This window comes from Panthera leo, chromosome F3, assembly GCF_018350215.1.
Source record: "Panthera leo isolate Ple1 chromosome F3, P.leo_Ple1_pat1.1, whole genome shotgun sequence".
Lineage (NCBI taxonomy): Eukaryota > Metazoa > Chordata > Mammalia > Carnivora > Felidae > Panthera > Panthera leo.
Genome location: NC_056696.1, coordinates 23,882,784 through 24,026,962, shown reverse-complemented (window position 1 = coordinate 24,026,962; position 144,179 = coordinate 23,882,784). Strand labels below are relative to the sequence as shown.

General features: G+C 39.5%; 1 protein-coding gene, 1 long non-coding RNA gene and 1 pseudogene across 6 annotated transcripts; 1 reads left to right on the top strand and 2 right to left on the bottom strand.

Annotated features, from left to right (window-relative positions):
• Nucleotides 1–13,076: 13,076 nt before the first annotated feature.
• LOC122211527 lies at nt 13,077–14,617 on the bottom strand (annotated as a pseudogene).
• Nucleotides 14,618–52,215: 37,598 nt separating this feature from the next.
• EDEM3 (ER degradation enhancing alpha-mannosidase like protein 3) lies at nt 52,216–120,655 on the bottom strand. Of its 5 annotated transcripts, none has more exons than XM_042924487.1 (20): nt 120,338–120,655; nt 115,342–115,387; nt 101,453–101,553; nt 100,882–100,921; nt 95,634–95,746; nt 94,512–94,665; nt 89,271–89,405; nt 86,897–87,002; nt 80,958–81,055; nt 79,338–79,463; nt 79,049–79,132; nt 77,308–77,391; nt 76,642–76,766; nt 71,450–71,615; nt 71,047–71,201; nt 69,971–70,127; nt 67,757–67,948; nt 66,256–66,421; nt 62,899–63,084; nt 52,216–56,213 (listed from the first exon to the last, which is right to left on the bottom strand). In XM_042924487.1, exons 1-20 carry the CDS (start codon nt 120,496–120,498, stop codon nt 55,810–55,812), a joined length of 2,799 nt encoding a protein of 932 aa, XP_042780421.1. In that variant the 5' UTR covers nt 120,499–120,655; the 3' UTR covers nt 52,216–55,809. The 5 variants fall into 5 exon arrangements, with proteins under 5 accessions (XP_042780421.1, XP_042780422.1, XP_042780423.1 ...); XM_042924488.1 differs by having other exon boundaries at nt 69,971–70,124; XM_042924489.1 differs by lacking the exon at nt 89,271–89,405.
• A 127-nt stretch (nt 120,656–120,782) lies between these two features.
• Nucleotides 120,783–143,688, top strand: LOC122211401. The gene is made up of 4 exons (XR_006198666.1): nt 120,783–121,359; nt 132,460–132,507; nt 136,475–136,586; nt 143,495–143,688. It is a non-coding gene; the product is annotated as an uncharacterized LOC122211401 (long non-coding RNA).
• The last annotated feature ends 491 nt before the right edge of the window (nt 143,689–144,179 follow it).

Sequence of the window (144,179 nt, the reverse complement as noted above, 5' to 3'; positions counted from 1 at the left end):
CTAGAAATAGATCTGAGAAATGGGGTGGTTGAGTGGGTTGGCATGAGATGCTTGACTATGTTAGCACACAAAGCTTGTCTGTTTTCCATCGTTGGCTTTAATCATAAAATTGTCAAGTGATTTGTGTTTGTACTTTATTTTTTTTATGCCTTCTGAAAGGGTCTAATGCAAAAATATTTTGCCTTTCCCCTCCTGCCCCCCCCCCACCCAAGTGTATCTGAACATTAAGCAGATTGTCTCAGATACAATGAAAAGAATCATCCAGAAACTAGTGCTTCAGCTGGCTGAGGACTCAGGGAGATGGAAGGAGGGAGGGAGGGAGGGAGGGGAGTGGCCTGGCGGATGGAGGTAGAAAAAGGAAGGATGAGAAATGGACTGAGAAGCTTTTAGCAGAGAGAGTCGATAGCATGGCCAAGTGCCGGATGCAATTCAAAATCCAGCTGCCTGGCGGCCAGTGGGTGGGGCCGACTGCCAACAAGATTTACAGCTGGATTACACACGCTTTATGTGTTCTAAGTTGTGGAGTTGTAAAAGTTCAGCAGTATATGCGCTGCTTTCTTTTGGTTGGCGGAGATTCAAGATTCTGGAGTCCTTGCTGTCATAACTGAATACGCATTTGTTACTGGCAGAGAACCTCAAAAGAAGCTTTTACCTCAGCAATGCCTGCTAGCCCCAGGCTGGAGCATAGAGCCGTGTTATGGTCTATTTAGGGACAAAGAACAGTACAAAGTCCAGAGACGAGGAAACTAGGTCAGCCCTCGGTGGCCACCCACAGGCCCGCTGGGAGACAGGTCTCTCCCCCTCTGCAGAGCCCCTGGTCTGAGACGGGCCGTCTCTGACTCGAATAAGAGATGAGATGAGCTGGTGGAGGAGTAAGTAGCCTCAGGTCGTCTGGGCTCTGCACTGGCGCTGCCGCAAGTCAGGGGCGCCCCCAGAGTCCGAAGTGACCCGCCTGTGACCTCAGAGCCCCCAGGAGCAGCCCAGGGACGGTGGCGCCCCCTTCCTGGCCCCATTTGATGCCATCCTGCTTTGAGTTGCACCTCTGTCCTCCTCCCAACCTCATCAAGACTTTCTTCCTCTGAGGGCCAGACTCTCCCATAAGCCCGCTAAAAGCAGAAATTATACCTCTCATGAATTTTACCTCAGAGCCTGTGATGCAGGCCAGCATATTGATTACAAATTCTGCTCAGGCATTAGGCAAGGATTTTAAGGGCGCTCCATCTCTACTGGCCTTAGAAAAGAAACTCCGTTAAATATGTTGGTTTCCTAGGAAGAAAAATGATCAAATTCTTAATCCAAGAAAATACTGACTCTGAATCTTGGACTCCGGGACTCTAGTATGTTCTTTATGAAAGGCAAAACGATTGGTGTCTAAGGCAGCCTCCCTCCTCCCAACTCCCAAATTAAAAAAAAAAAAAAAAAGGCGTATTAGATTGCACTGTATAATTTTACATAAAATCTGCCTTCCATGCTTCTGCCCCTGGAAGGCATTTTCAGAGCTTTATTTCTTTGTACCTCTCAGAAATAAAGCTTTTTGTTAAGTTGCTTGAAACGCCAGAAGGAAAAGAAGACCGGGTCGAGGAAAGGGAATATATATTTAGAGACATGATGAAAAGGTGGCAGGAAGCAGGAACATTGGCTTCTGGAAGTCACGTGTGGACTGCTAGACCCCCACGCGCTTGTGTGAAGCTGGATAAGGCTGTCGGCTTTCACGCCGCGGCAACTGTCCTTGCAATAAACCTTTGGAATTTTGTGAATGAGTTGTATGGGTTGCCTTTTGCCAATGAATGGACCTGTTTTTCCAAGGGGAAAATATGTCCTTCAGTCACCTTTATGTGTGTCTCTGGGAAAGGGTCAAAAGGCTACAGCAGAAAATGAAGATGGTGGGTGAATATATTTACGTTTGTGACAAACCTGAAGACTATCTATACCACGTCTTTCAGGAGACTCTTGTACCTTATCTGGGATCTAATCTTAATCTTGGGGAAAGAGGAAAAGAAACTAATATTTATTATTATACTCAACTCTGTGCCAGATACTGTGCTAGGCATTGTATAATTGTCTCGTATAATCCTCACCATAATCCTGTGAAGCGAATCTGTCCCCCTCGTGTCCTAAGTAGTGTATCGTAAGTACAGAATGCATCTATCCGATATAAATGCCCATGTTGAAAGAAGGAAAGATGTCATTCAAGTATTTTCCGAATTTTTTATTATTACTATGCCCTTTGCAACACTGTGAAAACAACCCTTTGAGGGTATCTACCTTCCAGACTCTCCTTTTGGCTCGTCACCAGCTGGCTTTGCCATGGGGAATGTTTTCTTTGGCCTTCCTGTATCTGATGAGCTGCCCACAAACAGGAGAGGCCACTGGCTAACAGGAGTGTAGGGTCCACAAGAAAAAGGCTTTGGGAATTTAAGCACAGGTCTCTCTTCTTGGAATCCTGACAGCATCTGGAAAAGGAACCTGGGACTTCTGCAGTTAAACACCAGATGCGGCCAGATGCAGCCAGAACAGGCCTTTGAATGCTTGATTTCCTTCCCTGGCTCCCCAGGCTTATTTCATCACAGGCTGCACCATTTTAAGGTGAAAAGCCTTAACCTTGCAGAGAAGTGTGGGAGAATCTGAGCTCCAAAGGTAGAGGAAAGGCCTCGACCATTGACTTACAATCCTTTCTTGTGGGCTAGGTCTTGATGTCTCTTTTTGATGTTTGAACCGGGGTCTGTATTTTCCAGGCTAGTATAAGCACTGAAACTAGATGTGAATCTCTCTCAAGACTTTAATGTTTTGGATAGTCATGTAGTGACTTGAATAGTCATTTAAATAACTTGTCCAAGGTCAGAAGAGCCCAAGAATTCCCCAGAGTTCCTTTCCTTGCTTCTAAAGGCACATCCTCGATAGAAGATGACTCACGTCTCCATGGCAACTGTTAAAGGTGCTGCCTAGAGGGGACCCACCCCTACCCTCACTTGGGTTGAAAGAATCAAAAGAATTTCCTTGTGTAGAGGGGGTGCTAAGTTCAGTTTTCCTGTGAAAACTATCCCCAAGATCTCACCTCCTTCAAACCCGGCAGCTGTCAAATTCCTTCAAGATAACGTGGGAAATGGCTCTTCTCTCTTGTAAGCCAGAGAAATGGCTTTAATTCAGCAAGATTCATTCCTAAACCAAAGGCCTCATTCTAATACTGTCTTCTGCCTCTACCCAGAATTCTCTGTTTTTCCCTTTCTAGGAGTTATTTTTAGTCCAAGGCTTTGAACTTGATTGAGTAAGACTTAAAGGCAGTAAAAAGAACTCCATAAACTCAGCCAGAACTGCCTTAGGGTCCCTAGGATTGAAAATAGCTCTGGCACCTTAGGGACCACTTGGCCTAGACCCAGAGGTGATTGAACAGCCCCTGTGTTTTGGGCATTTCCGTCCAGACCTTCAGGGACTGTTCTTTCTTGACAGTCAAGTGAACGAGGGAAGGGAAGCTTCACAATAGATTTCAAGCCAGCTTTTCCATTCAAAACAAGATGCAAATTTATTTTTAAAAATTCATATCTATTTCCCTGGAACAGAATCAGGCAGCTGCCTTATTAGGACTCTAAATTTGGATCTATTTTCTTAACACACACACACATACACACACACACGCTCACATGCACATGCACAAAGATGCATAGAGAAAGAAAATATAACTACTTTATCATTGAAATACTTCAAGGAAAAGCTGTATTTTGCTTTTTGTAATCTCTAAGATGACATCTAGGAAAGTATTGGTGTAACTCTAGTAATGACAAAACAGGAAACGCTGGTGATCCCTCTCGTGAAAGTTTGAGTTAGACTGAAACAGGAGGATAGAGGTCTGCTGGTCACCTCACCCTGTGCCCCCTCTGGACCAGGCTGCCCTGCCACTGACATGTTTGACTTACCTGGGCTTCTAGCCTGGATATCGTGGCTGGCCTCCTTTCCCTATCCGTGGTGCATAAAGGATTCATCCCTCAGGGTATGTGCCTCATCCAGCCATTTGCATCTACAGCGTTTCCTACACGCTCTCCTGTTCATCCAGTGTAACCTTGACTGGCATTTCGGCAGTTCCACTAGGATGCTCCAACAGCAGTGCTGGAGCCCCTTCCTGTAGGATTTGGGGCCCTTCCTCCAGGTTGTCCCAGATGTAGCATGTTTAGCATTGCCTTCTCCAGTGTTGAGGACTCATGCATTCAGTGTTTATAGAGCGCACAGTATACTCCAGGCACTGAGCTAATTGCCAGCAATACCCGGTTGAACCAAACATAGCTCCTGCCCTCAAGGAGCCTGCCATTAGTTGGGAAGACACTGTGGGATCAGTACTGGGTGCTGCGGGAGCATCTCAGAGTAACAGCCGACCGGCTTGGAGAATCAGGGGCTCCCCGAAAGAGGTGACATCAAAGCTCAAGTTTGTTAGAGGACTGAGGGAGAGCGTTGCAAAGGGCCTTCTATGCTGAGGGAACAGCGTGCGTCTCAGCCCAAAGGAGAGACAGCGTAGGCTGTCGGGGTAAAGTCGCTGAAGCTGGGAGCTGAGGAGTCGAGGAAAGAGGGTGAGGACAAGCAGTCAGCTGGCCGGTCCCAGAGGACCTCAGAGGCTTCACAGTGGACCTGGGGTGGGGGGGGTTAAAGAAGAGCTATAGGCCATGCTCTGCCCTCCAAGTCAGAGGTCACTGCTGAGGTCACCCAGAGAGGTAAGTGTGGGTAGCACCAGGGCCAGGCTCGGCCCTCTTGCTGTGAAAGCTCACAGTTGCTCGCTGAGATGATTCGTTCCCAGGTGTCCTCTGCCTCTGCCCCCACCCCACCCCAGCACCTTGTCCTCCCGCCAAAAGCTGTTTGCATTCAAGGGCTTTAACCTGGGCTAGATCTTGCTTAGAGGCATACAGGGCACACTGCCTGGCCATCCTGACCTGTCCGTGGAGCCACGAAGGTTAAGAATACCTCTTGGGAGGAGGCTGGCCTAGACCCTGTGATGAGGGTGTGCCCTAAGCTGAATACATGGGAAGCAGCAGAGGGCTGGCTGGCCTAGTGTGACCCCTTCATTCATTCTACCCAAAGGCTGCTGCGCTCGGGCAGCCTTTCACCGAGTTAGGTCACGCCCTGTGGCCAAGCCTTTGCTCTGTCCGGAGTAACTACCTGAATCCTGCCAAAGAAAGGGGATATTTAAAAAAAAAAAAAAAGCACAAATGGAATGTATGCACATGGAAAATACCTGCAGGCCTAGACAGCTGCCATGGACCTCACGGGGACCGAGGAGCCACCAGAGTTCAGAGCTCTGCGCCTTCCGGTCATGAGGCAGGGAGGCTTGGGGAGAAGCAGTCTCTCTGTGGAGACAATTCACAGTGCCTTCTCGGTTTTCCAGAGAACCCATTCGGAGTTCAGAGCATTGGGTTCTGCCCTCCCCCATCCCCACAAATGATTAGAAATTTTATAAAGAGAAGAGAAAGAATTCAATGAATCAAAATACTAGCTATGAGGCAGCACGGTTCCTAGAAACTTAAGAAAAGGCTCGAACAAGTGCTGGTTTCCCCAAGAGGCTGGAGGAATTAGGGGCCGAAGGTACGGTTTGGTCTTCTGCTCGGGGACCCCAAAGGGTTCTGAATATTCCTGGGGACTGACCTCTTGCAAAACCCCCACACCTGCCCCCTGGGTGCAGCCTTGGCATATTCTACAGCAACACCAGCCTTCTGAACCTTGGAAAGATTGGAGCTCAAACACCCACCCTTTTGCCAGATGCTCCTCTGGCTCCTTGCTGAGGAATTTCTAATTCGGTGTCTTGTGGTTCCCAAATGTCCCACAGGCCTGGCCTGTTTCGATTAGAATTTGGCCCGCGGTTATCATGACGTTGGAAATTGAAGAACCTTTGGCCTCACACTCGCCTACCTTAAAATCAAGGTCCTGGAGGGTCCCCTCAGTGGCAGTAGGGGGTGGTCATGGGATATGGCGAGGTTTGCCTTAGGGCATCCTCTCCCCATTGTCAGCTCTGGTCTAGTTCCCTCACTGTCCCTGGGAAAAGATCCAAATGCCTCCTTGCTGGTTGTCAGTGGCTGTGTATTTGTTCCGCGTATTGTGTTTTATTTGGGAGAAGGGCCTTACATTCACGGGAGATAATAGTGGCAGGATCAGGAGGCATCAGCTCTCAGTTGTGTCTGAGAGGTGACTTGGGGCATCGCCTTTCTGAGCACCTGCAAAGCTTCCTCGGGCGGACATGGGAGCCCACCTGGGCAGGCTCCCCAGCTCTCTGCATGCACATGAACTCTGTAAAGCAGTGGGTGCCCATTATTTCCACCGCACATGCCTATCAGCAAAAACTCTGTGAGAAGCACCTCCTCTGTATGTTTAGAAATTTATTTAAAGCGCATATTCATAATATTCCTGTACTAATATATTAGACACATTATAAAAAGTATACAACATAGAAATCTTAAAAGAATAAGATAAAAAAATATCATAAACAGAGGTTCTGGTATTTTCTCTCTGAACACCTGAGGGGGATCTCAAGTACCCCCCTGGGATGTGCATACCCACTTTGGACACTACTGTTTTAAGAGCAAAGCTGCACACCTTGATGGCGTCCATCCCAAACCACCGTGCTGGCGCTTGGCCTGCGGAATAAGAAGGTCTTAAGATAAAATCCCCAGGAGCTTCTGACCTGGGAGACAGGGCAAGCAAACTCTTCACACAACATAATTTAAAGAATTAAAAACCTGCCCGACCGGAAAGCTATCCCCAGACAGTCGTGGCTACAGGTGCTAAGAAAAGATCAGGTACACTGTCCAGAGTCGTGGGATTGCTCATCTTCCCTCTCTGGGTCTCCAGAAGAGGACGTTTGGTGACATCCCCGGCTCTCTCATGATTGGAATTCTTTGAACCCTCCAACTGCTTCAGCAGCCACATCGCTCGAATATTATTGTTGATTTGACCACCAAGATGTAATGATGATTCTGTTCCATTTTGAAAAGGGTCTGAGAAAGTGTACAGGTCTAATTATATATACATATTTATACATGTGTATTTTTGTTTATTGTTACATTTTGACATTGGACTTTCTATTAAATAATTTTTAACAGTTGACCCGGCTTTGTTCTTTTTTTTTTTGTGCCTTCTTTCCTGGGTCTCCAGGAGGGGGCCATTTAAATGTCACAGATCTTGTCCCTGTTGTCCCTCCCTGCGTCTCTCTTCTTCCCTATTCTCGGTACACAGGGCTTCTCCTATCCATTCTTTCAAGTTCTGATTTTGCAGATATGTACTGCATCCAGGACCCACTTGGAAAGCCCCCAACTTTGTCTTCATTGCCCCCGGTTTCCAGGGACAGCCCACTCAATCCCGTCAGCTTCTACAAATGCACAAATTCACGGGTTTGATGAAGGTGCAAGAATGAGCAATAATAAAAAATCATGCCATGAGCCTTTTAAATCTCTTGTATATCTCCACTCACTCTCCCCAGTACACACATACATGCGCACACACATGACTTCCTAGCTGCAAGACCTTGGACAAGTCACTTAACCTTCCTGAGCCTAGTGCACCTCATCAGTAAAAAATGACACTTTTCTCATAGGTTTGATCTGAGGAGATCCCATAGTAAACATTCAATGAACAACCACCTGCTTCATGAAGGCACTCAGCCAGCCCATGTGTGTTCATTGCACAGTGTATGCCAGGCACTGGGGTCTCCCAAATAGGGGGGCAGGGACATGAGGACTTACAGAATGGCCCTCTTCAAAGTCAAATGCAGGAGAAGCAGCACGAAAAATGAGGCAGGTACCTTACAGTCTCTCTCCTGCCCGCCTCCAACGCAGTGAGTACCTGTCACGTATGGGAGGCTCAAAAAAATCGATTCTCTCAACTACACTGGCCTTTCAGGCTCTACCAAAGAGAAATACACACACACACACACACACATACACATACACACAGCCTCCAAGCATGAAGTCAAAAGCACTTGCCCTTGGCTCTGTCCTCCCTGATGCATCAGCCTGTTCACGTCTGATGCTGGTCCATCAGCCAGCCCAGCCAGCCTTCTGCCCTCCACCCTTGCCCTTGGGAATATTTGCCTTGTGATTTCCTAATGGTGTGGAGGTGCAAGTTGGGGTGGAGGTGGTGCGTGGGAGGATGACAGCCTGCCAAGGAGAAGGAGTTGATAACTATTCCCAGGTTTTTTCCTGCAAGCAGTAGAGCTGGAAGTTCAGATTTACAGGCGAGTGTTATGGGCTGTCAAACAAGGCAAAAGCCCAAGATTCTGCTCAGGGTAAATTCTTTCAAACACAACGAGCCTGTTTCTTCCTGTGGAAGTTCATTTGAAATCACAAGGCCAAGGGGCACCTGGGTGGCTCAATCGGTTAAGTGTCTGACTTCAGCTCAGGTCATGATCTCATGGTTCATGAGTTAGAGCCCTGCCTTGGGCTCTGTGCTGACAGCTCAGAGCCTGGAACCTGCTTCAAATTCTGTGTCTCCCTCTTTCTCTGACCCCACCCCACTTGTGCTTTGTCTCTCTCTCTCTTTCAAAAATAAATAATAAATATTAAAAAAAAATTTTTAATTAAAAAAAAAAAAAGGAAATCACAAGGCCTGCCAAGCTTAAAGAGCACCCTAACCCCAACCCTGCTCCACCCCTCCCCACACATGTGCTGGTCTCCTCTCTCCTGTGCCCCAGAGTGGGGCTTTGGGAGCTTCTCTTGAACCTCAAGTTGAAGAGGAGTCCAGCTGACAGGACTCTAGACTGCCCCTTGGTGTCCACTCTCCACGCCTTCGGTAGCAACGTCAGCTTCCAGGTCCCTGGTAATTGCTGGGCTGAACCCCGCGTGTGGCTGCCCAAGTTCTCTCAGATGGAGGCCAGAGGGGTGAGAAGTGGCCTGTGAGCCACGGCTTCCCGGAAGCCTTAAATTCCCGGAAGAAGGCCCGGCTTCCCGGAGCCTTAACTCTCAGTGGGCTGGAAGAAAATAAGGCGGCAGACCACAAGGCTAGGAGTGAGCAATCCTGAAGCTCGGGGCTGGTCCAGGGGATGGCTGTGGGGGACGGGTGCTTCTCCCAGGGTTCTCCCTGCCACCGTCACCCTGCCACTGACAATGCCCATCCACCACTTCTTGCCAGAATGCTCACACAGAGTCATCGGGAGGTAGACATGAAGCTTTTAACTCCCTCCACTCACCTTGCATTACAAATGCAGCTGCCTGCTCCCCAGCAGAACCAGCTTCCACAGGGCTGTCCGCTCTTTGCTGGGTCTTCGCCCCTACATTACCCTGTCGTGTTTATTCTCTTCTGCTTCCTGCTCTCTCCTCGTCTGGAAAACTCTTCATTTTTCCCTATCACCGTAAACTGAACTTCCTTTGAGGTCCAGCTAAAATGGACCACTTGCATGAGAGCCTGCCTCATGGCTCCAAGATACACCAGTCTTTCCGGACAAAAAGAACTCTCCCTTACAGGATGGGCCAGATGGTGGTGGGGTTTGGGGTGGAAGCCCTGAGACTTGAGCCATGGAGAGTTCTGGTGTCAGACTAGGTCACCAAGTGCCCAGCGACCAGGCCAAGTGCAAACACTCACTGACTGAGAGCCAAATCGCCAGTGCTGAGAAAGGCTGAGCCCATAGCAGAGCCCAGTGTGGGTGGCCAGTGGGTCTGAAAGCTGCAATGGTCATGGAGAAGGGCATTCAGGGAGAGAGTGGAACACCTGTGCACAAGTACACTTGTACCAGAGTAGACATTCCACATCATGTTTAGCATTATTTCTAACGAAAAGAATTAGACACAGTCCTAAATGCCCATCAAAAAGAGAAAGGATAAATAAATAGTAATGCAGTCAATCTTGTATCAACATGGATAAGCCTCAAAAACAGTGAGTGAAAAACATTCAGAGGATACCATATGATGACACGCATATAAACTTGGAAAGCTTGCAAAACCATGTCGTATATTACGTGTGGATACTGACATGTATAGTACCATGCATGGGAGAGACAAAGACCAATTGCAACAGAGTATGAAGAGAGGGAAGGAAATGGTGCTGAGGAGGGTTAACAACGTTTTAAAAATTGGCTGAAGATGGGGCACCTGGGTGGCTCAGTTGGTTGAGGGTCCAACTCATGATCTCAGTTCAGGTCTTCATCTTGGGGTCGTGAGTTTAAGCCCTGCCTTGGCATGGAGTCTACTTAACAAAAAAATGGCTGAAGCAAACTTGGGGAGATAGGGTATCCGTGTTATTTGGACGGTATTCTCTAAAGACTCTTCTGTGTACTTGGAATATTTCATCATGTTTAAAGGGACACATGAGTGATCCAGGAGCTCTGGTAGCACGGCAAATGTGTTCTTCATCTCACATTTCTATGGTCTTCGCTCCAGCCTTCCCATATAGATGGCGGATCCGGACTGTGCCTTCCCTTGAAGCCCCTCAGCTCCTGGCAATGGCTCAACCCTCACTTTTTGATTCCACTTCTCTCACGTTTGCCGTGGGTGAGACTCTATCCGGCTTTGGGCGTGTTCCAATTTGGCACAAAATACCCTGTCCACATGGGTCTCCCTCCGGGACTGTGTGGCCCACCTGGGACCTCTCACATAGCCCCTCAGAATAGCCCACGACCACTTGCCACCAAGTCTCAGAAGGTGTGGCCTGCAGTCTAGAAAACGTTGAGGAAGAGGTTTGATAGGCATGGAATGAACCCAGAGGATGGGTGAGAGAATCCTGTGTGTCGGAGGCAGGAATTTCATAAGATGTAGGGAGATATTCAGTGCAGTTCCAAACATCACAGGACAAATGCCTGCCAGTAGCCTTCCAGAACTTGGTTCCCCGAGAGTTTTATGGCTCAAGTAAATGTCACAAACAGTGAACACATGCAAGATGTGATAGGGGTTGAGAATCCAGCCCTCCCTCAAAAAATAATAAATAAAAGAGAAAGTGCTACTTGGGCAAAGCTGTCTGACTCGGTCATTCTAAGGCTAGTTTTTATTGATACTCTACTCTGGGGACATCTCAACAATGGCTGCACGCTGGAATCACCCCAGGGGAGCTTTTCAGCCCATCACCACCCGACCTCAGGTCGGTTAAATCAGGGTTTCTGGGAGTGGGGCTGAGCATTTTTAAATATCTCCCCAGGCAACTGTGAGGTACAGGGAGGATTCCAGAACCATGTGTCTACACAGCATGCCACTGAATTGGGCACCAGCAAACAAAACTGAACAAAATAAACCCTGCCCTTTAGGAGTTAAACAACAGTAGCGGGCCGGTTTGTACACACACACTCCAAGGCTGTGAGCACTCGGGGTGGGGGGAAAAAAGCTCTGCGATCATTCTGGATGGGGAAAATGAGCAAGGCAAGTGGGAGAATGGGTGGGGACTCCCCAATGACACAGAAAGGGCGTCCCTCTTGTTGATATGGGACAAGAGAATGAGTCAACGCCTGGACGATGAAGCACTCAAGCGAGGGAAAGGCCTCCAGGTTCCATCTGGTTTCCAGGCACGATTTTGCTCAATTGTTCCAAAGAAAGAGAATTTCATGAAGACACCCCGATGGGAAAGCTGCCGCCTCCACTGGCCGCCCGGTCCTCCAGGGCAGGAAGTTTACCCTTCGTGGCTAATCTCAAGCAGCAGCCTCAGCCAGCCCCTGCTTTACCCGGACCCTGAGCTGCTGCCCCTCAGCCTTCGGGACGCCCCTCATTGTGGGAGGTGTATTCAGGCTGGAACACAGCATCCGGGAAATGAACCCCTTCCCCCCCAAATGGACAAACTTCAGGGAAAACTGATCCCTGCCTGGAGGAAAGCCTTTGTGTGCAGCAGTCCCTGGTCTCAGGGGACTGAAGGCAAGAGTGCTGCCCTCTCCGTGGAGCCCCTGAGCTGAATAAACAGAAAAGCAGCATTTATATGCCCTGTGCCTTTAGTGGGGCAGGAGGTGGGGCTTGTTATCATTATTATAGCTGGGGGCTGCAGAGGTTGAATTCCTGGAGAATTTGGAAACTGCCAGCTGGGATGTTACCCAAGACATATGCCTGTCCCCACATGGAACAGCCGGGCTCACGGCTGGAATTTCAAACACTTGCCCCAATTGTTCACACGGTTCTGGTCATTGGTATGCTGGACACTTGGTAATTGACCCGACGCTAGGTTCTCATGCTCTGCTGTCCCTACCAGGGACTGGCAGCCGTGAATACCACCAACACAGAGACGAGCCAGTGAAAAGTGGTTGTAGAGGCAGATCCGCCATCACCCTGCCCCCCAGGGGCCCAGCCGTGTGGTGAGGACACTGAGAGGGATGCTGGCCGGTTCCCCACAGTCTTGTGTTGTCAGCTGATGGCCCCCCTGAATGTTTCTCATCGGCTGCAAACCAAGGCTGGAGCCCCCAGGAGACAATCACGCTGGAATACAAATGGAGTTTTACACTTAAAGATCGGGTTGGATGGCACATGACCAGAGGGGCATATGAAGGAGAAATCCCTTTCTGAAACTCTGTCATTGTACACACGCAAGTTCAAGTCCCTAACAAGGCCCTGTCTGTTTTCAGTCCCACCCAACTACCAGGGCTTTGCCCAAAAAAGGAGAAAGGGAAGCTTTAAATCAAGTCACCCTAAATCCTCTTTTATCCTTGGGATAATCTGTCCGGTATTTGTGCCTCTGCTGATGCAGTGGTATTCTGGTGCCCCAGGCCCCCTCTGGCTCCTGCCAGGGGTCACAGAGGTGGCCTCAAACACCTCCCCTCTCCCCGCCTCTCCTCTCTCCACCACAGACACACAATTGGAAGGAAAAAGCTTGAGGATCTTCTGATATATAAGCAAATAGATGGGGTCCTCGCAATAAGTAGGAGGACCCCAGCATAAAATGAAGCCTCTTCCTACATTAAAACCTGGCTGTGGTCAGCACTGAGTTCCCACCCTCAAGTCCCAGGTGAGATGGGCTTCCTGGTAGAAACCGAGTCTCTCAAACACCGGCAGAGTCGGCATCATTCCAGGGAAGTGGGGCATTAAAGCTGTCATTTGGATCCCAGTGTTCCACCTTCGAATTGTCACTGCCACTCATTGACCAGTGACAAAATGTTCCTCACCAACTCCTCCCAATAACCCCTATAAAGTAACTGCTGATTCTTCACTTTACAGCGAGGAAAACTGTGCCTCAGAGAGATTGAGTGACTTGCTCAAGGTCACACAGCAAGGAAGTGCTAGTGCCAGGATCAGGGCATCTGACCCAGAGGCCTGGCTTGTAACCACTCGGCCGTCGTGCTGTTCACGCGTGTCACCAGGGTGGCAGACTACCACCTCACAGGTACCCCGGATCACGAGTCCCTCTTTCCCGGGGGGGTGGGGCTTGGGGTTTTCATCGCCTTCCCTGAGGATTATGAGAGGCTTCCCGTTGCTCAGGTCCAGGCTGCTGGGAACAACTGAAAACCTCAGTGGAAATGGGAGGCAGGTGTGGACAAGGGTGGGGATGTAGCAGGAAGTAAAGAACTAGGCATGGAGGGGCGCCTGGGTGGCTCAGTTGGTTAAGCATCCGACTTCAGCTCAGGTCATGATCTCCAGGTTTGTGAGTTCGAGCCCCACGTCAGGCTCTGCACTGACAGCTCAGAGCCTGGAGCCTGCTTTGGATTCTGTGTCTTCCTCTCTCTCTCTGCCCCTCCCCTGCTCTCTCTCTGTCTCTCTCCAAAATAAATAAACATTAAAAAAAAAAAAAAAGTTATCATGGAGCAGCTCTTGAGTGGTCTGACAGGCAGTGGGATCTGTCCAAAGCATCTTGTGAACAAGGGAGGTGGCCATGGGGTCGATGTGCGTGGGAATAGTGTATTCATTCTTGTGAGGTCTCTGTTAGGCAAGAGTCTCAAAGGGTGGTTTGCCCGCTGACAAGGTATACACGACTCATCCAATAGACCACGTGTCCATTTCCAAAGTGTGCCCTCTGGCTCAGCACCACAGGGTTTTCCTTCTATCCCTGTCATACTCGGCTTTGGTTGCCAGTGAGAATCCCCTATTTTCGCCCCCAGATCCTCACTGAGTAGGAGTTAGCCCAGCTTGAGGTCCCAGTGATTAACCCAGTTTCGGTACAGGTGGTGGCAGCCAGGGACCATCTGCCACAGGTAGTAGCGGGCTGCGGGCTCGCTCGGTGCTTTCCTCCCCCGAGATCTCCAGCAGCAGAGCTCCAACACAAGTTGTTGTAGTCAAAAAAGCCATGGAGCCCATGACGTGTTGGTGGACGAAGCTGTGGTGAATGCCAATATCCGTGGGCGTCTTCTCCTTCTGGACCGGCTTCAGCAGCAGCGACTTCGGCAAGATCTTGCCTGCAAATACCTTCTTGGTGTCTGAGACCTAGATTTCAAAGCACTTGATAAAGCCACCCTTTCCCACAAAGCAACCGACACACTGCGAGGGTCCACTAAGACCTCCTGGATCTCCTTCACCAGCTGGGCTGCGGCCAAGGCCCCAGGAGCCGAAACTGCTGGGATCCCGGCTTTGCCGGGTTGACTGGGGCTGGCTTCCCTGCAGCTGCCACCGCACTGCTGTTCCCGGAGTTGTTCAGCGGACCTAGTAGGCTCTGAGCTGAGGCTTGGCACTGATCCGCAGTTCCCTGATTCAAACCCAGCCGCAGGGGTTCGGGGGCAGGGGGGGCGGTGGTTACAAAAGCCTCTTTTATTTTTTTCCATAATTAAGGAGGGAATGGCTCAGGTTCTCCAGGTGCCGTAGGCTGTCCCACTCTGTGCCCCACACCCCACTCCCCCTGGGATCCAGGTCCTGGAATGGGTTTCTTTCCTGGGGCAGAGGGGAAGTGGAGGCAGGTAGAGAAGGTAGCCTTATCAGATTAACTCTGGTAAAATGCTCAGGCTCCCAGCCTGTGCAAGCAAGGTGCCCCAGCCTCCTGTGTACCCAGTGATTTCCAGGCTGGTGGGGGGTTGTTTTTACTCCAAACTCTTGGCCAGCCCTGCATCTCACCCGAGGGCTGTGGTTCGGGGAATGTTTTGACTTGAAATACTCAAGCCTGTGGTGGTAGTTGGAGTTGTGAGACCCTTCTGTGCTAAAAGGAAAAATGAATGGTCTATTTAGAAGCTGCTAACAATTCACAGTATAAAGAACAGGCAACAATTCTGCCGCCGAACTGCAGCTTTCTGAGGGTGCGCCCCAGGGGAGGCGTGCGGCAATCGTGGCCTCAGCTCTGGATATTCCATTTGGAAGACCTCCCACTCGTGGTGGCAATGCTTCCAGAAGATTGTGCCTCCGCCCTGGCTTTCTCAGCGCCTCTCCTCAACCCCTTCCCAGAATACTCTCTTCCTGGGGCCTGTGGTGTTCTTGGGCTCTGAGTAAGACTACTTTTCCAAAACCACACGAACTTTGCTCTGGACAAACAAGGGAAGGGTGGCTGTTTGGAAATGCCTAAAACAGCTGGTCTTGGGCCTGAGTTGTGAGGTTGTGCCTCACCATCGCAGACACACAGTTCCCCTGAAGGAGGAGGCTGGCTTTCCTCTCAGGACAAAATGGTGGTCCCTGGAGCCTTGGGTACATTCCAGGGTGGTGTTTCTATCACCACAGCGATGCCTCATCTCACTGCATCCTAGGATCGGAAGAGACGGTGAGACTCATAGGCTCCTCAACCCTCAGCCTAGTTGAAAATTGACCAGTTTACTGAAATGCCAAAGCTTGTTTCAAAAATCAGTGGCAGTTAGCAATGGTATTCATCTAATTTATCAAAATGAATACCTATATAGGTTCAAGTAATCTCAATCAAAATCCTGATAGGCTTTTGTATGGGAATTCACAAACTGATTATAAAATTTATATAGACATGCAAAGGATCTAGGAAAAACAATTTCAAAAAAAACACAAAGTTGTTTTTCAACTTTGAGGGCTTAACGTAATGCTACAAAAATAGACAATGTGGTCCTGGACACACACAGAGTATAGACACACAAGTAGAGATAGATTAGTGCAACAGAGTAAGAGTCCAGCTATGGGTCCACACATCTATGGTTAATAAGTTGTGCTGGTATAATCGGACCTCCATATTCATGAAATGAACTTTGACCTTTACTGCAGACCACACACAAAAATGAACTTGAAATGGATCCTAGTACTAAATGCAAGAAAATTGTAAAGCTTCTGAAAGAAAAACAAAGGGTAAAGCTTTTACAGCTTTGGATTAAGTAAAGATATTTAGCCAGAACACAAAAATCATGCATCATCAAAGCAAAAATTGATAAATTAGGCTTCATCAAAAATTTTAAACCCTGCTCTTCAAATGATAGTGGTAAGAAAAATGAAAATATAAAGCACAGACTGCAATAAAATATGTGTAAAGCATATATCTGATAAGGCTGTATATAATATATGTACACATTTGATAAATATGTTCAACATCAATAGTCACTAGGGAAATACAAATTAAAACCACAATGAAATACCACTACATAGCTACCAGAATGGCTAAAACTAAAATAAATAAATAAATAGATAAATAAATAAATAAAGTTAAATAAATCGACCACACCAAGTGTTGACAAGAGTGTGGAACAATGGGGGCTTCCATACATAGCCAATGGGGGTGCAAAAAATGGTATGGCACACACTTGGCAGAATTTTATAAAGATAAGCATCCATTTACCATTTCACTCAGCAATCCCATTCTTAGGTATTTATCCAAGAGAAAGGAAAGCATATGTCCACAAAGACTTATACTCTTAATGCTCATAGGAGCTCTATTCAAATCACTGAAAAGTAGAAACTATTCAAATCCCCATCAACTGGCAAACAGTTTAACATACGGTGGTATATCCATATAATGGAATGCTAGTTGGATAACTACTGATAAAGCAACGTGGGTGACTCTCGAAAGTATTACGATAATTGAAAGATGCAGCAACCTGGGGGGAGTGTCATGCCTGTTTGACGCCCAGAGCCAGCTCTTCTGCCAGCCTCTGGGGCCCCTGGCCCCAACTCCACCACCACCTAGACTGCCATTCTCAGGGAATTAGGAATGGCTCCCTCTCATCCTTGAACAATCTGCACTCTTTCTCAGTAGATGTTGAATTGATTTGGGTAATTACAGTAACAAGATTTCAGGATGCAGGAGAGACCTACTTCAAATACTCAGCGGGGGTGCCTAGGTGGCTCAGTCAGTTAAGCATCCAACTCCTGTTCAAGTCACGATCTCACAGTTAGTGAGTTTGAGCCCCAAGTCGGGCTCTGTGCTGACAGTGCGGAGCCTGCTTGGGATTCTCTGTCTCCCTCTCCCTGCCCCTCCCCTGCTCATGCTCTCTCTCTCTCTCTCTCTGTGTCTCTCTGTCTCTCCCTCTCTCTCAAAAATAAATAAACATTTTAAATAAATAAGTAAATAAATAAATAACTATTCAGCTATTTTCCAGGACAAATTTGTATTACTGATTTTTATAAATGATGAGTGTGATCATAATAACTGATCTTTCCCCCACCCATCATGCCCTGAGTTTGTGTGAGTGCAGGGCCCAATGACAAGTGCCAAGGGTGCCAAGGGGTGCCTCCCAGCCCTTGCTCTTAGATCTTATAGGACCTATTTCAATGAATGCTTTCTTAGCCTACACACTCATTCATCCTACAAATATTTATTGAGCACCTACCATAAACCCAAAAGTTGAATTTTAAAGTGTTTTCTCTTCGGCAGACTTAGAGTCAGATCCTAGGTCATGCTGACCTTTGACTGATTAGAACAAATAATTAAGAAAGCATTGTTCGCTTAACTTGGATAATGGCAACATCTGGTTTTTTAGCTTGACTGACTCATGAGGTAGGTTTGGGTATTTTATCTTTGTTGTTCTCAGTCATTCCAAAAATACTGAATCTATTGTTCGGCAAAGGAGTCTCATCTTCTTCCCAAAGCACATTTTTCAGTCTCATTCAGAATGTCAATTATTTGAATCATCATTTTGGGAAGAATGAGGTGTTTGGAAGTGAAGTACTTTATATCAATTCCAATTTATAATTCTTGGGCCAAATCTTTGATTAGTTCTAATTGATCCCGAGGGCTTCGGGAGGGGAAATCATTGCTCCCTCAGGTTATTTGCAGCCTGCTTGACTTTGGTGGGGAATATTTCAGGGTGGGGTCTCTGAGCTGGGAACTGCTGCTGTTTTATATTCGTTGAGCACCGTGAGGAGATGCAGAGAAATCATGATCGCTGATGCCCAAGCCCTTCACAGTGGTGTGGGGCTCTGCTCCTCTTCTGGGCACGTCCATTTCTCCTCTGCCATCTTCAACAATCCTGCGCCAGAGCAGAACAGGTGCAAAACTGAGGGCACAAAGAAGGAAATGTACTCACGGTCAACTGCTAATTGGTAAAGTTTGAATTTAAACCCCAAGACTTCTGACCTCTCATCTCTAAGTTCTCCTTCAACACGATTATCCTCTGCCTCTTCTTTACCTCCAGCCACATTCATAGCCTCCTTGTCCAGGGACTAAAACCAAGCCCAATTCTTCCTCACCCCTAGCTCCCGAGGCCTGCTTGGTGGCACCATGACCTTGACTACCAGCCACCCTGGGCCTTTCAATTTTGCTTCCCACAGCATCTTGAGTTGGTGCTCCGACTTCCGGGCAACTTCTCTATTTGCAGAGAAAGCTTTTTCCTTAACTCAAGCCTGATCATCTGAATATCTGACTCCCTGAGGGATCCTCTAACACAGCCAAGCCTTTGTTTGATTGTGGAGGCTGCCTCCTCTCATATGTATCTGCTCTCTGTCTGGGGCCCCCATCCGCAGCCTCCCTCGCCTGCACACAATGGAAGACCTGTGTCTTTTACCACCGTGAGGATGTTACAGCGGATGCTAGGGCCGGCTGCCAACATTTGGTGGTGCGGAAGCCTTCCCAGCCTGGCTGGTGTGACTGACAAGGTTGGCAGTTGGGTTGATCCTTGGCCACAGGGGCGAGATCCAGCTAGATCACTGGCTCAGGGAAGAGGTGACCTGACTTTTCCCTGAACCCCCCATCCCGTCCAGCAGAATCCTGTTCCTCAGAGATTATGTGTCTCTTCAACTGCCTCGAGAGGCCAAGGCCTGACATAGCAACCAAAAACTTTCTAACTTGGGAAGAATCCTCAGTCGTCTTCTTCATCATTTTTCCAAAGAGTCTAATACAAACCAAAGCCATCCATCCACCCATCCATCCATCCACCCATTTTTAATTTATTCTTTCATTCATAAAAATACTTATTGGACTCTTACTGTATTCCTGGCCAATTAATGAAGCTGAGCTGCCTTTTCAGAGTATTCATGTTAGCCGGGCCTCAAAGCCCATCGTAAATGCTTCCTTAAACCAGATGCCTCTCCTAGCATTTCTATTTTAACTCCATTCGGTAGCACACAGAGCCCTCGAGGGCTCACTGCTCACTGCTGTCTCCGCCATTCAGGCCTTCCCAGGCTGACCGGTACAGCGGCCTCCTCTGTTGGTGCTGTTTCAGACGGGAAGGTCAACACCAGAATCAAGAGTTTCTCATTCTCCACTCCTCACTCAGACTGCGCCCCACCCCCACCCCCCACCAAATCCATCAGCCTTTCCAAGCCCATCCCTTCCCACAGGACATCTCTGCTCCCGCTCACCGCGTGCTTCGCAAGCAACCCAGTCTTTCTGTGTCCTGCTACTCAGGCCTTCTAAGCAAGATAGCAAGATTAATCTTCCTACCAAAACACTGTGATGTTGCCTCACACAGACTCTAATATGCATTCATTGTCCACTGCTCTGAGGATGTTTTTCAGTCATTCATCAAGTATTTGTTGAGCACCTACCATATTCCAGTGAGTCTGAAAGATCCTGAGGCTATAACAGTGAGCAAAATATAACTGCAGCCTAGATGGAAAGACAAAAACAGACAAGAAGTCAGTGCGATTGGCATTTCATCGGGAGTGTTTCGCAGGAGCACCGAGGCTGGCCCCGAGGGATTTGTCAGGAAAGGTTTCCTGAGGCGGGGCAGGTAACCTCAACAAAAACTCCCTTGCCAGCATTCAAGGTCTATTCTTGTCCTCCAATCTAAGAGTGTTTACTTTGACTTTGCCACTCCTGCACCAACTTAAATACCCTGTGTCACCCACCTTCCTCCTTCCTCCTCTATTGTGAATTGTGTGTGGAACTTAAATCCCCGACTAAATGATAAATGCCAGCAGGGCAGGACTGGCAGTCTTTGAGCCAAGTCCAGCCATGTGGTCCATACTGCATTGGTCCACATGATGTATTTTTAAAAAGTTTAAATGAGGTACACTGGCGGTCACTGGCCGTGTTACAGCAGGACAATGGCTGTACATTTGCCCACCAAATGGGCACAGTGGAACTGAGATGGGCCACTTCCGAGCCCGGACCTTAATAATGCTTCACACACTCTCTTCCACGCCTTCTCCCCTCTTCTCCTTGCTGACACCCAGAGGGGGCTGTGGCCTTGCCTTGACCATGACCTGCAGAAGAAATCAACATCCTGGTTCCTTAAGACAATTGTATTGGCTCCCTTTGTTAGAGCAGACTAGCCTTACCCTACCTAATGCAACTGCCAACATGTCAGCTTGCCAGCTTCCAATAGAAAAAAAAAAAAAAAAACCTCTAGCAACACCGTGCCTACACTCCTGCAGGCAGCAGTCAGCAGGAGCTAAGTCCCGGTTTGTGACTTAGGTGCCCCAAGGTGCCCCACAGGACCCTTGCGCTCTTGCTTCTCCGACCCTTCACTCTTTCCCATGAGCTGCCTAATGCTTGCAGACGGTTGTGTTCTCAGAAACATCTGAGCCTCAGAGTAGCATGTGACTCAGGGAGTCTGATACCTGACAAACCACCTGCTTGGTTCTTCTCTCAAGATGTTTTCTGTTGTAAAACCTAAACCAGTAACCTCAAGCTTGGTTTAGAACCTAGATCAAAACCAATGCCTCTTGCCAAAAACAAATATTCTATAATTCCCCTTTTATATTCCTGATATTAAACTAATATTAGCCACCTTACACATAATTGTAAAACTCCGTATAATGCCCTAATGGCAATACAAAGGAGAAATAAAATGAAAATCGCTTATGTTAATTGCGTGTGTTTCAATACATAAAGGTTTGTTGTGATTAAGAGCCGCACAAAGTATCAGATGCTCCCCGGGCAGGAACAGAAGCTCCCGTGAATCTGACAGTTGCGAATGCAGACTGGTACAGGTATGTGAGTCTGGTAACTCAGGTACCACAAGTGGCATTGCCATCAGGGATGTGATTTTTCTAAAAGGTGAACAGCTCTTGGTAAAGTACTCCCCCCCCACCTCCAAATCCAGTCCGTCCTTGATTTCCACAACAGTTGCTTTCCTGGAAAACTTTGTGTATTTGAAAATGTGCAACAAATGCTTTATGAGTAAAATAGAGTTCAGGTTTATGCTCAGATCATCCCAAACACATTCTCCACTCAAACACACACAACGGGCACCCAGGAGTCATGCAAGACAGAGGATCGTTCTTGGTGGGGGACACCACCCAGAGCCATTCAGCCTTTCTAGCATCTCTGCCCTTTCCCCCACTGAACACTGAGAGCATCCCAACCCAACCATTAAGACAACCAAACGCACCCACACATTTCCTAAGGCACCTTCCAGCAGATGCTTCTTCCCCCATGAGAACCATTGCCTCAATCCAAGAAGACACACAGAGAGGTGAAGGCGATATTAAAGCCTTTCCTAAAGATGACTCAAGTTTTTCCTCTAGCTTGCTGAAAATAGGACATCACCTCATCTCGATGTTCTGCAACTATCTAGACTTGTTAGACATTCGTTCAGGGAGGGAGTTGGCAGTGGTCAGAAAAGACTGTGGGGCCCTCCCGGTTGGGGGCACTCAATTTTCCCTCTGGTTCTGGGGGGAGAGGCCTTACCTCCCAGATTCTGTTTTTAAAAAGGACGTATAAATAAAGCCAGAGGCTGAACTGAAAGCCAATTCTCCCATCCCTCTCTTCTCCTGCCTGATAATAGCCTCTTGGAACGAGTCGTATGGAGACGTTGACTGACTGCTCCTGAGGGTGTGTTCACCTAAAATGGTGCTCGTGTCATTTTTCCATGTTGCTGTGATGCCAGGCAGCCAAGATGGACACTGTTTCTCAAAAGAACACGCCTGTAAATCAGGTTTCACCTGGGCTGGGGTGGGGCCCAAAACCCCAGTCAGCACCCCCACAAATTTAGGAAAACTGAAGGGCTTGAATGCTTGGTTCCTGTGGATCCTTCCAAAAAGACCAGCCTCTCAGCTTCCTCCCCATGAAGAAACCTCCATTTTCCCTACAGGCTTCTGTGTTGTGTGAACTCCCACATGGCTCCCCAAACGGCCTTGTAGACAAGTGCTGCTATGCTTACAGATGTATGTAATGAAGGGACAATGACAGAGCGAGAGTGAATTAGAAATTCTTCCTGTCAAGACCCCAGGGCCAGGCTGCTCCTCCTTGGCCCTCATATCTTATCCCCCGCTTCCCTGTGCCAGCATCTCACCTCCCTCATTTCATGCTCTCCCACCACCTAGTTTCCTCCTCAGTCTTAGGCCATTTTTAACTGTCTGACCGGGAAGGATCTGACCTGACAGGACAATTAAATATTAATACCGTGATTGAAGAGTCTGTGTTCAAATCAATTAAAAATACGACTTGTGGAGCTGAGACATTTTCAATCTATTTTTTCTTCCTGTCAGGAAATCTCTTGCTGTGTAGCCCAGACCCCCAGTGCCCTGGGGCAGGATTGATCCCAGAAGGTGCCCATATCTTCTGCCAGTCACTACCCTCCTTGGACAGGGGCTGGTGAAAGGGCTGATGTGACCTTTCTCCTACCATGAGGGGCAGGGACCCCATGCACAGACCCCCTCCTCCATCAGAGTCCTCCCCGGGATGAGCTGCCTCCCTCTTTGGGCTCCCATCATGTGCTAGTTCATATCCGATGTTTGTAATTACTTGTTGTGTTTGTGCTGCATTCTAGAATGTGAGGGAACACATTGAGGGCAGGAACCATCCTCCTCGTCTTTCCACACAGATCCCCACCCAGTTTCTGGAAACTGGTACACAAGTAATAAATGTACAAGGAATCAATAAGGCAATGAAATCTGCCACTTTGTTCTACTTCCTTGTTTCCAGTGAAAATCTGTTGAATGACAATATTAATACCTTAATTCTTCTACCCCCTCTCAACTCTGCTTGAGGTGGCATCTGGGTGACAACATAAGCATACCCCAAGAAAGCCCAGGACAAATGAGAATTTATCTCTATAAAGAAGCAGCGTGAGCAGCTACTCCCAGACCCCTGAGATGAGATGATTACCCACCATCAGCCAGTACAGAATTTAGCTATGAGCTTTCTGGAAGCCCAGGCTGAAAGGGAGACATCGTAAGTTATTTTTGTGCCAAAAAGAACACAAACTGGTCAGCAGAGACAAACTTTTCCTGAAACTCTGCAACTCAAGGGGGATTTGTTATGTGAATCCTTACACAGAAATCCTCAAATGTCATTTTGCTCTTCCTCATAGAAGCCACACTCATCCCTGCCACAGGACTTGTGCCTCTGCCTGGAATGTTGGCAACGGAGCTTCTCAACACATGTCTCTCTGCTCAAGTGTCCCCTCAGAGCAGTCATCCCTGCCTCTTCTCCCCCGGGGCTCCCCTGGGCCCAGCACCACACTCTCTTTTTTATTTCTCTGCATTGCACTTACCCTCTGGAACCATCTTACGTATTTGCTTGTTTACTTGCTCTCTGTCTCTCTCACAAGACTGTAAGATTCATGAGGGCAGGGATTTTGTCTGTTTTCTTCATTGCTGTACCCCAAACCCCTGAAGTAGCACTTAGTACCTAGCCAGCACTGAATATGTATTGGCTGAATTGTCATTCGAAGACATATCTCAGCCAGGGTTTTGGGCAAGCACAAAAGCATGGTTTTAAAAGGAGATTCTTATGGATGACGCATGAGAAAACATGTTCCAGGCTCTTTGCTTTCTTATAACAATTTAATACAGGGATAAAACATGGAGGGTCTATATATGGATAACATTAACAACTTCTTGGGTCTATCATCTGCCTCAAACATCAGTGGGCCTAAATGGGCTTTAACAAATCTTCCTTCACTCAAGGTTGGTTCTTTTCACATACCACACACACACACACACACACACACACATATATATATATACTTTTTTTATAGAAAAGCTCCCACCCTGTTGCCCAGGCTGGAGTGCAGTGACTATTCACAGGCACGATCTCACTACTGATTAGCAAAGGAGTTTTGACTTGCTCTGTTGCCAGTGTGGGCTGGTCCGCCCCTCCTTAGGCAACATGGTGGTCATTTGCTCCTAGAAGGTCACCATACTGATGCCAGTCTCAGTGTGGACACCCAATTGACACAGCACACTACAGCCCAGAGCTCCTGGGCTCAAGTGATCCTCCTGCCTCAACCTCCCAAGTAGTTGGGACTACAGGTGCCTACCACTCCCATTCCTAACTGGCCTCTCCAGCAAGTATTCTAGTACAGTCCTTCAAGTTTGTCTAAAGTGGCCTTCTGGGCTACCAGACAATAATGCAGATTCCTATTCACCGGCAAATATTTAAGAGCTGGACTCACAGGGCGCCAGGGTGGCTCAGTTGTTAAACATCTGACTTCGGCTTGGGTCATGATCTCATGGTTCGTGGGGTTGTGAGTTCGAGTCCCACATCAGGTGAGCTTGGGCCCCACTTTGGGTGAGCACGAGCCCACATCTGGTGAGCACACGCCCCGCTTTGGGTGAGCCCCGTTTCTTTCTCTCTTTCTCTTTCTCTCTCTCTTACTGCCCTCTCTCTCTGACCCTCAATCACTTGCCCCTTCTCGCTCATAAATAAATAAATAAATAAAATTTTTTTAAGAGTGGGCTTAGAGTCTCATCTGCAGAAAAGTCAACCATCTTTAACAGAAACATGGGCTGTAGGAGTAGCTACAGGCAGATCCAGTATATCCTGAGGAAGAGAACTGTGAATTATTGTCAAAGGCCCACATAGGACCTGGGGCAAGGTCCTCAAATTCTATATCATCTTCCTCCTCAGTTATCCACTGTTATATAATACATTACCTCCCCAAAACTTAGCTTAAAATGACAAACATTGTTAGCTCACAGTTTCTGTGCGTTGGGAATTTGGGAGCAGCTTAGATGGGTGGTTCTCGTTCAAGGTCTCTGATGGGCTTGCAGTGAAGACATTGGCTGTGAAGCCTCCGTTTTACCACAGGGTCTCTCCATGGGGCCACTTGAGGGTCTGTGCGACATGCTAGCTGGCTTCTTCTAGAATAAGCGGTCCAAGAGAAGAACAAAAAGGCAGCCCTAATGCGTTCAATGACCTAATCTTGCTGTCACACACTTTTACTTCCACCATATTCTGTTTGTTGGATGTAAGTCACTAAGTTCAGGCCACACTCAAGTTAAGAGGAATTAAACTCCACCTCTTAAAGGTAGGAGAATCAAACCACTGTACCATCTGATGTGGACAAAATAGCCTCAGCAGGAGAAATGTGTATGACGACCATTACCAACCAGAGGGGTTCTTGATTGTGTGAGAAGGGGCACAATGTACTGAAGAAATCATGGACAATAATTAGACCTTCCAGGACTTAAATCTCAAACCCACCACTTACCAGCTGAATGTATTTGAATTTGAGGAAGACATTTTCCTTCTCAGAGCTTTAGTTTTCTTTTGTTTAAAATGGAGATAACGTTACCCAACGTGCTGACATGCTAAGAAAAATAGAGAAAATGCGTGTCAGTCTCTTTCTGGGCACACAGTCAATATTCATGAAATGACAGGTGTTATTAAATTATGCTGAGACACTTCTGTGATTCTTTGATTTTTGAAGAATTATGAATTGGTATACTGTATGGTATAAAAAATGGATAAACTGCTTAAAAAATAATTACTTAGGATACACCACCTATTTGGTACTAAATGCTTATCCAATACAGTGATTTTTGTTTGATACTCAGCTCATCCTTCTGGGATATTTATGTATACATGTGTATGTATGTGTGCTCTGCCTAATTCTTCAAAGACTCAAATGGCTTACAAAAATATCAATTACAAAATGAAGGCATTAAAAACAAAATTTTTAAAATGCAAACAGAAACTCAGTAATATGAAAAGTACAAATCAAAAGAAAGGGGAAAAGGCTTAATTAAGGGGGGTTAAATAAGATTAAGCTGAGGCAAAAATTTGTCTCCAAGCCAAAATGAAGAAAGAACCATCATCAAGGTCACAAGAAGATACAAAACATTTTTCCTAGAACTTGATTCCGAAAGGAGTGTCTCATGAAGAAGTCATCATAGAGCACAAAGGGATATAGGACCATCCCTATGGGAGGTGTCCAGCGACTTTTATAAACCCACAACATCCCACAAACATGCAAAGGACATGACCTCAAGACATCACTCGATAATGACAACTCTACAGGGGTCATAACTGCTTGGTACATCTGGAGAAATTAATGGAAGGTGGCCTACATGTCTTCTGGCAATACTTAGCTAGTGTTCAGTGTATTATTAAATGATAATAATCATAATGTGAGTTTTTTGAACACCTGCTAGGGACCAGGCAATAAAATGAGTGCTTTACTTATATGATCTCACTTAATCTTTATAAGACCATGTGAAACAGGTACTGTTTAGCCTCCTTTTGTTGATGGGGAAACTGACAGACACTGGCAGACACAGATAGTGAACAGGAGAGTCAGGATCTAAACCTGAGCAATCCAGAGCCTGACCTCCAAGACACCTCACCATGGAGCCTGGAATACTAGGGACCAAGTTGAGAGCAGGTATCAGTAAGGAAGCCGGGGAGGTCCAGGTGAGCCCTCCAATGGCGACTGTGGCCAGGAGGACTGTGGACAGTAGCTCATGCAGTTTGGTTTGAGGGGCCATAGGATAAAAACCAGCATTAACAAAGAAGAGACCCAAGAGTCAGAATAAACTCCATCACTCTTTATAATTCTGTTGAAAACCATAGTGTTGCTCTAGTTCTGTTCGGTCTGGGACTCACCAAAAACACCACGCAGGAGTGTCACCAGCTAGGGGCTAAGGTTGTGGGTCTTAGGTAGATGCTGCCCAAGAGGAAATCCATCACCAAATAAGATTAGCCAAAGCATCAAGATCCATTAGTTTAACAAAGACCCTGGGACATTCTGTGGGTAAGAAGTCCATTCAACATCTTTTAATCTGCCATTTCCCAAACTTTGTTGGGACCTGTGTTAACACCCTGCAGGACTAAGCAAAGCCTGGCCCGCCAGGTCTCCAAGATCTCTTCCAGCTCAAGGATTCCAGAGTTTTAGATCTTCTTTAAAAAGCGGAATAGAAGGACAAAGACTTTGAAGTCAGAATACCTAAACTTGATTTCAAGCTCTGCCTCTTGTTACCTGGAAAACCTGGGGAAAGTCAGTCTCTCAGAGCTTCAGTCTTCTTCTCTGTAAAATGCAGGATAATGATGGTATCTGTATCATTACACTGCCATGAGAATCACATTAGGTCATGAATGCATGCTAAAGCAATTTATAAACTGCACACGGCATACTCATACTCATGTATGATCAGTTTGTTATCAGCTATTCACCTGCTGGGAACTGCTTTCCTGTGGCCCTGCCTGCTCTTAATACTCCAGAGTAATGACATATATTGTTTAAATAGGGCAAATCCCACAAATTCTCTCTTCCTTCCTTTTTTTCAGATTGATACTTGTTTAAATCTTTTTTTAACATTTATTTATTTTCGAGAGAGAGAGAGATAGCATGAATGGGGGAGGGGCAGAAAGAGAGGGGGACAGAGGATCTGAAGTGGGCTCCGTGCTGACAGCAGAGAGCCCGATGTGGGACTTGAACTCACAAACCTTGAGATCATGACCTGAGCGGAAGTCAGACACTTTACTGACTGAGCCACCCAAGTGCCCCTCAGATTGATACTTTCAATGTCATTTCAATTTAGTATGTGTGTCGGGAAGGGAAATAAAAAGAAACAAATGATGAGTTCTTCTACACAGCAACCTGCTGGTTGATGAACCCCTCTGGTTGGAGCTTTTCGTTCAGAGCCAAAGGCTGGTGGTCCAATGGGAAACAGAACACAAGACAAAGGGAGTCTCTTCAAAGAAATTCCTCAGAGAGAGCTGAATTCCACTACTGCAAATCCAGTACAGACAGTCTCAAGACACAACTCTTCAGCAGAAAAAAAAAATGGTCCTGGCCTATCCAGCTGTCTTCCTGAATAGAAAGAATGGTGCCTTTTCACACCTCATGATGGTACCTGGTGAGACAGAGTCCTCCTGGCCCAGACGACACTTCCTGTCTTCTGCACATAATAAATAATATGAATTTATGTCAGGAAAAAAATCACATCCCAAATTCTTCCACCCCGTGTGTTTATTATTCTCCTTGGTCCTTGCCCAAATCATGACTCTTGGTCAGTTCAAAATAATACTATTTGTGCACTGCTTTTAGTTCTTAAAGAATTGTACTTTTAATGACACAAAGAAGCTGAAGGTTTAATATTGAGTTTGCAGTGATGCAACTTTCTAATTGATTTTCTCTGTAAGAATATTTCAGATTCTGACTGAATCATTGACTTAACGTCAAAGGACGTTCTTGGACAGGCTGGTTCTGAGATTCCTCAGAGGAAGTGTTATAATGGGTATGAAATGCCATAGCCCTCCTCCCAGGGCACAAGGCGGCCCTGTAGGTACACAGTGATTGGTAGCATGAGTGGGAAATGATGGTTTTCTGCATTTTGTTCGATTTATGGTATAAGAGCAAAAGTCCGGGTTCTGCATGTCTAAAATGTCCTGGTTGATGAAATCTCAATTACAACTTTTTTTTTCCTTTCGGTTTAGTGGAAAATGAGCATTAGCACCAGGGAGAAAAATGTAACCTGTAAAAATAAAGGAAACCTCATTTAAAATGGATCCCAAAAGCCCTGAAGGGGAGCTCTCCCCCATGTGCCTACAGAACCACGCACAGAAGAAAGGTAAGAATTATTTCAACGAGGGAGGACATTTTTCACACAGGAATTTTATCTCTTGCTTTTTTCTAAGTTTATTTATTTATTTTAGGTAATCTGTACACCCAAGTGGGTCTCGAACTCAGGGCCCCAAGATCGATGCTCTTCCGACTGAGCCAGCCAGGTGCCCCTCTCCTGATTTTAAGAAAAAGAAGGGGGGTGCCTGTGTGGCTCAGTCGGTTGAGCATCTGACTTCGGCTCAGGTCATGATCTCACAGTTCGTGAGTTCGAGCCCCACGTCAGGCTCTGTGCTGACAGCTCAGAGCCTGGAGCCTGCTTTGGATTCTTTCTCTCCCTCTCTCTGCCCTTTCCCAGCTCATACTCTGTCTCTCTCTGTCACTCAAAGATGAATAAACGTTAAAAGAAAGAAAGAAAAGGAAGAAAAATGCCCCCGGCAACAACAAGCACTAACCACCATTTACAGCTAATGGGAAATCACCACAACCTAACTCTTGTTTCTTTTGTTCAGAACAACCCTTCCCAGTTTCCCCCTAAAACCTAATAAAAAGCTGACCTTCCCTTTATCTCTTTGGACTGGCCTGCGGGTCACCATAGCTTTCTCGTCCCAAATTGCAATTCCTCTGCTATTCCCAAATAAACTCATTTTTCATCCTGACTAAAATGGCTCTTTGCTCTGTTTAAACTTAACAAACCTCTCTTCATTTTGCTGAAACCCAGGAAGGCTTTATTATAGCAGCACCTGTCTGGGTAGACCTGGACAAACCCCTCCAAAAGTTTCCATCAGTAAACTGTTCTGCAATGAGCTCTCTGAAGAAACTGCAAAGGCTTTGTGTTTCATCATTTCTTCATTTCCCTCCATCGAAGTTCATAGCCTATTTTAAACTGTTTCACCTTAAAAATGACAGAGTAGCCTTTTAGGCATGAAATAGCATCCATTATTTTAATTTGTTTGTTAAAAAATAATTTGTCTCTTAAGTGGCATTAAATCTGAGAAAGAATGCTGCTGTGTTTACTGATTTATGTTTATTTTCCAATCTTTACAATTCTACAACGTGATGATTATTTCCCCATTTTTCAAGTGAAGCACTTCATTATTAGTGTACCAGTAATATCACCTTGGTGTTGAACTTTAGGGCTGTCTGATTCTGAAGCCTCCTGTACGCCAGGCTGACTTTCTCACGGCCAACAGTATGAGTGCTGAATTCCAAAACAAAAAGGAACCTCAGAGACCATCTAGTAAATAGCGCCATTTTATGGGAGGAACTGGAGCCCAGAGAAGTGAAGTAACTCCCACGCATGGAGTTAATTAGGGGATGAGAGCCATCACTTTTCAGCATCTCCTGCCTTGTCGTATGGGTCTCTTCTGGGTCTCACCATAAGACTCAGTGTGATTTTGTTGGGATCCCCTCACAAAGGAATACATGGTAAAAGCAGCATTTACCCTATTAAGATCTGTTTCTACACATAACACTTCTAAATGTGTGGGGTTTCCACACCAAGCAATTCTCCAATTCTACCAATTCTAATTGGTATCCTACAGTTAAACTCCCTTCTGACACTACCCAATTAGTGCAGACCCCACTGGTTAAGTTCCACGAGACTGCCACAACTTCAGACACCAATCACAAGTGGTGGGTCCCGGGTCACCCACACTCCGGTCCAAGTTGGCTACAAATCGGGGGTTCCCATGACCTCTTCCTCCTCAGGCTTGATAATTTGCTATTAGTGGCTCACAGAACTCAGGGAGACACCTTGCTTAGTATTATCAGTTTATTATAAAGGATACTATAAAGGATACAAATAAACAACCGGATGAAGGAGTACATAGGACAGGGTCTGGAAGGGCCCTGAGTACAGGAGCTTCTTCTGTTTCCGTGGGATTTGGGGGTATACCGCACTCCTGGCACATGGATGCATTCACTAATCCAGAAACTTTCTGAACCACATCGTTTAGGATTTTTATAGAGGTTTCATTACTTAGGCATGATTAATTAAATCATTGGTAATTGGTTAATTAACTCAATTCTAGCCTCTCTCCCCTCCCTAGGGTTGGGGGGGGGGAGGGTTGAAAGTTCCAAACCTGTAATCACTGCTTAGTTCCTCTGGCAACTAGCCCTGACCTGAAACCATGTAGGGGTGTACCTTAGGTCACCTCATTAGCATAAACTCAGGTAGGGTTGACAGAAGCTTATTATGAATAACAGAAGTTGTCCCTCTCACCCTGCCACTCTGGAAACACCAAGACTTTTAGACGCTCTTGTGCCAATAAACCTGGTCATAAACCAAATATACATTTCTTTTTTTTTTTTTTTTTTTTTTCAACGTTTATTTATTTTTGGGACAGAGAGAGACAGAGCATGAACGGGGGAGGGACAGAGAGAGAGGGAGACACAGAATCAGAAACAGGCTCCAGGCTCTGAGCCATCAGCCCAGAGCCTGACGCGGGGCTCGAACTCACGGACCGTGAGATCGTGACCTGGCTGAAGTCGGACGCTTAACCGACTGCGCCACCCAGGCGCCCCCCAAATATACATTTCTTCTATCACGATATCACACACCTCATCTACAGGAAGTTGTGAATATGTGCAAAGAAATGTATGAAAGATGATCTCTAAAACATTAATGGTAGTGATTATCTCCAGATGGTGGGATTTCAGATCCCTTCAATCCTCTTCCTCATACTTCTTTGAGCTTATATATATATATATATATATATATATATATAGCATATATACTTACATGTATATATTTCATGACCAGAATATGCAATAAAGGCAGACTCAATAACCCTTTGTATGGTCTTTCTAACATTCTCATGTTTATATAACAATACACAAACATGTGTACATGTATATAAGGGTGCCAATATTTGCTTTACAAAAACACTTTCCCCCATAGTTTCTGTAAAGTTTGCTTTTATCACTTAAAAACATATTGTGAAAATCTCTCCAAGTCAATTGGCAAAGCTCAAAGTCATTCTATTTAAAGATTGAATAATATTACAAGGTTGGGAATAGGCCATGATTTTACTCAATCCTTCCCCTTTCGATAGGTTCTCATTTGGTTTCACTTTGTTTTCCAATACAAACAAGGCTGCAGCGAATATCCTTGTACTAGTGGCTTTATTTCTACAGGATAGACTCCCAAGAGTTTAATTGCTGAGTCAAAAAGTAGATGAACTTAAAATGTTTAGAGATACTCTCAGAAGGTGCTCCAAGAATGATCATGACATTCTACATTTCCACTAGTAGAAAACTCTCTTCTAATGAATTCCAATGAATTCCCACCAGCAATATAGTCACGGTTTTAATGTTTGCCAGCCTGATGGGTAAGGAGTGCTATTGCTCTGTTATTCGAATTTGCATTCCCCCAACTCATAACAATAGTCAGTGCTTACATAATACTTTACTCTGCACTGGGCTTACTATCTGCCATGCACTGTATGGAACATTTTACATAGAGTAGCTCTTAATCCTTAGAACGACCCTGTGTGACAGGTATTCTGAGTATCCCCATTTATAAGATGATATAACAGAGTCACAGGAAAGTTCAATAACTTGGTCAAGGCCACACCACAAGCTAGACTGTCTCTAGAAAAGATTAACCACTCCAGTTGCTACACTAGACTCCAGTGTTTCATGCATTTATGGATATTTGGAATCGCTTTTCCAAACACTGCGGATTTGTATCTCTTCCCCACTTTCCTATTAAACTGGTTTTTTGACTCTTAATTTGAAGAGCTCTTTGATATCATAGGTATTAACTATAGATTCTGTATCTATAATCTTTCTTGCAAATACTTTCCTTTAAATGTATAATTTGTTTTTTGATTTTGTTTATGGTATTTTTTACCATGCAAAAGTTTTAAAAATTTGTGCCATCAAATGACAAAACAAAAACAATTTAGCAAAGAGTTTGATGTGCTTTATTCAAGGGAAAACAATCCATGGATTAAACAAGTACAGTTCCTCACAAGAAGTGGAACGCTCTTCCTGAGGAATTTTGGGCAGGAGCAAGTTTTAGACAGCATCAGAAAAGAAATTTGGAAACAGCATGCTTAGCTAGAAGCTAGGAGATGTCCTGCAAAGGCTAGCGGGTCCTATTTTCTAGGGTAAAGTAAGCCACATAAAGTTGGAGAATTGTGATTAGTGTGTTAGATTTCCTTGATGGGTGTCTCCCAGAAGTCCAGGCTGACTTAGATTTAAATCTGTGATGTGGGCTGGGCCACTGGGGGCCCCTCCATTTTGTGGATCCCAATATATGAATTTATCTTATCAGTGTCAATCGTTCATATATAGGGGTATATGGCTTCTGGTTTTTCTATCTTAATAAAAATACTCTCCCCAACAGGCAGGTTTTTAATATGCATGCTGAAATTTCTATTTAAACTGTCTTTTTATTACTTTAGAGCTTTGTACAATCAAAACTTCCTTTTTTAAAAAAAGTTTATTTTGAGAGAGAGCACGGGCACGCTCACGCACACGTACGTGCGCCCACACGCACACGTACGCACATATGCATGTGCCTGCACACACGCTCAAGGGAGAGAGGCAGGATTTTAAGCAGGCTCCACACTGTTCAGTGCAGAACCTGATGTGGGACTGGAACCCACAAAACCACGAGATCGTGACCTGAGCCAAGGTCAAGAGTCAAAGGCTTAACCAACTGAGCCACCCACGTGCCCCAAAACTTCCTTTTTTGAATATGGTGTGAGATAGGGATCCAACTTTACTTTTTTCTAGATGGATTGCACATGGTGCCAGCACCATTTATTACATTTATCAGTCCTTCCCTACTGGATTCAAATATTACCTTTTCATTTGGTATAGTACCTTGCTATGTTTATTGAGATCTATTTCTGGGCTCATTAGGCTGTTCCAGGAATTTTATAGATTTTTAAAAATTCCTATGCTACAATGTACTGTTTGTATTACAGTGGCCTTAGCAAATACTTATTTTCTGGTAAAGAAGTCCTCCCTACTATCCTTTCCTCATTATTTTATGGCTATTCTTGGACAGTTAATCTTCCACATGAATTTTAAGATTATGTACCCAATAAGTAAAAACTCTACCTAGATTCTAATTAGAATTCTGTTAATTATACATGTTACTATTGAGGAAAATAACACTTTTGTGATGTTAAATTTTCCCTTCTATACTATTCCTTTTGATTGTTTTTTTTTTTTATCTTTTCTGTGTGCCTTCATCCCTCAACCCCTTCCTACAGCCTTCTCTCTAACCCTGAACTTCCCATTCACTCATACTAACCAGTCCTTGTCATTCTGGATGACAAGTCCCCCTATCTCCTGCTGCCTCCTCCGTTCATCTAGTTATTTCTGTTCTGGGAGAATAAACAAGAACTCTTCTCGTTTGCCCTTTTAGGCTCCCCAATGCATACACTTCCCTGTTCCTCCTGCCAGTTAAAGCAGCAGTCAGACCAGGATTTCAGCTCATGTTTACCATTCGTATGAAATCAACTGCACGGGCCCTCAGAAGCATTTTCTGCAGACCTCCAACCACTCTGGGCATAGCACAGCCTGTCTCTGGATTGTCCCTACCAGTGGTGTGCTGGCTAAAGAGATAAGTAAATCAACAAAGAAACAGCCCTGATTTGTAGCATTTGCTGCTTTGCCATTTCTGTGGTGTAAAGTCTCCCATTAAGACTGATTTCAATCCACAGATGGCTTCACAGCCTTTATTTAACAAACCAGCTCAAAAGTCCTTGAGAATTTAGCAACTGGCTTGTAAGAGCCCATAAGAGCTAGACCCAGCACAACACAGGTAGGGCTGGCCTCCAATTCCCGGCCAACACCCATCTTGTTCTCCATGCACTGTCGCTGACTGACACAATTTGGTCATTACTGAGCACTTGATATGGCCCATGGTCTCCTAGGAACATCGCATACCTGATCTCATTTAGTCCTCACAAAACCAACTATTCCTATTTCCATTCCATACGTCATGATTAATACCGGAGGATTATCACCCTCCACTTGGCCTGAGCTAGACATAAAACCTAGCACACTATACCTTTGGGCAAAGCAGGGCATTCCCAGAGCAACGCACAAATATATTTTTAACACAGTGAAGTTCTTTTAAGTAGATTTTTTTTTCCCGCTACAAAAGTAACGAACCACCTCGCAAAGAAAATTTAAAAGCAACCATTTATTCTCCTATGTATTAAGAGGTATTTGATGCCATGGTAAAATGTTCATGATATATTACATTTTAAAAGTAGGAAAGTGCAAGATGATACCAATTCTGTAAAAAAATTAAGTGGGGCGCCTGGGTGACTCAGTCGGTTAAGCGCCCAACTCTTGATTTAGGCTCAGGTTATAATCTCACGGGTTCATGAGATGGAACCCCACATCAGACTCTGAGCTGATGGCACAGAGCCTGCTTAGGATTCTCTCTCTCTGCCCCTCCACCGCTCTCATGTATGTGCACTCTCAACCTCTCTTTCTCAAAATAAATAAAGAAACCTAAAAAAAAAAAAAAGCAAATAATAAAACACTGGAAAAAAAGAAAGAAGAAAAAATGTTTCAACAGTAGTCATCTCTGAACAATGGGAAGTAAAGATTTTTCTTCCTTTCAGTTTCTGTATTTTGCATAATTAATGCATCAACATGTATTCCAATTATACAGAGAAAATGTAATACATATGATTTGAATTTGGAAAATATAAAAATGAAAACAAAACCATGACCTCATCATTCAGACTCAACAATTGTTCCATTTGATTCAGCGTGTTTTTCTTGAAAGATGTTTAATTTAAAAGAACAGCAGCAACAAGCCTGGACCCTGCAGTTCTTCACCCAGAGAGGGATGGGCCTCTCCCCAGCCCCACCTCCACCCTCAAGGACCTCTCCCCCATGCCTTTTTGTATCAGCTCTAATTTTCACAAAAAACTCAAAGATGCATATTATTAATCCCACGTTCGAGATGATGAAACTAAGAAACTCATTCTCTATGAGGACAGGTACTGTCTGTCTCATATGTCACGTTCCCACTTAAAGCATCTTTGCACGGGAGGCCTGGTGGTTAAGAGCGTGGACTTCTGTCAGGCGGAATCAAGTCCCAGGCCAGGCACCGATACTCCCTGAGGATGTCTCCATGGGCAAGGGCTTCCAGTTCTTATAAAATAAAGATTAAAAGATGATTTCCCTTAAAGGGTTGTCGCAAGTGTTATCAGTAGAGTCATGGTACTGTTACTTCCAGTCAGCCGCAGAGCTGAGAGTTGAGATAGATCTGTCTGGCTCCAAAGTCCACACCTTCTCTACTGTGCGAAACTTCTTTTCTCCTTCAGGGCTCCCGTCTGTGAGGGGTTTCATTGTGCAGGTCAGGGAACTTGGCCTTCGGCTGAAGCACAGGCACCCGACAGTCACCAGGACCCCAGACATTTCCGCAGCCTCCTCCTCAGCCCCGTTGTGCCCCCCAGGAACCTGGAGGATGGGAACCCTTAGGCCTGGAGTGGATGAGCTCGCCTTTGACTCTGCTGGACCCCTTCCCTCTCCCCAAGTCGTGCCTCCTCCTTGGGGACAAAGCATCTTGAGCTTGGATTTCAGCTGCGTCCCCTCCCCTGGGGGTTATCTCTGCCGAGCCATCAGGACCTGATTCTCCCTGTTTGCCCTTTATCCGTTACACCTTTGTTGGCAGGTGGCTTTGCCCAAGCCCCAGAAAATGTCAGAGCACAAGCTGGGAACACGGCCTTCCCGCTGGTGAACAGGCAGCTCCGTGTTCTTTAGTATTTGGAGCAGCCCTGCCAATTAGCTTGTACTCTGCCCACATGCCCGGGGCTGAAAGGGAAGCAGGCCAGGCCTGAGCAAAATTAGACAATGGGCTCCCAGAACATGGAGGGGGCAGCAGCACCTGCTGTTGTCTCCCCTCGGGCCGATATTAGGGGTGGAGCTGGAGAGGGGGGCAAGCAGGAAGTTCCTCCTCCACATTCCAGATGGGGCTCTGAGGGCACAGCCCAGAGCAAGGGGTTAGGAAGGGCCGGGCTCTGGAACTGGAATCTCCCCAGGCTCAGAGAGTGTTGGCACTTAACACCTGGGGTCACAGTTCTTTTTGGCCAGGAAGGATGCCATTTAAGGATAAGGCTGAGTCTCCTCCATCTGTGACCGGCATAGTCTCCAGTGCAGTGCCGGCCGCTCAGAGCGTCTTGTGGGGGGCAGTATATGTGGCGGTTGAACACAAGAGTTTTGGAAAGAGGTGCATGTGTGTTCTTGTTCACCGCCCTTCCTCACCCACTCTGTAACCTCAGAACTTGACTTCTCGGCTATGGCTTCTCCCTCTAGAAAACAAAGGAAGTAAAAATGCATACCCCCTAGGGTTACTGTGAGGCTAAAAGGAAATGAGGCTAAAAAGAAATCCACATAGTATCTGTTTATAGGATTACTGGACTCTCTTCGGGGATGCAGAAAAATTTAAGCCTTCCAAAGCTAATACGTTATCTTTGAGGTTAACTAAAACACCAGAAGGTCAGAAGGCACAGACGGACAGGAGAATGTGACAAACATTTCTCGAAGACCCCCCCCCACCCCCACCCCGGTGCCACACACTGGACTGAGTGCCTTATCTGTGTTCTGATTTTACACTGCAGGTAACATCTGAAATCAGGCAGCTCAAAGTCAGACAGCTTGCTGGCACATTAAAGAAACAAAGGAAATGTTCAAGACCAGAATGCCTGCTGTGTCAAGATACCTAATTAGAAAGCAACGTCACAGTGAATTAGTAGAGCAAGTCCCCAGCTCTGCCAGAAGAGCTAAAATAGATGTGCCGACAGGGGAATCACAAAGCAAAGTTGATTATCATCCTGGTGACTCGGTTGATCCCACAAGCATGACTCAGAGGTTCGAACTGGACACGTGTCGTATCTAAGTGCCCCGCTATCAGGTAGTGTTTCCAGACACCCTTGTCATCTCACCGAGACAATCCTATTCCAATCAGAGATCTTCATGCCAATTGAACTTGTCTAATTATAACGAGGAAGCATCAAGGTAACTGAAACTACAAAAATAAAACACTTCGGTGATGACTAGGTAACAACAGGATGTTGGATTTATACAGAAACTTTCAACTTGACAAGACATTTCACAAAGGAAAATTATAAATTATCTTCAACCGCCATATTGAGACTCAGAAATCCATTGTAACGAAGACAGTCAGTGTTGGTATCATTCAGTCATTCATCCATTCATCTCTCACGTATTTTTCCATTCATTCAACTACATGAGTTGAGTGACAAATGGGAATGGGTAGAAGTTGGGGTAACGTAAAATGTCGAACAAGAGATGGTACCTTCATTTAAGGGATGATATCTGTTAGGAACCAATCCAGTGGCAAAGAGGGGTAGTTAAGCAAATAACTGAAACTCAGGTTTGGGTAGGATGGGATGTCTGTGCTAAGTGTGACATTTAGGGGCTCCTGGGTGGCTCACTCGGTTAAGCATCGGACTCTTGATCTTGGCTCAGGTCATGATCTCACAGTTCGTGGGATAGAGCCCCAGGTTGCACTCTGTGCTGACACTGCAGGGTCTGCTTGGGATTCTCTCTCTCTCCTTCTCTCTCTGCCCTTCCCCTGCTCACTTGGGCTCTCTCTCTCTCAAAATAAATAAACTTAAAAAAAAAAAAAAAAGAAGTGTGACATTTGTGTGCAGGTGATAATGGTGCTATCAAAGGATTTTAAGCCTGAGAGTGTTCCCTTAGGAGCAAGTGGTGTGCAGAAGGGAGTAGAGGCAAAGAAGCCAGTTAGGAGGTGAGTGCAATTATTCTTCGTGGAGTCTACTCTCAAGGGCCCTTGCTGCATTACCACCATTTTCCCCCTCAACCCATGGCATCCAGGTTTTTCCTCCAACTGTTGACTGAAATTATTCTTTCCTGTCGTGAATGAACTTCTACTAGCCAAAGCCTCTCGATTCCACGTACATGGTTAGACACTAACTCTAGCTGGAAACTTTTCTCTGAAACACAGCCTCTTGCTGTTTTATCTCCTGGTTCTCTGGAGACTGCTGCTCTGATCCAGACTGTTCATGCCCTGCCCATTGAGAAGTCCCAGTGTTCTTAAGGCACATCTTTAGCACCATTCTAATCTGAACTCTCCCTGGGAAATGCCTTGCTTATTTGCAACTTCTACAGCTTAAATCCTTCTTCCACAGAAAATCTATGGATAAGGAGAATCTGAGAATGGGGACTCTCTGGGGGAAATTTTATCACTGCAGTTGGTGTCAGCATTGTATTATGATGAATTCATCTCTGGAGCGCCCAGGTGGCTCAGTCGGTTGAGCGTCTGACTCTCAGCTCAGGTCACGATCTCACGGTTCCGGAGATGGACCAGGCTCTGTGCTGACACCATGGAGCCTGCTTGGGATTCTCTCTCTCGCTCTTGCTTTCACTCTCTATCTCTCCCCCCTCAAAAAAAAAAAAAAATAGTAAATTCTCTACTTATGGCTCTTAAGATGAAGATTTGGGGTCAGGTAAATAATGTCCCCTTCCTCTTTACCCTTGTTATAGCTGTGCTGGGGCTTGCATCCACAACTGAACTAGTGGATTGAATGGTGAAGAAAAGATGCGGAAAGAGGTCTAATCTTCCTAGTGACTTTTTAAAAACCTGATCTCTGGGTGTTTTAAAACTATGCCTGGTCCCTCAAGAAATGCACTGCTCTTCTCTAATCTCCATCAGTGAATTGTTGACTAAAACTAGAAGGGGTGCTTCAAGGAGGTTGGAACTTTACTCATCGTTGTCCCCCAGGACCGACAAAGTGCCTGGCACAGACTAGGGACTCATAAATAGTGAACGAGGAGTTATATCTGTTCCATGTTTGGGTGGATGCAAGCCATACCCACATGTTCCTGGCTTGTCAAGGCCGGGGAACTAGCAAGAACACAAACTTTGGCTAAGCTGCCGAGACCATGTATTAATAGAATCTGGAAGGGGTCAACTTTAGAATTTATTGGCTTCAAATCTTATATAAACTTACTGCTGCATCCAAAAGACTCACATCTTTGTGGAAGGCCCAGGGTTTGGCAGATACAACCATGAATGAGGTAAGATTTGGGGACATAATCAACCAGGCATGAACTGGCTGAGTGTGACCACGGGAGCTCAAATCCAGACTGACACCTCTCTTTTTTCAGCGTCTCTACCTCAGCACAAATATCTTCAGTTTTGCAGACCACTTCTCTCGGATTGGATTTTGGTCATGTCTTCTCATCTAGTTTAATTTATTTTAAAACCTCAAAAATTTGTAATAATCTAATAAAGGTTTTTTTCCCTGAAGGCGTGTTTGTGGTTTGCTCTGACTGGTAGGGTCCAGTGCAACTTATCAATTTAAACCCACTGGAAAGACTGCGAATATAGTTTATTCCCTTCAAACTATTGCCCTACCGGTTTACTAAACACATGGCCTCAATGCTGTGCTTATTCCCTTCCTGGTGAGGGCCAACCTGAAATTTGCAGAGCCACTCTGCCCAATTCCAGGCCCATGGAGCCTTCACAGCCTCTGTCAACTCGTGCGGGATTCTCTCACGAATGCAAATAAGACCGGGTCTTGTCCCTATGTTGAGCTTGCCTCAACCTTTCATTCTGTGGATTGAGACCCAGTTTTGGATTTTGTTGCTTATCCTCAAAATAGCTCAGTAACTGGTCCTTATAATGAACCAGCATCTTCTACTGCCTCAGAGTTACAGTCAGTTAAGCATGGTTTCTTGAAAATATACACAGTTTTCTTTTTTTGTCAAAGAGGATGCCAAATAGAGCAATGTTTTATGTCCTTTGCTTAGAATATGTGCTGACTTATGGCTTCTTTTTGATCCTTGCAAAAAAAAAAAAAAAATGCCTGCATTCCACCTACTCAGCCGTTCCTGCTGTTGTGAACAGAAAGGAGAGTGCCCTCCTATGCACTGGTGATTTCAGATGATGGTCAGGGACCAAGTGTAGAGCTTTTACTTCTCTACCTCCAGATCGAATGGCTTAGAATCAATTACTGCTAAGCCCAAATCATTTTTGGCACTTGCTCTTAAAAATGTAATTTCTCCATTGACAGCTCTAGATAGCAGCCGAGCTCATTCAACTCTTAGAGGTTCACTTCACCACCAATTTTTCCTAGAAGTTTCAAAGAACCAATGCTGTTTAAAATGGGATGTGTCACAGATATGTTGTTGGGCTTTTTTCTCTAGAGGAAGTAAATGTTTGCTATTATTCTGGATCTTTCTTCATTGTGCCCTCTGGTGAAAAACTAAAAGGTTCTTTGTGTGTGTGTGTGTGTGTGTGTGTGTGTGTGTGTGTTCATGTGTGTTTGTGCATGTTTATTTTTTAGAAAAGTCTTACAACTATTTTGTAAAGAGACCTTGGCCCTGCCCACATGATATGCTTGCCTCCATCTTTCTTTTTCTTCCTCTATCAAATATTTTCAACACCGATATTTTTCAGGCACTGTACCAGGCACGAAAATAACAATGGTGAGTAAAATTGGTACTGTTTCCTCCCCCTCATTAATCTTCCTCATATTGGAGTAAGAGTCTTGGGTTTCCCTCCTTAATGTTTATCAGAATGTTCCAGCCTTGTTTTGTGCTTGGTTGGTTTTGAAATCACATGGACCTGCCTTCTGCAACATGGAATCTACATCTAACCTCATTCCATGCAATTCTGCTGCTCCAAAGTGAATTTCAAATCTATATCTCTGTTTCCTTTAGACCTCAAGGTCTAAACACTAGCAATGATTTCTAAACCTTCTTTAAAATAGAGGAAACTTTTTCATAAGCAAATTAATTGTGGAACCAAATATGTTAAATAGACTATTTTGAAGCTACTCTATTTCTATCTAAAATAAGGTGGCATGTTAACTGCCTCCCTGACTCCCCTACTTTCCCTAGAGCACTGAGAGCACCTTGCTAAACTGAACTGGGAAAATCAGTCTCATGGCTGGCTGATTTACCTTGTGAAATTGCCCTGGAGCTCCACCTCCAGGAGTCACCCTCTGGGCTGAGTGATCATTCCAGGCTGCAAAGCAGTTTGGCCCTCAAGCTTATCCTGTTTGTGTGTGTGTGTGTGTGTGTGTGTGTGTGTGTGTGTGTGTATTTGAAAATAGGCTGCCTACCTTTCTCAGAATCGATGGGCACATCACACATCCTCATGTCCATCTGGCGCTCTGTATCACTTCCCAGGCTACTGCAAAGTGATAGAAACTAGGGCTCAGATTTGAAAGGAGAGGCAGGCAGTGTGCACTATTGGAATAGGCCTTCAAACTCGTACAGTGCTGAGTTTCTTTTTCTTTACAGTGCTTGTGCAGGGAAGCCGTCGCCCCACTTAGCATAACGGGTGGGTTCTCACTCTGCAGTCAAGAAAAGGAAAACATTTGATAAGCAGGTCAGTTCTCTGATATTTGCAAGGAGGGTTGCAAAGCGAATGTCTTGGGAACATATTACAGAGAATAAAAAATGATCCAGTGTTTGTATCTCAGGAGAGGGAGAGAGGGAGAGAAGGAGAGAGAGAGGTGGAGAGTAGGAGAGAGGTTTCTAATTCAGACCTGCAGAATAATTTCATCATCTGTTGGAAAGAGTCCCCATGACACAAAATTTTGCAGTTTCTCTACCTTCTCACAACCCCCGCACTGTTTCCACTTCATTGCTAGGGCAGGGTTTCTAGAACTAGAAGGTTTTGAAAAGCTGTTAGTGGAGGAATCGTTTTATATACCACCCCCTGTGCCCCAAATCTTTCCCAGAATTTGGGGGAAAGGAGAGCAAGGCAGTTTTGGTTTTGTTCTTGTTTTTAGAAACATTCTTCTTTTCCAAAATATAAAAGCAATACATCAACAGTACCAAATCCTTGTAAGAATACAGATCGGTAGGAGGACCTCTTAATACACTGCTGGTGCGAATTTATATTGACTGATGCAACCACTTTGGAAAAACACCCTGACATTATCTTTGAAAGGTAGACTTTCATATACCCTATGATAAGCTTTTCTACTCCTAGGTTTATATCCAAGAGAAATTGTTCCAAAGGGGCACTGGGAAGACACATACAAGAATGTCTGGAAATAGCCTACAGAATAAACAATAATATCTTCACAAAATGGAATATTGAATGGTCATCAAAATCAAAATAAATGAGCTCCAGTGGATGAATCTTAACAATACAATATTAAGTGAAAAAATTTCTAGAAGGTAACATATGCACGCTATCCTCTTAAAAGAATTAAAGCCACAATAATAATAATAAAAAAAAAAACACATGCTTTCTAGGGCTATGTACCAATTAGATACAACTTTTTAAAAAAGAAAACAATGGGATGATGAGATTTGAGAAGGTGGTTCTTTTGGGTAGAGAAAAATGGCAAATGGGATTAAGAGAGGATCCATATCTAGATGTTAACTTTTGTTTGAATCCTAGTTTATATATTGATCATTGGGTTTATGAGTACTAATTATAATAAACATATTAGTAAATAATGAGTGTGCACGGGCCAATGAGAAGAGTATTTGCTGAGTTGAAGATTAATCCAATTCAGAGTGTGTTCTGGCATCCAAAGGGAAAACTGAAAGCAAAAATTACATATTCATTGTGAACAATTTAGAACCCAGCAAAGTCTGCGAAGAAAGAGACATCTCTAATAGTATCACTCCAGAAATAATCATTATTAACATTTTGGTGTATTCCCTTCTAGCTTTTTTCTAATTCATATTTTTCAACAAAATAATAACCGTGATGCTTAACCAATAATCTTATTCTTATACAATATTATGTATATTTTCTCATGTGATAAAACAATCTCTGAAAATGTTTTTAACAACTAAATAGTATTGAATTATGTTTCTGCATCACAGTTTATTTGACAAATCCTTCAGGTGTGTTTATTTGAGTTGTTCCCAATTTTTCATTATTATGAGTAAGGCTCCAAAAAGTATTTTGCACATAATTTGGGTGCTGTCTCTGATGATTTCCTTAGGATAAAATTTTAAGAGTGGAATCTAAGTGTGAAAAATTTTGAGTTATTGTCACATGTTGATACATTGGAGGGCACTATTTTTATGAGAAATAAACTGAATAAGATAAGGCATATTTGTGTGCCAATATATACATGATTGTCATTTAATTAATATCAGTTGAATATGAAACTGCATATAATTACAAGCTTAGTTAGAATACTTTGGAAGAGGATAAAGAACTATCTTTCTCATCTGCAAGCCTATGAAAATTAAATGACTCAGAATTTTTCTTAACTTTTAGTAGAAATACAGGTGCATGCCCCTGGAGTGATTCTTTTTGTTGCATTAATGATAATAAATATAACTTAAATATCATGCTATTCTTTCAAAAGTGTTTCTCTATGCATTATCTCATTTGCTTTCCATGATTCTTCTAAGAATTTTGAAATAATTGACAAGTTATTCTAAAATTTATGGGGAAATGCAAAGGACCTAGAATAGCTCAGATAATCTCAACAATAACAAAGTTGGAGGACTCACACTACCTGATTTCAATACTTACTAGAAAGCTAGAGTAATAAAGAGAAAGTAAAATTTGCATAATTGTCATGGAAACCTACTAAATGATATAGCTGTATAAATATCGTTTAAGGCTCATTTCAATGCAACTGATCATTTCTTACCTTGGGACAAGAACAGCTATTGTCATTAAAAAGAACAACAACAACAACTGAGGCAAGTAAAGCATAATAAAAGCATTTTTCAAAGTAAAAGTCATATACTACTGATGTGAAGATGATTTTAAGTGTTACACAAATATGATTATTTTTTAATAATCACATATTTAAAGATTATCCCATGCTTAAAGTTACAAATAATTTTTTTTCCATTAAAGATGCTCATATAAAATTTCCTTCTGAAATAAACTTAAGTTTTAAAAAAGTGATAAATTTGTGGACTAATACAGGAGTGCTAATACCTCATTACAGATTTAGGCAGACTGACCTGCCCAATAACTGGCTTAGCAGGAACACCCAGGTTTCCCTTTTACTACGCAGTAGTACTGATTCTAGTACTGATTCCTTTTACTACGCAGTAGAAAGTAGACGAGGAAGAATGTTTTCCGCAAATTGGCTTCTAGTTCACCAATCTGGTAACAAATGTATGGAGAGGCAAGCCAGGGTGTTACCTGAGAGAGGGCCTACCCCACAGAAACATGAGGGGTGGGAAACAAATAAGTCCCTCACAACACACACACACACACACACACACACACACACACACACAACATAGATAGACCTGTCAGTGTCCCTGGCCCCAAATGTTGTCATTGTGTCTCTGGAGACTGAAGGTAGTGGCTGACCCCACTCTCTTGTGAACAGATTCCAGGTGATCCTGCCTCAAATTCAAAGTCCCAACTCACAGAATTTAAGCTATGACCTCGCCCCTTGGCTGCCAGACAGGCTACCAAAGCAAGATTGTATCTGATCGCTTTTATTTCTAGAGTGTCAATCCCATGGTGGGGCCCACTTAACAGAGTAAATGGAGGAAAGCCTGTTGGGTAGACAAAACCAATATTCAATGGGGGAGAAAACCAAGTCTCAGAGAAGTTAGGTAGCTTGCCAAGGTCATAGGGCAAGGAAGTAGGTTTGCATTAAAGATCTGACACTTCCAATGCAAGTAGTGGGAATGAGAGGCTTCAGGAAGGAATTTTGTTTTTTATATGTGACAGGGAAAATTTGTGTGTGTGTGTGTGGGGGGGGGGGGGGGGGGAACAACTAAAAAGATGCAACCCTCTAGAACCAAAGAAAAATGACGTCCCAGCTTGAATGTATAAATCTCTGTGTGGCCCAAGGCTACATGAGGGAGATATTTTCCCCTACTTTTTCCAGGCAGATGTGCTGTGCAATGTGCTTTTTTCACACTGTGAAAGATGTGATGTGAGAATTCCCAGGAAAGTGGCTTTGTGGTTTTTGTCCTTGTAATGTCGGTACTTTATCAGAATAATTGCCTTTTTCTTGACTTTTTTCTTTCTTTCTTTTTCTTTCTTCCTTCCTTTCTTCCTTCCTGTCTCCCTTCCTTCCTTCCTTCCCTTTCCTTCCTTTCCTTTCTTTCTTAAATCCTTTCCATCACTGTTCCAGTACAGCTCTTTGACAATTAGGGGCTCTTTCTCTGTGTCTGTGCAGAGACCAGCACCCATTCTGGGTGGTGGAGGTCCTCTTGTGTAACAGCTTCCAGGGCTGTTCCGGGATCATTTCTGCCAGTGTTATTCAGAGGCAGCTTCAGGGACTGCGTTGGAGAGCTAGTGAGCATTCCCCTTATGGCTGTCCTGCCCCTGGGAGTTCTTGGGGTAGTAACAAAAGCCAAAGTCCCCAGGACGTGCCCTGCTCAATTGTATGTACTTTGTTTCATTGTGAGATTTAATTTATTACTCTGGTCTCCTGTTGCACAAAACCTATAAAAATAATCCAGGCCACTCCTTTGTTTCTTCCCCAAATACGGCTTTTGAAAGCTTCTATTGTTCCAAAGGATCTTTTCTGCTGTCTTTTGAGAGAATGAGGGATTAGATCTGTTTCTTCCGTTGGGTATTCTCCCCACATCTCCACCTGGACCCATCAGAAGTCCAAGGACACATCACATGGCCAAAACTCCTACTAATAATAACACAAAATTGATTAATATAGTTGGAATTTATAGTTGAAGCTCAAGGACAGCAATCTCTGGGGAGAGGAAGGGAGGGCAGTTGCAGACAGGAGGAGACTTAAATGCATATTTACATAGCACTTTACGCAATAGTGAACAATAGGTTCTAATAATATTGCTTTACAGATGAGGAAACTGAGAGATCCGGGTCAAGGTCACACAGAGTAAGGGGTAAAGCTAGGATTCTAATCTCAGCAGTCTGGCTCAGTCTTCAGATTTCCCACATTGAGAAAATCTTACCTCCCCCAGATCCCCCTTGTTGCCACAACTAGAACCCTCCAAAGAATTCTCCCCACCACCCTGCTTTATTTAGCCAAAGTCTGTTTGAGTTAAAACCCCAACTGCTAGGCTTCAGTTTTCTCTTCCATAAAATGGGAACGATAATGATGCCTGTTTCATATAGCTTTATAAGTGCTATGTATATGGTAAACATCCACTATGTGACCATTATTACTATCAGCTATTAGAGAATTTTACAGAGGTTTAGAAATACTGGCTAATCATGAGACCTCTCCAGACGTTCATGAGACTGGAATTCTCCATTATTGCTTTACCAATACAAATACAAACAGGTTGTTTATCCTTGTGGTTCTGTATCTTACCCAGAATTTCAAATTTAGAAATTTCAGTTCAATGGTTTGTGTCTAAAGAGAACCATTTCTGCCATCACCACAAAGAAAGCTTGGGAACCCTTGGGTTTAAGACCCACAAGAGGGCCCACCAGGCAAAAAGATCTGTATCTTTGAGCTTTGCCCACACACATTAATTCAGATGAATAACAGGACAAAAGAAAGTACACAGCGTATTCTTTCATTAATTGGTTTATTCATCAGGAAAGGAAGAGAAGAATAAATGCTGGCAATGAGAATAGCCAGTTTTCTGGGAATTAAAAGACGTTTTTGCTTGAACGTGCTCAAAGTTTAAATAACGAGCAATAAATTATCTAAGTCAGTAGTGTTTCAACTGTGTTCAGTGGAGCCCTGGAGTTTTCCAAAGGCACCTCAGAGGCAGCTCTGAAGTTAGTAATTATCTCACTGGCTGAATGTTAACTCGCAAAGGAATGAAGGTACCGAGGCTGTGAAGCACGGAGAATGACTTTGAAAACAGTTGCACCAGAACCTGAAGACTTAATCAGTCCTGGGTATGTGTGACCTTGGTCGGGTCACTTCCCACCTCTGGTTTCTGTTTTCTGTCCAATGAGGAGAATCCATGATGTATAGAAACAGAGTTCTTTTGGCTCTAAATCGCTGAGCTCACTACATGAGTTGTGTTCCCTACAATGTCTACTTCCAACAGCAACAAAAATAGTTTGGGATTTCTTCATACAACTGTCTTCAAAGCTGGTACGTCACTTCTTTTTTTTTTTTTTTTTTTTTTTTTTACACTTCTCAGTGGTTGCAAATCATAGCTCTTTCGTCTGTCCATTTGTTCACAACCAGGTATTTCATTCAGTTTACTCCAGAAATGTTCAGTAAGTGCCTTCCAAGAGCCAGGTACTGGTATAGGTGAGGAAAAGATGAGTAGGAGAAACTTTTCTGTTTTCTCCAGGGGATCCCAGTCCCCTGATGAGCTGGTAAACCCACTCTTGTATGGCTTATAGATGTCTCCTAAGTCTGGCCATTCTGGCTGGAGATGATAATATATTTCAGCCAAAGATCTGAGAAACCGGTGGTTGCCTTGGAAAGAGGGAGACCTACCTCCCCTGTCTTTTGAAGGGTTTCCAATAAAGTAAATATCTTTTGTCTCAGAGGCCATAAGCTTGAATGTGAAAGCAGTCCTTTCTCCTGTTCCTACCCCTTTGGTAAATGCAAAGTACCTTCAATTCCCAGATCCCTTCTGTGGCTAGCTGGTTAGCAGTAGAACACTGTTTATAAGGATCTCTGATTCGACCTTGTTTAGCAGCCATAATAACCCTTGGTTCAAATGGATCAGTGTGCATAGTTAGGAAAGGCACCCTGCGTAGTAATCTGATTTAGATTAATCTAGACTCAGGGCACCTGGGTGGCTCAGTTGGTTCAGTGTCTGACTTCGGCTCAGGTCATGATCTCAGAGTTTGTGAGTTTGAGCCCTGTATCAGGCTCCATGCTGACAGCTTGGACTGCTTCAGATCCCGTGTCTCCCTCTCTCTCTGCCCCTCCCCTGCTTGTGCTCTCGCTCTCTCTCAAAAATAAATAAAGATAAAAAAATTTTTGATTAATCGAGACTCAAATCCCAGATCCATCTAACTGGCTTTGTGCCTGTTGGCAAGCCACTCAACTTTGCTGAATCTTATTTTTCTTGACCTATGAAATTATAGACATGTCATAAGGTTGTTATAAGGGTAAGGACTCACCAATATAGCGTGCTCAGTGTTTGTTTATGCCTCGTGAGGATTCAAAAAGTGGCAGCTCTTTTTATTATCTGGTCTATGAAGAAGGCATTAGTCATCATACTGCCTATGAATGGAGAGCCGACTGGACTAGTCCTCTTAGATTATTGCGGGAATTTAAAGGAATCACTGTAGGGCTGAGCAGAGGCTTACAGATAGATGTATCCTGGGTGGGAGTCAGGGAAACCCTAGAAGGAAGTTGGGGTCAAGCTGTCAGCAGTCTGGCCATACCAGCTGATGGAGTGGAAATCTGAATGGGGTTCAGGAGAGGAACTTTCATTGCCTCAGGTCAAAGAAGGTGTCAATGATTGACATTAGAATTGTAGGAAGGTGAATGGGTGAGACTTTTTCCCCCGTTGACCTGCCTCATTAAACCAGTAATCTCCATTTGGAAAGCCGCATAATCACCATTTGGGATACTAAGCCAGAAAATCTCAAGAGTTGAGGAGGCCTCTGGGGCACATAATAAAATCTAGAACAGGAGACTGGTGAATGGTGCCTTGAAAATGGAGGAGCCTAGACATTTGGAGGTTCAGGATCTGCCAGCTCAGCGGCTGCAAACTGGAGGACTTTGTTGTCACATCTATTTCAACCTGAACAATGTTTAAGGTGGAATTTCACCTACTTTTCTGGCTTTTCTCAAACATTAGATGATAGAGCCACACTGAACCTACATTCTTATGTAGCGAGTTTGCTCGCACCAGCTCTTTGGGCTAGATTATTTGCCAGCTTTCTTCCCTGAAATAATCTTTCCTTCTGGTTTTTGTAACACTGTTCTGTCCTCATTTTCCTCCTCCCTCTCCACCTGCCCTTTCTCATTCCGTTTTATACAAGCCCTTCCTCCTATGCCTTAAATGCCAGCAATCTCAGGGCTGTTTTAGATCCCCTTCGTTTTCCTATTCCATCCACATACTCTTCCTGAGAAACTTTTGAATCCCAGCTATATGCTGCTGTAGAGGAGAAAAGCTTTTCCCTTCATCCCTTTTAGGTTCTTTGGCTGGTCTAATAATTAAATTGACATAAGACAGATTAACAAGAGAAAATCAAGTTTAATTTTGTATGTATGGGAGCCCATAAAAATATGAGACTCAAAGAAATGACCAGAGCAGGCAGCTTTTTATACCTTTTAGGGAAGGAAGTAATAAAAATGTAAAGAATTGGCATGACAAAAGGGTTTGGATCCGGTGTAGCAAGTAACAAGGTTTATTCAGACAACCCTCTTAGCCCTAACTTCCCTATCTCTGGTGATGAGGATGCTTTCCATCCTCCTGGCTCAGGGAGGGTACCTTTCCCATGCGAGATTGATTTCCTCTTTTCAGGGGGACAAAGGAAGGTCAGAGTGTCCGCTTTTTGCATTGGCTGTTTCTTAAGTAACTTTAATTCACCATAATCAATTTGCCAAAGTGGCGTATTTTGGGGTGGCGTATTCTGCTCTCCTTCACGGCTTCTGTCCGTGAGAGCTGTCTAGCACGTCAGGGACTTGAACTGTGCAGAACCACAGGATGGTAGGGGTTCTGGTGTGATATTTTTCTTTCTCCCTTTCATCCTTTAACTGACCTAGACTGTTTTTATTTTTAAAGTCATAATGCTTGTTTTGGAAACTTAGTAAAACAGAGATAGTTATAGATAAGGAAACAGAAATTGCCCATAATCCATAGATAACCGTAGTTGATATTTTGTTTCTTTAAAAGAGAATTCTACACCGTGCTGATTTCCATCACTATCCTCTCACTGGAAGTTCTTTTGCTTCATAAACTCATTTTCATATTTATTTAACTATTTTATTTCCTATCTTCTTTACTATGCGTTGTTCACATTCCCAGGCCCCAGATAATGTCTAGCACACAGGAGGTGCTAAGTCTTTGTTGAATAAAGAGTCTCCACATATACAAGAGAGTTAATACTTTACATACAGTTCTAGATTTTTCTTCATTTAGCATTATACTTCATCTTGTCACTGACTTAAGCATTTCTCTGTCATCTGGAATGATGAGTGAAGTCTTTTATGAATTAAGAGGATCCCCAAGGGTCATCACTGGCCTCCCATTTACTACTTCACTGAAGAGGAACACTACAGACCAGCAGGCTTATTAGAGTCAATCAAGAGCAAGGCTTTGGAAATTAGAAACTTGACTAGCAGGTCGATGCTGACACGTACCATTCTCAACCCTTACATTACTTAGCTCCCCTTAGTAGAAAGAACTCTTAAGTTTGCTTTACCCAGGAAAGAAAGGCAACCTCCCTGTTGAAATCTTCCAAGAGATGCTGTTGGATCCTTTAAACTATTCCTGAAATAGTGGTGCAATGTCCTAGGGGAATGGAGGCATGCTGAGATGAGATTTAATGTCCAAAGAACCTGAGAATGGATGCTACCATTTCTACACTTCAATCCCCAATGAGGAGAAAGTGGTCAGGTGGGAAGGTAGTGGCTGAGCAAAAGGGGAGCAGAAACTGGAATGGGGTGGGAGAAGGAGTAAAGACAGAGAAAGGGAGAAGGTACACGGAAAGGACCATGGGCACAGGAAACAGACCAGGGCTCCCATCCCATTGCCCAGTCACCAAATGCGGAACTTTGAGTAAGATGCTTAGAACTTCAAGTCTCAACTTGGTCGTCTTTAAAGAAAGCAATTACCCATTGATACTAGTGACTATTATTAGGTCTTTCAAGATGTCTGTGCTCAGAAACTCCAGGAACAGTACAGATGAAGAGCACAGTATCACCATATCTGAAAGGGGCTGCTAAAAGGAAATGGCCTCACTGGAATTAACAGGAGAGGCTCGGGGTTACTTTAAATGACAATGTCAAAAGAACTGACTTTATTCAATATAAGTAAACTCAAAACATAAACATGTAACCAGTATTGACACTGTGAATTACTACCTCTAACTCTGCTCTGAGGGTCCTTGGCACTATTTGAGTTGTGGAGCTCTTCAATGTTTGTTTCTATACCTTAACCTGTTCCCAGATTCACTCCCCCAGGGGTAAAGTGAAAATTAAAGGGCAGACAGATGAAAAAAAATTTTTAAAAAGATACCAAAGTATAAAGATAGGCATGGAACACCTGGGTGGCTCGGTTGGTTAAGCGTCCGACTTCGGCTCAGGTCAGGATCTCACGGCTTGTGGGTTCGAGCCCTGCGTCAGACTCTGTGCTAACAGCTCAGAGAATGGAGCCTACTTCGGATTCTGTATCTCCCTTTCTCTCTGCCCCTCATCTGTTTGCTCGCTCACTCTCTCTCTCAAAAATAAAACATTAAAAAAATTTTTTTAAGATAGGCAAAGTGATGCTAAAAATCCAAATTAAAACTAGACCAGAATATTTACATATTTTATTAAATCTTTACAATCAGTAATTATAATCAAATACACAATTATATACAAGGATTATATACATTTTGCCCAGACTTTTACATCACAGTACATAGTTTCCCTTAGAAATATTGTATACATTTATCACCAAACAATAAAATCCAACAACAGTAGTGTTACAGCACCTGTTAGTACAGACATCTTTTTCATAAATTACATCATAAGAAAATATACGGCTGTAAATTGGGCTTTTAAAAATGTCTTTTATAAAATCTGAACATACAATATTTCATTCACAGAATGTTTTTTTTTTTTCTATGTTCTGACTGAAGCCTTGTGCATAAAACGACCGGTTGGAATATTTACTAAATCAGCCCCCCCACCTCCAAAATTATAAGCACGATTTGAATTACTTATGCTGAGCTTCCTTTATAATGAATCTGACATGGGGTCTGGTGAGAGAACAAATGCTGGTTTTATTGTAAAAAGGGCTATGATGATAATTTGAATTTTTAAAAAATTCTCAAAAGCATAAGCATATTAGAAACTAAAACCAGAGAGTGCACAATTTATCATTTTACTAATACTGTGAAGAAAAAGGGAAAAGTATAATGTCAAAAAATAATTTGTTCTTGAAACAACTGTATTCTTGTTGGAAGCCTATTACATGTTAAAAAAAAAAAAAAACCTGCCAACAAAATATCCCATCCTAAACATATCCAGTAAATTACAATTCTTTCATACCTAAAACTTTATGGGAAAATTATTGCAAATTAGGGTATTATCATTTCAATGGACTTTCATAAGCAGAAAAACTATAGCTATTTTTAGTAGGTAAACAAGTTAAGTTTTAAAACTTGAAAATACCTGAATTAAACACTTGCTCTAATATCTAACTTTTCACTTTCAGATAAATTCCTTACTTGATTCCAGGTTTGTAAACATTGTATAAATCCTTCTTATTCAAACAATTTTATGGCTGTGGCGATCACTTCATCTCTATTTCTATGCAGTCAACATTTAACTGAGGTAGACCAGATGTTTCTAAAATTCAGGGTCTCATAGAATCCCCCGAATATTTAGGAAGTAAATAAAACGTCTATCAAAGGTATTTAAAAAACAAAACATTAAAAAAAAAACAAAAACCTAATGCTGTTGGAATTTTTTAATGAACTCAAAAACAACTTCATGGCAGTACATTGAATAATAATAATAGTAATAATAATAATGAATAATGATAATGCTGGGAGTTTCGAAGCTGAACATTATACCTTAACTAGGGAAAAATCAAATATGATTCTTTCTGGGTATAAAGTATAATTTCTTAAATTTTTTTCTTTTCTTTTTTTTTTTTTTAAGGATTCACTTTTCTAAAAAAGTGAACAATTTGCTTCTAGATATCAATGAATGGCAACAACTCCCCCTAATGGCCAAAGGAAGGGAGAGTAAGCTGGTTCTTGTTACCATGAGATCTTCGTGGGAAAAAAAATTTTTTTACGTTGTTTTGCTAACTTAGAAAGTTGGATTTAGACAACAATGACTCTGAGCTACAAATACAAAATCAAACCAATGTATATAAGGCTTCTGTAATCAAAGTCTTAGAGGAACATCTCCTTTTCTCAAAGCCCCAGTCCTACAAATCAAGGCAAGTCAAATAATTAAGCTTCAGCTATTTTGGCAGCTTTGCAATTAAGATGAACAAAGCACTATATCTATCCTTCCATATACTGTATGTATTATAGTTCTATCTTCTTACACCAAATTTCACATGCAGAAAGACTAAAATATCCACTTTAGTGTCAGGTTTAATTAAGGGCCAATAATGGTCTTATAATACTACTCTTCCCCACCCCTCTCCCCCCCCAAAGTGTCTTCTCTATTAGTTTTATTACTCATTGACCCAGTTACATTTAGCCGGAATTTTTGAAAGCAGCTATTCATCCCCTTACAAAAGAATATGTCTACCTGGGATCTAAGACACACTGTACATGAATATACATAACTACAGTACAGCACTGCTGTTCTCTTAACAGCTCCATATACAGTTTAAGTTCATTAGTACCTCAAAACTGTTTTCAGAAAAGACTATTAGGTCATGTCATGGTAAAGAGAAAGAAAATTAAGTCTCACAAATACTCCTTTAGACTGATTTAGGTAAGTTTTAAAAAATAAATAAAATGAATAAAACCATGATTTCAACTACAGGGCTGTCTATAGGATATCAACAACAATTTTTAAAAAATTAAATGTGGCCAGCACCAGACTGCCACCAAAAAAAAAAAAAAAAAAAAAAAAAAAAAAAAAAAGAAAAGAAAAAGAAATTCTCATTAAGCTATATGGCTATTTGTTAGTTGCTACTGTGTAAGTTTTTTACACAGGTTACCATAGACTAATTTTCAAGTCCATATCAGAAGGAATATTTGTTAAAACAAAACAAAAATGAAACATCTTAAAAACATGATTCAACAGAAAATGTGACAGACTCCTTAGGTGCAACTTTAGAAACCATAGTTTCAAAGAAGAAAAATAGTAGTTTCCCTAGGATTTTCAGATTACTACCACAGTTTTATTATGGCTCCCTAAGATAGAAAAATGGAACAAAATGTACTCAGCTACTGGCGATGTGGCCCTTGTGGCTCAAATTGCATACTAAACATGGGATGGAGTAAGGCTGATGGCTAGAGGTAATCACCTCTAAGAGCGATGAACTGGAAAAGATTTATAATTTGCCCTACAAGGACAGAACTTTAAGTGCCATTTCAGGTCAGTCACAGCTTTCCCTATGGAAGGCCCAATGGCAAGTTCATTATCACAACATTACAGTTACCCCCTTGTTCCATTTTTCAGAAGCATTAAGTAACCAATTTCCACAATATATTATATGACCTTTTATCCTGGTCCCAAAGATTAGCCTTTATGCAGAGAACTCACTGAGAAAAAGTACACTGGCTTCACCTTTGGTTTAAATGAAAAGGACATTGTGAGGAGAGAAAAAAAATCAAGTCCTCTTGATCATTTGTTACACAATGAAGCAAGTGAAAGTGATGAGCAAAGGCTGCTTTCACCATGAACGCATCTGCTTCACAATCACTTAGGTCACTCTGAGTGTTTTTGTGAAGGCAACATAACCAGAATGCCCGCAGTACTCATCTGTATTTTCCCCAAAGAGTCTCTAACCCCAAAACCAAGAAAGCCGAACTTCCTTTAATTAGAAAGCTCTACAAATTCCTATTCTCCTCTCCACTATCAACCGAATTTGTTTCTTGTCTATCTGACAAGACTGCAGAAATCTGGTTCCTAGGAAGGCCAGCAATCTTTTCCTGGCCTGAGGTGCTGCAGGGTGGCACGCGATGCTGTCATGGGGTCAGGGTGGGGAGAGGGGGAGGGTTGGGAGTTTCCATTTTTGATGGGACGGTTTTAAGCAAGGTCAGTTCTAACATGGCATGCTCCAGATTCCTATGTTAACTATCTCAGTCAGAACGTGGTTGCTCATCACCATACTTAAAGACTCCCATTAGAGAGCCTGCTTAGTATTCGGGTGTCTGTTAACCACAGTTTGGCTTTTCTTTTTAAATACCTACCACCAGATTCTTTAGTGAGTCATAGTTCATCTTTCTCCATCATTTCAAATGCTTCTATATCTTCATTCCAGTCTGCTAATATGGAGTCTATAGGCTGGACCTTTTTACCCCAGCTAACATTAGGATTGGAATCTTCCTCAGTTTCTGATTGTTCTTGAAGCTGGTTATCTAAATCTGTACATTCACCATCAAGACTTGTAGTCTCATGGTTTTCCATGGGGTTAGAAATCTGTTCAGAAGGAGAAACACTTGCAGCATTGTCCGTATCTGCTGGAGATAATGATTCTGGTTGAGAGTTTAGAGAACTTTCCTCAGGAGACCCTTGATCAACCAAATCAACCTCCTGAGAACTTGATGTAATCTGTTCAGCACTCTGAGAATCATTTTCAGAGGATGGTTGTTCTTCATTTTCCATTTCGGGATCTGTACATGAAAGAAACAAGCTTCATGCTACTTTCCTACTCAAAATATTTACTATCACACTTTTAACAGCCTACTGGTTGTTGCAATAAAATGAAGAAATAAAAAAGAAAGAAAAACATGTTAATGCAGAGCAGTGAACATTAACACTGAAGAGTAAAAGACTGCCTTTAATCATGTAATCACATGTTTTCTGCATATTCATTTTGCAAAATGTGCCATTACAAAATAAACATTCTTCCAAACTGAAGAGTGACTCTAGTAACTGACAAGTCTTCAGTGGGGATTAGTAAATATGCCAACGAATACACTAAACAATACTATTATTTAAGTGTACATAGATTTACACTGTAGGTCTAAAATTTATTAAATATCTCAATTCAGGAAAGCTTGCACATGAGAACATATGAAATAGAGTAAATTTTAAACAGCACTGATCATAACTATATTTTAACATAATATTCTTTTGAAAAGTGAAATTCCCATGCAGTAAGCCATGACAATGTCAATAATACAAAATTTTGGATGATTTGAGGGTACTAATGTGGTTAAATATTTTCATAAAGACACGAACTCAGATTATTTACAAAACTTGTATTTCATTATTGTAGGTCTATGAATTATAAGACCATTTTAAAATCCACTGGAAGGCTAAGAGTAGGTTAAACCTCTTGTAATGAATATACAATGAAGCCACTAGAAGCATCCTATTTGGGGTTCCTACAAGAAAGTGCTTCCACAGCACTGATGCCCCATGCTGCCTCATCCTCAATCTCTGTGCTTAGCCAGCAAGCAAGTCCTGAGGGTCCTCTGTGTGATGGGCACTGTGCAAGGTACTGGGGGTAAAACGAGGCAAAAAGAGACACCAGATTTGCCCTTATGGATCTTTTGGTCCAGTTGGGGAAAACATTTCCAAATAATCACACAAAATAAATGGAAAACTCTAACTGTGACATGTTTTATGTTGCTAGGAAAGGTTACAGGGAATAGGAAAGAATAGAGTTGAGGGTTTCCTTTGGAAACTGACACTTGAGCTCAGATTTAAAAGTAGAGTTAATCCAACAAAGAAGGAAGGGAAGATGGACATATTATAAAACCAGAAAAACTAAAGGAAATACAGGTATGCAGGAAGGTACAGACAGGTGTGTTTATGCGTACTCTAAGTAGGATTATCTGACTAGGGAAGTTTAAGTTCTTGGGGGGGGGGGGGGGGTTGGGGGAGTCTCCACATTCTCTTCTAAGCTGTGGAAAAGGTACACTTGAATTCGACAATCAGGAAAACTATGGTGGCGACCAAAGAAGAGAAAGCGGAAACTGGCTGCTTGGAGCTCATTTACACTAGGCTACCCTAAGTTCAAGGGAAAACAAAAAGAAAACCTTCAAGTTTTTTTCTAAAATTGTATTAATCTAGTTTTAGAAGGATAGGAAAGGGCGTAGTGCTGTTTTGTCTAGTAATAAAAATTGTGCTTTTGGCAAAATTACCCTGGGGATACATGTATTATGTAACATTATTTTGGAAATCTAGCTAACACAAAAGGATAAGAAAACAGAAGAGTCGGTGTAAATATAGGAAAAGAAAAGATCAAATTGCATTTTCAATTGTATTGTATGCTTAAACTCAAAGCAACTCTCAATTCAAAAAAATACCATTAAAAAAAAGAACTTGATAAAGAGGGTAAAAATAAGATACATATGCAAACAACCTCTCTCTAGTAACAACTGGTTAGGATTAAATTAAGTACCATTTTCACAATAAAAGTAAAAACTATAAAACAAATTTATTATGAAAGGAACAAGACTATATTACTTAATACTATAAAATCTCAATGAAAACACACAACAAGATCTAATTATATTTGTAGCTAAGGGTATGTTCCTGTCTTAATATTTAACAAAAACTTCCTACTTCTATGAAAGCATCATGTTCCCATTCTACTTCTTTTTGTTTTCTTTTGGGAGCAGATAGAACTATTTACAAGTTCTTATGGAAGAATATATCAACGAGAAGTGAAGAAATTGTAAAAAGAATTAGTGAGAGGAGAGTTGCCTTATCAGATATCAAAATGCACTCAAAACAGCAAACTTGTACTACTGGCATAGGAGTAAACAAACAGATCAGTGGAAAAGAAGTGCTAGTCTGGAAACACATGGAATATATGAGAAGAGCTGGTATATAGCAAAGAGGCAGCAATCAGGAAAGTAAAAATGGCAGATGGAGAAATAGAAAAAGGAAGGAAGGAGTCAGTGTCTGCCACACTAATACACATTTTGATTCCAAGGTGCCTGTCAGCACTGGCATGGAGTACCACGATCCTAAGAGCATTAACAGCTATGTCATTAAATTCAGGAATAGATCAGAAACACAGGAAGCAAAAAAAGAGTGAAGAAAATGTCAAGATACAAAGACAAGAAAGTTATTAAGTTTTAATAATAAAAGGACAAGGGAGCCTTGGCAAAGACTCAGAGACTGGATGTTCCACAATCATTCATTCATCTGTACAACCAGCATTTGCTGAAACAAGAGTACAGAGATGAGAGCAGGTAAAGAAGTACAATGTGAAATGAGTGTCAAAGTAGAACTCATTAAAAAGACACTTTTAAATTTTACCTATAAGAGAAAATTCCATAAAGAAGGTGGTATTTAAACTGGGTATGCAGGATGGCTAAATGTCCTCAAAGAGAAAATGGGCCATGGGGATGGGGACAGGGATTGATGAGCATTTCCAGAAAGAGGGAAGAGATGTCCAAATGCAAAAACGCATGAGAAAGCATGCCAGGTTGTAGAAAGAGGGCAGGTATGTATCGATTCTGCTTAAAAGGTTTCAGATGCTCCTTTCTAGGCAGAGGCCTTCTGCGTACATATTAGATTTTTTTCCCTGAAGCAAATCCTTTCCAATAGCAACCCAAATCCTACAGTTCAAATTTAGGGCAGATTCACCCCAATCAAGTTCAGTGGGAAATAATCTTAGGAAAAATAACACTGCCAGACTTAAACCTTGAGCAGTTCAAACCATGGCACCTTTCCTTTCTTTCCCCTATTTTCTCTGTCTGCCTCTTTACCAGGTAGACAGAAATATAGGAGTAGCCCTGAAAACATCCTTCTACAGCTCTTAAGGCACCACAGGCCTACATTGTAAACTGCAAGCATGATACTGTATTGAACCTTTAAAATGACGAGTCTTTTCCCCTTGAAAATACTGAGAAAGGGAAATGGATTCTTAACTATAAACTGTTTGAAATTTGGACCTAAATGAAAAAGCACAGTGTATTTTGTTTGTGAGCACAGGGTTGGACTAAGTACCTTTACAAACTCTTGAAATTTGGGAAGATGGGGCACACATGACAGACATAATATTAAAACTTCTGTGGATAACTTAACTTTTAGATGTATGACTGGTTTGACCCGAGGAAGCAATGTTTCCACTTGATAAATTAAGAATGCTTTACTTCTGAAGAATGCGTAGTAAGATAAGTGAACATTTTTGCTAGCAGACAGGACTGTTGCAGATATTTCTGTATTAATGGCTGGGACTTCTCAGAATAAGACAGTTAACAGTGGGAGTGGGGGGCTTGTTCTGGACTTCTATTTTCTGTATTAATATGTGGGAAGAACTGCTCAATCCAAACTGTATGACATTATACAGGAAGTATGGATTTGTGCAATGAGATTTTTAAAGGGCAATCTGGAGGACATTTTAATGTTGAGATTTTAAGGATGCTAATTGTTTGGGATACTTATACAATCCTACCTGGTACCCCTGATGGTACAATATGGCTCAGACATAGCTGGAAATTAAAAAAAAAAAAAAAAAAAAAAAAAAAAAGTGCCTACTTAGTTCTATTCAGTGCTTCTTAAAGTGTAGCTGAGTGGGATTATCTGCGATGCTTATTTAAAATGTCAGATTCTGGTCCCCTGCCTTCAGAGAGTCTGATTCAATATTCTGGAGTAGGACTCTGGAATCTACACTTGTAACAAGTATATCAGCTGATTCTGATGCAGAAGAGAAACACTGATGCATGCAGTAATGGCACAAGACAAATCAATGACAACTACCACAGACATTAACTTCTTAGGATATTTTCCTAAGTATTCTGAATGAAGTAGTTGATTTACTAAAACTATTATCGATTTTTTTGTTGTATTGATAATAGTGTTACATTGATTTAGTAAATATAGTTGTACAGTGCCTGAAAGACCTACATAAAAAAGGGAATTTTTCAAGACTTTGTGTCAAAAGATGACTCTATAACAGAATCACAGTTCAACAAATTTAGAGACCAGCAAAACTTTAAAATACATATAATTTAAGTAAAGCCCTTTTACTGCAAGGTCCTTAAAATAGAACACCGTTCAGATAATACTTTTCGTACAGTAATCCACTCCTGCCTTATTCACGGTTTCCCTTTCTGAGGTTTCAGTTACCTGCAGTCAACCATGGTCAGGAAGCAGATGACCCTCCTCCTCCTGACACAGCATCAGAAGAAGGTCACTAGCAGCCTAATACTGTCACAATGCCTATGTCATTCACCTCACTTCATCTCATCACGTAGGAATTTATCATCTCACATCACCACAAGAAGAAGGATGAGTATAGTACAATAAGATATTTGGAGAAAGCCCACATTCCCCTAAGTCTCATTACAGTATATTGTTATAACTGTTCTAGTTTATTATTAGTTATAATTATTAACCTTTTATCGTGTCTACTTTATAAATTAAACTTTATTACAGGTATGTATGCATAGGAAAACATGGCAAATATACAGATCGGTATACTATCCAGTTTCAGGCATCCACTGGGGGGTCTTGGAACATATCTCCCACAGATAGGGGAGGCGCTACCTATAGAATTTATCTTTTCTCACATTCTTTCTCTAGTATGGGAAGCACATGCTTTGCTATGATCTCGTAGTCCTAATCCCATGTACTCCTACACACATACACATTTCTAAAACAAAGTCGATATTTTACATACTTTATACTGTATTCAAATAAAAGTGATCAAAAGTAACACATGCCAAAACAACGTCTTTGTTAGACTGACTCTTGCATGGACATGGACTAGCGAATTCATCTATTATATGGATATATAATTCACAGGATTTGTTATGACAGGATTGAAAAAGAATTATTATCATGGGACAGCTGACTAGACATGAAAATAATCTAATCACATTAAACAAGATAATTATCATGATATCCACTGAAACACAATTATATATATATATATATATATATATATATATATTTGCATATGCATGTGTGTGGATATATACATGTACACAAATACATATACACATATATATAATTTAAGGCTTATTAATGCAAGATACTTACTACTGTTAATAATGTAGCTTGGAATCATTTTACCTTTTAATATTGCTGCTGAAATTCCAATGGTAGCACAAAATGGGGGGAGAAAAGCAAAGGCATTAAAGACTTATATGGAATAATAATTTGCCTGTGTTTGATGTGCATAAATGCATATACGTAGGAAAGAGTTGAGCAAAAGGACTTGGGGAAATAAAATCACAAACACAGGAGGATTTAAGATTAGAAATCCTTTCTATTCTGTTGTTCCCAACTCTACATCCTTATGTACATATGTCCTACTTCGTTGTTCTTAAATAGTTGACACTTGAAAGGATCTCAAAGAAGAATAAAGCACTACTATAAGAATGAGAAGACAAGACAAAACAACACTGACTTGGCTAGCACTAGGTTATAGCTAACCTTTTTTTTTTTTTTTTTTTTTTGCTGTTTCACTTGGAAGTTACACTGAATTGAATCAGTTTCCTACATATCTGTGAAACAAACATCCCAGGGGATTCAACAACCTGCACCAATTACACAACTTTAGCCATTTACAGGTAATGGGAGAAAGAGAGTTCTCCCTCCAGGCTCCTCCAGTAGATCAGGAGGTGCGGCCTACCATAAGCAGGATGGTAGTAGTAGTCTATGTCTGATGGTTCACTTTCCCTCATTTCTCCACTATCCCAGGATGTGAAATATAAGAGAATACCAGTAAGACCTGCCGTTTATACAATAATTTGGGTTTCGAATAGCTTTCAAATAACTAACAAACATTGTGGCCTATAGAGGACTATATATTATCGTGAATTAAGGCATGCTGCCTTGTTCTTCAGACATCACTTATATCTCTTATAACTTATAAATCCCTATGTGATAAACTCACACCTCAGTGGGTAGAAGCTGGTAGATTTGTACTGCCTTCAACAAGACAGTGGTCATTTGATTATTGGTGGCCTGCTGAAACCTAACTACTAGTATACTGTATACAATACCACTCGATACAATCTCTTTTTATTCCTTATAAAAGAAATGTAAGATCTAGTATCAGCAGAACTGAATGGTGAACATGTGTGGATATTTAAATTGACTCTCTTGATATATTCCCCCGTATGTTTATCACTGGGCAGGACCATAGCAAAAATGATAAATTACATGTAAAAAACATTATTCTGAAAGCATCCTAAGTCAGCAAACAAAGCAAAGTAAATGTTTTGCAACTCTTATTTCCAAAAGAAAAATATATTTTGAAAGCATCTTCTTTTTAACTTCTTTTACCAGTGCACCAAAAATAACTTTCTATAACTCATTTTTGTTACCAAACTAGTAAAACTAATGCTAAGCTACATCAAAAACAAGGATTTTTTTTACCCTTACCTCTATCCTTTGCTTTGTCAGAAAGGAGCACCTCCACCTCCTCATATTCCCGGATGGCATCCAGTATGATACTTCCTTCTTTACTAAATAAGAATAGCATGGGGATCTTGATGTCATCTGTGTCCTTCCCGTCACCTGCCATCTGGAACAGAGGGGCAGTATCACTGCTGCTCCCCTCATTGTCATCTAGCAGAAAATGAATACAGCAAACATAAAAACATCTGTCCATTAAAAAGATCTACAGACAAAACTTTACTGTTTTTTTCCCTGTTGGCAGCATTTATTTTATGCATCAAGAATCATAAAAATGAACATACTTGGGGCTCACTAATTCCACTCCTAGAAATTTATCCTGAGGAAAGAACTCAAAAGAAGCAAAATGATTTACTCCCAAAGTAGTTTACTGGAGTGCTACTTATAATTGTGAACTGTGAACTATTATAAGTAAATTATAATTAAGTACTTGATGGGACACCCAGGAAAACAGAATATTATTATTACATGAAAAAAGTAGAACTCAAAATTTTATGATTATGACTAAAAACTTCCATATGCTTATGAAAAGCCTTGGATATTTCACTCAAAGACTTGGATTACAATGATAGAACTAAGAATGAAATTTTATTGTTGCTTAAGATTTCCTTTAATGGCATTTACCAAACTACCTATTGGTAGTTCTTTTTTATATACTGCTCACAAAGAAGAATTATGATAGTCATTTTCGCTCTGTAAGTTGAGGTGACCATTACTGTTAGTTTACATTGGTTAGCTAACCGCAGTAGGACTGCTCAATACTGTTTGACCACGGGGCCGGCCATGTTCACCTCTAACTGCACACGCCAGGTGAAGAACCTCCCTGTCCCTTCTCAGAGAGCTTGCTCTGAGGACCCACCTCCTTAGCAATAACTGACTAGACAAGCATGGCCACCTGACAGTCTCTCTGGAGGACCTAGAAGTGGCACACAGAATGACTGCTCCGGTTAGCAGTGGGTAGTGATCTAGTAAAATAACAGACTCATGGTTGAGGCTGCAATTTTACAATGACTTCTTGGAACTAATGGGGAAAGAGGGAACAAGCTGGTGAGAAGCTGGAGAGTGAAGCAGAACTGCAAAGAGATGCAGAGAAGAGAGTCTAGGAAGACCCAGAGATAAGTGACAGATGTGAAAAATGCTACTTAAAAAAATCATGGTTCCTGATGATTTCTGCTCAGTTGAACTTCTTTCATGTTCAATTAAAATAATCCAGTCCCATGTAGTAAACAAACTTTCCATCTTAAACCAGTTTAATCAATTACTGTCTCTTGCAGACAAATGATTATTCTAAGATAATTTTTACTTCTAGTACTTGCGGTAAAAAACTTAGTCTTAATTACTAGCTCATTTATTTACAATTAAAACTAGAAAAAACAAAATACTTCATCAGAAACAAAAAAACATAGGAAAAAGAAATTATAATACAAGAAAGCTTCCTTTTAAAAATTAAATTTTCTGAGAATAAAGATCATTGCCTCTTGTTTACCCACAGAACTCAGTAGAGGATTCTGCTACTAATAACTACTAAAGACAACATTTGACTTGACAAACCTCGCAGAGTAGAGAATACCACAAGAGTCACACTTTATAGGGAAAATGGTAACTATTCCACTTATGTTCCAGACTTTACTTTTTATATTTTAAAGTCTTGGTGAAGAGGTGTTCGAAGTGATAGTGATGACAAGCATTAAATTCTTCAATAAAAGATATCTCTGTGTGGAAAATAACTAAGGATAGAGAGATGATTTGAGCGGAGCATCAGCAACCTGTTTCTGTAATTGGCCAGAAAGTGAATGTTTTGGACTATGCAGTTCTCTAGTCCATTACTGTGGCTCAAAAGTAGGCACAGACAGGAGCGCCTGGGTGGCTCAGTTAGTTAAGTGTCCGGCTTTGGCTCAGGTCATGATCTCGCGGTTCATGAGTTCGAGCACCACATCGGGCTCTGTGCTGACAGCTCAGAGCCTGGAGCTTGCTCTGTATTCTGTGTCTCCCTCTCTCTCTGTCCCTCCTGGCTTGTGTGTGCGCGCGCACTCTCTCTCTCAAAAATAAAAAGACATTAAAAAAATTTTAAAGTAGGCATAGACAATAAATAATTTTTTTCATTGAAAGAAATCCTAATATTTTATCTTAAATGTCCTAAATTATTTTCATTGAAATAAACCTTAACATATATTTTTATGTTTTATTTATTTATTTTCAGAGAGAGAAAGAGAGTACACGTGCAAGGTGGGGGGGGGGGGGGGGTGGGCAGAGAGAGAATCCTAAGCAGGCTCCACACCAGCAGTGCAAAGCCTGACGTGGGGCTCGAACCCACGAACCGTGATATCATGACCTGAGCTGAAACTAAGAGTCAGATGTTTAACTGAGCCAATCAGGAGCCCCTAAATCCTAATATCTTATTTTAAATGTCTTTTTATTTATCTTGAATTCAAAAAGGAAATCTATTCTAATAAGAAAGAAAAAATTCAAAAATAGATCTCCCCTGTGAGAGACACTATAAAAACTTCATAATTAGGATGTGACCTCAGGTCTTCTAGTTCTGAATATAAACTATTTACTTATAGTGTCAAAATGCATATTTTCCCTGACAGTCCCAGACTGCCTGTTATAAGTGATTTTCTATGAAAAATAAAAAAGCAGAACACACTGGTTGAAATGCAGAGGTAAAATGATTTGAATTTGTAATTTCAGTGGAAAAAGACCCAAGAAAATAAAAATTTGCTAGCAATTAGTACTTATACCTATGGTATGTAAGCCCTTATGCTAACAAATTTTATGTATTATTATCTTCTAACCTTACAACCACCTAAAAGATATTTATTAACATTTTCACTGGAGCTTAAAAAAAAATTCTATTGAATAAACTGATAAACTAAAGCTGGGCCAAGGCCAAGGTTACACCATGATCTTGTGGCAGAGCCAGGAACTGTTCCCCCATGTATTTGACTCCAAACCCTGCAACTTTGTGGAGGAATGAGTATTTTTAATGGCTCCCCACTGGAGGTGACAGGGTGTAATTCTTGCCTTTAAGGGGCTCTGGATCTCAAAGCACATTTTCTATCCATAGTGCTGGGTGCTTTGGGGTACCCTACCTTCACACACACTTTCACTGGCATTAATATACAGAAACCTAAATCTAGACTCTCAAAAAAGATACAAGATACATAGAAATTATTAAGAGTGTCACTGGATTACCCATCCATTACACTGACTAGTGAAGTAAAAATAATATGATGAATTCCAATAAAATTTTGAAAAATACAAGGAAAAAATCCTAAAAATCATCTCCTCCTCATCAACACAACGGCACAGAGGATTACTCACCAATAACAATGCCACCAATGGCACCAGCATTCTGAATGTTGCGTGCCTTTTCTGCAAACATGCACTGTCCTCTTTGTATCAAAGCGATTTTTCCCATCACTGCCTCGGGGTTAGTAAGCTCTGAACAACCATTGTATGGTTTACTGCTTGCAACAAATCCTCTCGTCTGTCAGAAATAAAAGTAACTTAAATATTCCTTTATCTTCTCAAATCGCTCACTATCTAGAGTTTTAAATAAGCCTTATTTCTTTTCTAATGATAACACATCCAATATATAAATTTTTGTTTTGAACATTTTGCATATCATATAGTACCCAACTGACATTTTACTGTGCTCTGCAGTTTATAAAGCATTTTTGCATAAATGACTAAATCTGATCTTTATAAAAACTCTAAGAAAAATAATACAGATGATATTTCCATTTTACATAGGGGGAAACTGAGACTCAGTTTATCTAGTATGCTCAAAGACACAATGTTAGTGAGTGGTAAAGTTGGAATATGTAAATCTGTAGGCAGTTTCACTATGTACCCACACCCACAATTAAAATAGCTGGTAACCATTTTTAAATCATCACTGGTAGCCAGAAAAAATTTTGAAAGAGGAAAAAATTGGATTTAGTCTACATGAATCTGTAAGCAGTTCTTCTTCTTAGAAAAATTAAATCCACTAGAGAACTGACTTTAAAGATGCTAAAATAAAGATGTTTTAATATCCCTCTCTTAGAACATAAACTCCATGAGGGCATGGATCTTCACTGGCTTTGTAAACTTGATATACAGCAAACATCTAATAAAACAGTGCCTAGAATATAGTAGGGACTCAATAAAGAGGTGCTGAATGGATGAGTCAATCCACAAACCTATATAGCTTTAAAATACACATATAAAAATGGCCTAAATTAGGGGTAATGGAGTTCAAAGACCATTGGCTTTAGATGGTCAGGCTACTTGGGTCTGGTCCCAACTCTGCAACCAATTAGATAAACTTGTGCACTGTTTAGCAATGCAGATCTTTGTTTACTGTGTTAAAACTAAGGGGATGGGCTAGCTTAGTGGTCTTCCTATTGGCCTGGTGGGACCTCAGCATCACTCTCCATAGTCACTTGGGCCAAAACACCTCTGCTTTTAGAGCTGTTCTCTACGTTAAGGCTCCAAGTTAGCTTATTGTTCAACAAAAGGTTCTAGTAGTGGTTAGAAAGTCCCAAAACCCATTGTTAGATAATTTAAAGATACCAAATTAGAGAACAGGCCAAGAAATGGACAGTATCTAAACAATATTTTAAGTAAAATCCTATAAGTATGTTGTATACATAAATTATGACTCAAAATTTTCAAGATATGCTTTTAACTTTAATCTACTTTAATCTGGGAGAGTGAATATTTAGGTTTTAATAAATTAAATATTTAGGTTTAATAAATTAGAGCAACTAAGAAATTAGATAATTCTTACACAATACTTTAAATTCAATTTCAACGAGTACATTGTAAGTGTACACACCTCTTTATGTTTAGACAGATCTAGCCCAAACTGAGCTGGTCCAGCAGTCAACACTACCCTGCCAAAAAATGGGTGGGAAACAATCTGTACGGCTCGTGGAGGTAGCTGCTGTTCTTTCTGTTGCTGACTTGACAGTTCAATCATCTCCTGCATGAACCTCAACCCATCTTCAGCATCAATTGAACTAGCAGCCTAGGAAAAAAACAAATTCATTTTATCCTTTCCTTATGAAAACTTTCAACTTTCTGATTTCTTAAATACTACTACAATAATTTTCCCTTTCAGTTTTGGTCCCTATCAAATATTTTATGGCTTTTTTTGTCCTCAAAAATATTAGTTCTGGAAATATTTTCTGAAAGTAAATTTATAATCTTTATCAATGTCTCTTTCACTGTTCTATAAACCACTCTGATACAAATGGGAGTATTAGACTTCCACCAAATGCTCAAATGCTAATACTATGCTTGATTTCTCCCCACTGCTTTCTCTTTTCAGAAATAAACCTCATACCTGACCCACACTTCACTTCTTTGGAATTACGAACCAACAACCAGACTAAATTCAAAATATATGTATCAGGCATCTATTAGTGTCGGGCTCCAGCACTTCACTGGGAAGTGGGGAGATAGTCTTTCACTTTAAGAAGTTTGTATCCAGAGGAGACAGACATGTAAAATTACCTATGATAAAATTCTCCGGTGGGAAAGTAGACTAGCAGCACAGACAAGGGAATGATTGATTCTGCCAGTGTGGATCTGGGAAATATTTAGAATGACATGTGATTTGAGTCTTAACAGAGGAAAAGCTAAAGAATGCCTGACTATGGTAGAAAGAAGGTGGATTCCTGAGACTGTACAGGAAAAGCCATTTGGATTTGACAGGAGTCAGAGGATGAAAGAAAACAGAGAGGGTTGGGACACAGAGACAAGTTCAAGCCTATCTTGATATGTCCAGTTTCGGTGACTTAGGAGAATGATGTTAGGGTCTACTGAGACGGACAACAAAAAGGAAAAGAGATGGACTGAGGTGGGGACAGGAAGAGATAATTAAATCAGGTTTGGACAGATTGAGACGGAGATGCAGACATGTATGACAGGCAGACTAAAGCTGAATTAGGAGTCAGGGTTACCTATGTGTATCTAAGAAATCATGTGTACAAAGACGACAGCTGAACTTGTAGAAACGGAGGAGACTGCTGAAGAAGAGTATAGAGAGAAAAGGGTATGATCCAGGTTCTTTGGCAGTGCCTACGTTGAGTGGTTGTACCAAAAAAGGAGAGCTCCAAAGGAATCCACAAAGCAAAGAACAGAAAAGTAGGAAAGATGTATGTTGCTGGAATGCCCTGGAAGCCAAGAAAGGGATAGGTTTTAAAAAGAGGTCAGTCAACAGTTACAGAAAAATTCAATCAAGTAAGGATTAAGAGGCCATTGGGTGGTAATTATGTCACTGGTGGCATAAGTAAAAGTAATGTAGTTAGAGATGTCACTCCCACTACTGAGAAGTGACAGTAAGTGAAACATAAGGAAGTGGAAAGAATACTCTTTGAGGAAGGATGGATGTGACAACAGAGATGAAACAGAATTCCGAGACAGAAACTAAGGTTGTGGGAAGGCTGAATTTAAGGGATACCTGGTATGGATCCAGGTTGAAATTATTTAGCAAACTATGTAGTTTTCTCAGAATCAATACACTAATAAGCTGGGTAATTAAAAGGCCTCATGTTATGAAAGCTTTTCCAGCAAAAAAACAATAGAATTTTCCCAAAAGGGAAATCTGTTATCTTTCCTAGGCATAGACATGTACATGCAACTTTTGATTTCCATAACGAATAAAATACTTAGATTCAGGAATGTTTTGGAAACTAAAATGCTGTAAACTACAGAGATATTAAAACTAATTATTAGCTTTTAAGATTATGCTCTAAATTATGGAAAGACAAGGGGCTGAAAAACAGAAAAATTTGGATTTGAGCCCTACATTTGACTATATCAATTTAAGCAAACTACCTAACCTTTTTGTGATTTAATTGATCTAGCCTATGAAAGGGTTGAATTACATGGCTTTCCAAGATACCTCTCCAAGTCCTAAAATTCTAGAATGGTTCTCTGAATCATCTATTAAAAGTTTTTAGAAAGCCAAATGTCATTATCTTATTCAAGCTAATGAGACCACAGAGGGCAGAGATGGTATCTAATTAGTACAGCAATGGCTTACTTGGATTGCATGTTGAACCAACTGGACTCTCCCATCTTTGAGGTGAATCAAACTCACCCCCATCTTCTTCAAGATTTCTAAATGTTCAGGGTTAGTGGCCATGAAATCTCGGGCTCTCAGAGGGGGTTTAGCTCCACTCCTGAAACTCTCCTCTCTGCTAAAAGTAATTACAGACAAGGTTTAAAAAACTACAAATCAGAACTGGGGAAAAACAGAAGGCAAATAAAAATAATTGTAGGTATTTGCAAAATTGCTAGTTATAGAACTAGTGAAACTGGAAAAAACTGGAAACAGTTATTTTCCCATATATTACTTAGGTTATTAAGTGGTATAACTCAAATATTTTACAATTACCAAAGCATGTATATTATCTGCAGGACTGTCTTAGTCAACAGCCTTATAAACTATTTGAAGGTACAGGATAGGTTGGCTTGGGGATTTGTTATTACCGATTTCTCCCTTGAAAAACAGACTTTTCTCCCAATATTTTAAAAGTAAAACAATACTTCTATCAGTGAGTAACAATACTCAAAAAATTTTTTTAATTTATTAATGGCTTTTCAATGTAACTATTTGGGAAAAAATGAACTCATTAAGCCAAAAAAATTTATTTAAAAATCAAGAATAAGCACTTCATCAAAAAATAAAATCAATTAAAACAAAATCTATACTTTCCTTATGTAGAAAACACAGTTAAAGGAAAAATATTTTTTAAATATTTTCTACATATACAAGACATGTGGAAATATCTGATGGAACTATTCTGGGTAAAAATGAACTACAGAAGTTAAAAACTACTATATGCCACCCACTGACCATTAATACTTAGTTCATTAAACAAAAGATACACCATAATAAATTTCCGTAAGAAAATTTCCATAAGAAAAAGACATTACTGCAGAATAAACTTTTTCATATAACTTTACCAATGAATAACTTTTAATTACTGGTAACTATATGCTTCAATATTTTTGGTCTAAGTAAACGTCTTTTGGGCTGTTATATGTTCCTTACATTCTCTATCATTTACGAACAATTAACTTTAATATTAACAAATATAAAATAATACATCTTACACTCTGATGATGCCTCTCGGACAGCTCTTATCCACCACATTTTTCAAGGGTTCACGAATGCTCTGAGCATACAACGGATCATTAGGGAAGAGAATCTGAGTGTTTGGACAAGTCCAATCAAAATTACTGTCATCCAGTTCTGTATATTCTGAAGTCTACAATATAAAAGAATGTTATGTAAATAAAAATAATTATTTTACTTAACATTACATCTTGTTCAAATGAAACATTAAATGAAATATAAGAATATATAGGATGCAATAAAGGAAACAAAGAAAATATCAAGTGTACTTTTCCTCCTACCATACATATATTTATTGAATTCTATGCACAGATTACTTTTCACTTGGAAAAATAAACACATAAAACACAATAAAACATTTAATTAAAAAACATAACCTACTGTATTCTTCTTAGAGATGCTTTGATTTGTAGTAGAGAGCCAAAGAGGTAACAGATGAGCTTCTGTTGTAAAGATGTAATCTTCTATGTCAAAGATAATGTCTTCTTTATCGGCAAATAACAGGTAAAGATATTTAAACATCTCAGCCAAGAAGAAAGAATCCATTCTAAAATAAAAGGTCATAATTAAATCTTAGAACATAAAAATATTCAAATACTAACTATCTGAAGCCAAAGAGTCAAGGTCAATAAACATGTCTGTATCAATTTAGATGTCCAAAGTACTACAGAATCCATCTATCCCCCGGTGGTAATAGTCTTGACTCCAAGCATATTCCAAGGAAATGAAAAAGACCAGAGGGACTGCCTACCACACAGGCACACTAAATCTTGTCAATGGTGCAGACAAGATTTTCCTATTGGCCTTCCAATGAAGGAGAGTTTTCCATTTCTTCTACAGAGAAGCAACAACAGGGAGGTAATGCAGATGAAACTTTACTAGTAAGAGCCATACAAGAATTGTCAATTAATATTAATTAAATTGGATAAAGTAATACAATTTTGATGGAGTTCATGATGTAGACACTTAAGTTATATACAAGAAGGTTTTAAGGTAAAGGAAATCATTTCTAAAAAATTACAAGAAAAAAGCACAACACAAAATCACAGGGACTATGGTTGTAACTGTAAATATTTAAATACCTGTCAAGAAGGGAATATAGAACAAAAGGAATAAAAATATAAATATATATGACTTTACAAATGATTCAATGTTATAATGTTTTAATAAACATTTTAAAGAAAAGCTTTTAATAAAATCAAAAGTGGCAGAAAAAGCACAGCTGTTAGATGTAGTTACAGTAACATGAAATTTCATTACATTTACCACCTCCCAAAGAGTCCTAGGTTTTGGTGGTAATAACTTGTGGCTTACTGGACAGATGACATAGTTTTACATCTCCTGCCAAGCACAAGTCCTGGCACACAGTAGGCACTCAATAAACGTTTACTAAATCAAGTGAAACTTTTAGCAGTATTACAAAAAGAATGAACTAGAGAGGCAATGGAACACAGTGATAAGAACACAGGCTCTGGAAAAAGAAAAGGCCTTTCACTGACTAGCTGTGTAATCATGGGGATATTATATAAGAACTGTGAGTTTCAGTTTATTTTTTTGTAAAGGACATAATAATACCTGCCTAACATTGGGGTGAAGACTAAATGAGATACTCTAAGTCCATTATTTAGCATAGCACCTGGCATATGTATAAGCTCAAAACACAGCTATCCTTATTTTTCCTACACATCAATGATGTTTCATTTTTGAATGACTTTCATTACTCACCTGTAATGTCACAAAAATTTTTGAACATTTTGTAGTTAATCTTTTCAGAATATATAAAACATGCCCTGTCATCCTGCAATATACTTATGATAACGGGGAGTTACTATCATGAAAAAATGTTAGCTTGAGAAGTATAGACTGATGAACACAGTGTTGACTTGCAGTGAATTGTAGAACTGATTATGAAACAAATGATTTGGAAACATTTAGAAAAGAATGGAGACAGGATAGATCACTACAGTATGAGTTGGGTAAAGCTAGCAAACTGGGTATCTTATCATATAATCTCATTTGTATTAAAAAATCATTGGGGTGCCTGGGTGGCTCAGTCAGTTAAGCATCCGACTCTTGATTTCAGTTCAGGTCATGGTCTCACACAGTTCATGAGTCCGAGCCCTACATTGGCCTCTGTGCTGACAGCACGGAGCCTGCTTGGGATTCATCCCCTTCTCTTTGTATCTTTCTCAAATATAAATAAAAATAAAAGTAAAAAAAAAAAAACAACCCAGAAATGCAAACATATATGCAATAAAACTGTCTGGAAGACTGTTTATCAAATTGCCAACAATGGTTATCTTAGGGCTGGCAAGTAAGGGAAGTGTCTTAGCAAAGATTTTCATATTATTATTTTTTTTAATTTTCTTTTTACATGTATTTAGTTTTGAGAGACAAAGAGAGACAGCGTGAGCAGGGGAGGGGCAAAGAGAGAGGGAGACACAGAATCAGAAGCAGGCTCTAGGCTCCGAGCTGTCAGCACAGAGCCTGATGTGGGGCCCAAACCCACGAACCGTGAGATCATGACCTGAGCCAAAGTCGGATGCTTAACTGACTGAGCCACGCAGGCACCCCTTGATTTCAGTTCAGGTCATGATCTCACACAGTTCATGAGTTCGAGCCCCAGGTTGGGCTTTGTGCTGACAGCATGGAGCCTGCTTGGGATTCGTCTCCTTCTCTTTCTTTGTATCTTTCTCAAATATAAATAAAAATAACAGTAAAAAAAAAAAAATGCAAACATACATGCAATAAAACCGTCTGGAAGACTATTTATCAAATTGCCAACCGTGGTTATCTTAGGGTGGGCATGTAGGGGAAGTGTCTTAGCGAAGATTTTCATATTATTTTTGCCATTTAAATTCTTTCCAGTGATCATTATTATAAAGAAAATACAGATAGTCCCATTCTGAAAATTGTGTGTGTGTGCACGCGCGCGTGTGCACATGGGCGCAGGGACACTGGTGAGCCAGGTGACAGCACTGGTAGATCTGTAAAGGAATAAGCAACCAAATGCAAAGAGCTTGTAACCTGCAAACTCTCAAGTTCCACACCATAAGGTACACTGGTCTTGGTCCTAACCAGAATTCCTCCTGGCAATTTAGATGGAAATTTTCTAAGGTATGCTTAAACTGCAGCTCACTGAACTTAGATTAGTAATATGTTAGATGACTAAGATGAGATTCAAGCTCTCTTTTAGGTCTAGAAACACATACACATACACACACCCCAACAAAACCAAATTTTGCTGAGGTAAGTATAAAGTTCTAAGTTTACACTAAAGAAAAAAAATCATTTACTCAAAAGTAGGGTGGAGAATACCCATTTGTCAGCAGGCCACAAGTAACTGAGGTCAATTGGCTACAAGTTCACCGTGAGGTGAATATAATAAAGCCGCTAAAAAATCTAAAGCACATCTAATAACACAGAATGATGAGGACTAGTAGTTCTCAACCTTTTGTTCGGCCAACTGCCTAAAAGATACAATGCTGTCCTCAATGCTGTCATGAGGAACAGAGTTGATGAAGCAGTGATCCTCAATTGAATAGAGGGTGTAAACCCATCAGCCCCTCAGAAAATTAGCAACCTTACAACTGTTCTTAACAGTGATGTTTTTGCCAGGCACATCTTAAGTGTGATTAATTCTGGACTTGTTATTTTAAGAGATACTCTATATATTGGAATATGAAATCAGATTAGGGCAAAGGCAGTGGTAAAAGGTCTAGAAACAACGTCATGTAAGGAATATTCACTGGGGAAAAAAAGAAGAATGTTAAATTTAGAAAACTAGAACTCTCTAAACAGGATAAATCATGTCTTCCTCTGTAATTCTTCAACCTGTTACCCCTTTTTTTCCACCACAGCACAAATCACATGGTTGCAATTACGTCTTTATACACCTATCTTCTCCACTAACTGTAAGTCATGGGAGGGCAGGAATTGATTCTAATTTCTTTTTCCATCCCCACACCTAAGTGTGGTGCCTGGCATAAAGAAGGTACTTAATTACTGTTCCTTGAATGAACTGCCAGAATAGCATGGTGTTCAAGAGCTTCGTGTTCTTAGAGTTCAAGTGTTGATGGGAATCTGGACTTAACTTTACTAATGTGTGACCTTAGGTAAGTTCCCCAATTTCTTTGTGCCTCAGCTTCTTCATCTATAAAATGAAGATTATAGTAGAAATTACACTTCAGAGAGTTCAAGATCAAATGAGTTAAACATAGAAAGTGCTTAATCAGAAGAGTGTCCGGGTGCCTGGGTGGCTCAGTTGGTTAAGCATCCAACTCTTGATATCAGCTCAGGTCATGATCTCACGGTTGTGAGATCGAGTCCTGCACTGGGGCTCCATGCTCAGTGAGAAGCCTGCCTGGGATTCGTGCTCCCTCTCCACGCCCCCGCTGTGCTTGCATACCATCTCTCACTCTCTCTCTCTCAAAAAAAAAAAAAAAGAGCACCCAGAAGGTGGGAAGCAGTGAATAAATGTTAAAAACAAATACACAGCCTATTTGCTTTCATTTCTTGCTGGTATCTGCATGCCAGTTTCTAAAAACCTAACCAGTTTTCATCAGCTATGATCAGGGAAGTAGGTCCCAAGCCTCATTAATTATTATCTAAATACTCGGAGTGAAGGACTAAGGGATAACTCCGAGTAGATGACGAGTGCTGTGTCTCACCTGCCTCTAGTCCCTCTGCCTCAAAGTCCTTTTAGTACTTCTTCCTAACCCTTGTTCATCCTTCAAGATACAAGAACCTCCAGTGGTCTTCCAGTGACTGTCACATCCCAATTTGCATTTCATGTCCCTTTAATATGTTTCACAGCACTTATACAATGTTTTAAAATTTATTTACCCATCCATTCTCAGTGATTCAAAGATGGAAAAGACATGTCTTCCTATCTTTAATCCTCAAAAACTAGTATAACTCTGGCATATAAGACACCTCATAAATGCCTATGGAATGAACATTTGTTAACCAAATAAATAAACTTTAGTGCTCATTAGAAACTAGTGTGTTGCTATTTTCTGGACAGTTAAAATAACTGGAATGTTAGCGACTATCACAGTAACCAAAGTATGCTTTTTATAGCTTATTTCATGCCATCTACATCTATCAGTAACCAATGAAACAGAAACTGCCAGTGGTCTTCCCCAGCCTCCAAACCGGCAACAGAATAAGAATATACGTTAACCACGATACTACTTTGAGGAATTCTTGACATATATCATAATTCAGATCATTCATCACCCTGGTAACAGTTTTTATATTATGTAAAGTGTCAGAAATTAACACAGAACACCCCATTCCTAATACTAAGGTTCTGATATTTAACAATCATTTGTTCATCTGTGTAAAAATCATTTGAGCACCTACTATATGCCAGGCACTATGATAAAAATACAAACTTTTCAAACATTTTTAAATCAGCCTATTCAAGAGAGTTTAGAAATTAAACACGACGAACTAAGTTTTGCATCTTCAAATACCCTTTGTAAAGCTTATCTGAATTCTACCTAAGAGTCCTATTTTGTGTTGCTGTAAGTTACCCTGAGGAAAGGGGATGTTAGGAATTGTTTTACCTGTCCTCATGACTTCCAGTACGAACATCCTTCATGGCAGCAAATCCGCAAGGCACTCTAGCATATTTATTTAAATTTTCAATAAGTGTTTTCCCTACTTCAAGGTAGTAAGGATCTCCTGTAGCCTATTAAAAAGGAGAATATATGTATACATATATATAGCTTATATATTACCATACACCCACTCATTTATCAGATATTTATTGAGTACCTACTAGGTGCTTAGGCATTGTATCAGGCACTGGAACACAGGTTACATAGAACTTAGCTCTGAAAATAAGCCATGGATCTGCTTTATGGAATTTCTTAAACACACAACTGGAAAGCTGTCCAACTATATATCTCAACCCTTAGATAAAATTTTTAATACCCAGAAAGGTGGCCTGATTAAAGAAAGGTAAGAGACATGCTTTAGAAAGCAGCTCTCAAATATAAAACTCTATATAGAAATGTTTATACAAGTATTTTGAAAAGACAAAAAACTTAGATGTCAATTCTTACATCTTTCAGTAACTATGGACTAGATGAATGTAAACTGTAACATATCCAATCATTATAACATTAAACAAGCAGTCTGAAAACCCAATTACTATTATAAGATAGTGAGATATCCAACACAAAATGGGTGTTAAACAGCAAAAAAAAAAAAGAGGTAAAATAGCTTACTTTATACAAGAAGTAGGTACTTTCTGCAAATTCTGGTCTTAAAGGATGTTGAGCCCAATGTACCCTGAAATCTGTCGTAAATGCCTGGACAAAACAACATATAAATAGGTACTGTAATGTGAGTTAAAAAATAAACAAGTGACTCCAGAGTATATAATATAATAGCACATGAATTAGACCACAAACAATTTAAAAATAATTAAAATATTGATAACTTTCATCTACAAAATGAAAATTTTCATCGCTTAAAATCCCAATTCATTTTTGGTAAGGTGCTATTTTTACCAATTAAATGTAATTATTTTTGTAAATGATCATTCTGGCTATTAGGAAGCTTAGAGAAAACTATGAAACTCAGTAATGCCACTACATGGGCCTTTGTGTTTTCTTTTTCCTTATCTCCATTTTCCCCTCTTAAGTCCCTAGTTCTTATGTTTCTATTTTGGCATTTTAGCATATATTTTCTTTTATAACCTCAATCCTCTGCAGAGTGAGACAGGGCATTAGTTAAAAACTACACTAGTCTCACTTGAAATTATTTACTAACAGAGCCAACTGGTTAAAAAAAAAGATTAAGGGGCGCTTGGATGGCTCCATCAGTTGAGCATCCAACTTCGGCTCAGATCATGATCTCACATTCGTGGGTTCAAGCCCCGCATCAGGCTCTGTGCCGACAGCGCAGAGCCTGGAGCCTTTGGATTCTGTGTCTCCCTGTCTCTCTCTGCCCCTCCCCTGCTTACACTCTGTTTCTGTCTCTCAAAAAAGAAAATAAAGTGTTAAAAAAAAGATCAAAATAAAACTAAAACTTTGTTTTTTAGCTTTTTTAAAAGTTTATTTATTTTTAAAAGGGGGGAGGCAGAGAAAGAGGGGTAAGAGAATCCCAAGAAGGCTCCATGCTCAGCACAGAGCCCGATGTGGGGCTCTATCTGAAAACCGTGAGATCATGACTTGAGCTGAAATCAAGAGTGGGATGCTTAACCAACTGAGCCACCCCAGCCCCCAAGACCAAAACCTTTGTGGGAACCAAATGAAACTTCATCTGCGGTAAGACGTATTTAGTTGAAACGTCAGTTTATTCAGAGTGAATGCAAATTTTCTACAATGTACAGTCCTACTTACTTGAAGGCTAATATAACTATACTTTCTAAAACAAACACTTTAGGAATGCTCAGATATCCCACAGTGTAGGGAATAAGCAGCGACAGAACAAGGTCACACATGAGTTTGAAAATTTTTAATGGTACATTTCTGGAAAGCCAAAATGTGTGCTATTAAAATCTTGCCATATCAAGCTAGAAATAATATTTATTACTAATATATAAAAACCAGGCAGTCTATGTGATCAGCAAGAGTATGTTCAATGTCTATCATTTTCATAAAATAAGCTTCAGAAAATAAAGAGTAAAAAAAAGTCTCTCTAGCTGATGGATATATGTGAAAGTTAGAACTAGACAATGCATATCTAATGGCATGGATTAGAAAGGCTGAAAAATACTAATTTGGGTTTTTGGGTTTTTTTACACAAAAGTCCAGCATTACCTTAAACTTGAGTTCTTTTGGTATATGAGAAAAAGGAAAACCATATGTAATAGTTTATAAACCAAATATAAATGGATATACTATTTAACCGGGAAAAAACAGAAAAAGAGAATAAACCAACCCTGAAGATGACACTTGGTACATTATTAAATTAGCAAGTTACAGTATATATAAATTAGAATTCCAAAGATTATTTGCTTACCTCTGGTAGGAAATTGTGTTTTTTAATCACCTGATACAACATTTCATGAGTTTCAATGGCAGGTCTAATATCCCCCTTTAAGACCTAGAAGTCAACAATAACAACAAAATTACCTAATAAAATAGGAATTGATTTTGTCTAGAGTCATTATATACATAGAAAGCTGCACATTAATACATTTTAAAATGTGACTCCATTTTGGTAATTCCATTTTAGAGGTCACAAATGTACTTCATCATTCTACATTAATATTAAGAAAGTACAGTGTTTTGTTTTGGGGTTTTTTTACCTGCAAACCTGGAAAAAAGGCGAGCAAAGCATCCATCCAAGTCCGAGCATTGAGCATTGGCTTGTGGATATGCACATCAAGTAGAAGAGGTGGCTGGCTAATGTACCTCATTATGGCATCGTAATGCTAGAAGATCACAACATGTGTTCATGAAAGCAGATGAAAAAAGATGTACTACTCTAAAAACAGCATTTCGTTAAATCACGCTGTGAAGAAAGTAAAGCTGAATTTATATATAAATAAATTTACTAAGTAATTATGTAAATATTTAAGTTATTCTGTATGGGAATCTTTCTAAAATATATATACTCCCCTGTGTTAATTCTGATACAGAATATTAAAGACTATAGTTAATATAAGATCTTTGGAGGGGAACAGATCTGAACATCCCATCCCTGATGGGATGTCTTTTATGTTCTTAAAAACTCTTTTTTCCCCTTCTTTTATCTTCTTCCCTTAGATATTTCTCAGCTTTGACAACAACAGGTTGAGCTGTTAGTCAATGAATGGTAATGAGCCAACAAAAATAATCTGTTCTGTTCACCTCAAGAAAATCTTGTAGTATTCTAATAAACAATATATGATAGTGTTTTTTAAAGTATTCGATCGATAACTTATTATTGGGTCTCTTACTGGTTTTTCCTAACTTGTATATTATTTAATAACCATTACTGAGTATCTGCTAGATGCTGAGACACGGCTGTAACACTTCATATGCCCTAGCTCATTTAATCCTTCCAGTATCTCCATGAATGGTACTACTATTTCCATTTTATGGATAAGGAACAGAGACAAACAGTGTAAAGTTACTTGCCCAAAGTCACAAAACCAGTGGTACAACCAGGATTTAAACTCAGGTAGAGCAACTCCCATACTTCAGTCACTACACTGTACTGTCTCACAGTAATGTGGGTGAATTGATGGGTGCACAAACAAATTATAAATAATTTCAAAAAAAACCACAGTGATACAGCTGATGAGTTTGCTGTACTGATTTCATTTTGCTTCAATTACAAAGGCAATCCAATCAGGTTCAGTAATCCTTACCCTTCTCTCTTAAAACTATGCCTATAATTCTGACCCAGACTTAAGACTTACAGACCTGCTTTTGAAATGAACACTCACTAGTTTCTCCTAGGTATCCAAAGCCCTGTATGCTTGATGTGATCAAGGAGTAGGTCAAACTTCCAAGTTTTCACAAAGAATTGGAATCCACAGGAAAAAAATAACTAGTAATTTATTCCAACAAATTCTCTTCATGCGTAGAAGATTAGGTAAAACTCAAATCTACCCATTTTATTACTTACTGGCAGATCTTAAAAACTTTGATAAGAGATGAAAATGAAAACTTTTGTAATGAAAATGAAATTGAAATTAGTTTACAATGAAAAACTTTGTAAACTAATTTTTGGAATTTATATAGTTTTGTCCTATCCCTGCCCAACATCATCAGGGAATACTGACAAACACACACACACACACACACACACACACACACACACACACACACACGTTTAAAAACAAATTATTTCTCAGATTGCCACTCAGATAATTGAACTTCTATCAAAATCTGGCAAATAAAATTGGCTCTAAAATTAATATAAAATTGGATCAACTTACTGTATTAAATCTTTCCAGAAAACTGTCATCTCCAAGTAAGACATAGGCTTTCAACAGATATTCATAATATGAATCAATCCCTGCTCCAACTCCACTATCTATGGAAAAAATACACATAAACACAATTCTTTATTTAAACAGTCTTAAAAACTCTTTACAGAGTACAAGTAAGGATATTAGTACACTAAGAATGAAACACTGGTCTAAACATGAAATTGTGTTTACAGTAAAAATTCAACATTTACAGAAATATTAACCCTACTATTTGAATAACCGACAATTCCTTGCTGATGTCTGTATGTTTACAAAAAAAAAAAAAAACTCTTACTTTGCAAAACTGGTTACATAAACCTTATTTAAAAGCAGGAGGGGTGCCTGGGTGGCTCAGTGGGTTAAGTGTCCGGCTTCGGCTCAGGTCATGATCTCACACTTCATGAGTTCAAGCCCCATGTCAAGCTCTGTGTGACAGCTCAGAGCCTGGAGTCTGCTTCAGATTTTCTGTATCTCTCTCTCTCTGCCCCATCCCTGCTCACACTCTGACTCTCTCTGTCTCTCAAACATGAATAGAAATGTTAAAAAAAATTAAAAAAAAAAAAAAAAAAAAGGCAGGAGATACTAGTTTTAAGAAGTTTTTCAAAGCTCATTTTCTTAGTGAGGAACTCCAAAGAGGAAATACTAGAGAGGACCATTGTGCAATTTTTTTAAAAAAAATTACACCCTTAATCAGTAAGACATCAATCTGTAGAGTTAGAGTAGATATGAAATCAAGACTGCAGCTGTTTAGAGGTATCAATTCTTTTTTTTCCCCGCTTTTTAAGATTTTAAAGTAATCTCTACACCCAACATGGGGCTGGAACCTACAACCCCGAGATCAAGAGTTGCATGCTCTACTAAGCCAGACAGGCACCCCACTAGAGGTGACAATTCTAATTGCTGCACCTAGTGTGACTAGTGGCCTCTTCCTCCAAGATCATCATTAAAATGGACCAAAGAAAGAAAATAAAAACCTGTAAGAAACCTCGCGGCAGAAGCAGGGAAGGTGGGGGAGAGGGTGGCCTCGGCCAGGAACAGAAGGCGGCCAGAAATGGCTAAGAAAGTCAATCAGGTGGGAAACTGCTAGAGCTTTGCAGATGCCTCTGTCCCACCACTGTCATAAGACACAATGTCTCCTCCTATCCTTGCTACAACTCAGTCTATGCTCCAGGTATCCTCAGGGTAAAATCTGGGCATCATAGAAGCCCTGCATAAGGAACTGAACAAAAGAGTGACGGACTAATTTTAGACATTCTTTCCCCTACTTTTCCCCACAAATGAGGCTAGTGAATTACAATCTAAATTATAATTACAATCTTACAAATCCCTATACCCAGGGAACACTCAATGTCAACTGAATCAGAATCTCTAGGAATCTAAGCATCAGTGTTTTTAAAAAAAATTTCTTAGAATTCATCCCTAAGATCACTGAGGATGACAGGGATTGGAATCTGATCTTTCCACAGAGTAGGTGACAAAGAACATGAACTTGTAGGCCAAAAACATTTAAGAAGCATGACTTTCTAAAAATAAAAAGAATGTACTAGAATAAGAACTTATCAGAACAAGAAATAGAACAGGCACACCCATTTTAAATTATTTAATTTTAAAATTAGCCAAATAGGGGCACCTGGGTGGCACATTCAGTTATGCGTCCAACTCTTGATCTTGGCTTGGGTTGTGATCTCACAGTTTGTGAGTTCAAGGCCCACATGGGGCTCTGCACTGATGGTGTGGAGCCTGTTTGGGATTCTGCCTCTCCTTTTCTCTGCCCCTTTCCTGCTTGTGCTCTCTTTCTCTCAAAATAAATAAACAAACTTTAAAATTTTTTAAAAAATTTAGCCTAACAAACATACTGAAGAGATAGGAAAGATATTAGCAGTAAAAAATAAGGAAAAAAAAATTTAAGTAAGTTCTCCACCCAACTTGGAGCTTGAACTCACAACCCTGAGATCAAGAGTCACATGCTGTATTGACTAAAATCAGCCAGGTGCCCCAACAAGAAAAAATTCTTTAATCGGGCAGAAACATATGGAATAAAAATACACAGTTAAAGTAACATAACAGATGGGATATACAGCAGAAAGGATGCAGCTGAGGAACAGATGAGCCAACTGGAAGACCAGAAGCAATCTTCCAGAAGAAAGAAAAGGCGGGGGGGGGGGGGGGGGGAAATTATACACACACACACACACACACACACACACACACACACACACACACACAAAGGCTAAGACATACAGAGGATAGAAATAGAAGTGATTAAGATAATAGGAATTGCAAAAAGACAAATAAAAATGAAAAGAACATCTAAAAAATAAGATAAAAAAATAAAAAATAAGACCAGTTTTCAGCAATTAAAAACATAAAAGATTTTAGGGGCGCCTGAGTGGCTCAGTTGGCTAAGTGTATGACTCTTGATTTTGGCTTAGATCATGATTTCACAGTTGTGGGATTGAGCCCCATGTCAAACTCCGTGCTGACAGTGGGGAGCCTGCTTGGGATTCTCTCTCTGCCCCCCTCCCAAATAAATAAACTTAAAAAAAAAAAACAAAGATTTTAAGTAGAAAGGACCCATAGAATACCAAAAGGAGAGCTAAAGAATATTTTACATCTAAAACTATAGTGAAATTTTTAGAAAATTTTCTTTACATTCAATATTCTTTTTATTGCTTTTTAATTTTTAATGTTTATTTATTTTTGAGAGAGAAAGAGAGAGAGAGAACACAAGTGGGGAAGGGGCAGAGAGAGAGGGAGACACAGAATCTAAAGCAGGTTCCAGGCTCTGAGCTGTCAGCACAGAGCCCGACACAGGGATCTAACCCACGAACTGTGAGATCATGACCTGAGCCAAAGTCGGACGCTTAACAGACTGAGCCACCCAGGCAACCCTCTTTGCATTCAATATTCTTAATCTTCGAGAAAGAAAGAGTAGATCATACACACAAGGGCATAAAAATCAGAATAATATCAGATTTTTTAGCAGGATGTAAGAAGACAATAGAGTTGTATTTTTAAAGACTTGAAGGAAAAGAACTTAAACAGAAAATTATATACAGCCAAACCTTCACTCAAATACGAAAGCATAATAAAATGACTGTCAGCCATTAAAGGCCTCAGTAGCTATTAAAGCTACTGAAAGCAGGAATAATTACTTAAATAAGAAGAGAGGCAAATCTAACAGATGTTGAGAGCAATATACAAAGTACAAGTGAGCAAATATCTTGACGGTCTGTTACCTTTAAAGGAAAAGGAGGGTAGCACTAAGACCAAAAGAAAAAAGAACACATTCAGAGTGAATAAGAACCAACTATATAATATCAATATAATGGGAAATGAGGGGTGGGGCGAGTGGAGACAGAGACAGGAGAACATGCTAAAGTCCATGTCTTATTAGAAGGTAAATATAAGTTTCATTTAATAACAAAAAGATAAAGAGAAAACACACTGATTAAAGTGGAACACACTGAAATTACAATTAAGATAGTATAAGCCCAAATATATTAAAAATAGAAGTAAATGTGAATGGACTGAAATCACCAATTAAAAGATAAGACAAATTGGCTTTTACAAACTTATACATTTTATAAGAGTTATAGCATGAGCACCTGCAAAGACTCAAAGTAAAAGGATAGAAAAAACACTCATCAGGCAATTAAACAATATAAAGCTGATGGAGCTGTACTGCTATCAGATTAAACAGACTAAAAGACAAAATACATTATTAGAGATGATCACTGCATAATGATGGAAGGTTCAACCAAGAAGAGAGCAATTTTAAATGTATGCACCCAATAAAATAGACCAGTGCACCAATAGAACTATAGGCAGATATTAGTCCATTATCTTTGTCAGAAACGTTATCCACCTTTCTTAATTCTTGAGAGTTCAAGCAAACAAAATCAGCAAAGATCTGAACAAATTAAGCAAATTGATATACATAGATATCTACATACAACAATTAGAAAATACACACTTTTTAAAGCAAAATGTTCACAAAAACTGGCTATGTTCCAGGCCAAAAAGAAAATGTCAATAAATTTCAAAGGATAGTTATCACATAGATCGTAAGTATCACATAGGTATCAACACTATTTTTTTTATAAAGTGAGGTTTTTTAACTTTATTTATTTTGAGAGAGAGAGAAACCCAAGCAAGCTCCACACTCTCAGAGCAGCACCCAACTCTGGGCTCAATCCCACAAACCGCGAGATCATGACCTGAGCCAAAATCAAGAGTTGGATGCTTAACCAACTGAACCACCCAGGTGCCCCTCAATAATATTTTTTAAAAGCACAACTAACTGAGTAGAAAATGGACAAAATACAAAAACATCAATATCAAAAAAAAAAAAAAAAAAAAAAAAAGGGAAACCTATATGACCACTAAATACGAAGAGGTGTTAAACATCATCAATGGTCAAAGAAATACAAATGAAACCACAATGGGAAATCATTTTATACCCATTTTATTGCAAAATCGTTTTTGAGTCTGACAATACTCAATGGAGAGGATGTTAATTCAAGGGATCTCTTATATGTTGCTGATGGAAGTATAAAGTGGTGAAATGACTTTGGAAAACGATGTTGAAAACAATTTTGACATTATCTCCTAAAGCTGAACATTAATTTATCCTATGATCTAAAACTTCTACTCCTACATATATAGCCAAGAAAAACTCTTAAACATGTACAACAGGAGAAACATAAAAAATATTCACAGCACTATTATTCACAACAGTAAAATCCTGGAAACTATCTAAATACTTAGATTGTGGTTCATTCATCCAATAAAATATTAGACAGCAGTCAAAATAAAATGAAATATGCCTTCATGTAATAATATGCATGAATCTTAGCAAAATCATATTAAGTGAAAGAGTCTCAAAAGTATACAGGACATAGGATTTTATAAAGTTTAAAACAAAGAAATGTACTTTTTAAGAATACATACAGATGTAATATAACTTTATTAAAAGCAAATCATCAGTCATAAGAATGATGACTATTTCAGTTAGAGAAGGCAGAGATGTAGGATTGCACAGGTAGAGAGTCAAGGACCATACGCAGAGGTGCATGTTGTCAAGTAATGGATGGCCCATTTGTAGGTCCTTCCTTACTACATTCTTAAAAATGACTAAGCAAAATGGGCCATGCATGGACCAATGATGAGTGTGTCATAAACCAAAAATTATAATTGAAAATTAATTCTGATGAATTTGCACTTCAGTTCCAAGCAGATTATACTGTTTTCTTTTTTTGTTTTGTTTTTAAATAGGCTCCATGCCCAATGTGGGGCTCCAAGTAAGTTTAAAAAAAGAAACTGCAGAATTCTGAAGCCAGAATTCAGATTAGTTTCAGGAACCCTACAGACAAAATTTGGAAAAATCTTCTATAATACTAAATAGATAATAAGTAAAATAATCTCCTTAGGAATATTCTAGTATATTTCCATTCATCTATGTTTTATAGGAGTGTCTTATAAAGATTCATTCATATTCTTTATATAACACTATATTTGGTTTGTTCAAATAACACGTCTCACGAGTCCAATTCATTTTAATAAGGGCTGGTGATAACATTAAATACAGATTTCCACTTAATGTGAGATGGCTGAGGTATTCTGATCCTCTAGTTCTCAAAGGAATAGTTCTAGTGTTTCATCTATACCCTATATCTATAATGCTATACCCAATAAAATATGAAACAAATCAGTAAGCCCATCTAGAGTAAGTGTGCTATTATTTGGCACCAAAGAAGAAAATCAAGTTAAATTAGCTAAAATTCTAGAAAATCTGGTGAAAAACTATGCTTTATACTGTCCCAAAGATTATTTTAACAAATGAAAATCCTTTATTTCCCAACCATTCTGAGGATATGAAGGCTTAAGAAGCCCGACTTACATACCTTTTCTTACCCAATCTCCAGTATGAATATTTATAGTCACGCCTACTAAATTACTACTTCGCTGTCTTTTTTCCCAGAGAAAATCAAGAGCTTTTCTTGCATATTCCTATAATTAAAAAAAAGAAAAGCATACCTGAAGAACTATATGTCTCTGGAAAACAGGAGACAAAGAAAAAAAAATCAAAGGCTCACAGCATATTTTAAGAATTAAGTAAAATTCCTAAGATAAGATTTATTATATTAAACTTCCTTACCAGTAAAATCTTGGCTTTTTTTCTTTCAGCCAATCAAGTCTAGTTAAAAAGAACAGGTCTAAAAATGCTATTTAGTGGCAGTGATCTCACTTTGAGACCATCACGTTCATCTACTCTAATAGTGTAAGTTCACATTCACACATGTATTATTAAATTATATTAATTGCTGCCATAATTAAATGTACTTGCTAAAATAATGCCTATCATTTAAATACAAAGTGAAGATCTCCTTAGATAGTCTTATTTAGAGAATTAGAAGAGAATTTCAAAGTTGGTATGTCATCTTTGAAACACAAACAGGCATTTCAAGAGCCCACTTCTTAAATAGCATAAAACTTTGTTACTGAAGACTAAATAAATTAACTAGTATTCATTTGGCAATACCAAATTTATAACCTTACGATACCATTTTTTTCCATTTATTTTCACCCATTGGACACTAAATTAAAATAATTTCTGATCAAATTCTTGGCTTTGGATGAAAAAATGTTATAAAAGATAAAAGCAAAGGACATTACAGGAGAGTTAAAATTAATTTCAGAGCATGACTCTATTTAGCTTTGGAGAAGTACTTCTACAAAAGAAAAAAAATCGTTAAACCAATTTGCCACTTTGTAGATCTAAGAGGAGTGTAAAATAGTCTTAACTCTTGATTCAACTTATTTATGCTGATTTTTTAGAACAAAGCAGATTATGGCTTTAATTAAACACTAGAACTTCAGGGCCAGAAGTTTCATAAAGATTATATTTCCCTATTCCTATCTTACAGCTAAGAAAACAGGCCCAGTGAAATCAAAGATTTATCCAAAGTTTAAACCTGAATTACAGGACAACTAATATGAGAATTCTAATCTCTTTATTAGATCAACACCAACAAACTTTTTCTGATAAGGGCCAGACAGTAAATATTTTAGGCATTACGGGTTATACAGTCAGTGTCACAATTACTCACCTCTGTCACTGTAGCACAAATGGAGTCATAGACAAAAATAAATAAATAAACATGGCTGTGTTTCAATAAAACTTTATTCACAAAAACAGGCAGTGGCTGGATTTGGCCCTGACTGTTGTTTGCCAACCCTATATTAGATCAATGCTCTGTCAACTGCATCAGGTTGCTTCTCTTACAATAAATTAACGTATAATCATAAGTTAAAAAGATCATAATTTTCAAGAGACTTACTCATAAATACAAAATAGACTAGTGGAAAGAGTATGGACTTTGTATTTAGAAAGACATGGATTCTAATTCCAATTCCACTCATTCACCTATTTGCTGTGCATCTTATCCTCTTTAAGTCTCACTTGCCCATCCTATAAATGCATCAATATCTCAGAGTTTGTAATTCGAATTAAATTAAGACAGTATGCAAAAATGACTATACTTTTCAATGAAAGGAAAATATGTCAGCAAAATACAAAATAAACACTAAACCAAACATACACATACACACAAAGACCACTTGACTTATTTTAATTACACTCAGATCCAATGTCTTTAAGTATTCCCTATTTCGGCTTGTTCTGTGTGCCATCTCCTGAATTTTTAAAAATTTTCCTAAATCATATGTTTGAAAAAGAGGGTATTTTGTGATACTATTGCACTATAATGACATGCTTAAACATACAGATACAATTAAAAGTGTGAGACACAGCTAGTCCACAACATATTACTTAGGGAATATTAAGTCTTTTAGATAAGAAATAACATTAACCTTGGAGTAAAAAACTTACAGCTATGACTCTGTCAAGACAAGAGTAAAAAGTTCACTGTGTTTCAGTGAAGCTTTCAGAAATGCAATAGACCATCTAGAAGTAGAATAAACAAAAAGACAGTTTTTCATATAAGACATTTGTGATATCAAATTCATAGAATATAGCTAAAAGTCTTCTAAGAATAGAGCTAAAAATTTACAGAAATGCAAAGTTGTATTTAACATACAGCTACCTCACAATGACTTCTGGGGTTTTGACAAAAACCATGTGATGGAATCCAGACCAAAGTTCCCTAAACTAACAGTACTCCTCCAATTGATAATCCTCATACTTGACCAATGAAAAAAAGATATAAAGTTAGTTATGTCCAAAACCCAACAAATCAAAGACTATGAAAAGCAAACCTCAAATATTGTTGCTCCTGTGAATCGACTTAAAGCAGCAAACTCAAGGATCAAGGTACCTGCACAAGCTGTACAGGTATCTGTCTCAGTTCCTGTCCGAGCTTCTGGTTTTCTGATACCAAACTTTAAATTAATCTAAATAAAATCAGAAGATTATCATTAGCAACTGTCAAGAGATAATGGCTTCTGGATATGAGATTATTTTTCAGTCAAGATTTTTCATCAAATCATGGAAATAATTAATAAAATACCTAAACACTGAAATTTAATCTGATGATCTTTGTGACTTTCCAATTTAACATCTAGTGAAGTATATACTACCATACATATATTCATGGGGTAAGTTTTCATTTATTTCCTTCCTCAATGAGACCAAAATTAAGTACCCATTTAGGAATTACATAGAGAAAATACCTTCCAAAACAATTTTATTCTCTGGACAGTTTAAACCAGTTAGTACAAGAATAGGATATTAGACTAGCCCTAAGAGAAATTCAGTTTAACTGAGAATTTGTGAAAAACCAGTACTATATTAGCCCTCCACAGTGAAAAAACTGATTAGGTATGGGGTGTATTTAAAAGATTAAAATTTTGTTTAAAGGCTTTAAAAGTTCTGAAACACAGTGTATAGCCTTGCTGATGGGCTATCAAACAACACAAAAAATTTTTTTCCAAAGGAGGTTTTTTTTTTTTATAATTCAAAGACAACCACATTATACTATGTGATAAAACTGGGTGAACCAGAACCAAACTGACTAGACTGATCATGGTCTTCCACAGTCCAAATAAATAACAAAAGAGCAAGCATATGCCAAGATTTAGCGTAACAACAACAACAAAACAAATAAAAATCGTGTTTCTAGATCACTTACTATCAGACTTGTAAGGAGAAGTTCAAATAAATTTGTATTTCGACTTAGCTGCAGAAATCAATTGCTGGGTATGCCTATTACCTTAACAGTATCCAATCAACACTCTAGGAATACCTATGCATGAAGACAGGGATAGTACCCACTCACCACCAATAAACAAATAACGAGAGTGAAACATAGGTGAGACACAGAGCAGATTGCTATGTTGGCCATTTACCTCACTTTGCAGAATGCCACTTAAGGCAAAATTTACCTCATGTTTCATGTGCTATTAGCCTAGCAGCATCTCTCTATCTCCACTCAAATTCATAATTATCTCTATCATTTGTAATTCTGAAAGAATAAATGACTTCAGGTAGTTCTGAACCAAGAACCAGAATGGGAACCATCCCTTGTCCTTTCCATGTTACCTATATCTCTACCTACAGAATTAAAATTGAGAATAAACTTTAAAATTAATTTACATTAATTATGCTAAAGTATAATAATTTTTATAAATATTTGCAGTAAGAGTCAACAGTGAAAATTATTTTCTGGTTAGTTCTACTAATTATTACAATCAACTGACCAATAGTTATCTACTACGTGCTGGATATTACGTTAAGACATAAAATAACTGAAAAGATCCTTGGTCCTCAGGGAGCTTAAAATCCAGACAGAGCAAATAAGACAGACATATAAATGGAGATGGTAAATAATACTGGAAAGTCACAAGTAAGTGCCAGACAAATGGAACTGACAACAAATGCTAAGATCTAAAAATCAGAAGAAATATCATTGATATATAATAAAATATCACATAATTGGGGGTAGCTAAGGGCTAACAATGGCAAAGTCCAGAGTAGTAGTCATGGCAAAGCAAACACAACAGGGGAAACATTTATATACCACTTTTAGTATCTTTTCTCTTAACAACAAAAAAGGAGATATTTTGAATCACTGAAGTTCTGTACATTAAAAATATTTAAGATGTTTGTATATTGAATTATAATCTTTATTTATTGTTCCAAGGTGATCTCTACAAAATGCTATAAAAGGACTATTTCTTAATACAGCTATTTATAGTATCATATCATTTCAATCTCATATGTTGAAGGTGAGTGTTACTAAACAGCTTTCAAATGCAAAATCTCCAGGGGGCACTACTATTTCTACAAGAAAGAAGCGCTGCGTGCCTTTTTTGCTAATGGAAATCCTACTGCTGACTTTTGCTCTAGAGGCTAGATAAGGTCCAGTCCTGACTAGATCTCAAAAGATGGGTGTAGAGAGGGCACTGGTAGTAGCATCCATTTAGTCATGAAGAAGTCAGAAGCAAGGAGCTTACTGCCCCTTATCTGAAAGTCTTAAGACAAAAAGGGATAAATGTATAATAAAGGTTTTATACTTAGAAGGAATTTGGAAGCTGGTTCCTCCTGATCCTGTGTTCCTGAGAGTCACAAAGTAGTTCTTAAAATGAATTTTTTTTATTAAAAAGTAGAATTTTAAATTACCTACATTAAATTCATCTATATTATATATTTGCTACACCCATTAAACCCCTAAAATATGTACTGAATCATAATGGAATTCTTACTAACCCTATACTTCATGGATAGAATCATCTACCTGATCTTAGAAATGAGGTCTTAAATGAAAAACTGGCAAAGTCTTTTAATTACGTTGGAGGAAATGGCATCACATACCGTGGACTACCTCTAGGGTTTATACGCGGGTGGAATAAATGACCATTAACAATTATAGCATTTCTGTCCAGCAAATTTTGGAGTCAAAACCATTAATGCCATACTATCAATTATGCATGCATATCTAAGAGAGACTGGCTGTACAAATTTTCATGAGCAAAAGCAGTATTTAACAAGTGTGAATTAAGGAAGGATGGGAAGATACTTATTTTCTGTCTGCAGTCTACTTCTAAAAAGCAGTATCAAAAACTTTGATACTTCAGAGTATAAGAAAAGAACACATTCTCTTTATTTTACTATAATACTCTTAGCTACTGTTTTATTTTTTACTTTTTTTAAATGTTTATTTATTTTTGAGAGAGAGTGCACGTGTGCGAGTTGGGGAGGGGCAGATAGAGAGAGGAAGACAGATCCAAAGCTGGCTCTGTGCTGAGAGCAGACAGCCCGACGCGGGGCTTAAACCCACGAACCGAACCGTGAGATCACGACTTGAGCCAAAGTCGGTTGCTTAACTGACTGAGCCCCCCAGGCCCCCCCGTAGCTACTATTTTAATTCCTTGACTGTTTCTCCTGTTCCGGCAAAAGTGAAGACATGCTAGATTCCCCATAATTCAGCACCTCCACTTATAACAAAAACTAAAAATGTTTACTAAAAGTAAATCCAATTAAATAAACATCTAGCTTATTCAAAATAACTTTGTTTTTAATTTTAATATGCCAAGAAAATAAAAAAATCAACAAATAAGTTTAACCATACTAGAAAGCAAAGAAATTCACATTAAAACAAGACTCCATTTTTTCTCACTAAATTAGCAAAGAATAATTCATATTTTTGGCAACAGGACAATGACACATATACTTTTATAAAACACTGAGTAACTATAAAAGTAGAACCCTTCTGGAGAACAGCTAGGCAGTAAGTACCCAAAGCCTTAAAAAGCATTCCCTACTTCTGTGACTATTTCCTCTTCTAGTAATTTCTCCTATGGAAGAAATAAGTAAAATGATCTGTATAAAGACGTTCACAGACTAGCCATTCAAAATATCAAAAACTAGAAATTTAAATAAGAGATTGAATAACTAGTCTGTTTTACTTAAAAAAAAAAAAAAAAAGTGTTGGTCACAGTCCACTAAATTGGTGGGTAAAGGAATATATTGTAACCTCCAGTTTGAAAAGCACTGCTCTAGATCATGGTCAGAGGTTTCCTGATGGTGAAAGTTAGTCTTACTTGATTTGTATTGGGAGAAAAGTTATTCCAGGTAATAGAGATGGTAGGCCTAAAGGCGTGGAAATGTAAAAACAAAAACACATGCTTTAGGTGTTTGGGGGGACACTAATAAGATTCTTTTGTTGAAATGGAACACTCATTACATTGGGTATGAGGTCCTGAGAGAACGTCAGAAAGAAAGCCTACTGCCAAACCATAATGAATTCTATAAGTTAAAAGATACTCTGTACGATAGGGAGTCAGTAAAACTTCTGAGGGTAGTTTGATAAAAGTTATGTTTTAGTAAGATTAATTTTTAAGCCTCTAAAGAATAAACCAGAGAGAAAAGAGTAAGATTGGAATTTATAATAGTATAGGAACAAAATTATACTGGCTTCAACTAGCATAGCAGCAATAAGGAAAGAAAAAATTAACAGAGCTTGGTAATGGCTGAGGGATCTAAGTTGGACAAGAGGGAGAGAGCAATAGTGTTAATAAAGAAATAAATCAGGAGAGAGACAGAGTTCTTTCCATATTCAATGGCTTCTTTCCCTTTGCTTTAAATATAAAATTTTCTGGGGCGCCTGGGTGGCTCAGTCGGTTGAGCGTGTGACTTCGGCTCAGGTCATGATCTCGCAGTTCGAGAGTTCAAGCCCCGTGTCAGGCTCTGTGCTGACAGCTCAGAGCCTAGAACCTGCTTCAGATTCTGTGTCCCCCTCCTTCTGCCCCTTCCCTGCTCACACTCTGTTTCTCTCTGTCTCTCAAAACTGAATAAACGTTAAAAAAAAAAAAAATTAAAATAAATAATAAATAAATATAAAATCTTCTTGGGGGAAAAAACACAAAACTCCCTCAAGTGACTCTGCTGCCACCTCTCTTCAACTACCAACACGGACACCTAAAAATGAATGGTCCTATATTTTCACCCACTTTGAACCCATCTTTCCCCTTTATTCTCCCATATTACATCCTTTAAGGCTCTGTTTGCATCTAATTCTGTTGGTTTCTAAAATACCTCCTTTCAAAGCTCTAAGATTTCAGAATACCATAGCTACTGTGTGGTTCTCTTCCTAACAAGTCTCTGAACACGCTCTACTCCCTCCTCATTCCCCTCCGTCCTGTGTTCTCTCTATATCCTCTCCTCTGGAGAATCAATACCCATGCTTGCTGATGCACCTGTGTTTTCTGCCCAAGTAACTCCAAACCCAAATTCTAGTCTGGCATCTGTTTCTCCCTCCTGCAGCATAATCTATCTAATCTGTTACACAGTGGCACATAAAAGGCTTAAACTAATCAAAATTCTCGTACCACTCAAACGCAAATTAATTGAAATGTCAATATAAATGTATCCTATAGTAACGAAGCGTTTTACTCTAGCCTCAAGCAAATGAAGAACAATGGCTCCAATCACAAAAATTCATTTTTTTAAGACAGCAAAGGAAGGATATAAAGACTGCCATATTTTTCAGAATTACTTACTCTTGGATAAGGAAGGCCACTGGTAGTATTGAAAGCTGGTAAAAGTTTGTAACCCAATTGCTTTGCCATTTGGAGAAGTTCATCATTGTACCACTGCATGTACTCGCCTTTTTCTTTCAGCATGATCGCCAAGGAGTGTCCGCCCAACAGACCCCTACGATCACAGAAATGAAACATTATCCATGTCTTACAGATACTTTAAGTTACCACCTAAAAAGATGTGGTATCTAGTTATCAACAGTTCAGCACACATAAGGAAATTACATAGGAGAACTTGGGGTTTTTTTGTTGTTTGTTTTGTTTTGTTGTTTTTTACCTAACTCTGACTACTCATTTGATGGCAAACCACAGCCAGTTCAAAAAAATTTTAGATGTTCTATCTGCTGTAAAGTGTTTGGCATTCTCTAATACCTTAACATTTCTTAAAATAAAGAATATCAGAAAAAAAAAGAATATTCTAGAAATAATTTAACAAATTTAACATTTGATTCTAACAAATTTTAAATTTAACTTAACTATATCATGAAATCTGTAATTCTTACAGTATAACATTAAAAAACCTCCCCACTCTGTATTAAATGTAATAGATTAATAAACTCTGTGAAATATTTCCTAAATTGAAGACTCACTTTATCTGACAAAAGGAAACATGTTACAATAGCATAAAAGTAACCATTAAATATAAAAATTTAATAACATTGAAACTTGAATTAATAAGTCCTATAATTCAGTATTTTTAAATGTTCTAAGAACATCTCAAGTTGTTTAGTCGAAAGGTAATATACGTTTAATTTCATTTGGCTTGAAGAGGTATTGGTTAAAGATAGAAAACTATGTAAACTAGCAAAAAATATGAGATATAGCTGATATGCAAATGTTCAACCTCTAGTCCTTTTTTTTAACAACATACAGGGATTACCTTTGAGTCTACAACTATTTCCAAAGCCTGCTGCTGTCTGTGATACAATGCAAGGCCATCTCACAGCCGCTGTGTTTCATAATATCCCAACTTTTATCTTTTAAACTTAAGAAATTTCTTGCTTTAGTACCATCAAGAAATAAACAGTATGCCCTAGGCTTTTCTGTTATTAAAGTTATAGCTTTAGTGTCTTACATACTTACCCAAGAACTCTGATGTTTGTTTCAAAGACTGATACAACTACATCATTATCTAAATTAACATCTCTTAAAACTTTTCTCACTGCATCTTCAAATTCTTTAGTTTTATTTAATACCTAGGAGAAGAAAGTTATGAAAATAAAGTTCTTTTTCACCAAGTAAAAGAGAAATAGTGTTAGAATGGCTACTAAAAGCAAATTAATACCTTAAGACTCTAAAAAGTGACACAAACAAAATGTTTATCTCAAGCCAATGATAAAAATGTGGTATCTAACCCCCCCAAATTAAATGCCTACATTATAAGGAATCTTTATACACTTCTTTTTTAGACACATGAAAATATCATTAAGACTTTACAAGAGTCATCACAAAACCAGTTTCTTAATATATAACCCATGACCTAGAGCTGCATGAGACGAGCTCTACTCATCTCACTGACTTGGTTTCCAAGTCAAAACAACTTGAAAACTTTTTACCAAACATCAACTATTCACCAAACATCATTTTAAAGGTTGCTTACTCTTACTTTTATTTTTTGAGAGACAGTTGCATATATACACGCAAGTAGGCAGGAGAGGGGCAGAGGAGAGGGAATCCCAAACAGGCTCCCCGTAGTCATCACAGAGCTCCACGCAGGGCTCGATCTCACAACCCATGAGATTATGACCTGAGCTCAAATCAAGAGTCCAACGCTTAACTGACTAAGCCACCCAGGTGCCCCTAGGTTGCTTACTCTTGTAAGAGAACAAACACATCCTTCAGAGAATGACTGATCCTAAACCAAACACTACCTGCCATCTTCATCCATGGATGCCCTGAGCCCTAATTGAGGAGGAGTATAATGTTGTGATCAAGAGCAAGCCCTGAATTGAACTCTGGTTCTTTCACTCCCTACCTGTATAATCTCAGTCAAGTGACTTCTGTCTCTGAGCCTGTTCCCTTACCCATAAAAAGAAGAAATACCTACTCTCATAGGACTGATTTCTTAAGTAATATATATAAAGTACTTTCAGCAGAGTGCCTGACTTAATAAGTGTTTAATATCATTGCTGTTATAATTATTATTACCACGAGCATCTAGAATCCTAAGAATTCTATGGATTCTTGCAATGAGCTCCATAAAGTGGCCAATGCATTTCAGTTGCTTTTTCAGTCTCAATTAAAACTGTGTCAGTGAGCCCTCAGGCTCAACTACTGATGCCAACAGTTAAAACCATAAATAGACAAGACCGCTTAACTCAAGTTCTAACTACAACCCATTGTGCTTATTTCTTATCGAACTTCCTAGAGTCACTGACAAGACATTTTGCAGTGACCAGAACATTCCAACTGCCAGACCAGAAAAGCCCTGATATCAATGGGATGCCTAGAAGACCACAACCTACATGCCCCCTTCCCTGCCCATGATCATGAGTTGAACACCTACGGACCCCCGCCATGATCACAAGCTCTCTGCCTGTTCTCCTGCATGTACCCCCCCCACCCCATTCCCCAACCTCCCCTTATAAAATTCTAGGTGTCCATCTTGCCTGCCAAGAGGTCAGCTGTACTTACCAAGAGGTAAGGCTTATACCTGCCACCTCCCCCAGGTGTCGGCACCCAAAATAAATCTCTTTTCCAAACCCTTCTCTCTTGAGTTATTGACTTCTCAGAGTTTATCAGAGTTTGTTTGCCACCAGTGTTGGTAAACCCAGCCAGGAGCTATGTTTCTGATTTGTCCAGCCCCCTCAGGATTCCCGAGGAGGGAGCGGTTGGTCAAGACAGTGTGCCAGGTCTTAGCTGCTGGCTTCCTGAGTTATGGTTGTGATAGACTGTTCGGTGACAGGTGCACAGTTATGTGGTATTTAGACTCTAAATCCATGAAAAACAGTTTTCCTTCACTTGATTGTTTTATCTTTCTGTTCGATAATATTTTCTAGTGCTTTTTCACCTGATTCGATACTTTCACTAAAAATTCTAATTTAAGTATAAAACATTCCATAAGAATTTGACTAAAATTCAAATAAAAGTAAAATTCAGGGTAAGTCCTGAGTAAAATATACTATGAAGCCTGGTTTTAAACTAACTGCTTTTCCTTGTCAATCTCCAAGTCCAAGTAAATTCTGCAGCCAACGAGCGCAGATGCATATCTTTATCACTTTTAGAATAAAACACAACTGTTTCACTCACCCACACATATACTTCTCAGTATCATTTGTTAATCTTATTCTTCTTCCTGAGTCTATCTCCTGAGAACTACTTCCAAGAACTGGACCAGTGTTATTTGTTTCAAAGGAGAATAAAAGTGAAAAGTCTCTTGATCCATAATTAGAAAATTCACTCCAAATCCTCTACTGGTTGATGGGATGGGTTATTTATTTTGAGAGAGAGAGAGAGAGAGAGAGAGAGAGAGTGAGTTGAGGGCACGGGCAGGGAAGAGGCAGAGAGAAAGAGAGGGAGAAAGAATCCCAAGCAAGCTCTGTACTCTGTGCTGAGCCTGATGAGGGGTTTGATCTCAAGACCCTGGGATCATGACCTGAGCTGAAATCAAGAGTCAGATGCTTAACCGACTGAGCCACCCAGACGCCCTTAGTGGATGACCTTTTAAGCTCCTAGGTGATAACAAAGGATGAATTCAGGTCTCTTCCTTTCCCCCATCATCTTTAATTTATTTTGATATCTTTCTTTCTATACATTTCATGGTAATGTAAAATTTTAAGATAAATTTAAAGTTTTAGTTCTTGGCTTCATTACATCAATACAAACTAGGTGGCTAGAATCAGGAACAGGTTAAATTTAAAGATCAAACTAGGACAACAGAAATTCTATTTAACATATCATGGTATGACCAAAATAAAAATAGAGTTTTATGTACATATGTGATATGTTCTATTAATATTTTCAAATAAATCACAAAATAATCACAAAGTCAAGGCAAAGTAAATTAGAAATATTAATACATGTATTGATGAAATGTACAAGAAAGCACTCCTTTTTTTTTTTTAATTTTTTTTTTTTTTCAACGTTTTTTTATTTATTTTTGGGACAGAGAGAGACAGAGCATGAATGGGGGAGGGGCAGAGAGAGAGGGAGACACAGAATCGGAAACAGGCTCCAGGCTCCGAGCCATCAGCCCAGAGCCCGACGCGGGGCTCGAACTCACGGACCGCGAGATCGTGACCTGGCTGAAGTCGGACGCTTAACCGACTGCGCCACCCAGGCGCCCCATGAGAAAGCACTCCTTTTAAATGTAGGAAAAAAAAACTGTCTAAACGACTTTAATTCTTCTGTTTAAATTAAAAAGAAAATGTTTAAAATAGTGTTATGAAGTTATGATGATATGTAATAAGTTACTTAGGTTATTCCTACTTGAAAATACTAAAATTTAAAGAGTTTATATAAAGTATCATTTTTTAAATATTTGTAAGACTTTATCAATCTTCCTTCTTAACCCTTCTTGAGGATAGCTTCAACAAACAGACAAATAGGAGTTACTTATCTGAATCTGAACCAAAGATCAGTAAGAAATAATCCCTTACAGTGAATAGGAAACTTAAATGCCTAGTCTAGGCCCTTCTGAGGTGAAAACAGGAACCCAGAGAAGTTAAATAATTTGGCTAAGGTCACATACATCAGTACAGTCACAAAGAGCCCGAACTCAAGTTTATACCCATGTCATCGAAAGCACGGTCAGCTAACCAGCAACAGCAGCACCACCAAGTGGCAGCTTATGAGAAACAGAGACTCTTGGGCCCTGGCTTCAGTCTATTGGATCAGAATCTGCATATGAGCAAGGTGCCCAGGTGACTTTGTGGTATGTTGGAGTTTAAAAAACACTGCATCAGTATCCAGTATTTCTCAAACTTTAGCATACATCAGAATCATCTGGGAGCTTGTTAAAAAACAGACTACTGGGCCTCACTCCCAGACTTTGATTTAGTATGTCTGGGGATGAGGCGCCAGAATTTTGCATTTCTAACAAGTTGTCAGGTGATGCTGCTGCTGCTGCTGCTGCTGCTGCTGCTGCTGCTGCTGGGATATTTTGAGAACCGATGCCAAAGTATATAATTGGCAAAACCTGAAAGATATCACCTGGGTAATAATTAATGACCACTCAATTAGAAGCCAACAGATTTCTAAATATGGGAAAGTTACACAGACTGAAACCACCTTTTTTCCTTTATTTCTGATAAAAATGTTTTACAGCATATGATATCTGAGATCCATGTTCAAGAAAATCAACTAAGAGCTTACAGAGAGATGATGGGGAACTTGCCACAGGGAAGGATAAAGCTGACAGAATGAGAAATAAACGTAATTTCACCTATGGTCTTTCCTAACACAGAGCTACTGCTCTTTGCTTACTCCACCATGTCAATCAAGGTACACGCGAAGAGTATAACCCAGCTACAGTTACAAATAAATAACACCACTTAGTTCCTCCCAGAGTGGTAATTTGTGCCTCCAGGTACAGAAGGAGGGAAGTGAAAGGGGGGGCGGGGAATGCAGAGGCGAGGAAAAAGAAAATGCCTAGCGAAAGAACAATGCAGAAACAATACTGGGAAGAAAAGCTTGGTTCTGAAAATTTTCTGCCACCCCAAAGATTTTTTGTTTTGTTTTTTAAAATATTAATCAGTAGTTGAGATATTAACTCAAAGCTGAGAATTATGTCCTAAGGAAAATCCTGAAACAAGCCTACTTTTACACTGTAAGTGGTCTAAAAGTAGAAAACTAGAAAGATATTGTATTTAGAAATCATGACACCTAGAACTCAATCTTTCTCCTCTGTCGTAACAGACCATCCCCAATCAAAATTAATTAAAATGATTTTATATCCCATGAGCTTGAAAAGGATTGCCCAGAAGTGATCACTTAGTGCCAAAAATCACTGCTGGGTAAAAATTAATTTTTTTAAATGAATATAACCTATAGGAATTCTAGTTTAACAATTTTACTATCACTGTAGTATGCCATGGAACAAATATATCAATGATGTTTTCTTAATCTCTTTGTATAAAGGGAAGCAACCTTCCTGATTAAAAGTCCCATCACATAAGCTGACATATCTACAAATTATTTCATTGTCTCCATGATTTCTACATAATTTCATTTGACATTCACGTGAAATAATCAACTCAATAGTGTGAAAGCAGAACACCTTAAATTCTGAAAACTTCTACTTCAGACTTACTGTGTAATGATCGTATTCATATTCGAGTGTGCATATTATGAAATTTATAAAATAAGTAAATTCAAGAAGAATCCAACCTACCACAAGAGTGTCCAAAGAATCAATCAGTGTCAAGGAAAATCTAAGAAACAAGTATAATGAGATACAAACCATTAGAGTTCTGAATACTTTATCCATGAATTTATAACTAAAGATGTATCTATGCCTTATTGACTGGTAGTTTCTATTAGCTAGTACTTCCAATCATCTACAGTACAATGTAACTTATAAAAAAAGCACTGAAGGCACCTGAAAAGCCTGAACATTAATTACATTTTAACGTTCAGTGTATCTACATATCTTTCAAATGAAAATATTCATTAACTCTTTTTAAAGCAAATAAAAACATTAAAGCATCAACACCTTATAATGTGTAGACTTTATATACATTTCAAAAGTTATATTCATCTTAGCAAACAACTTTTCACTGATTTAAGAGGTAAACTGATTTTTTATAAAAGATAACAGAAGGAAATAAAAGAGTTTAATGTTAATACTTAAAGCAGTCCTTGAAATTTAACCAATCCCCAGAAATACAACTGTAAGCTACATCTAGGAAGCCTGAGACTTGGGACCCAGGAGGTGCCACACCACCCACTGCGTTAATGCTCACTTTCCCAAGGCGTCATCAACGTCACCCCGACTTGGTTCCTGGCCTCTAACACGACCTCTGCAGGTTAAAGGCATGAGTTCATCAGCTGGGTAAGCATGTTCCTGCAAGGAAAATTTTAGTGAGTCACTGAGAAAAATAAGAGAAAGCAAACATCACCCAGGACACAACCTTCTTGCAGTTATTAAAAAAACAGGGTAAGATAAAAGTTAGAAGTTCTACTATTCTTACAGTCTATGGGATCTGTTTTTAAAACTTTAGTTACAAATGTTTGAAAAACTGCTTGGAAAAAAAAACCATACAAAAAAATATTTCTTTAAAAATCTGATAATCTGCTCCTGTTCCACCCAATCTCATTCCCCAGAGGTAACTACTGTTAAGACTGGCATTTATGTTTCCAAATGTATCCACATATATTAAAATACATGCACATATATAATTTACATTTTATTTACAAGCAGCTGCTCATGCCATATGCATACACTGCTCTAAAATGCTCTAAAAGTTGTTTACTTAAATCACAGTGCGGTTTTTCCGTGCTAGAATTTTAGGGTTTTTTGGTTTTTTTTTTAGTAACTGCAAAATGATCACTTAATATTAACTATTATTATTGAGTTCTTATGTTCTAAGCACTGTTCTGTGCAGTTTAGTTCATTTAATTATCACACAGCCCTCTGAAACAAATTCAATTATCCCTTTCGCACAGATGAGAAAATTGAGGCCCAGAAAAGTTAAGTAAGCTCAGACATGCAACTAGTAAATGATGAATCCAGAATTCAAACCTGGCAACCTGCCTCCAGAGCCTATTGCCTTTCATAGTACCTCACAATATTCCAAAGTATAGATACAGTAAAATTTACTTATTCCTCTATTGAGGAACATATAGGTTGAATGCAATTTTTCACAATATATAAACAATGCTACAATAAACATCTATATGCATATATCTTTTGCACATATGCTTTTATTTCTATAGATTAAATCCCTAGAAATAGACCCAATGGGTCAAAGGTATTAAATATTTAATTTTTGATACCTATCAAACTGAAGACATCCCTAATTTACATCCCTGTAATACTCTCACTAACATAGGAGATGATCAATCCAATGTAGGATCCAATTCCCTCTGGAATCTAATTCTCTTTTTGATATAAAATAGGGACGTTAACTGTGTTTGTCCCCCAAAATAGCTAATTTTCTAAATGCTGCTTTTTAAACAATCCATCTTCTCCCTAATTGCTTGAAATACAGATTAGCTCAAAATTGTCTATACACACGTTTCTGTAGTCTCAATTTTGTTCTACAGTCCGATTTGCTTGATGGACCTGTTTCCTACTTCTACTGCCCTACAGATCTATTTCCTGCTCCAGACCATTATCTTGATTACTTTATCTTTGCACCATACCTTGCTACTTAGTATAGCAATTTACTCTCCCCAAATTATTTTTCTTCAAAATTTTCTTAACTACTTTTTCAAATTTACTCTTCTGGAAAACTTTCAATTTTTCTTAAAATTCCACTGAAATTTTAACTGGAAGAGCCTAATTTGAGGAGAATTGATACCATTAACAATTGAGTCTTCCCATCTAGGAATGTCACTACATTATTTCAGATCTTCTTTTATGAATTTAGTTTTCTTCTATAGGTTTCACCCATTTCTTAATAGTTATTAATAGGAATTTTATGTTTGCAATATTATTTTGAGAGGAATTTTTTTTTAAGAATGACCATGACAGAGTATTTCTAATCCAGATGGTAATAAAGCACATGCAAAAAAAATCTTCCCTCTTATTACAAACACACAGAAATGTTGTGTCAGTGTTAAATTATTTTATGTATGTATGTATGTATGTATGTTTGACAGAGAGAACCCGAGCAGGGGAGAGGCAGAGAGAGGAGACAGAGAGAATCCTAAGCAGACTCTGCAATGTCAGCGCAGAGACAGATGTGGGGCTCAAGCCCACAAACGGTGAGATCATGACCTGAGCAAAAATCAAGAGTCAAACCCTCAACTGGCTGAGCCACCCAGGCACCCCTCAATTATTTTAAATACACAGTTGAGCCTGAGAACAAGAAAAGAAATTCTCAAGTACCAAAAGTGAATAATGGGATACAGAAGATGAAGCTGCAGTGACCACAACATGGGCATTAGAAATAAACAGAGGCTTTAGTGGGAATTATTTTAATGCCCAAAGGGTATGAGAGTTGATGGAACTGGCCCTGCACACATGGCCGCAAGCCAGAGGTAGGTTCTTTAAGTTGGATAGTTGCCTCAGTGAAATTTGACTGGCACATCCCCACCTAATGGCTACAGGTCTTAACAGAAAAGGACAGAAACCAGAAACACCTGCTGAACTTTATATTTTCTTCTCTAGGGGACAGTCCCTAAAAGATTCCTCTAAAATTAATGATATGATTATGAAAAACATTTAGAGGTTAGATCACTGTGCTCATGTATTTCAATTTCAGACAGTATTTACTGACTCCCTGACAAGAATAATAGGATTAATACATTCATACTGTTCCCCATTCAATTTAGGATTTTTGTCAATTATATTATAGGCGGTCTTCGCTTTCACTATATACAAGTTTCTGTAATTTATTTAAATAAACCCTCAACAACATGGTTCAAACTTCAACCACCGTATGTACATTAACTGCAGTAAGTGCACAAAACACAAACTTCAGTGCCAGTTCTTCGATCCACAAGTCCCTATGTAAGTAACAGATGCTCATCATGATCCGTGATCAACCACACACTTCTTTCGAAGTCTGTCAGTGATGTGATCACTGTGTATCTATTTTTCAGTTCATGCACAGCAAGTGTGCAGTTGTCTCCTTGTCAGCCAGTGGTAATCGTGCATGACAGTTTGATGATTTTACAAAAATGGATCATCGACAAAGATTAGCCAACAGAGATGAAAGTTCAGCAAAGAAATGGAAAATGAGGACACTGAAAATGCAAATGGAACTGAACGTAAATGGGGTATAGCACAGCTGGCCACGGAATGTAGAGGACGCCAGATCACTCCAGAGACGCCGGGTACACAGCTGGAGGAACCAAGTGAAGGCATAATTATCTACAAAGATAAAGAAAGTAGTTGCGACATAAAGGGTGAAGATGTCACAAGGGAAACGATACCTGCACAACGCTTCCCATTAAAGAAATTCCCAGAGGTATTTCAGGGTACATAGTGCAAAGGGCAAAATTTTTCAAACGGATCCAAATTTTGAAAGGGGGACAATTCACCACTGCACAGAGAAGATGTGTGCTCTGTTGTTTTAGATCACACAGTGAGATGAAGGCAAGCCAGGCCAGAACTATCGGATCCTCTTGTTAGTTTTTGCAAAGAAGTAACACTTCAATTTGCAAAGGGTCTAATATTTTGAACATGAGTTTTGCTATTTTAAAATCTTCTCTGTATACTTATAACCATTAGAAGAGAATTTAAATGTTTTTTTTTAAAGGTTTATTTATTTTTGAGAGAGACAGAACATGAGCAGTGGAGGGACAGAGGGAGAGGGGAACAGAGAATCCAAAGCAGGCTCCATGCTGACAGCAGCGAGCCTGATATGGGGCTCAAACTCACAAACCGTGAGATCATGACCTGAGCTGAAGTTGGACGCTTAACCGACTGAGCCACCCAGGTTCCACAAGAATTTTAAATGTTTTGACAAAGATTTTAAGATGTTTATAACATTTCTATTCTGGTCTAGAACCATAATTCTCACAGTTGCTAGTATTAGAATTTTACCTTAAGTAGTAGTCAACACACACCATTTTTCTGTGGCTTCTCCATTCCTGACTTTTTATTTTGATTCAGCTATTGGTTGCCTGGACCTGTCCTCAGATAGGTGTTTGTTTGTCGGTTTGAAAAGAGTGTCAACAGTGTTGTTACTTCTCTGGTATTCCTGGGTTAGGATGTCTCTTGTCTTACACTTGAAAAATAAAATGTTTATAAAATGCTTGAGATGTATTTTCTTTCCTTCAGAAATCTGAGGATACTGTTCTATGACCTTCTTGCATTGAGTATGGCTATGGCAAAGTTTCTAAGACTAGTCCGACCCTTTTTTGAATGACCTGTACGTCCTATACTTGTATGCCCCTATGGTTCTTAATTCTTGGAGTTCAGCAGAAAAACTCCCAATTCCACGTCCAACTCTATCCTACTGCCTCTCACTAAACTCAGTTATCTATATTCCAAATCCATAGCAGCAGAAAAACAGAATAAAGGATAGGAACACTAAACACATGGTCAAACAGAAAAGGAAGGACAAAAAAATAATAAAGTAGGCTAAAGAATACAAAAAGCACTGAAGACTGCAATCCTTCAGGTATTTAAAAAAGTGCAGTGCTCCATAATGATTCATTTCCTGAGGAAAGGATTCCAGACAACAACTGCTTGCACTATAATTAGAATCCACATGCAGCTACTAATTTCTGAATTGAACATATTGTAATTTTAGTATTACATAAAATTTTTAGCATAAATTTCTAATAACTTTTATAGGTCTTTTAACATATTAAGCTCCTAATTTCTTTTTTAGTATTAATCCCAACAGAACTATGATTTCCCAGAATGCATACTATTTTTGATTGCTTAACTTTCCTATTTAGCACATAAACAATTAGAAGTAACTAAAAAAAAGTGGTATCTTTTTCAGCTTGCCGAGGTATTTTGCAACTTTGTAAGAGATCATTCAAATGTTAATTGTAAAGAGTTCCTTACTAGCGAAACCACCGCTTAGAAGCCTTCATACTACTATTTTTAGGGTTTCACAAAAACACATACATGCGCAAACACCTCTGTCTGAAATTAAATATGAAACTCAAACCCTAGGCTTATCTAGATAAGAAAAACATTAATAGCAATTATAAGCAGAATAATCAAATTAGGGAGCTTTGAACCAGATGTAAAAATACTTCACACACCCCTATTTCAAGATTAAGGATAAAAACAAAACCACAGCCTTTTCTTTGGGTTGACCACAAAGTGAACTACAGTTGGTTTGCATAAATCCAGAGCAGTGCATATGTGGCAAATAAGCAGCCATGATTATACGTCAAACATCCTGTCTATTTGAGGTACAGGAATACTTTCTCTTCACAGTATGTTGCCAGAACAAGGGATAACTACTTCATACTGCTATGACACAGAACCACGAAACACACTTAATGATTATCACTCAGAAATAAAACTCAGGTGAGAAAAGAGTCCTACACAAATTAAGTAGAACATGTGCCTAGCTAAAAGCAAGAGCAAATACATAAAACAAAACAGAGTAGGCTCTCCATATCAGATTTTAAATTTACGAGAGCACTGAAGTGACAGAACCCTGCTCTAAAATACTCAAGTCAAAGCAGCATCAAACAATGACTTTAGTAAAACCAATTCTGAAAACAAAGGGAAGAGACTTTATTTTCCTAAAAACATCAAAGGCATTATTTATAAAAGTGAGTTATTAAAAATATCAACCTATTTAATTTCCAAAGCTATACACATTTTTAAAATGTCATATTCCATATCCTTCTTCTTAAATACCTCCCTCCTTGAGGCAGATAAGGTATTCCTCCCCCCAAAAATGAACTGATATTTAATATACCATCTCCAACATACTGACAGCATATGCTAATTACTGATTGAACTGCATAAGTTTATCAGTTCTTTTTCACCCCAAATTTTCCTATTCTCTTTTGTTCACTACATTCACTTATTAAAACATTTTTCAGGTATCAGGATTTCATTTAGCTAAATTATTAAACTATCAGACTTACTTCCTACATTGAACATTTGTTGTCCTCTTACAGAGTGTACTTTATGAAATGTTTCTCAGCACTGAGGAGAAACGAGTAACAACAACAAAAGTGCAGCTGTCTCATAAGATTTAATCTCTACAGAGCAGAATGTTAGCATAAAGTATGTACTCAAAATTACATGAGAAAAAAGTTTCCAATAAATCAATCGATTTGGTTTTTGATCAATTATAACTTATGAAATAATGTTACATGAAATGAATAAATGATAAATAATAATGTTGTTGAAAAGTCCTACTACTAACAGACTTTTTAGGAAGATTATATCAACAGATTTAGAAAAAGCATTTGACAAAATTCAATATTCCATAATGATGAAAACTCTCAGTAAACTACAAATGAGAAGAAAGTTACTCAACCTATTATAGGACATCTTATGAAAAACCAACAGCTAACATCATACTTAATAGTGCAGGCTAACTGCTTTCTCCCTAATTAGGAGAAAAGCAAGGACCTTCCCACTTCTTTTCAAAATAATACTAGAAGTTCTAGCCACTGTAATAATAATGAGAAATAAAAGGCACATAGATCAGAAGGAAAGAAGGAAAAGTCTCTTTGCAGATGATGTGATTGACAATGTAGAAAGTCCTAAGGAATTTCTCCCAAAAAACTACTACAAATAACAGGTGAGTTTAGCAAGGTTGCAGGATACAAAGATCAACCGACAAAAAGTTATTGTATTTCTGTATAACATCAGTGAACAACTGGACAAACAAATCTGAAAAACTACAATTTACAAAAGCATCAATATATGAAATATATGTAAGTTTAATAAAAGATGTATAAGACCTGTATACCGAAAACTACAAAAGAACGTTGACATTAAATAAGACCAAAATAAATGGACATGGATACCGTGTTCGTGGAATAGAAGACTCAATATTGTTAAGTCAAACTCCCTAAATTGAGCCATAGATTCAACATAAGCCCAATCAATAGCTCAACAGGCGTTTTTGTAGAAATTGACAATATGATGCTAAAACCTATACAGAAATGCAAAGAATCTAGAATACCCAAAACAATTTTGAAAAAGAACAAAAAGCTAAAAGACTTACATTGCCTGATTTCACAACTTAATATCACACTTACAACAGTGTGATATTAGTATAAAAATATTCAGATCAATGGGAAAAAATACATGCACATATGGTTAACTAATTTTATACAGATATCAAAGTAATTCAGTGATAAAAGGATATCCTTTCAACAAACAGTGCTGGAATAATTGGATATCCACGTAGAAAAAAATATAAATTTACCTTCACCTCATTCTATATATAAACACTAATTCAAAATGAGTGATAGATCTAAATGAACAAGTTAAAATTATAAATCGCCTAGAAGAAAACAAGAAAATCTTTGGGATCCTGGGCTAGGCAAATATTTTTTAGGCAGCATGCAAAAGAAAAAAGAAAACTGATCACAATTTAAAACATATGCCCTTCAAAAGACATTGTTAAGAAAATGAAAAGGCAAAGCACATATAGGGAGAAAATACCTGTGATATGTAATATAGGTGAGAAAGGATATCCAGGATATAGAACTCTTATGACTCAGCAATAACAGGACAAATGACTTGATTTTAAAATAGACAAGAGATATGAACAGAGGCTTCACTAAAAAAAGATATACTAAGCACACAGGAAGATTTTCAGCATCACCCGTTATCAGGAAAAGTCAAATTAAAATCACAAGAACATACCACTACATACCCATTAGAATGGCTGAAATTAAAAGGACTGAAAATACAACGCACTGGGGAAGATGCAGAAACTTTTATACATTGCTGGTGGGGGAATACAAAATATTACAGACACTTTAGGGAAGTTCTGTAGTTTTTTGGTTTTTTTTTAAGTTCGTTTTATTTTTGAGAAAAAGAGAGACCAGAGTACAAGCGGAGGAGGGGCAGAGAGAGGGAGACAGAGAATACCAAGCAGGCCCTGCACTGCCAGCACAGAGCCTGACGCAGGACTCGAACTCACAAACTATGAGCTCGTGACCTGAACCGAAATCAACAGTTGGATGCTTAACCAACTAAACTACCCAGGCACCCCTGCAGTCCTTATTAAGTCAAATGTATTGTCATATAACCTAGCAATCCCGTTCCTAGTTGGGAAACATATGAAAATATATGTCCTTATAAAAATTTGCATGCATAGCAAATTTTCACAGCAGTCTTTTTAATAGTAGCCAAACACCAGAAACAAGGCTAATATTTATTTATCAGTTGGTGAGTGGATAAATAAATGTGCTCTATCAAATCAACTGAATACTATTAAGCAACAAATAGGAACTACGGTTAAGCAACAAATAGAACTACGGTATATCCAACAACATAGATAAAATCTCAAAAGCATCATGTTAAACAAAAGAAATCTGAATCAAAAGACTATATTCTATACGATGCCATTTATATGAACTCCTAAAGAGGAAAAACTGTTGTGCTGAAAGATCACAGGGGTTGCCGGAGGTCAGAGGTGTGGAAAAGGAACTCACTGCTAACACGAGGAAGTTTTGTGACCAAAATGTCATGTCATGACTGTGGTGGTCATTAAACAAATGTATACAACTGTCAAAACTCAGAATTGTGCACTTAAAGATTTTTGTCTATAAATTATACCTAACTAAACAAACAAACAAAAAAAACCTGTGTTCTACCAAGTTCAAGTCCTATATAGAGTATCAGAGTGTCATGATAAAATATCACAAGAGAACACTACAGAATTTGTCATTTTGGCAGTTTTAGGATGCTCTAGAAGTACAGACCAAGGAACAGTGGTTAACAAAAAGGTAGTCCCACACTCCTCTACACACAAAAAAGGCACATTTAAGCTCCTAACTTACCTCCTCCCAGCCATAGCACTGCTTTTCAAAAAGTACTTTATTTACAGAATTACTCTTTTTGATGAGCAAACTATCAAAAAGAAAACATCGGGTACAGAGTTTCCAATGTGGAACATGAAGACGTTCTGGAAACAGATAGTAATGGTTACAGAACATGCTGAATATACTTCATGCCATAGAAATGTTCACTTAAAAATGGTTAATATGGTAAATTTTATGATACTTTTTACCACAATAAAAAATGTTTAAAGGAAGTAGTATTAGGAGAAAAAAGTAATTCTAAGAAAACTTACACAAATCTAGAAATTTTTAAGGAAGTTACGCTTTAAAACAGTTCCTTTGGTTCCAATGATAAGGACTAATCTGTTTCTTTGAACCGTGCTCTCACAAAATCAAGCTTAAAAGTGGTTATTAGGTATGATTCCACTGAGTTACAAGAAACTGTTCTTACCAACTCTTTTAAAGTTTATTTGTAATGTTTAGGGCTCTACCAAAGTACAGTTTTTTTGTTTTGTTTTGTTTTGTTTTTTTTTACAACTTGTAACAGTTTGAGTTGTCTACAGTAACAGGAAAAACCTCAGGAGACAAATATCAGGTCAAAGAGCTCAGATCCAAAGCAGTTCTGCATTTGGTGGCCTAAATACATGCCATTTTGTTGTCTAACTTAATCTGCAAACTAACCTCAGCACAAATACTAAAAACATACTAACAGAAGTGCTATAGTGGCTATGGTCTGAGGTTAAATTAGGCCACACAAGAACTGCCAAAACAAACATCAAATTTCATGTTATTTGGGGGGAAAAGAAAGCCATCTGTGCAATTTATTGTGGATGAACTGCAGTCTGATTGGGACTAGAGATACGTCAAACATAGTTGTTATTATATTAATATTAAACCAATATTGATAAAATATTTTGGTTTTAAAATATTTAAAATCAGAAAATGCCTGGATATAACAAAAGATGGCAGAGTTGTATTGCCCTACCTAAAGCTGGCGGGGCACTGTTATTGAAAAATAACATTTGCAGAACTTGGGGAATCCAAAAACAAAAACAAAAACAAGGAAAAAAATAAGCTCAAAGAGTACATGCCTAGAACAGAAAAGAATGTGTGTTTTAAAGAAGTTCTAATCACAATCTGAGGAACGAGTTTAGAATCCAGATGAAGTTTAGGAGGGCAATTTCAATCTCAGGCAGAGAATGGATAATGATAGTATTAGTAACAATAACAGCAAACTCTTATACAGGGCTTCCTATTTGCCTGACACTAGTTCTATGCACTTGAATGATATTAACTTGTTTAATCCTTACAATGGCAGTGTGGAGCAGGCAATAACCACTGGAGAGAGATGAGGAAAACAGGCTCAGGGAGATTAGTTAACTGTCTCATTGCAACCCAGCTGGCAGGTGACACAGCTACCTTAGGGTGTCCTGTCCCATTTCCAGACTTCTCACTTGCTCTTTATATTGTATTCTTTGGAAAATACTGTTTTCCTACGAACTAAGGAAGTTAAAAGGAATTGCTCTAAACGCGCACTAGAATGGAGAGTAATATTAAGAAGGACTAGTGAGAAATGAAAAGATTTCAACACTTATTAACAGTCCACTATGTGCCAGGCATTTTATATTTCGGCATAGTAGGCAACTAACTACAACAAAAGAAGTAAACTTCTAGATCCCAAAATTCACCATAAACTCATATCTTTAATGAAGCTTGTTAAATGATTTCTTTGAATTTATGAGGCAAAGATATATCATAATAATCAAATACAAAAAACCCCACTATTTGATTACATCTTGACAAGAATACAATTCAGTTCTTTAAAAAAATTAAATAAATAAGCATTTGTGTACCAGGCATGATTTTAGGCACAAGACCTATAAAAGATGAATTTATTAAAAATTCATTAAAATCATATTATTAATCATAATATTAATCATATTAAAATGATCCCTGTTCTCAACCATCTTACAGGCTACAAAGGAAGACATTGCTCAGAGGGTTAAATGATCTGTTTAGGGTCCCAGCTGTTAACTAGCCAGGAAAGAATTAGAACTCAAATCCATCTAATTCCAAAATCTATATACTTTTGCTCTACAGCAAACTAATACTGTTTGAGTACAATAACTGGAAAAAATTTTCAACTGACTTCAAATAACAAATATAGAGCACCTGGTCTCTATTTAATATTTTAGAACTGTTTCAGGTTAGCTCAGAACTTGAAAAGGGGAAGTGAGAATTCTAGACCAAATCTTATGTTACAAATTTCACATAAACTGAGCATAAGTACATTACAAAAGTCACTCATGTTGTAAAAGAGTTGAACGTTTAAAAATATCTATTGCAGGGCACCTGGATGGCTCAGTCTGTTAAGTGTCCGACTCTTGGTTTTGGCTCAGGTCATGATCTCATGGTTCGTGAGTTCAAACCCCACATCGGGCTTGGATCCATGCCTCAGATCTCTCTCTCCCTCTCTCTCTGTCCCTCTCCCGCTCACTCTCTCTGTCTCTCTTGAAATAAATAAACGGAGAAATAAATAAATAAATGATAAAAATATCTATTGCGGTGGATTGCAGATAGGTGTGGATCCACCAGAAAAATGGAAGACAGTGTTAATTCCAGGAGTTCCCAATCTTTGGGGTTGAAATCCCTCTCCTTTAGATCTTATAAGAAGGCAGGTATACCAAAGTTTCCCAGTTAGGATCCAATAAATAGGAACTACACCAGGAAGTCCTCTGAGAGCTGTTCTCAGTGTCTGCTTTGTTATAAACCCACTTACTACAGTGCATTCTATAATAGGAAAAAATGTATTGATAAAACTTTCTGCCATTTACCTAATAAGAGACATTAAAGATACTGTGATTTACAAAGACAGGATCCTCTTCACGGTGAAATGTACTAAACTGGGGCACCTGGATGGCTCAGTCAGACTTCAGCTCAGGTTATGATCTCACGGTTCATGAGTTTGAACCCTGCGTTGGGCTCTGTGCTGACAGTTTAGAGCCTGGAGCCTGCTTCGGACTCTGTGTCTCCCTCTCTCTCTGCCCTCCCCCACTCACACTCTGCTCTCTCTCTCTCCCTCTCTCAAAAATAAAATAAACAAACTCTAAAAAAGAAATGTACTGAATTGATCCAGCTATTCAACTTTGGAACCAAAAGTATGCATTTATGAGATGACTAAGGTTTGAGGGTATAGCATAGGTCCGTTTGACCACCTCAAAACTATTAGCCTAGCTTTTTTAAATTATGCTTGGCTCAAATAGAATTAACCAGAGAGAAATAATTTTGAAAGAAATATTAAGGAAATGGCCAAGAGCTTTAGATATGAATTTAAAACTGTGTTTTCAATATTGCAAAAATACCCGAAACTTCATTACCATTATTTTCTAAAAACCTTTTAAAATGTGGGGTGCCTGGGTGGCTCAGTTGGTTAAGCATCGACTTTGGCTCAGGTCATGATCTCACGGTTCGTGGGTTCAAGCCCCGCATTGGGCTCTGTGCTGACAGCTCAGAGCCTGGAGCCTGTTTCAGATTCTGTGTCTCCCTCTCTCTCTGCCCTCCCCCACTTGTGCTCTGTCTCCCTCTGTCTCAAAGATAAACATTTAAAAAAAATTTTTAAAAAAAAAAAAAAAACATTTTAAAATGTGCACTACAGAAAGGAACAGGAAGTATCAAATATAAAACATGCTGAAACAATACAAAAATGCATAAAGTATGTATGTACTTAGATGTTTATAAAGATGTTAATATATGAAGATATTTGGGTAATATATATGTAAAAATGGATTCACAGAATCAGTTGCAAAATACTTAAAGCAGAATCAAAATGAGTTCTTTGCCAAACTTTTCCCAACTATATTTCATAGGCCTTCATGTTAAAAGAAAATCTGCTAGCATATTTTAAAACGTAAAAACAAAGTCATAAGTATTCTCAGAATAATTTGATTACTCTTTTCAAAATGACACACATTTACCCAGAAAATTTTCTTGCAACTCTCAAATTTTCCCTGCTAGTTCATCTTTTTAGAAATTAAACACTTTTTCCCTGGAGTCTAAGATCATTGTATTAAGGGGAAAGAGGCACGGAGAAGTAGGGGGGCAGTTACAACCCACTCAGCCCTACTGTCCTCCAAATGGCTCCCCTGTACTGTGTGGGGATTCATTTTTTTTTTTTTTTTTTAAGAGAGAGAGAGAGAGCATGAGCAGGGGAGAGGGGCAGAATCTTCAGCAGGCTTCATGCTCTGTACAGAGCCTGATGTAGGGCTCGATCCCACAACCCTGGGATCACGACCCGAGCTGAAATCAAAAGTCGGATGCTAAACTGATTGAGCCACCCAAGCACCTGGGTATTAATTTTTTTCTTTTTTTCATTTTTAAAAAATATTTATTTATTTTTGAGAGAGACAGAGTGTGAGCGGGGCAGGGGCAGAGAGAAAGGGAGACAGAATCCAGAGCAGGCTCCAGGCTGTGAGCAAGCTGTCAGCACAGAGCCTGATGCAGGGCTCAAACTCACAAACTGCAAGATCATGACCTGAGCTGAAGTTGAACGCTTAACCAACTGAGCCACCCAGGCGCCCCTTAAATTTTTAATTGTGGTAAAAAGAAAAAAACCATGTAACACAAAATTTACCATTTTTAAGTTCAGTACCATTAAGTATATTCACTGTTGAGCAACAGATTTCCATAACTTTTTCATCTTGCAAAACTGAAACTATTTCAACCCCAGTGAACACTAAGACATTTACAACCGTACAAATCAGTGTATCTGAAAAGAAAAATATATTCAAAGACCACTATGAAGATAAATTTGGACAGAAACTAGGTCATATTCTGTCTCTTTTAAGCAACGGTTTTCTTCAGAGTAATAAAGTAATATTGCAGTTTTTTTTTTTTAATTAAGAGAATAATTTCCCTGAAGGCCAGAGAGAACATCTTATTCATGTACATCCACAGTATCTAGCTATATAAACCACTCAATAAACACTGTTGATAGTACCAAAGGAAACAACCTAAGTACAAAGTTTCATAATCTAATTCAATTTTTACCTATTTAATAAACTGGTCCTCTAAGAACCAATTATCAGGAATACTCTGTTAGCCTCTGCTTGCACTGTTTCTTAAAAACTTCCTTTAAAATAATGTGCTATTAATTCAGGTTTCAAAATTCCCAGGTGACTGTGCTGATACAACCATCTGCTCACATAAATTGTGTCAAGATAAGCCTTTTACTTACCATATAGTTACCATAAGCATGATCAAACATTTCCAGTACTTGATTCCTAATTTTAAAAGAGCAGAAATAGAAAAAAGTTAAGAACATTCTATTTACTGTTTTTCAAAAAGCTACAGCTCCTTCATAAACGTGCACCAATTAAAAAACAAAAGAAAAAAATAGTTAGAAAAAGACATAAACAGAGTCAAGAAATACATCAGTGTGAATAGACAAGCTTTCATGAAACACACAGGGCTAGGCAAAACTTTTACTATTCCTAGCAATTTATGTAAAATTTACCTTATGTTCCCTAAGAAAACTGATAAATGATGGATGCCGTGCACAGAGAAGGAAGTCTGATGCTGAAAAACAATTACCTCTTAAAAAAATTATTTAACACATCTGTCTTAAAAGGAAGAATATTGCTGGAGACCTCCAAAAGAAGAATTGTTACCATTTATTGCTTATATAGAGTATATATACTCTAGCAAGAGAGGGGTGGGTGTGTAAGGATATGAAATAACAGTACTCTAACAGCTTCTACTTTCCCTTTTAAATAAAATCACTAATGCTTACTTTAATACATACTTATTAATACATATTTGTTCACACTTTCAAAAGACCAATTTTATGATTTTATGATGTACTCTCTGCTCCTTTAAAAAACTGTCAAAAGTCAAATAAATAATATTCATCTCTAAAATGAGAAAAATAGGGGCGCATGGGTGGCTCAGTCAGTTAAGCATCCTACTTCAGCTCAGGTCATGGTCTCAAGGTTCGTGAATTTGAGCCCCATATTGGGCTGTGCACTGACAGCTGGATAGCACAGAGCCTGCTTCTGATCCTCTGTCTCCTTCTGCCCCTCCCCTGCTTGTTCTGTCTCTCTCTCTCAAAAAATAAACATCAAAAAAATAAATAAAATGAGAAAAATAATCCTCAAAAAGAAATTTGTGTGTTTTGGCTATCTCTGTGTCTTAAAATCCCCAAGATGACTGTTTAAAATGGAGATATCTGATCCCCACATCAGATTTACTAAGTCAAAATCTGTACTGTCTGGACCAACTAACTAGTCTTTCAATTAAACACTCTCAAGTTTGGGGTCTTGACAACTATACAAAAAACTACAAATGTTTTACGTTTGTTTGTTTGTTTGTTTGTTTGAGAGAGAGAGAGAGCAGGAAAGCACACAAAGCACACACACAAACAAGTGAGGGGCAAAAAGAGTGGGAGAGAGAATCTTCAGCAGGCTACAGGCCCAGCCTAGCATAGAGCCTGATTCAGGGCTCGATCTCACGGTCCCTCAGGACTATGAAATCATGACCCGAGCTGAAATCAAAAGTCAGACGCTTAACCAACTGAGCCACCCAGCTGGCCTTGTTCTACATTTAATGTTATGGTTTGACAAAGCCAAATATCTAAATAATTAGCAAAGGAAAAATAATTCGGTAATCTTTTATTAATGCTATTATTCCCAAAGTTCCAATCACTAATAGCAAGAACTGAAGAAAGTGTTAGAGAAAATGGCTGGGTATAATTTTATTTTACTTCCTGTTATGTTGAAATTCTCATTTTAAAAACTGTAACCATGGATAATGAAACACTGGTAATAATAAAGCTAGCAGACAGAAAAGAACTAATTTCCAGATCCTGGCTATAATGACCAGCAAAATCAAGCACACTCAAACTTATAAACTGAATAAGGCCTGGCAAACTTTTTATGAATAATCATTTTAAAACAATCATTTAAAACAAGATCTCATCACTTTGCTAAAACATTAATTCTGTATGTGTTTATATGTATGACAGAATATGGACCAAGTTATCTCAGAAAACTATGGAGTATCTTAAAGAATTCTTCCATACATTTCTTTATTATATTACAAATGATAAAGATCTCTCAAATTAGCTAATAAACAACCAAAAACAATGTTAAGATTTTCTTTTCAAGCACTGATATCAACAAATGGAATAAGGAAATCCTTCTTCCTTTCACCGAAATGGAATCAATACAAGATTATTGTCAAGAGGTACAAATTCCTTTAACTGGCAATGGCACTGCCCAGACACACGCATTATAGATAACATAAACTGTAACTCGGTAACCCAAACTTCGTAAGCCCTTGATTTTCATGATTATGAATAAATCACGACTGCATATGAGACCGTGTTATTTTCCAACCCTTACATTTATGCAGTACATGATCATCAGATTTCACAACACATACTTCAAAGTGGAGATATTTAATATCCAGTTCAGTGCTCTCTCTCTCCTACTTAAACACATAAGTCTACAAAGTCATATTTAAATACAGAATGGTAGATAACTATACTCAACAGAAGAAAATGTCTCTAAGATGGTTTTATATCTATTCAACAAGTGAATAAAAATATGTTGGAAATCAGATCCATAGTTCAAACATTATGTCTTTTTCTTCGCTTTAAAATAATTTTTGTAAGTCAGCTTTATCTAAAATTACACTGCCTGCCAATGTGCTATAGAAACTGCATTTATACTTTTTCTTTTTAATGAAAAGAGAACATTAACAACTGCTGTAATATTTAAATCACAAAAACAAAAAACAATGTATTCCAGGAAGGATAAGACTACATATGACCAAGTAAAAATTCCATAAACTGTAAGCAATCGAGCAACTCTTTACTATTAGTGATAATTCCAGTCTGTATCATCAGTTTGGCTTGGTAGGATAGGAAAAAGGGTGGGGCACTTTATGCTTTTTATCATAAATCATTATTTGGGCTTTAAAAAAAAAATCATACAGGTAAACCTAATGAATCAGATCAGGTTCCCAAAAATTCCCAGAGGGGAAAGCAATCAAGCAATTATGTATTTGCGGTTTATTAGCTCCAGATTCTTACTCTCAAAATTGGAGCTGAAATTCCAAGCCACTTTGGTTGGATTCTTCCAGTTAAAAATTAATTTTGGTCAACAAATGACTTAACTAATGACTCTTCTTCAAATAAAAATTTTTAACAAAAAAAGAGAAAAGGGAGTGGTGATCAAATAAGATACGTTCCATCCTTAGACTTAAGCTTCTCTTTCCAAATCTTATGAAGTGCAACACAGTGGAGAGAACGTCTCTGAAGTCACACAGATCTGGGTCTGAATACTGGTTCCACCATTTACTAACTCTGATTTTGAACAAGTTGACCTTGAGTCTCAATTTCCTCATCTGCACCACGGGAATCACATTCACCTCATTAAGAAACAGGGAGGATTACAGAGCTGTAAAGAACCTGGCACAGAGCAGGGCATTCATTAAAACAGTTATCGAGGATACATTAAATTCATAAAGAGAGAAAATGTAAGATACTTATTAAGGGTTTACTGGGGCGCCTGGGTGGCTCAGGCGGTTGGGCATCCAACTTAGGCTCAGGTCATGATTTCACAGTTTGTGGGTTCCAGGCCCGTATCAGGCTCTGTACTGACAGCATGGAGGCTGGAGCCTGCTTCAGATTCTGTGTCTCCCTCGCTTTCTGCCCCTCCCCCACTCGCACTCTGTGTCTCTCTCTCTCTCTCTCTCTCTCTCTCTCAAAAATAAACTTTGAAAAAAAATTTTTTTTTAAAAGAGAATTTCCTGATATTTTTGTTTTGGTAGCTGATACTTTTTTTTCCATCAAGCATCTTTTGTTTTCTTATTTCTTAATCGTTGTCTTACTAAGAAACTAATACTCTTGCAATGATTTAAACAATAAGGAAGTACGTATATAAAATAAAACTGATGGTTCCATCTCACCTCCATCCTAATCCCAGGGGTAATCATCTTTCCATGTTTTTCTGAGCTTTGACAATTTCTATTCTGCATTTAAAAGAACATAGGATGGTACTATACATATTATTCTACAACTTGCATTTTTGTCTTGGGAATATATCCTGGATGGCCTTCTACCTCCTCCATAATATCTGAATATTACTCCATAATACAGATGCTCCAAGAAACAGTTCCAGTCCTTAAAAATGCACATCCGTGTATACCTATCTCTACATCAAGAGTGCTTTTATTTCTGTAGGATTCCCTGAGACCAGATTAATGAATCAAAGAGTAGATACAATTTAAATTTTAGGAGATACTGTCAATAAGTTACAGCAAATTTACACTCCCACCAAGTCTTTTCTCACACCTCAGTTAGTTAGTACCTGTGTTTTGTACTAATCTGATGGCAAAAAAGAGCTGTCTCATTGCTTTAATCTGCCATCTCTCACATTTAAGAGATTGAGTAACTTTTCATGTTTATTGATCATTTGCATTTCCTCTTGTGTGAATTAACTCTTCATACCCTTTGCCCATCTTCTTACTGGTTCTTGGTTTTTTCTTATTAATTTGTGGGACCTAGCATATATTAGGAATAGTGACGCCCAATTAAATGCTGTAAATATAACTGATAATTTTATCACACTCTCAAGACTGATAAGACTACTTTGAACAAAGGGAACAGGTATAATTAACTGAGGCTTCTAAGTAATACCATCAAATACTGTTCTATTAGAAAGTGCAGTGCAACAAAACACTGCAAGGAAATGGTAAATGTGTAAAGTTCAAATTTCAACGTACGCCCCCTTTTCCGTAACAGGTGTAAAGACTATTTCCTTAACTACTGTGAGATCAGCAACATTTTCCCAGCTGGGAGCTCACTTGTGCGAGAATCTAACCACGTCTCCGACGAAAGACAACCACAGGACTCTGGCGCGTAGTGGCACGAGCTGTAGCCCCCTTCACGGGACATTGACATGGCAGCTGCGTTGACACACCACGGATGGCCTCAAGGAGGCTGCACATGTCACCGACGGCCCAGGCGACACCCCGATGGTCCCCCGAGGTCGCACTGCGGGCGACGATCCCCACCTTCCCGGACCCTGTCCTCCCCGCCAGGGTCCTCGCGGGGCAACTGTCCCAATCGCGACAGGAGAGGCCACTGCACGCCCGGGTCGCAATGACAGGCACCTCGCCTGTGGTCCACCTCCTGAGGAAACCCACCCCAGGCTTCCAGGCACCCTTACCCAAGCTTCTGTCTCTCTTCCCTACTCATGGGCGCGGCCCCCGCCGTCCACACAGACGTGGCCGACACCAGGCAGAAGGCGGCCGTCGCCGCTACCAGGCTCCATGGCGCTCGCTGGGGGACCGAGGACCCACAGCCCCGGCCGCCGCCGGCTTCGCTCATGGCCCTGCGGTTCCGCGCACGCGCAGCGGCTACGCCCGGCCGGTGGGACACATTGCCGGACGCGGGTGGCAAGGGGGCTGCGAGCCGTGCCGAGGGCGGGATGCGGAGCAACGCAAGCGGTAGCCGTAGCCGAACTGCTTCCCGAAACCGCCGAGCCGGTCCCCAGCGCCAGCGCTGCCACCGCCCTCCGCCCTTAGCAGCCCGGAGCGCCTCCCCCAACTTTCCGGTGTCGTAGTCTAGGAAACCGCCTCCCCCAACGTTACTTCCGGGTAGGGCCCGGGGCATTGAGGCTCAGGACCAATGGGGACCAGATCGGAGAGGGTCTGGCTCCGGGGACAGGAGAGGGCATTGGCCGGGAGAAGTGAGACGTGGACAAAAGGCGGGACCTCTGGCTTCCGCCCTCCTCCGACCCGCGAACTTGCGACTCGAAGACTACAAGTCCCAGCGTGCGCTGCTTTCCCCGGCGGGCTAGCAATCAGACTCCGCCTGGCTAAATTTCCACCCTGGGTGGGCGCGCTGCACCCTGGGATGTGTGGTCTTCCGAGGGTCACAGGCGGTGACTAGCATCCCGCTTCCAGCGGCGTCTTGCAGCCAGTCCTACCTCTGGGGCTGTAGGCTTACGAGTCCTGGGGAACCTGTCAGCTGTTTATCCCTCTTCCTGCGCTTGACGCTTCCCGGAGGGCTGGCCGAATGAGGCTCACACGTCCCCAGCTCTGTGCTACCCGCTTTCGGCAGTAGTGTTGGGGTAGCCTCTGCCCCGAGAGAAAGTACAAAACAGTAACAGCAAAAGTGAGTTGACCTTTGATGCCACGTGCTGAGTTTTGCTTGCGTTCTCTCATGCACTCTTCTCAACTCTCACAAGTAAGTATCACCATTCCCATTTTGCAAATGAGGAAACCGAGTCTGAAGAGGTTAGGTAACAAGTCCTCGTTACACTGCTGGATTAGACACCCAACAAACCTCTGTGACTCAGGAGTCCTTGCATGTAACCACATCCACAGGGATTAAAGAGAGCACGTACTTGATTAATAATAGTTCTCTAAAAACCTCAATGTAAGGAGAGTAGTGAGCTTGAAAGAAAATTTAATGAAGGAAATTGGAACTTGCAATTTATTTTGATCACTGAGTCCCACATTAACTATTGGTAAAATGAGTGGGTTCCTCTTGAAAAACCACATTGTATTTCTTGTGTGATAATTGAGTAGGTAGGTGCAGAGTTTAGGTGCGGATATGATCTCTGTGACCACAGGAAATCGCCTGCTGATCCCCTCAGCAGCGTTCAGCTGTATCTCTGGAAACTTTTGTTGATTTTGATCACTTTGCATCATATGCTTGGCTCTCAGACCGGCCATTCATGTGACACCAATGACTCTTCACTCCTCTCTTTCTTCAAACGCTGGTGTTCCTTGCATTTTAAGGTTTTCTTTTTGTCTTTTTTTCTCTTTGTACACTATCCTTTGGTGATTTCTTCCACTCATATGTATTCAGCCATCACATGCCTATGATTTCCATATCTGTCCTGATCTCTAGACCCACACTTCCACCTTCCTGATGGAAATTCCCTTCTCTGTGGCTCAAGGTAGCTCAAATGTAATATGTTCACTGTTTCAAATTAATGCCTTAGAATCATCTTCAACTCCTCCTCCTCCTTCATGGTCCACACCCACCCACTTGCCAAATTACATAGATTCTACTGCTATCACTACTGGCTGGCACTCCTACTTCTTCTTAGTTCAAACCTCATTACCTCCTTCCTGAACCATTGCAATGGTCTCCTAATTACTTCCCTGCCACCCTACTTTTCACAACACTGCTACTGGAGTTGGCATTTAAGGATATCCACAGACCCTCTGAACATGTCATCTCCCTTATACCCCTGCCCTGCCCTCAGATTCTATGTGATAACTAAAGAATTCTCATGTTATCCTCTGCTATCCCACCATTTTTGTAGGACACTCTTCCCATTGAGTTGGCTCAGATTTCATATCTACAAAACCCTTTCATAGCCTTACAACCAGTGGAAGTCATTCTCTCTGGGCGCCTGGATGGCTCAGGTGCTTGAGTGTCTGACTTAAGCTCAGGTCATGATCTCATAGGTTGGTGACATTGAGCCCCACATCAGACTCGCTGCTGAGGAGCAGCAGTGCGGAGCCTGCTTCAGATCCTCTGTCCCCCTCTCTCTCTGCCCTTCTCCCATTCATGCTCTTTCTCTCTCTCTCAAAATAAATAAATAAACTTAAAAAAAAAAAAGAGAGAGAGAGAGGTCATTCTCTCCCCTATTCTTTCATTGTATTTTATGTCTTTATGATTGTGTTTTTCACAGTCAGCCATGCCCACTAGATTATGACTGCTTGAAGGATATGGACTTCACCTTAATTATGTTCCAAAATTCAGCACTGTGCTTCTGCTGTTATAGATACTTAATAAGTGTTGAATATACTTGTTTCCATCTTTTTATCTTTTATGAAGGTTGTGAGAACACATGAGGTCATTTCTGTACAATATTAATTTTATTCCTTTTATGGACTTGCAACCCTATATGGGTTCCATCCTGGATCCTCTTTGGCAGCTTTAAGGATGAAGTTAGCTAAATAAATAATACCTGTGAATTGTTCTTGGCTCTGGCATAGAGAACATGACAAGGTCAATACCAACCATCCAGTATTTGAAAACTAGGAATGAAGAAAATAGAAAAATAGTCAATGACCTTCAGTTGTATGAAATGTAGTCAAGTCAATTATTTGTAGTAGATTATTGGCAGTAATTCAGTTTTCTTTATCTTCCTAATGTTCCAAGCCTTTATAAGAAGTCAAAAATTGACTAGTAACTATCATTAACAAAAATGTTCTCAGGAAGGAGTTCTGGCTTTTAATGTTTAGAATTTTCTGTTTTCCCCTCTTGACTCATTTATTTGTTTTCAAGCTAACACTACATTTTAAAAATGTCTAATGAGAACCCAGAACATATTTTTTGTTGACTTGCTAAATAATAATCATTTTTTCCTCCCTTACTGAAATTCAATTTCTAGCCAGTTGCTGAGTCCATTTTTCACTAATCTCTGCAAAACTGTGAGTAGAAAAGCTTATATGGCCTACACAGTATTGCAATTTATCATATGTAAGGTGGAGCCCATGGAAGTGAAAGAAAAATATGTTCACAAAGTGCATTTCAAAAGAGAATCCATTTTAACCTCATGATGGAAATAATCAAGATTCTTAGCTAATTGGCAGTTATGGACACTAGGAAAAATTTACATTCATTATTTTAAAACCTATACACATTATTTTATGATAAACACTTATGATAAAAAGGATATAGGATTTAAACAAGAGAAACCTTGGTGTGTTATACAGAGGGAAAAACACTGGTGTAAGACATTAAGGAGACTAAGGATAAGGACTTTAAAACAATATGGAAGAGACTTTAGATGTGTAAAGCCCATTAAAAATTGTAAGAAATCACACCAAAATAAAAAGCTTTTGCACAGCAAAGGAAACCATCAACAAAAGACAACCTACAGAATGGGAGAAGATATTTTTAACTGATGTATCCAATAAGGGGTTAATAACCAAAATATATAAAAAGATTATACAGTTCAACACCACATAATCCAATTAAAAGTGGGCAGAGGACATGAATAGACATTTTTCTGAAAAAGTCGTACAGATGGCCAACAAGTACATGAAGAGGTGTTCGACATCACTAATCATCAGGAAAATGCAAATCAAAACCATAATTAGATACCACCTTACACCTGTTAGAATAGCTAGACTCTAAAGGATAAATAACAAGTATTGGCAAGAATGGGGAAAGAAAAGAGCTGTTGGTGGGAATACCAGCCGGTGCAGTCATGGTGGAAAACAGTATGGAGGTTCCTCAAAAAAATAAAAATAGAACCATCATATCATCCAGTAATTCAATTACTGGGTAGTTACCCAAAGGAAATGAAAACACTAATTCAACAAGATACAATGCACACCTATGTTTATTGCAGCATTATTTACAATAGCCAAAATATGGAAGCCCAAATGTCTATCCATAGAGGAATGGATAAAGAAGATGTTGCAACAACATGGATTGATCTAGAGGGTATAATGCTAAGTGAAAGAAGTAAATTTGTCTCAGAGACAAATACATGATTTCATTCATGTGGATTTTAAGAAACAGAACAAACGAACAGAGAAAAAAGGAGACAAACAAAAAACTAGACTCTTAAATATAGAGAACAACCTGGTGGTTGCCACAGGCAGTTTGGGAGGATGGATAAACTAGGTGAAAGGGATTACAGTACACTTATCTTGATGAGCACCGAGTAATGTGTGGAATTGTCGAATCATTATAATGTATACCTGAAACTAATATAACACTGTGTTAATTGTGCTTGAATTAAAAAAATAAAGCTGCCAAAGCAAATGGTTAGAAATAAGAGCCATTTATAAAATGCCCTTTTATCAGTTAAGAGTTTGTTTGCACAACCTTGTAGCTTATGTAAATATGTATGCTCACCTGTGTTCTCTTTACTTTCTTCCCGGATGGATCAGGACTTAGGGAGGGGCAGGAGAATCCTGGTTAGAATCCTATGGATTCACAAACACAAGGGAGGGGCTCCACTTCAATATCACTGCTCGGAAATAGTCCCAGGAGGCTGTAAGCAGCTGTGTGAGACTGACCATACAGCGGCAGTTGCCCCTAAATGACTTGAATTCTTTAGTACTACAGATCTAGTTACTCTGAAAACTCTAGTGTGGAATTTGGGAGTAGTGATTTTGTCATTCTTCAAATTGCTTTTCCTCTTATTTGATAGCGTGTGGAATTTACAGAACACTTCTGGAGGACCCAATATTACAAACTTTAAATAAAGATGGGACTTATTCTACATTCACAACTAGGGACTTTAAGGCCCTAGAAAGACTACTTAATGAAAAAGATAGTGAATGTTGTGGGCTGACTTCCGGCTTGGCTGTCTGACTTACCCAGATTCCAAGAAAGAGAATGGGAAATGCGAATGATTCATTGCTGCTAAAGATGTCCCCAGGGCTTTTATCACCTCTCAATCATGATTCAAGATCTTAAAAATCACTTCAGCTTCAGATAATTATCTTATTTCTCTCAATGACACCTGCACCAGGTCTCTTAGGCAAGAGATTTTGCTCCTACATAATGTTTTTTTTAAATGTCTATTTATTTTGAGGGGGGAGTAGAGAGAGAGGGAGAGATTCTGCACTGTCAGTGCAGACCCCAGGTGGGCTTGATCCCACGAACCCTGAGATCATGGCCCGAGCCAAAATCAAGAGTCAGACACTTAACCAACTGAGCCACCCAGGTGCCCCATTCCTATATCATGTTTAATGTTAAGCTCATGCTTGTGGTTGGGTGTTTCATTTTGTAGCCATTTTCCATTTACTTCCACATATCAATCAGCAACAGAGCCAAGTTACGTGGCTCTTCACAAGCAAGTGCATCTTGTCGGTGGCCTCTCTCTTAAATCCCCTTGTATCACCAACACGGTTCCCACTTTATATTTTAGTCTGGCCACAGAGGTTTAAGTCTGCACCGTTCCACAACATTTGAATGGTGCTGACTTGACATGGTGGCCAAGAAAAATGGCTCTGAGCCAGCTCTGCTACTTATTGGCCACGTTATCTTAAGCAAGTTACTGAATGCCTTTGTGCCTTGGTTTCCTTCTTTATGAGAATAAGAATAGTACCTGCCTTCCAGCATTCTTAAAAGGAGTGAATGGTTTACTTGTTGTAACACTTTCCTCCTAGGGGTGTTGTGCAAGAGGTGAGATGCTGTGTGTAAAATACTTAGCACAGTTTGAAAGAGCTCAGTAAACAATAGCTGGTCATTATGGAGTGGAAAGGAAAAATTGCCATTGGTGAGAGCAGGAGTCGGGGGTAGGTGCAGTGGCTCCCTAGCCTGTAGGATCATGATTCTACTCAGCCCTGAATCCTGTCCACTTCCTTTGCTTGCTGACCACATACTGTTACTGCAGCCTCCCCGTCCAAAAATGTGAGCCCTCCTAGACATGCACCTCGAGAGACCTTCGAATTCATGTGTGTTTTCTGCCATGGAGACCTTGTACAAGCTATAGAGCCTTATCCATGTTTTAGAGTAAACATACATACGAACGCAATGTACTTTTCTTCCCCTCTTAAAATTAAAAGTGGCCTCATCTGTAAGCCATTTGAAGTTACAGAGGTGGAATAGACTTTGGAAATCTTTTCAGTTTTTTGGGTGACTTCGTTCTGTTTTTTACTTTGTTTTTACAAAAATGCATTTTCCCTCCAACCTCCGTAGGATTTAAAAGATACTCAGTTGGATTTATGCTAATTTAACTATATATGAAATTGAGGATCAAAGTGAAAGATGCCCATTTGAATGGGTCAAAAACATTAGGTAGAGCAATCTTAGTATTCTGACACTCAAGAATTAAAAGTTAGCTATTTCTGTAGTGATGCTGATATTACACATTATCCAAATCTGACATTATCACCTTCTAGAAACTCCATTTGCATATATAGATATACATGTAGAAAATTTATACACACTGTGAGAAGTGAGATGAATCATTTTCAGAAATGCCAAATGAAAGCTGTGCTGTCTATTTAACAATAGGTTTATAACCTATTGGGAATATGTGCAAGCCCCAACACACACACACAGTGGAGTCCTAAACCCTAAGACACTTCACTTCCTGGTTCTTCATCCCCCCACCCCCCTTCATTTCGCAGGCTTATTTTGGGGGGGGAGGGGCTTTGCAATGAGCATGCGCCAAAGAACTGACGTCTCTGTGTCACGGAGGAATGTATATTTGTTCCAGTTAGATTACTTTTTGCCTTACGTGGGCATAGGCAACCTCCAGGCCAGGCTGTAAACTCTGTAGCACTCAGTCAATGAGGAATCAGGGGAGGGACTCACATGCTAGGAGATAAATTGCCTGCTGTAACTGCCCCCAGTGTGCCTGTCCATCAGACACCCACTCTTGCGAGAATGTTGATTAAAGGGGTTCACTGTGCTCTGAGTCTCTGTGTCCCTCCTTTGATGGGGTCAGTGGGCTTATTTCTCACACATACTTAATACTGCCTTTTCAGGCTTTCTTCCTCCCATCCCGTAATCCTCAGACAGAGTGATCCAAATTTGTCAAACCTCATCATTTGTTAACTTCAGAAGTGTGCCTTTCCATTGAGATAAATGTTGACAGTTCTTAAATATTTAAAGTGTATTTATTTTTGAAAGAGAGAGTACGTGTGCATGCGCCTGAGAGGGAGAGAGGCAATGGAGTGGGTGAGAGAGAGAATCCCAAGGACTAATAGCATAGAGCCTGATGAGGGGCTCGAACTCACAAACTGGGAGATTGTGATCTGAGCAGAAATCAAGAGTTGGATGCTTAACCCACTGAGCCACCCAGGCCCCAATAGTTCTTAAATATTTAAAATTAACTATTTCCTGGCTTTCTTCTCCAGCATAAAGTTGTATGAAAATAATGCTTTATTTGGTTCTTCTCCAAATGTATTGAAAGATTTTGTACTTTTTTTTGTTGTGCTTTTGTTTCTTGGTTTTTAGTTTTTCTTCTTTTCACAAGCGGAGCTTTTAGTAGTTTAGGTGATAAGCCAAGGGGAGGGAAATTTTGCCATGGGAGAAAAGTAGAAAAAACAGTTCTTAGTTTCTTTGCAGATCAATTTCCTTGTGGTATTTGAAAATCAGTCTACAATCTCCAATACACATGATTGTACTTAAAACTTGGAGAGATGTGGTTTTAGGTATCCCTACCCTCTTGAGCACATTTTCATGGCACCAGGCAATGAGTCAAACACATCTGCATTGTGCAAGGAAATGTACTATTGTTAGTCTATTGCTAATGATTAATAGACATTATTATTATTATTATTTATAGAACTAGTTCTTAAGTAAATACTAACTTCAGAACCTTCCCAGCCCTTCTTTGCAGGCTTGTGCTTAATTTTAGTACCCTACAGTATTGCCTAATGTTTTTTTTCTGGTTTTCCTCCATGTCACCTCACATCACTTCGGTTTCCTTCCTCCTATTCCTCTTCATCTGACACGGGCATCTATGTGCACACACACACATACACACATTTGCTTTGTACCCACTCCTGAGCATTGAACTTCAAATCACATGATTTGAGTCTTAGACCTGGATCTGCCATTTACCATTCTATGCAAGTCAGTTCCTCTAACACTTGTTTTTTGTTTTTGTTTTTGTTTTTGTTTTTGTTTTCATTCCAATTGGCCAACAGAAGTGGACAGAAGATCCAAATGTAGAGTCACATTAGTGGTTAAAAACATGATTAAATATTTTAATCATGCATAATTACCGGTTTATTTATTTATTTATTTATTTATTTATTTATTGGTAGATAGTGATTGCAGCCAAATTATAGGAATTGGGATAAAAATGAACTATTCTCCAACAACCTCATAACCAGTTTTTATTATTAAACCAATCTCAGTCCAATTTCTGTCATACTTACGGACATTTATTAAACAAACAGTTAGCAAGCATCAACAGTTAACACATACCACCTGTTCTGTGAGTTTGATGACATGCCGGTCTCTTTCCGTTTAGGAACTGTAATCATAACCTTGCATGAAAGGTTCACTGCAGGAGGATGAACAATATTCCAGAACCAGGGTTCTGTCACCCTTCCAGGAAGCACCAGACAACTGGAAGTCCTCCGTCCCACACACTGTCCCTACTGGTCCAGCTTCTTACCAACGTGTTCATAAAAGCATGGGAGTACCTCTGAAATATGTTAGCCAGTCCACACATCTTGAAAGTCATAAATTCTATCAGTGAGAGCCTATTTCTTTTTCTTCTTTATTTTTTTTTAATGTTTGTCTATTTTTGAGAGAGAGAGATAGAGCATGAGCAGGGGAGGGGCAGAGAGAGAGAGGGAGACACAGAATCTGAAGCAGGCTCCAGGCTCTGAGCTGTCAGCACAGAGCCTGACGCAGGGCTCGAACCCCCAAACCGCATTATCCTGAGCTGAAGTTGCTTAACCAACTGAGCCACTATGGGAGTCTATTTCTAATGTCCTTTATTATGGCTAACAAACCACTAATTCCAACAATGAAAAATTCATTTTTGACACTTGTTATAGTAAATAAAATGATCTTTAGTCTGCATTCAGATAAGTTGGAAAGATGTGCTTGTAGTACCTACATCCTGCTGAGACCCCTTAGCTGCCATCCTGGAGTGGGAATTTCTTTTTCTTTTTCTTTTTCTTTTTTTAGTTTATTTATTTCTTTGGTGCGGGGAGGGGGAAGAGAGAGAGAATTCCAAGCCGGCTCCACGCACAGAGTGCAAAGCCTGACATGGGGCTCTGTTTCCTGAACCATGAGATCATGACCTGAGGCAAAATCGAGAGTCAGACACTCAACCGACTAAGTCGGGTGCCCCTGGAGTGGGAATTTCTGATTGGGACAACTGATTGCACCCCTAGTGTAACTTAACCTGATCCATTTATAATATCATACTGTCTATTGTGAAGAATTTTAAGGTATACATGGCAAACATTATCTTGATAATACTTACAAAGGATACATAATATGTCAGGCACTTCCCCCTCTCCCTCAACATTTGAGAATTGTTATCTTTCTTTTGCAGATGCAGAAAATGAAGTTCAAAGAGGTTTATCACTTTGCACATGTCAAAGTAGGAAATTGGCACAGTCAAGATTTGGATAGAAGGCCAGATCATTTCTACCATAAATTCTGGTTTTGCTTGTGACAGTCTTGATTTACACTGTCCTATTATCCTGAGTAGTGCCCCCTTTCATTTTCAAAAATGTCTCAATATAAATGATAAATTATATGGGGCACCTGGGTGGCTCAGTTGGCCTTAACCATCTGACTTTGGCTCAGGTCACAGCCTCACAGTCTGTGAGTTCGAGCCCCGCATCGGGCTCTCTGCTCTCAGCACAGAACCTGCTTCTGATCCTCCGTCCCCCCTGTCTCTCTGCCTCTCGCCTGCTCACATGTGCTCTCCCTCTCTCAAAAATAAATAAACATTAAAAAAAATAAAACCTAAACCACATTACATCACCTCAAAAATCCAAGGACCTCATCCCCAACCTATGTCAGATTCTAACAGATAAATGAACACACCACAGCAAGTTCTAGCCTGGCTTCTTCTTGTACCACCACGCTATTTTGAATAAAAGGAAGAAAAAAACAGTATAATTAGGTGGTACAATTCAAGAAAAGAAAGTCCTGCTAACAGGAAATACAAGTCTCCTCCTTTGCTAAGAAAAATGTAATAATGAGTCACCAAGAAATTGGACAGACTAATCAGTTATAGAATACAATGAAAATTATAGGAAGAAGAATAAGACCGATATTGAAATTAAGCTATATTTTCAACCATGTTTGCCCACGAACATTCATATTGACTAAGTTTGGTGTCTGTTTTGTCTTGTTTCCATTCATACTTACTCTGAAACACTAAGGGGAAAACAATTTTTGCACCCACATTTTACCACTTTGGTAAAATACAATATAAAGTTGTAAGTGTAAAGTTACATTTACCAGTCAGTTATGGAAACTAAAAAGCACTTCTCTAGGATGCACTGAAAATTTTTTCAAAGAGCATTCCTTTTTTAGGCAAAACAAAATTTCTGTCACTGCCATGACCTTTTCCTGAAATGATATAGACAGCTGCCTGTGGACGTGTATGGGTTGAGAAATGCTGGCCTTTTCTCGTGTGAGGGTTCACAGTGGCAGAGACACGTCATGTGACCCAGGAAGGAGCAGGCCCCCAGGACTAAGAAGTGCTCTTGTGTGAGGCAAAGGCAGCTCTGTCACTCATCATCCCACGACTGGGTGGACTATCAGAGCCTCTTATTTTGATGTTTTGTGTGGCCCCCTCTCTGACATGTTCTATTCTTTGGAGCTTCTGTACCAAGTTAAGTTGCAGCCACCCTCTCTTCCCACCTCTGACATTGCCTGAGGCTTCCCCAATAGGGGGCTGTCAGCAGTAATGGGCACCAATGGCACAGTGAGAACATTTGAGGAGGCCCACAAGTCGACCTAGACAATCTGGAATTTTCTGATTAACTCTTTGCATTGTGCCTTAGATTTGGTTAGATCCAGTCTCTTTCTTTAAATTCCAGAAAGTATTTTTTACTGGGGACAGAGTGAGAGGATGGTAAAATCTGTTGGCTTGTTCTTGGGAAGGCAAGTAAGTCTTTTGAGTAGGGAATGCTAAAAAGGATAAAACACTATTTGTGTGAAACTTAAACCTTTTCGTTTACAATAAAATGTGTTCCAACTCTTACCTACATCTTGAAAATACCTGATAAGCATTTGTGGTGTCATGGAAAATGTGGGGATCATAGGAATGTTTTAAGCTGGAAAGATAGGAGAGATGTTATCTATATCATGTTGTCTAAGAAGAAAATTCCATTCTTTCCTAATCTAATCACAGCTCCCCTTATTCTTGTTAAAATTGTAAGAAAATGAAGGCTAGTGTCTAATGAATTCTAACACCATTCTAGGTGCCTTATGTGTGTACATTATTTTTCATCCTTTTAAAAAATTCCGGGAAGTAAGTCCTATTAAGATTCTCATTTTCCAGATGAAGGAAGTGAAGCACCAAGGGGTCCTCAGCCTCCCAGCCATTGAATGGCAAAGCCAGGATTTGAACCCACACAGTCTGGCTCTGGAGGCTGCATTCAACCAGCCAATACCTTCCCTCATAAATTACTATCTAAGATGGGTTAACATGTTCCCAACTATCTTATAGTACTAAAACAAACATCTGTAACTTAAATATTATGCTGCTGTCATATTGGAAAGTATCACAAACTTCTTAACATCACTTGTAACAAGATTTACTCAACTTTATAGGATTTATTTGATGTTACCTTTAAATGAGTTTTTTGGTTTTTTTTAACTGGAAAGCATTCATTGACTCAGTATTTAATGTTCTCCTTCCAGATATAAAGCACAGAGTCTGTGGGGGAGAGAAAATCTTTCTGATAAGAGGTAAGATATGCACACAAATCATCATAAAATAAAGGGGAAAATAAATGCCATCAGAGAAAAGCAAATAAAGAGCTATGGGAATTCAGGAAGGGAAAGATGCCAGATTTAATGACCTTAAACTCCAAAGAGCAGCCCATCTTCTTGAGTTTCCATTATCACAGCTACTGTGTATGAACTATGATGACGTCTTTGAAGGCATAATAAGGAGCAGTATTATTAATTAGATAAGAATTAGAGAGCTGTTATTAATGAGAATTAGAGAAGTTATTAGTGATTTAGCATTTCTTGGTCATGAGGTAAGATTAATTGAACTTCAGTAAAAATTTATCCCACTTAATATACTCTGACTACTCTTTTCTGACAAATCATGTTCCTCATTTCCCTGAAAATATTGTTAAAATAGAATCCTGAATGAAATCAGTGCCTAACACAGTGCCTTGTACTAAAAGGTACTTAATAAATACACATTCACTTGTTTGATGACTACTTATTTAAACCTGCCTTTAGCCCTGTGTGCACATTTGAGCATAAACTTTAGTACACATCATTCTCAATAGTTATTCTCTTTTTTCTCCAGCATACTTGATCTATCTTTCCATTTATTCATTAGTCATTCAACAAATGTTTTTTTTTCAGAAGTAGTAATCTGGATTGATGCTTTTATTTCTTTACAACTTGGACAATTTATTGGAATGTGGTGCCACTCACCAAGATGGAAACCAGAGGATGAAGGACAGCTGAAGAGAAGGGGGATAGATGATAAGTTCATTTGGGACATGATAAGTTTGAATGGAAGGTGCCTGTTTGACATCCAAGTGAGGAATACAATAAGCAGCCAGATGTGTGGGTCTGGAGGGAGAGAGAGAGACAGAGACAGAGAGAAAGAGAGAGATCCCGGTTAAGTATAAAAGGGAGTTATTAAGCACCATGGGAGGAAGTTAAAGCCATGGAAAAATTGTTCTTAATCTCAGGGGTAAGAACCCTTTGAGAATCTACCAGTTGTCTCAGTACGTCCATGTAATCCTAAAATTATATGTGACAAGTCCTCCCCCTAGAATGTATTGCAGCACAATATCCGAGAGGTTCATGACTCCAGAAAGGCTAAGAATGATAGGTGACAAGAGAAGTTTCAGGAAGGAACATTGGGGATCTCCAAAATAAGAAGTGGAAGAAGAGTAGCAAAGAAAAGAAAGCCAGAAAGCAAACCACAGGTGAGTCACTGAAGTCAAAGGATGAGAAAGTTGGAAGGAAGGAGTAGTTAATAGTGCCCCATGCTGCAGAAAGCACTGAAATGTCCTTATCTCACTAGCAAATTCCCTAAGGTGGGTTCTGTTGCAGTGGATATTCAGCAAATGTTTACAGAAAAATTATATCCATTAAATAACTTGAGAGGAGTGAGGTAAAATTAATAAAGTGATATGCCAGTGGCAGATGTAATTAGGTTTGCCTTTACATTAACAAGTGAAACACACAGGCAGTTAGACAGTAGCACTAGTTAGGTCATCTTATAAAGTCTCCCTAGCAGGCTTCTCTATGGTAGAAAATGGTTCACCAGCATCACTTAAACCTTCCCATTGGCCTGAAAGGGAAGGAGAGGGAAGAGGGGAAGCAGTTTCCTTTATAAAGGATGTGACCAGGAAGGTGCACACCTCACTGATGCTCACATCTCATCGGAAAGGAATTAATCAATTGGTCACACCTAGCTGCAAGGAAGGCTGAGATTTTTTGCTTGTAAACTGGGCAGCCATGTGTCCAGATTAAATCCAAGAGATTGTACAACTAGAAAGGAGAAGAGGCTAACAAATATTGGGAAGTCTAGCTTTGGTGTTTTTACAGTCATGATCACACTTCTACTGAAGATGCAACTATGAGTTTTGAAATATTTATGGACTCCTAAAATGGGTTAACTGGAAAATCTGTTCCATTTTACTTTTAATTTTTCTTATTACATATAACTTATCAAACTCCTTTTTTAAAAATTTTATTTATTTATTTACATATTTGTTTATTTTCAAAAGTTTTATCTATTTCTTTTGAGGGAGAGAGAGAGAGTATCCCAAGCAAGCTCCATGCTCAGCACGGAGCCTGACATGGGGATCGACTCCACCCTGGGATCATGACCCAATGTGAATCAAGAGTCACAGGCTTAACCGACTGAGCCATCCAGGTGCTCCTTAATTTTTTTAATTTAAATTCAAGTTAGTTAACATATAGTGTAGTATTGGTTTCAGGAGTAGAATTTAGTGATTCATCATTTACATATAACACCCAGCGCTCATCCCAACAAGTGGCCTCCTTAATGCCCATCACCCATGTAGCCCACCCCCCTACCCACCTCCCCTCAACAACCCTGTTTGTTCTCCATGTTTAAGAGTCTTAAATTTTTATCTTATTTTTTGTCTGTTTTTATCTTATCTTTCTTTCCCTTCTCCTACGGTCATCTGCTTTGTTTCTTAAATTCCATATATGAGAGAAATCATACGATATTTGTCTTTTTCTTAGCATAATGCACTCTAGTTCCATGTACATTGTTGCAAATGGCAAGATTTCATTCTTTGTGATCGCTAAGTAATATTCCATCACATATATATATATATATATATATACACACCACATCTTCTTTATCCATTTGTCAGTTGATAGACATTTGGGCTCTTTCTGTAATTTGGCTATTGTTGATAGCGCTGCTATCAACATTGGGGTGCATGTGCCCCTTCGAATCAGTATTTTTGTATCCTTTGGATAAATACCTAGTAGTGTAATTGCTGGGTCATAGGAGAGCTCTATTTTTAATTTTTGAGGAACTTCCATACTGTTTTCCAATGTGACTGCTCAGTTTGCATTCCTACCAACAGAGCGAAAGTGTTCCCCACCTATAAAATTCCTAAAAGCTATAAATAAGTAATAGGATCTCTTTGGAGAGTGTTAAAACACATCATTATTTTGACCAAGCTTTGGGGGAATTTTACAGTTATAGAGGTAGCCCAGTTTATGACTTTATCCTTTCTCCTCTGGGTAAGATGCATAGAGATAATGTGTCACTGGAAATATTACAAAGCAGCTTCCCTTGAGACTACTTCAATCCCATGGTGATAAGCCACAACTAGTAAACGGTAAAAGCTGTACTACAGTTGTCCCTTCTTATCCATGGGAGATATGTTCCAAGACACCCGGTGGATGCCTGAAAACCTGGATAGGACCAAACCCTATATGTACTATTTATTTGATACACACATACCTGTGATGAAATTTAATTTATAGGTTGGTCACAGTAAAAGATTAACAACAATAATAAAATAGAACAATTATAATAATCATACTGTAATAAAAGTTATGTGAATGTGGTCTCCCTCTCCCTCTCTCTCCCTCTGTCTTCTTCAAAATGTCTTATTGTACTGTACTCACCTTTCTTTTTGTGATGTGAGATGGTAAAATGTCTATGTGATGAGATGAAGTGAGGGGAATGAGCCAGGCATTGTGATACAGCATTGGGCTACTGTCAACCTTCTGACCATACAACAGAAGGAGGATCATCTGCTCTGGACAGTGGTTGACCACAGGTGACTGAAACCACAAGAAATGAAACCACAGACAGGAGCTACTACTGTATCGGTAATTGCGGTTGCTCCTGGAATAAAAGAATGGATAAAATAGCAAAATGTAATAGGATTAACATTAACGTACTAGAGGGTTGTTATTTACTGTTTTACTTTTGGAACGGTGGAGTGTTAGAAGTTCATAAGGAAACTTAGTGCTTTGCAAAGTTATTTAATTTACTTAATGCTAGATTTTGGTGAGAAAGCAGGGAAATTATGAGAGCAATCACCCAAGGAAGTGTGAATGTTCACCAGTTAAACAGAAGTGTTTTCCAATCACTTCCATTCCTCTAGTATGCCAGGGAAGCTGGATTTTGGAAACCATTTGTGTTCATTTATGAAGTTGGTTCTTTTTTTTTTTTAACTCCCAGAAATCTGATCTGTGTTTTCATTAATGGCATATTCTAGAACTGTGCTGTTCAATATGGTAGCCACTAGCCACATGTGGTTATTGAGCACCTGAAATATGGTTACTTCATAAATGTAAGTATATACTGGATTTAAAAGAGTTATTATGAAAATATAATGTAGAATATCTGATGATTTTTAACATTGATTACATGTTTATGTGATAATATTTTAGATGTGTTAAAATATATTATGAACACTAATTTTGCCTGTTTTTACTTTCATTAATGTGATAACTAGAAATTTTTAATTACATTCTGACTCATATCATATTTCTGTTGGATGGTGCTGATTTAGAAGCTGCATAGGAGAGGGGTGCCTGGATGGCTCAGTTGGTTAAGCATCTGACTTTGGCTCAGGTCATGATTTCAGGGCTCATGAGTTTGAGCCCCACGTCAGGCTCTGTGCTGACAGCTCAGAGCCTGGAGCCTGCTTCAGATTCTGTGTCTCAGTCTCTCTCTGCCCCTCCCCTGCTTCCACTCTGTCTCTCTGTCTCTCTGTCTCAAAAATAAACATTAAAAAAAATTTTTTTAATGTAGTTGCAAAAACAAAACAAAACAAAGCAAAAAAGGCCCTCTTTTTCCAGGCTTGAATTGACCTATTTTATGGCACATAATCCTAATCAAAAATTTACAGAGTTTTAAACCTCTAAGAGTTTTTTAACCTCTCCACTCTGTACTCTCTCATACCCCAAATCAATGCAAGGACACTGATAGTGTATCCCAGAGTCACTGATATTGGGTTGAAAAATTTCTAATGATGGATGTCTTTAATACTCTGTGTGATGATCTTTTCCATTTATGGACAGTCTCAACTATTAGAAACCCTTTATAGTGGGAAGAAATTTGGCTCTCTGTACTTTCAATTTCTAAGACTTTTTCCTTTAGCATAATTAAAATATATCAAATGCTTCTTGCCATATGAGTCTTACCATTTAATGCAACTTAAAAACTTCCAGGTACTGTGTAAGGAACTTCACAGCTATCATGCTCTCTCATCTAACCTCAGTTCAAGTCTGCTCCTCCCCAGGGCAAACAGAATAATTCCTGTTCCTCTTCCTTGTTTGACACATTTCTCATTTGTCAATAGAAGCTCTTTTATCAAATATTCGTTCTCCAAAACTCTGAAAATACAATTTATGGATAAAAGCAAGAGTTACTTTAAGATGAAAATATTCACTAAGAACTGACCTCTGAAAAAGTTAGTCTGCACGCAAATATCATTTTTAGTTTAATACCGGTGTCTCTAGAATACAGTAAGTTCTTTGAGAAAGAGTGATTTAAATACCAAAGGATTGAAAAGTACCAGGGGAAATTTGATGAAGCCCTTCAAAGGATGATTTTTTATGATAGTGGAGCAAAATTCATATGATGTGGATTGTCTCATACTGCCAAACAACTTTTTGTCAGGAAAGTTTTTACAAGCAAAAAACACCACCACACTTGTATGATAGGTATGGCCTATCACATGGCCCAAAGGTTAGATGAATGAACACATCAGGGAATATCTAGGACTGTAAAATTTATAACCTGGAAAATAGGATCCTGTATATTCTTGAAATTCTATTACACCTTTTCAATTCTGTATCCTACAATTTCGAGAAGAAAAATCCCAAATCATTACCCTTTTCTCCCTTCCCTCTTGTATCCTCTTGATGTTTTTAAGTACCTTATGGTACCTTAAAAGGCCTTTGTAGTGATTTGAATGATGGCCCCCAAAAGATACGTCTGTGTTTCACCCCTGTAACCTTTGAATGTGATCTTGTTTGGAGATAGGGTCTTTTCAGATGTAATTATGGATCTCAAGGTGCAATTATCTGGGTGGCCCTAAAGCCAATGACAAATGTCTTTATAAGAAACAGAAGGGAAGACTGAAGCAGAGATTACAGTTAGTCAGGCACAAGCCAAAAGCACCACCAGAAGCTGGAGGAGGCAGGAAAGGATTTGCCCCCAGGTGGCAGTACAGGTGGAGAAAGATGGAGTGATGACTTTTGGGTTCTGTAGTTTTGAAGAGACAGTTCAATAGACTTGTCAATTCTCCTCTTTTTTTGCCTAAGCTAGTGTGGGTAGGGTTTTGTTACTTGTCTCCAAATAGCTTTGACTGAGACAAGAAGATTAGCACTTGGTAACTAACATCTTATTGGTGCATCTGAAGCACAGAGAGAGGGGCACCTGGCTGGCTCAGTTGGAGGAGCATGCAACTCTTGATCTGTGGGTCATGGGTATAAGTAAATTTAAAAGGTAAACAATAAAGAAATATATATAGGGGCACCTGGGTGGCTCAGTCAGTTAGGCGTCTGACTTCGGCTCAGGTCACAGTCTCAGGTTCGTGAGTTTGAGCCCTGTGTCGGGCTCTGTGCTGACAGCTCAGAGCCTGGAGCCTGCTTCGGATTCTGTGTCTCCTTCTCTCTGCCCCTCTCTTGCTCTCTCCCTCTCTCTCTCAAAAATAAACACTAAAAAAAAATTTTTAAAAAGAAATATATATGTATGTATGTATGTATGTGTATATGTGTGTGTGTGTGCATACATTTATATATGTATGTATACTTTTCTTACAGAGGGAAAAGTACTGTGAAACAAATCTAAGCTAAGGCCTAGGGATGGGAGTCAAAAGTCCAGGTAAATAACAGAGGAGAAGAAAATGAACTTTACAATCTCACAATCAACTTCCACCTTAGCAGTAGTTTAGTAAGAGGTAGGCATGAAATTTAGTGCATAATCCTTGTTCTCAAGGATTTTACTATAACACTGCTGATCTGGAACTAATATTTTTCCCAAATAGATTCCTTTTTTAATGTTTTATTTATTTTTGAGAGAGCGCAAGTGGGGGAGGGGCAGAGAGAAAGAGGCACAGAGGATCTGAAGCAGGCTCTGAGCTGACAGCAGCTAGCCCGATGTGGGGCTTGAACTCATGAACCACAAGATCATGACCTGAGCCAAAGTCGGACACTTAACCGAATGAGCCACACAGGTGCCCCCCGAATAGATTCTTGATGGCAGCTATGTATAATTTATAAAGGGTCACCTGTTTTAAATAAGTGGAACAAAGTTAACTACTTCCAGGATAACTATTACATAACTAGGAGTGAAAAAAATATTTAAAGGAGTGTCTCTCCCATTTTTATGGGTTTACTAAATTTTAAAGAGTAATTATGAGATTGTCTTGTTCACGCAGATGTGTTTAAAATTCTCTGTGTTCATGTATTTAACCTCATCCCCTTCATAGACTCTATCAACTTTATCTTCAGGTGCTTTTTACCCACTGAGAGACTTTCCATCTGTGGTTTTGATCTTGAAACCACTATTTTTCAGAGAATCAAAAAGGACCCGTTTACACATCAAGGGTTATTCAGGCTTTTCAGACTTCAGATAATAGCCATATGCTGTGTTTTTCACAGCGTGTCATGTTGTGCTTTAATGAGTGTGATCTCTTTTTGTATTTGGAATTACTTAAGGCATATCAAGCAAGCAGTAATGGGCTTAAATAAATTAAGTTGTCTTTCATGTTAGACCTCTTGGGGGATTCCTCAGTACTATATGGCTGAAAATAGAACCTAGATGTTCCTAACTCCCCACCAGGAAGTCCGTTAGATCTTGCTGTGCTCAGGTGTTTGGCCCTCCATGATGGGAAGAAAGTGCCAGCAAGGTGATCTGACAGATGCCAGGGCATCACCACAGGAGTTATGGTGAAGAAGATTTGAATCGAGATCAGAACCTCAAAGAAGCAGCAGAGCCCTTCAGAACAGTACTCATCAAATGGTTATTTTAGGGGATAGTTTTAACTTGACAAAGGTTTCTTGTGAATTTTTCCCTTTTGTTTATATATCACTCCCTATTATACACTGTTGTTAACAAAGGATACACCCAAAGAATCCCTTAACTTACAGGACTCTAGAAAAAGAGGATCCTTTTGCCCAATTTAAATTAAAATTTAAAATATTTTTAAACATTCATGTTTTCCTGATTTGACAGTAATATATCTTCACTGTGGAACATGAGGGTCAGGGTGGAGGATACAAAGAATAATAATAAACATTTAAAATCCCATCAGCCCAAGCCACTGTTTTCATTTCAGCCAAATTTCTTTCAAGCTTTTTTTTTTTTTTTTTTTTTTGCCTATGCATATGTATGTAATCTTCTTGAGGTTTTAAAAAAAGTTCAAAACCATGGCTAAGCCTTTTCCACATTATTGCAAACTATTTGTAAACAATCCTTTCCAAGGTTGGTACACCTATATACGTTAAGAATAAAATAGCTCAGCTGAGAGAATATTTAAATGGTTCTTCTTGGTGTTTTGAAGTTCAGTGCAGCTATGAGTTTGGAGACCTGCAGATGGAGAGAACAATCCTTTCTCCTCTCTCTTCTTCCTGCAGTTTAAATGGAGACTAAATCTGCTTTATTAGCTGAATGATGTAGGCTGTACCTTGTTGTGGAGCTTCTTGCCAGAGATGATGGTGTTCATCTTTTCCATGTGCTTGTGGTATGGAAGTAATTGCCAGGCACAAGTCACATTTCTCAATGATGGTCTAAGCTACCATATTCATGATGGGGTATTAGCTCGTGTTGGTAATTACCCGGCCAGAAACATAATTTTATTGTATTTTATTTATTTATTTTTAAATTTTTATTTGCTTTTGAGAGAGAGACAGAGAGACAGAGTGTGAGCAGGGAAGGGGCAGAGAGAGAGGGAGACACAGAATCCGAGGCAGGCTCCAGACTCTGAGCTGTCAGCACAGAGCTCTACGTGGGGCTTGAACCCACGAACTGTGAGATCATGACCTGGGCCTCAGTCAGATGCTTAACCGACTGAGCCACTTAGGCACCCCCAGAAACATAATTTTCATGACTGTTCTATCAGTCCGGCTTCTTGGCTACCACTCTACCTAATTAATTAAAAATTTAAATATGATTAATAATATAGTAACATTGTTTGGTGACAGATGGTGACTATACTTATCACAGTGAGCACTGAGTAATGTATAGAATTGTTGAATCAATGTTGTACACCTACAACTAATATAACTTATGTTAATTATACCTCAACAAAAAATAAGTACAATTTAAGAGCCACGTCACATTAAAAAAAAAGAGAGAAGAATTTGGGGATATTTATTCTGGGAAGTGATATCAGTTGTTTGGAGATTTGAAATCTGTCATGAGGAAAAGAGCTTAGAATACTGCATATAGCCCTGATGGACTGAATGGGCCCCATGGGATAGAAATTATAGTTGAGGATGTTAGTGGAGAAAAAGTAGAGAATGAAAGAGTAAAATCTTTGCTCTCCAAGCATCAGAGCTGTCTGAAAATGCAATAATCTTTGGGAGATAGTAAGTTCCCCATCCCTGGTGGATGGCCACTTAGCAGGAAGGTTTGAAAGGGGAAATGCGAGTGCTATGGGTGCATTTGCACTGGGTGAACATCAGGGTATCTTCAACCTAACCATTCGTGATTCTATGAATATATTGAATATCTGGACATATAGGGCAAACTCCCTCCCCTCCAAAAGTTGCGAGTCAAAACACTTGGGAAATCATTAAAAATTTCTTGGTGATGCATAATTAAGTGCCAAAATCAATGTTGTTAACATAACAGCCAAAAGAATCCCGAGTAAGGCTTGGAGTTGATGCTAGAAATGGAATGTAAGTCCTGATGTGGTCCCATGTGTTAGACAGAAAAGAAAGAACATTCTTGGTGAGATGGTATACTACAAGATGGAGAGTAAAAGCCCCAGATCTTTTATTCAGCCTTCATTAAAATTTGGAGGGGAAAAACAGTCATACATCACAACAACAATATTCTAGCAAGAAAACTAGAGAGGAAAACTCTGATAGAACTGCTTTTATTTTTCTTATTTTTATTTTTTTTAGAACTGCTTGTAAAAATGTTATATCCTGAGGATCATATTTTAATAGGAAAAGGAGAGGGGTTAGGAATATTTATAAATCAGTTACCTTAGAGTTACAAAGAATAAAGGTAGGACAAAGGTTTTATGTAAGATTTATCCTTATTTCTTTGGTGGCAGGGAATAGAATTTCTAGCTAGTTTTAAATTTTTTGTTTCGTTTGTTTTACTTTTGAGAAGACAAGAGTTTCCCCTCAAAAGTGGGAGTGTGTTTATAATCATTTCCCAAGGATTGCAACCTTTTCTGAAGGCTGTGATTGTTTGCTATGGAAAACTGTGTCTGTTATTGCCATGTTTGTTGTAGAGAATTGTGCTTCTTTTTCTGAGGTTATATACTACATTTGCCACAGGTCAAATTTCTCCCTTTCCTTGAGTTAATTAACATGTTGATCATGACCACTGATCTTGTTATATTTGATCAAAGCAGCATATAAACAGTGTGAATTCTGTTGCTAAGATAGGGAGAAAAATCCCTTTTAGACCTTTCTCCTTACATGGTGTATAAGTTTTAAAAACATATTTTTTAATAGAAGATGAATTTTCAAAACCAATGCAAAAATCAAGATTCTTTGATAGATCAAAGGATTGGAGTTGGGAGACCTCATATTTTGTTCACCTAATGGTGAGTGGGGTTGGAACGGCATATAGGTGTTGGGGAAGTATGTGACAGACACCAATGTTGTCTGTGTGAGCGTTTATGGTTAACATAATACAGAAGCAAGGGTATGGGTTTTGTACATAGTACAGGAGTCATTTGAATCCTGGTGAAGTAGGCTGATTGCATTGATGCCCCCAGATAATGGCTTCCCTGGACTCATGCCCAATACAATGTGACTTTGTAGCTCTTCCCATACCTTGAATCTTGGCCAGTCTTATGACTTGCTTTGACCAATAGGGTAAGGCAGAAGGGATGTTGCACCAGTTCTGAGCCCAGGTCTCAAGAAGCTTTTGTTTCCCCTCCTCCTCCTTCTTCTTTTTCTCCTCCTCCTCCTTCTTCTACTTCTTCTTCTCCTCCTTTTATTTCTCCTCCTTCTCCTTCTCTCTCTCCTTCCCTCTGTCTCTCAACCTTGCTTGTACCACAAGAATGAGCCTGAACCAGTCTGCTGAAGGATGAGAGACCACATGGAGTAGAGCCCAGATGTCCCAAACCCCACTGGGCAAGATTGACATACAGCCAGCCTCCAAACATGTTGAGAGGGCCATCCAAGATCAGAAGAACTATCTACTGATTCCTGGCTTGTAGTCTTCTGAGCAATAATAAATGATCCCTATTTTAAGCCACTGAGTTTTGCAGTGGTTTTGTTTTGCAGCAATTGCTAAATGATGCAACCTGGTTCAATTAGTTACTAGCTGTGTAATCTTCAGGAAGTTACTTCTCTGAGTCTCATTTTGTTCATATGTGCTTAAATATCTACTACAAATTATCTCTTTTAATCATCATCATAACCTTGTGATGTGTGTGTTATTCCCATTTTACAAACTGATTTTATAAAGTGTAAGTAATTAGCTCAAGTTCACACAGTAAGTTGACAGCCATACAATTTTCTCATAAAGAAAGTCAAATTTATAAGCAACCTTAGTGACAAATTCTAAAAATGTGATCTGAAAGGTGGAGAGGCTCATTTATATTTAAGAGTATTTCGCTTAAGTTGAGTAATACAACTCGTCAGGGCAAAAAAGACAACCCACCGTCTGGATGCAGTAAGGGTGGGCGCTGATTGTTTTGTCTGCCATTCTGTTCCCAGGGCCTAGCAGAGTCCACAGCACA

Excerpts from the sequence above, each read along its gene's own strand:
- EDEM3 (XM_042924487.1), bottom strand. The coding sequence starts at position 120,498 with ATGAGCGAAGCCGGCGGCGGCCGGGGCTGTGGGTCCTCGGTCCCCCAG. Across the intron at positions 94,666-95,633 it reads ACAAACATCAGAGTTCTTGG|GGGTCTGTTGGGCGGACACT; the intron begins GTAAGTATGTAA and ends CTGTGATCGTAG. Across the intron at positions 89,406-94,511 it reads GTGGCCTTCCTTATCCAAGA|ATTAATTTAAAGTTTGGTAT; the intron begins GTAAGTAATTCT and ends GATTTTATTTAG.